The sequence below is a fragment of the Leiobunum rupestre genome, chromosome 7, assembly GCF_980474605.1.
Source record: "Leiobunum rupestre chromosome 7, qqLeiRupe1.1.hap1, whole genome shotgun sequence".
Taxonomy (NCBI): domain Eukaryota; kingdom Metazoa; phylum Arthropoda; class Arachnida; order Opiliones; family Sclerosomatidae; genus Leiobunum; species Leiobunum rupestre.
Genome location: NC_143390.1, coordinates 52104756 through 52247832, shown reverse-complemented (window position 1 = coordinate 52247832; position 143077 = coordinate 52104756). Strand labels below are relative to the sequence as shown.

Here is a 143077-nt window from a genome sequence, read left to right as displayed (position 1 = left end):
TTGTTTAAGCAAACGAAAATGAGAGCCCCTTGTTACATTTTCACATTCCATATATTGAATTTTACCGTTATTTTTCAATTATATTTCGCCGAGCTCGCCCATTTTGCCCCACCAAAGAAGAAGATAGCATAACCGAAGCCCCCGCAAGACACAGTGGCTTAGCTGAGACCTCAGAGCCCCCCCCCCCCCCCCCGCAAAAGTCTCTATGTATAATTTTTTTTTATGGTGAGTGGGGCTCCTGCGGACTATCAGCTACGCCACTGTCAGGACCGCGCAGTGGGGGTAGATCCCAGCGAAATGTATTCAGGGTTCGAGGAGGGGTGCAAATCGAAGGTTTTGGGACTGATTGCCAACCCCCCCCCCTGACAAGTTGCTAGGTGCGCCACTGCCCCACCCTACAAAAATGTCTGCGGGCGCCCAAGATCGCCTCTCCATACTAGAACGGCTGTCGCATGGCAAAACGAAATATCCAACATTTTTATGAAAAATGAGTAAATTTGGATTTCTTTTGTAGTTTTACGCCTTGAGTGATATTTTCAAACGAAAAAAATAATTAGAAACGTAATTATAATTAAAAAACGTTTTGCCATTTTATATTTTTGCAAAAGAAACCCAGAGCAAAACGAACTTTCTACACTTCTTACGTTTTGCCGTGGGATTTTGATAACACATGGCGAAACGATCCAAATGCAGCACATGGTTTGTTTTGCCCTGGTTTTTAGGGCTTATTTCTAGCGCACCATTGACGTTTTTCTTATCTGATGGTCTGGATCCGCCCCTGTTGGATAGCGCAGTGGTTCTAGTCTCATTTCTATTTCTATGATCGTAATATCATTGATTTGTCAGGGTGTTTGGAAATGAAATTTTATTAGAAGTCTCGCAAGTCGAGATACGTGACTTTAGACAGAAATTGAAATTAGGATTCCTTACATGTTTTCACATTAAGTCGATTTAATCGTAATTTACTGTTTGGCCAACGTATCTTTCTCTCATTTACTATTTCACTTAAGTCTTGAGAGATATTGAATCATAAGTAACATAATAACAATAAGTATGACAATTAACGAGGTTTACAACGAAACTGATTTTCAAAGTAAACGCGTAATCAGGATGTTTTTATTAGCACAGCGCCCCCTAGAGTCTAAAATATGCCGAACTTTCGCCTAAGCCGAAATATCTGGTTTCCGATAGATAGGCGGAATATTAGGCTTAAATGATCAAAATTAATATGTTTTTCTCGGCGCTACGAGCTGAAGTATGTTTTTTGGCTCGTATGATTCGCACGCGGGCTTCAAAACGTGCTCTCCGATATTAGGCTTATTTTCTTATGAAAAACTATTCATTCAGAACGGTAAGTTGCGAATCCAAGTCGCAGCTTAAAGAGAGTATCAGTGCCGAAAAAAGGTTCGGTTTGAAAATTAGCATTAGGAAGTGTCATACTTCTGGCTGTTATGTTACTTATGCTTTATTTATTTTATTTTGTGTCTTTCAAAAGTTAAGAACAAGACGTACGACGGTCAGAATACACACAATCCTCCTTATGTGTTAAGTTTGTTTGCAGGCCCGGTCTGGCCCGGGTGGCTAACCGGTGATCGCCGGTCATATCGGGGCCAACTTAAATTGGGGCCGCCAAAGAGGAAAAATTTGGCATTAATGGGGCCAACACGATTGCATAGCCGGTGGGGCCCTGTTTGTTTGAGCTATACACAGCAAATCTGCAACGCCGGTGACCTAACCAATATATATCGACGGTCACACATAATTGTATTTACACTTATTTGTTACTTCTAGTCATAATTTGAAAGCGTCGTAGATTACTTAGATCAGTGTCACTGCCACACTTATTTGTTACTTCTGGTCAGACGTTGTGTGTCACACTTATTACTTCTGGCCATACGACGAATACTAGTTCGATCATTGTCACACTTAATTGTTACTTCTGACCAGACGTTGAAAGTGCCGCGAACTTCGAACGGCCTTGAAAAATGCATGAAGGAATTTCTATAAACACGCGGATTTACAATGTTGGAAGTTGCGGGGGTCCGTATAAGGAACGTAATTGTAAATCTAGGTTATATGAAACCACATCTATTCAAAAATATAACTCATGAATATCGGACTTAAATTAAGGAACGTTATGTAGACTTTTAGGCGAAAATATAAAACCCCAAAAATTGGGGTCCCGTAAATTACGCAAATTTTAAATTTACTGATATAACCGTAGGTAAAGGTCCGCTGAATCCTAACCTAACCAAAAATATATTTTTAACGTTATCGGACTTGATTTTAAATAAAATATCTACCACACAAAGCTAGACCACCGAAATTAGTAATTTGCCCAATTTCTAGGGCTCCGATTTCAAAAATTTATGAAAGGCTATCGATGCCGAGGTCGAGGGGCTAACCAATCTTAGAAAGTCTGTACACCGGATTACGCTTAGACAGTGGCGTAGCTGATGGTCCGCAGGGCCCGCGGTGCGGGGGGGCCTCGAGCTAACCATAAAACATTAAAAAGAGGGGCCTCATAGAGATTTTTGCGGGGGCACCTCTGAGTTCTCAGCTACGCCACTGCGCTTAGATTAGCACTGCCAAAGGCAGGGACTTCAAAGATTACACGTAATCCCATTAGTACAGTCAAAGGTACGGCTCTGTACACCGATTACGCGGAGTGATCAGCCCCTCGGCCGAGGTATGTACAGTCCCGATCAAAGGCTTCTGGCCGTTTTCTCTGGGCAGCCATATTTTAGGTAGAGAGCCGAATGAGGGCTTCTATGAAAGAATACCCTCACGAAAATAATATGGTTATATGGTTTCAGTTTTCAAATCGGATTTGCGGTTGTAAAGTTATTGAAGAAATAGTGATGACGGAAAACATGAAAATTAACCCTTATTTAATTCTTATGTGCTTTGTTTCATATTATGACGCTTCGAATATGCGTAGACACGACAAATTATATTAATTTTTTCATGACGTCATTTTGGAGGGGTTTGCCCTATTGGTGGTAGGGCATTAATTGTCGCTGCATATTATTTTCGTGGGGGTATTCTTTCATAGAAGCCCTCATTCGGCTCTTTACCTAAAATAGAACTAAAATGGCTGCCAAGAGAAAACGGCCAGAAACTTTTGATCGGTACTTTACATTCGAACGAAATATCATTGACTTTTCTAGCCCTAACTGTTGAAGTGACACGCGCGACACGGCGGCATTGGCTACACTGTACGTTAAACTAATAAAAAACGATTTGGCAATTTTTTTGCAATTAAAAATTAATTTGGCCGGTTTTTAATGATGGGTTTGCAATCTCTTAGGTATCGTACAGAAATCCATTCACCGCGTGACCGAACTATAGCGCCTTCTAAGAGTTTTCGAAGTGACACTTTGGAAAATGAATAATTTTAAAATAAAATATCTCGCGTTATTTATCAGTTTCATAGCGCGCGCTATATTTTTGTCGTTTAACAGAAATAATTTATCCAGAAAAAACCCGAGATTTTTTCCCTATTTTAAACGTCGGCCGCTTCTAACGCACTAACGTGGGGGGAAAGGCTTCCTTTGATCTCCATTTCCCACACTCCGCTTTCAAAGCGGGATTCGTCATTTTCGGCGATTACGGTCGTAGATCAGGCCTACTACTTTAGGAGAGGGGGATATTGGGCGAGATCGCTTTCATAACGGGTGTTTCTATATGTTTCAAATAGTTTAGGTTTCGCGGCATCACGTGGTCTCTTTTTCAGATAAACTATTATGCTTTGGCTGGGCAAGGGAGGGAAGGATTGTTGGGGGAGGGAAGCGCGTCTCTTTTGTGTCGTTTAAAAAAATAGGAGATACAAGTTTTAGTTTAGGTTCGCGGCAATCGCCGCTGTTTGTGCGTTAGGGTGAACAGTTACGTTTTAGTTTATCCATATATTGGCCTTGTTGAGGCTTGTTCTCACTTATCTTGGCGAAACTCTCCTTATATTGGCCTTGTTCTCACTTAACTTGACCAAATCCTCAGTTAACTTGGCCAAGTTCTCACTTATTTTGGCTAAGTAAAGTACGCTTCTCATATCAAAAAGTAGAGAGTATTTTGATAGTGAGAGGGTCTAAAAATTTGATAGCGAGAGGGTAAAATATTTGATAGCGAGAGGGTATAAAATTAGATAGCGAGAGGATAAAAAATTTTATAGCGAGAGGGTATAAAAATTAGACAGCGAGAGGGTATAAAATTAGACAGCGAGAGGGTATAAAATTAGATAGCGAGAGGGTCAAAAATCAGATAGAGAGAGGGTATAAAAATTTGATAGCGAGAGGGTATAAAAATTTGATAGCGCGAGGGTATAAAAATTTGATAGCGAGAGGGTCAAAAATTTTATAGCGAGAGGGTAAAAAATTTGATAGACCCCAAAAATTTGATAGCGCGTGAGTGTATGAATTTTGTCCGGTTTGGCGTGCCATAGAAAACTAGCAGACGATTAACAAAAACCTTTATAAATTGAATAACGAATCAAACGCGAGAGCTTACACGTCACCGAATGTTACGTCATTTAAGGCGGTATAAGCGTTTTTGGCCCAACCCATAATGTTCCGCCACAAAATACCCCAGGGGATAAGGGGAGATATTCATTCCAAGTAGCGTTATGGATTCCGGGTGTTACTTCATACACCTTTTTTTGCGAGAAGACTTTGGGCCATGAATTTCAAATGACCAATATCTTTCAATTTGCTTGCTAAATGCCTCTCTCTCTCGATCATCAGGCTCCAACCCATTTCACCCTTAATAACCGCCATTTGTCCCGAGCTCAAAGCGTAGCGTCCCACTTCGCATTGGGCATATTCCAAAGAATCTATCACGGATTTCGGAACATCCAAATTTCGTTGGCATAAGTTAGCGCAGAAACAGCTTCCATCTTCCACAGTGTTCGCGCAACCGAATAGGAATTATATGAGGTTTCAGCCAAGTTTCGGACCATCCACCGAAGTTTATTTCCCTTGGCCACCAATGTGGTTTCCCATTTTTCAAGGTAGTTCTTACCAGAACATAACTCAGTACCTAGGTATTTGTAAGAGTTAACAACTTCCAATTTCCTTTTCTGAAGAAAAACAAATCGCAATTCAAAACAGGAGACTTTTCCAAACTAAAGGAAAGACCTTTTTCTTCGGTGAATCTCGTGCATTCGTCCAGAAGCGACTGGAGATCCTGACCGGAATTCGCTAACAGAACTATATCATCAGCGTACATCAAACACGGTATAAACGAATTACGCAACACAGTCATTCCTCCATCCACCGGTCTGTCCACGTCATCATAATTTAGAATTCTGGCACCAATCTTAAGGGCAGATAACTTTAAGGCAAGCACGTCAAGAAAAACTACAAACAGTAAAGGAGACAATGGGCATCCTTGACGAAGACCTATTCTACTCTTGACCGGTTCTGTGGTAATATCATCCAGGGTGTATGTATAGGTGCAACCACTGTGCAAACTCTGGATTAATTCTACGCTGTCCTTATTTACACCTTTATTTTCAATGCTCTTCCATAATCGATTTCTATCGACACTATCATAAGCCTTTGTGATATACAGAAACGCCAAGTAAAGATTAAGTTACCTATACCGGCTAATTTCTATTAGTTGAGTTAGAACGAATAGGTTGTCGGCTATCCGACGATCTTTTCGAAAACCGCCCTGCGCTTCGTGCAAAGAGTTACTATTTTCGAGTTCCGAATTCAGCCGCTCTCGCACCAACATTGCGTAAATCTTGTTCAGCACGGATGTGACTGCTATAGGCCTGTACGAGTTTAGTTCATCCTCTTTCTTTTCTTTACCTTTATGGATCAACGTCACGCGTGCTTCAGTCCAATCTTCTGGAATAACGCCTTCTCCACGGCAAGCATTAAGGATTCGCAACATTAAGCAGCGTCTAGCATTAGGACCCAGTGTTTTCAAGCATTCAGCATAAATTCCGTCAGGACCTGCTGCCTTTCCCGAACGCAAATTTCGCAATACTAATTCCAATTCCGTCTTTGGAAAGGTTCTTCCACGATATCAATCGAAATTATGCTTTAATCCACTTCAGCCGATGTCGTCAGTAACTCATTTTCGAGGTCCTGGACGTATTCACTGATGCCACTGACAATTTCCTCCCGTTCCGATAATATAGAACGAATTTCACCTTTAATACTCGTAGGCGTCTTCGTTTTACGTACTGCCTTTTGTAGCCCCTTTCAGTATTTCCAAAACTCTTTACCGCGAATTTTTCCAGCAGCCATAATGTCTTTCTCGATATTTTTAATAATAGCCCGTGTTTTTCTCTCAGCCAAAATCTTGCACTTAAGTTTAGCTTTCATATATAATTCCCACTTCACTTTCGCATTTGCCAAAGCCTCACGCTGAATTCTACACGCCGTCTTTCGCTTAAGTATCGGCACTTTAACCTCAGAATCTAAGATCTTATCTATTATGACATCCTTTACTTCTCCGGCGAGGAATCGTTTCGGACATGCGTCGATGAATTCGCTGTATGAACACTGATCACCTGACGATGACGCCCAACTTTCCATTTTCCACATATATTCAGCCATTTTCTCCAAATCGGAAAAGTCCCAGAAAAACCTCGTCTTTACAGCAGAAGTCATATTCTCACAACTACTAAAGTTTGCTCTTTCAGCTATCTTCATCTTTACACAGGTAGTTATAAGATTATGATCACTTCCTAAACTATTTAAGCCATCTTCGTCCACAATTATCGATACAATATCCGGCACAAGACTTACACTGACAAGGAGACGACCCGAGGTGTTACTATTTTATGTTGTCAAAAACATTTTTCGTTGCCATGGCAAAACCGTTGCCCATTGAATAAATTACCTGTAGGATTTTTAGAGTTACATGAAGGTCTACCAATCCCCTGAGTTTGAACAAAATCGGTGTGTAACACCTCGGGTCGTCTCCTTGTGAGTAAGACATAGTCAATAGTCGAACTTGATCCACAGTTTTGCCACGTTACCTTTCCTGTACATACGGACACTAAACACCTTTAACATACTGGCATTTTCATCAAACTTTCGATCAAATTCCATAATACGGCCATTCATATCTCCCATTACAAACAGCTTCTCTTTCCCACCTTCAACCCTCAAACTTTGGACATCCTGAGACAAGCACTAGTAAATTTCTCTACTTTCTTCTGAAGAGCTGCTTCCTGTAGCACAATTGACAACTGCGAAAGCTATGTCTGGAAAATCTGACAATACAAACCACATGTGTTCAACTTCTTTATTAATATTAAATTGCTTAATTTCAAAGGTACTCCAATTCCACCGCCTTTCTGTTCGTCACGACCTCTATTCAAGTTACAAGATACACTAGGCAATTCATTTTCTCTTAAATGTGTTTCAAATCGTCTCCAGAATCATTTGGATGGGTATATCCCACAATTTCACCAGTGCTCCCTTACGAAAACGGTGGATCAAAATTTGAACCAAATTTCATCAAAAATTGGACAGATCAAATGGGGATCCAATTACAGATTTCTCTGGATTAAATTTTGGATCCAACTGTTATCTATTTGGGACCCAAGGGTCTTGATCCAATGAGAATTGGATCCGTTCTTGATCCAATGAGAATTGGATCCGTTCTTGATCCAATGAGATTCGGATCCGTTCGGGATCCAATTAGATTCGGATCCATTCGGGATCTAAAGAGATTTGGATCCGTTCGGTGTCCAATGACAATTGGATCCAGTCGGCATCCAATGAGTTTTGGATCCGGTCGGGTTCCAGATCAGATCTTGATCCAATGAGATTTGGATCCGGTCGGGTTCCAGATCAGATCTTGATCCAATGAGATTTGGATCCATTCGGGACCCAATGAGATTTGAATCCGCTCTTGATCCAATTAGATTTGGATCCGCTCTTAATCCAATGAGAATTGGATCCAGTTGGGATTCAAAGAGATTTAGATCAACTCTTGATCCTATGAGATTTGGATTCAGTTGAGATCCATAGGGAAATGTTTACCGACTGGGACCAACATTCAAGGTACGGAATCTGGGTGGTAAGCAATACTTCGTAAAAAAGGTAATTATAGTGACATGAATTATATTAAATAACATTAACAGAAGATACTACACCTACCACTTAGCCGTGGGAGAAATTCACGTGGCAATTATTCATAGCTAATAGACAGAGAACAACTCCCAACATATTGGAAAAATTACTTACATGCATAACAAATCATGCCAAGAAACTATAAGGTACTGCAATGTAAAGCTAATTTGTAGGCCAAAAACCTAGGAAACCTACGATATCTGGCAAAAGTCGTCTACTTTGGCCTTAAATAAAGAAAGTGTTCAAAACACGGCACGTGCACCACGTGCTCCAAGTGCTCAAAACGCGGAAAACGAAAATAATTGAGGTAAATATAACAAAAATTAACAAAACCATGAATTATATCCCCACCCAAATCCCCTGTTTTTACCCCTGGTTCCGCTTACATGGTAGATTAAATAAAACAAATGTAATTAGCCAGAACCGAGGGACGTCACTGCAACTTTGGGAAGGCTAACTATTAGAGAACCGACTAGAGTGTAAATGGCAGTGAACAGACTTAAAATAAGATAAGGCGTAAACCGAAACCACCCAAACGAGGCTATCTTTTATAGCATTTTTACTAACCTTGGGCGTTACTGACTAATCCTCCAGTTTTAAATCGGCGCGTGGTCCATTGAAAAAATCGTTCTAGTTACATTCAAATTTCTATGCTGTAGAGTTTTATCAAAATGTTTCTAGTTGTTCGATAAATTTAACCATTGAAATAAAAATATATTTACTGAGATCGATATTGTTCTGGCGGTCTCGCCAGACATAAAAAGTAGTCATCTAATCCCCTATCGCCTTCTATAATTATGTTTATACCATTGAGTTAGGAATATATACCCTAGATTCTTGAACACTCAATTGATATCCGCTATGGTGTCTCGGTTGGGACCACTTTCTAGAAACACTTACGGCGGCTGTCATTTATCATTATACGGTGCCGTCATCTATTTAAGAAATAATATACTTGAGCCACCGACTTAAGTTATTCTCAGTGTTTCTAACCGCTGGCGGTAGATGACTACATATTACAAGATTCCATACACGATTCCAAGAAAGTGTCAGGCGAAATATCAATTGGATCTAAATTTGATACGATTTTATTTGATCAAATTAATTTGGATCCAAATTTTATCCAATACTATTTGATCAAAACAATTTAGATCAAACTGGGATTCAATTAGTTAAAAGATATTTTTGGATCCAAATTTGATACAATACTATTTGATCAAACCAATTTGGATAAAACTTGGATCCGATTCTTAATTAAAAGATTTTTGGGATCCAAATTTGATTCAATTTATTTGATCAAATTAATTTGGATCCAACTTGGATCCAATTCTTAGTAAAGATTTTTTGGATCTAAATGTGATACAATTTTATTTGATCAAATTAATTTAGATCCAAATTTGGATCCAATGCTATTGGTTCAAACCAATTTGGATCAAACTTGAATCCAAATTTGATAAAGATATCAAGTCGTTTTCGTAAGGGCTTGAACGGTAAATAATATCCTTCCTTATTTTCATCTTATCAACGATGACAGAAACATAGCGCTGATGTTCTTCTACTGAGGTGGGGTGGCGGAGTGGTTAGCACTTTCGCGTCGCAGCAAGAGGAGACGGGTTTGATCCCGGCTTGTGGCACTCGGAACAACTCCTTCTGCGTTGAGTTTGCAAGCTCTCTCCCCACTGGCTTAAGGGGTTTTGCGCCGAGCTCTTCGGTTTCCCCTTCCATAAAAATTTGTTGAGGTTAACGGTAATAGAAAGTGTAGGGAGCTGTTGGCTCGCGTGGCTTGCAGGGCTTGCCATCACCCTCCTACGCATTGTAACCCGGCCACCTGAATTAAAGGGTTTAAAAGTCGCTCGATGACTTAGGCCTAAGGTGTTGCCTAGCTGATTATTATTATTATCTAAGTCAATTTTTGTTTCATTTCTTCAATGGCTTCAGTAGTAAATCCACTTTTTGATGATAACACTGACGTATAAGTGTACAAAGTTTTTGGTGCTGGTAATGGCATGACTTCGCGAATGGCTTCGAAAGTACAATTTGATTCGGCTCTTATATAAGAGCACCATTTAATAATAGGTTCCGGCCGTTTATAGTAGGTCTACATTTCTTTTCTTTTTTAAGAAGATCCATTTGCCCCCTCCGACCAACCCCCTTAAAGGGAGAGTAACCAAAAAAAAAGTTGGTTTCATTCGATAGAACTCTTTGAAGCGCACGCAGTGCCGTTAATTTCCACCCCCTCCGACCAACCCCCTTAAAGGGAGATTGACCGAAATAAAAGTTGGTCTCATTCGATAGAACTCTTTGACGCGCACGCAGTGCCGTTAATTTCCGCCCCCTCCGACCAGCCCCCTTAAAGGGAGATTGACCGAAAAAAAAGTTGGTCTCATTCGATAAAACAATAAAAGAAAAAGATTGGAATCGTCTACGCTTGCGTCTACGTGAAAGAGTGAGACCAAAAAATCCAAAGCAGTTGAACTTTGGGCCTGTTGCCAAAGTCTGCTTTGCTAGAATCACACATGTTAAATTAAATGGGCTAGTACTTTGGCTAGGGCTTTTGCAACAGGCCCTTAAGCTGAAAATAATGCGACCATGGGGACAGAATCTTCGTCTTGCCATATTCTTGGTACATAAAAACATTCTTGCAATAATATGATTGATGCCGTTGTTAATAATCCATATTAAATATCTGCTCTAAGCAAATACCAATTTAAACACCGAGATAATATAAAATTTGAGAATGACATATTCTATTAATTTCTGTTCTGTAAAATAAATTCATGGGTATGTTTTTATGAATTTGCAAATTTACATGACTTTTGGTGCCTTAACTACCCAAATGTTTGATATAAATTTCCTAAAATAAACACATTTGAATCCCAGTTTAAGAATTTCTTTAAATCATACTTCCACTTATTTCAATAATTTAAAGTATTACGTTCGTAGTGTTTTGCTTACCTATTTCACCTTTGCTACTTTCCGTCTATCTAACGATAGGAAATCTCATGGCCTCAACAGCTTTTGTATTGGTTTGGCCACCCGGGTATCCTGAGGGTGGGCGGTGGCCACTCTTTAACATAGGATGGTAAATTATATATCAAACGATAGGAAATCACATGGCCTCAACAGCTTTTGTATTGGTTTGCCCACCCGCGTATCCTGGGGGTGGGTGGCACCCAAGTTTTAATCCTTCAACTTAGGATGGTAAATTATATATCAAACGATAGGAAATCACATGGCCCCAACAGCTTTTTTATTGGTTTGCCCACCCGGGTCTCCTGGTGGTGGGCGGCATCCACTCTTTAACTTAGGATGGCAATTTATATTTCAAACGATAAGAAATCACGTAGCCTCAACAGCTTTTGTATTAGTTTTCGTACCTGTGTCTACTAAGGGTGTTTGGGTTAGCACACCCAAATACACCGATGTGGAACTAATATTACGGCCTGGGCCGACTGGTTTTATCCGGAACTGCGTCCCGGTGTCCCGTTTCCCGAAATGCGCTGGGGAGGTTGTTGAGCTGGTGTGCTAATTTGTTGTTGGTGGGAAGCATTCAGTTGAGGGCATACGACGCCGCCACTACGGGGGCGGTTAAAATTATTGTTTCGCGCTTGAAAATTACTCCCGTTTCTAGAAAAGGTATTTTGGGGTTGGGGTTGATAAGTACCACTATTTACAAAGGTTCGGTTAGGATTATTACCGCGGTATTGGGATTTCCCAGCTCCATTACGAGAATGGGAATTAGCTTAGTCCTTGCAATTATCTTGATAATGGCCGCGGTCCCCACAACGAAAGCAAACACCATTTTTATGGACGGATGGGTCATGTGTTTTCGGGGCCTGTGTTTTGCAATGGTCATCCCCTCTACGGGAGGCTTTTGCCGGCTCGACTAAAATGCCCGTCGCCACCAGGTCGCGCACCGTGGTGAATTTCGACGTCGCGAGGGCAACCCTAAGATCCGCGTTTAATTGTTTTCGTATACACCGAATCTGGGCTTTAACTGAGAAGGGAGTGGTCAATTTCCCGACTATGACAATCATTCTCTCTTCGAATTTGCTAACCGATTCGCCGGGTTGTTGAAACTTATTATCTTATTGATCTAAAAGCCTATCATCATCGTTCTTGGCTTGAAATTCCGCGTTTAAAGCGTTAGAAAAATCGGCGAAGGAGGAAAATGTGGGTTACGAATAAAAGCATAGTAGGTATCCAATGTTTAAGAAAATATGGTTACGGGAAATTCCGAGAAGTGATAATTTGGCGCGCTTTTAACAGAAATTCTTTCGTATTGTTATCAGTAAAACTACAGGAAGAGCTAGGGAGAGTAACGGGTGAAGCCCACGTGTCGGGCGTGAGCGCGGCGGGCGGTGCTACGTTATGCTGGTTTTGCAAGAACGCGAACAGTTGAGCAACCTGGGCCTGAAGCGCTTAAATGGCCGCGGCATTAGGGTCAGCTTGGTCGTGGGTAGCGTTATTAGGCATATTGGCCAACAAGTGGGAAGGCCCCTTGTTATCTAAATTACGCGATTCCCTATAACTATTCTGAAGAGTAAAATGAAGCTCGTAGCACTCTTGGCAACTAGAAAATTTTCCTAACTGGGGAGAACAACCGCGTGTATGTATGTCCCTAAAATCACCCATGAACCATCAAAATTGCAGAACTACCCAAAAACAATGAGAACATCCCAAAACATACAACTAAATTAAAGTAATAAGATAAGGGAGCGTAAGTGACCAACCTACCAGACAAAAGTTATAAACACTCCTAACGTAATTAAAAGCATGAAATTTTACTTAATGAAACAATTGGAAAACCTAAGCAAATATTAATTAAAAAACACTGGTAACTAGCAATTCCTAACATAATATGGCTCATATAACTAAGCTTATCGAGAAAAATTTAAAATTAATAACCGTAACATTGAAAATTACTGGCCAAATGGTCAAATAAAATCAGAAAATAAGTCAATTAATATAATGGGGTAATCATTAGTAAGAATTAGATAATCAGAATCCAAATCACGGAAACGGGAACCCAAAATGTGACACTTTTTAACAAATGTAATTAATATTAAAATTATTGGTTAATTTATCTAGGGGATTAATCTTTAAGATTTAAAATAAGTGCCAACATTAGAGAATTATGGAAAGAATTAATTTTTTTGAACAACATCAACGTAATTGGAAATGACTTGTTAAAAGTGGAATTTTTTGCTCTAAAATTGTAGAATTATTATTAGTACGGGTAAAAGAGGGTAGCTCACCGGCAAAATTCGTCCCAACTTGCAATGTGGCCTAAAAATTCTATTTTTGATGTCTACTTTGAGGATCCGATGAGTCCGCAGCGATGCGGGGTGGACAACACAGTTTTTGGGGGGGCAAGGGGGGCAGGAGGGGACAGTTGCCCCCTAAATTTGCTTTCACCGAATTGAGCCGTGTTTCGTGTTGTTCCCAATGGTACATTTCACCCTGATTCTACTGCGACCAACCACATGCCCGTAAAATGAACCGTTTCCGATTTATGGCCGAATTTGTACTGAATCGCGTGGTTTTTTCTCTAATATGAAAAAAAATCCCCAAATGTTAAATTTAGCAATCCGGTCAAGTTGGGTATCGTTTCCGTAGTACGTTTTAACGTTAAGTCGAATGAGACACGCCGCGGATCGCTGGGACTAATAGTTTCGGAGGTATGACCAAAAGTACACTAAACAAAGGTTTGTTTTCGGAATTTCACTAAATGTTGAAAAGGTATATCAACCATTCGGCCAGGACCAACCATACTTTCGGATCGTACGTATTATTTTGTGCCGAATCGAATGAGACCAACCGCAATTCCGTAGGATGAATAGGTTCCGAGCTATAACGAACCATAAATGGTGTTTTTTTTTCAAAAAGTTCGAAAATATTCATTTAAACCACCCCCCGTGTTTACAAATTTCTCCCCGGACGACCACAATGTATTCATCTTACATACTACTAAGTGCTGAATCGAATGAGACCAACCGCAGCACCGTGGAATGAATAGATAACGAGTGATGACGGAATTTACATCAGATAATTGACATATAATCCTCAAACAGGTTCTGAAAATGTGTTTTTTCTTTTTTTAAGTTAATTTTTAACATCATTGTTGTGTGTTTGTTACAAGAAATGATGAAGATATGTTTAAAAACAGGTACAATCGAACACATTTTTACTTAGTTAAAATTTGCATCAGACAATACAACTAAATAGAATGAATGAATAATAATAATAATAAATAATATATCTGAAATTTCTATGGCATTTTTTGGGGCAATAAACATTCAAGTAGAAACGTTGAAAGCGAAGATGGCGCGACTAAAGAAAATCAATATGAGGTCTTGCAACGTCACACATGCTTTTGGTAGTAAACATTAATCGAATACAATGATGTTTAAAAATAAATTATTAATAAATTAAAAAAAGAAAAAAACATTTTCCGAACCTGTTTGAGGATTAAATGTCAATTATCTAATGTAAATTCCGTCATCACTCGTTATCTATTCATTCCACGGTGCTGCGGTTGGTCTCATTCGATTCAGCACTTAGTAGTATGTAAGATGAATACATTGTGGTCGTCCGGGGAGAAATTTGTAAACACGGGGGGTGGTTTAAATGAATATTTTCGAACTTTTTGAAAAAAAAACACCATTTATGGTTCGCACATGTTTCGTTATAGCTCGGAAACTATTCATCCTACGGAATTGCGGTTGGTCTCATTCGATTTGGCACAAACTAATACGTACGATCCGAAAGTATGGTTGGTCCTGGCCAAATGGTTGATATACCTTTTCAACATTTAGTGAAATTCCGAAAAAAAACCTTTGTTTAGTGTACTTTTGGTCATACCTCCGAAACTATTAGTCCCAGCGATCCGCGGCGTGTCTCATTCGACTTAACGTTAAAACGTACTACGGAAACGATACCCAACTTGACCGGATTGCTAAATTTAACATTTGGGGATTTTTTTTCATATTAGAGAAAAAACCACGCGATTCAGTACAAATTCGGCCATAAATCGGAAACGGTTCATTTTACGGGCATGTGGTTGGTCGCATTAGAATCAGGGTGAAATGTACCATTGGGAACAACACGAAACACGGCTCAATTCGGTGAAAGCAAATTTAGGGGGCAACTGCCCCCTCCTGCCCCCCTTGCCCCCCCAAAAACTGTGTTGTCCACCCCGCATCGCTGCGGACTCATCGGATCCTCAAAGTAGACATCAAAATATAATTTTTAGGCCACATTGCAAGTTGGGACGAATTTTGCCGCTGGAGACCTCTTTTTGGGCCTCTTTTAGCCGTACTATATACCAAACCTTGTTTCTTATCTTAAAATTAGCTTAAACTCTCTTTTAAACTTTGTATAGTGACTAGCATAGCCTTAACTGTATTTCTTTAAAATTTGTTAAAATTAGAACGTGAAAGAAGAACGCGCGTAAAACGATATAGAGTTGTGATTTGAAATTTACCGCGAGCGGTCTCTCTTGAATTTTGCTTAATAAAAAGCTTATCTTTTAAAAGTTGACGTTAACCCTATTTTTACTGTTATGGAATTCGATGGTTAAGACTAGCTACCATTTACTTAGCTTCTAGTTTATTTCTGTTGGCTAGAATTAGTTACGGAACAGTAGAACGCTCTCCCAATTTCTAATACCTTTCGTTTCGGCACATTTTGGTGCAGAAACCCGGGAAACGAATCGCTTTATACGAATACAATTTCGATAAAATCATGGCTAATGATGAAGACGCAACTTCTGCCGCACCTGAAGCTCTGGCAAAGTCAATAAGAAGACGCAATATCCACCATCACCAATCTTCTATCAAGCATCGATGGTCACCTGAGGGAAGATCCGCCGGATATTCATACACTGACCAACGATATCCACCTGCTAGACGCTAAAGAGAAGGCTCTTGATGGACTGAATGTAGAAATAGAAAATCTTATTTCTGATGATATCGTCCTGGAGACGGACATGATGTATTCCATGACGAAATACGGAGACCCAATAGTCTTAGCTCGAGGAGATTTAAGCAGTCTACTTAAAAAGCTTACTGATACGAGACCGAAATTACCTGTGATTATCTCGCCAAATCTAACATCGACAACTACTTTGCAATCAACTCTACCGTTGACTTCTCTTTGGGTAACTTCAACGGGTTCCAGCGCTTCCAGTACCTCAGTCACGGCCACATCTGGACATTCGGTATTTACGACAGCATCTCAGATTTCTGGACAATCGGGATTAACGTCGACCACTCTTCCTGGTCAACCGATCACGTCAGTCTTTGCGCCGTTTCCGCCTTCGGGAAACTCACTTACGACACCGAACGTCACTTTCTTCGGACCACCCTCACACTCTCCGACTATGCTTCCTCAGTTTTCACCCCCCCCCCCCCGATTCAACTGCCACAGTCTACAACGAATCTAGTCACCACGTCTCCTGTGTTTGTGCGACTACCGAAACTTGAAATGCAACGTTTCAACGGCAATCCGGAACAGTGGCAAGCCTTTTGGACACAATTTAACACCGCAGTCCACAGTCACGCGATCGACAAATCAGTTAAGTTTAGTTACCTTTTATCCTATTTGGAAGGCGTGGCCGCTGTGTCTATAGCGGGGTTGCCTCCGATAGCTGAAAACGACGACGCTGCTCTATCCATTATAGAAGAACGTTTGGTAACCTTGGTATGATTACCGAGAAACATATGGACATTTTAACTAGTCTAACTCCTGTTAAAAGAGGTTACAAAATCGACGCGCTTAAAAAGCTGTATACTACTTGTGAAATTCAAATTCGAAGCCTTAAATCTTCGGGGGTTGTTACTGACTCTTACGGGATATTGCTTTGCCACGTTTTAAAAGGTCTTATACCTGTGGATTTAAAAATTGAGTTTAACCGTAGGCACGACCACGTGTCTTACAAAATAGATGATCTTCTAACTTTTCTGCGCAAATAAATAAATTGTCGTGAGAGAGCTTATGGTTCTCGTGCTAATATTCGCTATTCAGAGCGCAAAAATGGGTCTGATAAGTCTACTCTCAGCTCACGTAACGGAAATCGAAACAGAGAAACTTTCAATTCGACCGCCTCAGAGTTGAACATCGCAGCCTCGGGATCTAGCCAGCAACAGCAAAATTACGTAAAAACCTGTTTTTACTGCGGCTAAACTCAGTGGCGTAGCTGAGAACTCAGAGGCCCCCCCGCAAAAATCTCTATGAGGCCCCCCTTTTTAATTTTTTTATGGTTAGCGGGGGCCCCACCCGAAGCTCGAGGCCCCCTTGAAGCTCGAGGCCCCCTTGAAGCTCGAGGCCCCCCCGCACCGCGGGCCCTGCGGACCATCAGCTACGCCACTGGCTAAACTACGCACAAAACCTCCGAGTGTGACAAGTTCACGTTAGCCGAAAAACGGAATATCGTCAAAACTAAACACCGATGTTATATCTGCTTAAGAAAACATTACACTAAAGACTGCGATTAAAAATATAAAAACTGTCGAAAATGCGATAAGAAGCACCACCCGTCTCTTTGCGAAAAGCACGAATCTAAAGAAAAGGTGGAAGAGCCTGAAGACGGTATGAATCCGAAAGAAACATACAACAATCAACTGACAATAGCGTCTAAAGACAAACCAAATGCGATGATCTTGCTACAGACTGCCCAGGCTTGGGCCGTAAACGTCAGAACTGGTGAAAATGTGAGGGTCCGTTGTCTCCTAGATAGTGGAGGCCAGGCATCGTTCATCAATCAAGACGTTTCTCGCAAACTAAATCTTCCGGTCGTTTCCGAAGTAAAACTCAATACTCTTCCGTTCGAAGGTACAGAGCCAAAGCGTACCACTCGAAGAAAGGTCGAAGTCGAGCTTCGTAATCTTCGATATCCGGAAAAGCGCGTGACCGTCGAACTCTTCGAGTCCCCGAGAATCAGCGGTGCGGTTTTCGCCGTTCCTAGCTCGAATATCGTTTCCGAGATGTCTAAGCTCGGCCTTGATATGGCAGACAAGCCATATGAACATGGTGGTAAAAACCTCTCTTCTTCCATCGACCTCTTAATCGTATCAGACCTGTACTGGGACGTAGTGTTGGGAGAATCCGCACACAAACGACTTACCTCATCTCTAGTGGCTCTAAACACTATCTTTGGATGGGCCGTTAACGGACATGAAGTCGTCACTGGAAAATTTATTGGTATGAATACCATCGCGATCATGAAAGTGGCTGTAACGTCTAAAGAGGAAGAATCTGAAAGTATTTCCTCACAGCTGCGCGCATTCTGGGAGATGGAGTATTTGGGCATTATATATAATGAATCCAAACCTTCCTCTTCTAGCAAAACCCTCGAGAATTTCAAAAATTACGTTTCATTCAGCGACGGCCGCTACCAAGTTACGCTTCCCTGGAAGCCCAACAAGAAGGATATCAGAGGCAACTATGAAATTGCTTAGAAAAGAACTGTCAACCTTTTGACGAAACTTAGAACAAATCCTATACTTTTCTCTGAATACAACAATGTCATGCTTGAGCAGCTCAAATCTGAAGTAATCGAAGAAGTGCCTGTAGCTGAAGCTACTGTTGGTCCTATATACTATCTTCCTCACCGAGCGGTAATCCGCGGAACAAGCGAGACAACTAAGCTAAGGGTTGTCTATGACCATGGCTCACATGTCATCGGAGTTCCCAGCCTCAATTACTGCTTAGAGGTGGGACCAACTGTAAATCCAAATCTTCTGGATGTTGTAATCCGGTTTCGGGAGAAAAAATTCGCCTTCACGGGAGATATAGAGAAGGCCTTTCTACAAATATCTCTCAAACCCGAAGACCGATTTTCTGAAGGTTTCTGTGGATAGACATTATCAACCCTGATGTCAATGGAGAGCTGAAAACTTACTGCATAATTCATTTTGCCTTTGGCGTTTCATCCAGCCTCTTTTTGCTGGGAGCTACTCTGCGTCATCATATCGAGAAGTACCAGAAAAATGAACCGGTAACCTGCGAAGCATTAGACCGTGGACTCTACGTAGACGATCTAATCGGAGGAGCTGATACTCCGCAAGAAGCCTATGAAATTTCAACAAAGGCAACAAAAATGCTAGCAGATGCCTTAATGAATTTACGTAAATTCGAGATTAACTCTAAGGAGCTACGGGATCTCTGGAACCTGTCTTCATCTGTAAAAAGCTGTCGCTCGCATCTACGACCCGCTCGGGTTACTTGCGCCCTATACTATTCAAGGAAAATTTCTATACCAGCAACTTTGGAAGCCTAAGCTGTCATGGGACGAAGAAATTCCAGTTAATCTAGCCAACCCGTTTTCAAAATGGTGTTCGGAGCTCCGAGAACTAAGACAAATCGCTGTCCCAAGGTTCTACTTTGAAGAATCAAAAGCTAACCAGCGCCTTTCTACTGAGCTACACATCTTTATCGATGCCAGTGAGAAAGGATATGCCACTGCCGCGTACTTGCGCTACGTAACTGAACAAGGAGCAGTCGGTACCACACTTGTGGCCTGTAAAACTAGAAATTCTCCTGTAGAAAAAAACAGACGCTCCCTCGCTTGGAGTTAATGGGTGCCGTATTAGGAACCCGTCTTTTGAAACATCTGAATAACGCATTCTCTATAGAAATCTCTCAAATACAACTATGGTCCGATTCGACCATTACTCTGGATTGGATTCAAGATAAATCCACAAAATGGAGACCCTTTATCTCCAACAGGGTTCAGGAGATACTCTCTCATACCAACCCAACTCAGGGGAATCCTTGCAGCGGGAAAGAAAATCCTGCGGATCTGCCTACTAGAGGTCGCTCTGTCGCTGATCTTGCCACTAATTCCTTATGGTGGCATGGACCTTATTTCCTGAGGAAAATTGATAATCACAAACCAGAAACTGTTCGGAACCACCTCAGCAATGAAGAAAACCATGAGCTCCAACACGAACTCAAAGCCGAGTTCCAACAAACATTCCAAGGACTATGCGCTTATAAAAGCCAACTGGCTCCTATTCTAGACTTAAAAAGGTTCAACTCTCTTAACAAAGTATACAGAATAACTGCTTTCGCAACTCGCTTCAAGCACAATTGCACATCTAAATCTGAAGATAGAAAGATCGAGTCCCTTACATCTGAAGAGATTGAAAATGCAGAAAAATATTGGGTAAAACAAGCCCAAAGGGAAAGCTTTTTACCCGAAATTCTCAGTCTACAGAAAAATAAATCTATTAACAATGAATCAAAAATAAAACTCTTGAAACCATTTATTGATGACGATGGTATACTATGTGTTGGTGGTCGCATCACTTCTTCCGATTTGACCTACCGACAACTTCACCCGTGGATACTTCCGTCTTCCCATCGGCTTTCCGTTCTAATCGCTATGAATACACACCAACGAATCCTACACGCTGGTGTCAACGATACTCTCGTTGAAGTGAGAGAGCGATACTGGGTGATTCGTGGTCAACAAATGATCAAACAAGTCATCTCGCGGTGCACCATTTGCAAACGCTTTCGAGCCGTTCCATCAGCCACCGAGATGGCTCCTTTACCTTCTTTTCGAACCACTCCTGCCAAAACCTTTCACCATGTGCGGGTTGGACTTCGCAAGACCACTCTATACCAAAAAACAGGACAAGTGCTACATTGTACTTTTCACTTGCGCCGTAACCCGCCCGGTTTATCTCGAGGTGGTCTCCGACATGTCAGCGGAGAAATTCCTGCTTGCTTTTCGTCGCTTTATTGCTCGTCGGGGAATTCCGAGTCGGATTTTCTCGGACAACGCAAAGTCTTTTAAACGAGCGGACGCCGACCTGAAAGCACTATTCAAGAACCTGAAGTGCCCAAAAGTACTCGAATACTTCGGCAGTCATCACATTTCTTGGAACTACATCGTTGAACGCGCCCCCTGGTGGAGTGGTTTCTGGAAGTGGTTAGTTCGCTCTGTCAAGGAATGTCTGCGCAGAGTACTAGGACAATCCCACCTTACGTTTGAGGAAATAACTACGCTGATTGCTGAAGCTGTAGCTGTAATCAATTCAAGGCCGATTACCTATGTATACGAAGATGTTGGAGAACCTATTCCCCTAACTCCGGCTCACGCTCTCGTTGGTGGTAGATTAACCTCCTTGCCTTCTAGAACTTTTCCTAGAGACTTAACTGCGAATCCCACACGCAAACAGTTAGAAAAACGAAAAAAGGCATCGCCAACGAACGATGGACAATTTCTGGAGTAGCTGGAAGAAAAGTTACTTATTGGAGTTACGCTCCGCTCATTTTCGTACTAAATCAATACCCACCTCGGACCTAAAAAAGGGCGATGTTGTCCTACTTGCGGAACCAAAGCTTCCACGACAATGTTGGAAAATGGCAGTAATTGAAGATATTTTTCTGGGTCGGTCGTGCCTTTTAAGATTCTCTACCGGTACTCTCATAAAGAGACCAATTTCTTTGTTGTATAACCTTGAATTAACCGATGATTATAATAACGAATTTCATGTGTTTTTGAACGATGTTCAAGGAGGGGAGCTTGTGTAGAATTATTATACCAAACCTTGTTTCTTATCTTAAAATTAGCTTAAACTCTCTTTTAAACTTTGTATAGTGACTAGAATAGCATTAACTGTATTTTTTTTAAATTTGTTAAAATTAGAACGTGAAAGAAGAACGCGCGTAAAACGATATAGAGTTGTGATTTGAAATTTACCGCGAGCGGTCTCTCTTGAATTTTGCTTAATAAAAAGCTTATCTTTTAAAAGTTGACGTTAACCCTATTTTTACTGTTATGGAATTCGATGGTTAAGACTAGCTACCATTTACTTAGCTTCTAGTTTATTTCAGTTGGCTAGAATTAGTTACGGAAGAGTAGAACGCTCTCCCAATTTCTAATACCTTTCGTTTCGGCACAAAAATTAACCCCACTTATGCGAAAAAAGTTTATGCATTTCTTACGGTCGGTGATGACGAAGAGGCGAATCTTAAAGATTAATCCCCTAGACAAACGAACCTATAATCTTAATATTAATTACATACATTAAAAAATGTCGCCACTGGGTTATACTTCTAACATGGTTTAGGGGTGGGGGAGTGCCTAGAGCTTTCGCCTCACAGCGAGGATAGCTGGGTTTAATCCCAGCTTTCCACCACCCTCCTACGCAATTAAACCCAGACACGTGAATTAAAGGCAATAAAAAATGCTTTGCTCCAATTGATTGTAGTAGAAGGAAAGTGATGGCGAGACGCCACTCCCGGGTTCGGGTTTGGGTTCGGGATCGAAATCCGGGATTTAAGGGGTGAAATGGGGGTAAAATCGTCGAAAAGTCAATGTATTTATGGTATTCCTCGCGACGATGTGTTTTCCCGTATATCAACATATTGTGTCCAGGCCAACTTGTTCATTTATCTACGCTTATCTCGAAAGATACTTGAACGTATATCTTATCAAGTTTTATCGTACGGAATAAGTTGAAATGATGTAAAAAGTGATAACCTAGGCGACGCGTGCGCAGATTCCCCGGGGGACGCGGTTAATTTGAATTTAAGAGTGTTTTGACGTCATGGAATATTCGTTGTTAAAGTAGAATGGAAATATTTTTAAACTTCATTTTAATATCATTGTAGTACGCTTGGCACTTGAACCAATCTCACGAGTATTTCTTAAAACGAATATCTCGATCGCGTTTTATCGTACGAAATAAGTGGAAATTATGTAAGTTGTATGATTAATAACCTAGACAGGAAGATAGCGCGCGCGTGCGCGGATTACCTGGGAGGCGCGGTTAATTTGAATTTAAAACATGGATTCCCTCTCCGAAATAATTCATGTACCCAAAATTGGACCGCAAGTTTTTTTTCTTTTTAGGGGAATCTCTATGGGAGTTTAACATTACAATAAAGCTAATAGGTCCAGAAAAGCAGTTGGAAAAACGAAGAGCTTTTTTTTTCTTCCACCCATCCCCAAACTCCAAAAAATTTATTGCTTTAATTTATTTATCCCTTCCGTAGGTATAAAATAAGATAAAAACCACTTACCTATATTTTAATTACGGTAAATTAAAAATACTTAATTAGTGTACTAAGTTACGTTTAAAAGAACCTTTTGTAACAATTCCAATATGTAAATATAGGTAAGAGACAAGGCTACCATCTATAGAAGCGTTTTACAGTTCATTTAAAAATCTATTTTTTTTTAAATCATCATCTCGTTCGTAATTGCCTTTCTATCTCTTCAATTTTAAAAGTATATTAATTAATTCTATATTTTTAACATTAACAAGTCTCCAAATTATACCAACTTTTAACCAATTTTCCCCAATTATACTAATTTTTAACAGAATTTCCTAAATTATTCTAATTTTACCCATAAGCCAACTTAATTTCAAAACTATTGTCTATTTATGAAAATTGAGTTTTGTACGTATTTTGAATCGTTTCATTTTTATCCCTAAAATGGGTGATTTGTAGGAAATTTATATTATTTTTATTGGCTTTACGATATTTCAAGTTAATTTATAAAATTTATAAATGAGTTTAATTAAATTAATAATTAAGTTTCGTTCGTATATTGAATCGGTATTTATTTATAATAATTTTTTCACCTAGATTAATTTTTTATCCCCCACACTCTCGATCTAGCTCCCTACTATACGTGTCCATTTATAATAGCAAAATTGAACCGTCATGAATAATCCATATAAACGTAAAAGACGCGGGCGTCTTGAAGTCCAAGTTTCGTTTCCACTGAAATAGAAACAACAAGAGGAAAAGGTCTTTCTGGTGACCTAACTTTTAACATTGCTGGACGTTTTATATTTATTGTGTTCTGTTACTTATAGTCATATGGATTTCCATTCATTCGAGGAAGTTAGTGAAATAGTGGAAGAGTATAATAGGACGTGGTTAGATATGCAAGAAATAAAAGAACATTTGGACGAAATGGAAAAGCATTTAAAAAAGTGGGAATTGAAGTTAGAAGAAGCTTGTCAAAGGGAAATTGTACTGAGAAATAAAGTTAAAGATATAAAAACAAATACAATTGGATTGAAAATATTGCAAGATAGTTGGAAGGGAGCAGAGAAGTAAAGGGATAATATTGTATGTCATTGATTGGCTTAAGAACTGTTAAATAAAATATAAAATAAAATATGAAATAAAATAAAATATAAAATAAAATATGAAATAAAATAAAATATAAAATATAAAATATGAAATAAAATAAAATATGAAATAAAATAAAATATGAAATAAAATAAAATGTAAGTAGGAATACTCGGTGATAATTCTTAACGAAAAATCAAAAAAATTACTTACTTCAACCTTTCTCCCAGTTATTAGTTTCGTTTTAAACTTGGTTTACGTTTTAGTTTTACTTTGCTATTCTAGAAAATTCCAAAATTCCTTTAGAGTTTATCAGTAAAACCACTTACTTTAAGTATCTTTAATCCGTTCGGTCTAATAGTAGATTACGCATCTATAATCTATGATGTTTTCATTTAAATTCAAATTATAACGAATTGAAAGTTTGAAGAAAATATAAATTTAGTTTGTAAATTAAATCCTTTTATAGTACTTTGAAGGGCTCTTAATACGTTTTGAACTTCCAAAATAAATTAATGTACTAAGTTACGTTTAAAAGAACCTTTTGTAACAATTCCAATATGTAAATATAGGTATAAGGATTTAAAAAATACTTAAAGAAACTCAGCGTAAATTAGAATGGAAATCGGCTCCGGTAACGGTTTGGCAAATTTTAATTCTAATCTCAGGTTACTGTTTTTTACAAGATGCAAGTGATTAGCGTTGTTATTAAGCTCCAAGGTATCCAAAATCAAAAATCAGGCTTTAATTTTCTATTTTTGTTTGAAAATAACCAGTAAAGCTGTTTATTTCCAATCTAAAAGAATTTTGAGTATAAGAATTCCACCAGGTGTATTAAAAACATTACCACGCATATATTTGTGTTTAAATTGTGATATGTTAGGGACAAAGAGAGCAGCCAGTTCGTCATATTGCTTCTCACTTTCAAAATATTTCTTAACAATCTGGAATTTACTGGCTCCTTCCAAAACGAGATTAGATACTAGAGCATCGAGGCTATCACTTAGAAATCGATAAGAGTCTAAAAACCGAAATCTCCCTAAAAAACAATAAAATTAATGTTAAGGTTAAATTCACAATAAAATATATTTACCTAGTTTCAGAGAAATATAATTTTCGCTAGTGGAAGGAATACAGTCGAGTGTCTGTTCCTTAAAATGACCAATCTCCTGACATATGAGATGTAAATCGTATCTATGCAGATTTATTATTATTAGGTTTATTTCCTGGTTAATTATTTTACTAAATTTACCTGCTAAGGTTATGAAGGAAAACAGGGATAAATTCTGGAACTTTCTTTTGAAGATTACAGAGGTTATGCGCCGGTCCCCTGTATTTCCCAGTGAAATGACAATGATCGCGAACCGCGGGCATATTTCCCTGGTTAAGCTGCTTCTGACAAATGTAGCAATGCGTAGCAGCTTGAAACTGTTCCTCCTCCACCGGGGTAATAATCATTGGTACATTTGTCTCAATGAGTTCCATCAACTCCTTTTCTAATTCCAAAATAGACACTAGAAATCTTCGAGTTGCATCTTGTCCTCGATAGCAATCAGTTCGAACAGGTACACCTATTAGTATCCTATTATAATTTATCTGTTAAACAAAATTTTGCAAAATAACTTACCGTTTTTTTCAACTTGAATAAAATTAAAAACAATAATCTAAGATACCCTTTAAAGTTAAATTCCTTTAGAGTTTATCAGTAAAACCACTTTAAGTATTTTTTCAATCCTTATACCTATATTTACATATTGGAATTGTTACAAAAGGTTCTTTTAAACGTAACTTAGTACACTAATTAAGTATTTATTTAATTAATTTGTGTATCTGAAATGTATTTATTGAAAAATAAGTGGGTTTTACTATTTATCACGGTTTTTATATATATATATATATATATATATATATATATTGGAATTGTTACAAAGGGTTCTTTTAAACGTAACTTAGTACATTAATTTATTTTGGAAGTTCAAAACGTATTAAGAGCCCTTCAGAGTACTATAAAAGGTAAATGAAAACATCATGGATTATAGGTGCGTAATCTACTATTAGACCGAACGGATTAAAAAAATACTTAAAATAAGTGGTTTTACTGATAAACTAAAGGAATTTAACTTTAAAGGGTATCTTAGATTATTGTTTTTAATATTATTCAAGTTCAAAACGTATAAAGAGTCCTTCAAAGTAATTTAAAAGAATTTTGTTTACGAACTAAATCCATATTTTAGAAGTTAGTTTGTATGAAATACTTACTAATACCTGAAAAATGGACTTTAGAGTTGATAAGATTTGTAAATATCATTTGAAACTAATAATTTTCACGCTTTATTTAAGTCAAGCAATTACATTTTTAAAAATGAAAGAAGTTAAACAATATAAAAATTTGTAAATATTGTAAATATTTTTAGGTAATAAAGAAATTAAGAAATGTTTTAATTAAAATATCTTTCATTTTCTACTACATTTTTAAAAATGAAAGAAGTTTAACAATATAATTATTCTAATATAATTTCAAAATCAGGTATTATTTAAAGTGCAAATGCATAATTTAGTGAAGCAATTCTTATTTAAATACTTTTATTTAATTAATTTGTGTATCTGAAATGTATTAATTGAAAAATAAGTGGGTTTTACTATTTATCGCGGTTTTTATATATATATATATATATATATATATATATATATATATATATATATATATATATATATATATATATATATATATATATATATTGGCATTGTTACAAAAGGTTCTTTTAAACGTAACTTAGTACATTAATTTATTTTGGAAGTTCAAAACGTATTAAGAGCCCTTCAGAGTACTATAAAAGGATTTCATTTACAAACTAAATTAATATTTTCTTCAAACTTTCAATTCGTTATAATTTGAATTTAAATAAAAATTATATTGTTTTTTAGTTGCGTAATCTACTATTAGACCGAACTAATTAAAAAAATACTTAAAGTAAGTGGTTTTACTGATAAACTCTAAAGGAATTTTGGAATTTTCTAGAATAGCAAAGTAAAACTAAAACGTAAACCAAGTTTAAAACGAAACTAATAACTGGGAGAAAGGTTGAAGTAAGTAATTTTTTTGATTTTTCGTTAAGAATTATCACCGAGTATTCCTACTTACATTTTATTTTATTTCATATTTTATTTTATTTCATTTTTTATTTTATTTCATATTTTATTTTATTTCATATTTTATTTTATTTCATATTTTATTTTATTTCATATTTTATTTTATTTCATATTTTATATTTTATATTTTATTTTATTTCATATTTTATTTTATATTTTATTTTATTTCATATTTTATTTTATTTCATATTTTATTTTATTTCATATTTTATATTTTATATTTTATTTTATTTCATATTTTATTTTATATTTTATTTTATTTCATATTTTATTTTATATTTTATTTAACAGTTCTTAAGCCAATCAATGACATACAATATTATCCCTTTACTTCTCTGCTCCCTTCCAACTATCTTGCAATATTTTCAATCCAATTGTATTTGTTTTTATATCTTTAACTTTATTTCTCAGTACAATTTCCCTTTGACAAGCTTCTTCTAACTTCAATTCCCACTTTTTTAAATGCTTTTCCATTTCGTCCAAATGTTCTTTTATTTCTTGCATATCTAACCACGTCCTATTATACTCTTCCACTATTTCACTAACTTCCTCGAATGAATGGAAATCCATATGACTATAAGTAACAGAACACAATAAATATAAAACGTCCAGCAATGTTAAATGTTAGGTCACCAGAAAGACCCTTTCCTCTTGTTGTTTCTATTTCAGTGGAAACGAAACTTGGACTTCAAGACGCCCGCGTCTTTTACGTTTATATGGATTATTCATGATGGTTCAATTTTGATATTATAAATGGACACGTATAGTAGGGAGCTAGATCGAGAGTGTGGGGGATAAAAAATTAATCTAGGTGAAAAAATTATTATAAATAAATACCGATTCAATATACGAACGAAACTCAATTATTAATTTAATTAAACTCATTTATAAATTTTATAAATTAACTTGAAATATCGTAAAGCCAATAAAAATAATATAAATTTCCTACAAATCACCCATTTTAGGGATAAAAATGAAACGATTCAAAATACGTACAAAACTCAATTTTCATAAATAGACAATAGTTTTGAAATTAAGTTGGCTTATGGGTAAAATTAGAATAATTTAGGAAATTCTGTTAAAAATTAGTATAATTGGGGAAAATTGGTTAAAATTTGGTATAATTTGGAGACTTGTTAATGTTAAAAATATAGAATTAATTAGGATACTTTTAAAATTGAAGAGATAGAAAGGCAATTACGAACGAGATGATGATTTAAAAAAAAATAGATTTTTAAATGAACTGTAAAACGCTTCTATAGATGGTAGCCTTGTCTCTTACCTATATTTACATATTGGAATTGTTACAAAAGGTTCTTTTAAACGTTACTTAGTACACTAATTAAGTATTTTTAATTTACCGTAATTAAAATATAGGTAAGTGGTTTTTATCTTATTTTATACCTACGGAAGGGATAAATAAATTAAAGCAATAAATTTTTTGGAGTTTGGGGATGGGTGGAAGAAAAAAAAAGCTCTTCGTTTTTCCAACTGCTTTTCTGATGTACCCAAAAATGGACCAAATTAGACCAAAAGTACCCTTAAAACGACCAAAGTCACCATTTTCGGCCCTATGTACCCCATTTCGGACCAAAGGTACCCCAAACTGGACCTATTAGCTTTATTGTAATGTTAAACTCCCATAGAGATTCCCCTAAAAAGAAAAAAAACTTGCGGTCCAATTTTGGGTACATGAATTATTTCGGAGAGGGAATCCATGTTTTAAATACAAATTAACCGCGCGCCCGGGCAATCCGCGCCTCCCAGGTAATCCGCGCACGCGCGCGCTATCTTCCTGTCTAGGTTATTAATCATACAACTTACATAATTTCCACTTATTTCGTACGATAAAACGCGATCGAGATATTCGTTTTAAGAAATACTCGTGAGATTGGTTCAAGTGCCAAGCGTACTACAATGATATTAAAATGAAGTTTAAAAATATTTCCATTCTACTTTAACAACGAATATTCCATGACGTCAAAACACTCTTAAATTCAAATTAACCGCGTCCCCCGGGGAATCTGCGCACGCGTCGCCTAGGTTATCACTTTTTACATCATTTCAACTTATTCCGTACGATAAAACTTGATAAGATATACGTTCAAGTATCTTTCGAGATAAGCGTAGATAAATGAACAAGTTGGCCTGAACACAATATGTTGATATACGGGAAAACAAATCGTCGCGAGGAATACCATAAATACATTGACTTTTCGACGATTTTACCCCCATTTCATCCCTTAAATCCCGGATTTCGATCCCGAACCCAAACCCGAACCCGGGAGTGGCGTCTCGCCATCACTTTCCTTCTACTGATTGTGAAGCCAGGGCCGTCTTAAGGCATGGGCTAAATGGGCTACAGACCAGGTCCCCCCGCCAGTGTTAGGGCCCCGGAAAGGCCAGCCATACAGCCTTAATTCTACGGATAAGGGTTCAGTTGGTGAAATATTATTTATGCTCATTTAATATTATGTATCGTTTAGTTACGTCTAAAGTAATTTGACTCATCGCCACATCGCGTATCATACGGTACCAACAATTTCTAAAACCTAACAGCGAATCACTGTCAGTAAATATCTTATTTTCAGTAGGCCTATGTTATACTATTTAAATTAAAAGTTTTGGTTTGATTATTGTGCAGTTGAATTTAGACAACGTACATACAAAGGGTTACCATTGGGAATCGCAAAGGTCTTAAAATTAATTTAGCCCAGGGCCCCAAAAGGTCTTAAGACAGGCCTGAGTGAAGCGACAAAAGTTTGGCCGTCTTTGTACTTCGTAGATAGGAGTGCAAGACCTTACTAATTTTTCGGGTAAATTTTTAATCTTTAAATATCATATCGATTGTGTTTTTATTTAACTATGAAAATTTAAATTTGGACAATGCTCTCTGTTCAAAGTCATTAGCTCTTTACAAAAATAAAATTTCTTTTTGGCAATTTAGAAATAAAACCAAATTAAAGAATTTTTTTTTACAATTTATAACAAAATTATTTACATACGTACGTTATTTTGAAATGCATTATGATCTTTACAATTATTAAATTACATTTGAAATAAAAACAATTTTTGAGAGATTCCTGTTCTTAAGACTGATCATACAATTATGAATAATAAAAACATGTATTAAGTAAAATAATGGATAGCTTCTGCTTCGGAATATAATTATGTGTCGGAACATTTTTGCAACCTCACCGCCCCTCCCCCCAACTCCTTCATGGTTACATTAAGTTTAACTTGCTACAAGATTAACAAGAAAAGTAAAATTGCACTTCGCTACCTTAGAGCAAGAGTCAAGCAAGTCTGAAAACACCTATTTGAGAAAAACCAGTTTTAAAAACACTCAAGGATTCTTACTTTGAATTTTTTTCAATAGTCACGTATCTCGACTTACTTGACTTTTGCTCTCAGGTAGCGACTAGTAAATATTTATGCATATATATAAAAATTTAATCAAAGACACCCGACTACAGAGAGGCTGGAAGGACATTTGAGTGCGATGAAAGAGATTTATTTTGTGCAGTTGGTGAAGCAAAAAAACCTCTCCTCGTAAAAGTTTTCCCTGTCAAAAATGGCCGTATGGAAGTCAATTCGATTTCTGTCCACGACCCAATTAAGTATTAACATAATTAATTAATTTTAATACAATTTATAATTATTAAAAATATTATAGAATAAATTGACGTTAATACGTTTATAAAAGCGTAAAGGAAAACGAACTTTCGCCAAAGCGGTTTTTCTCAATATCGTTGTACCATTCATGGTTGTACCTAGCGTAAAATCAAAAGTAAACATTGAGATAAAGTCTATTACTATCGCCTCGACTTGCGACATCTTATTTGAGGGGTAAAAATTCTTGGCTTTGGTGATGCCTTCCCCTCGCCACTTTTAAGGAACATTAAGTGTATCGATGTACCCCGCCGCGGTAAAAATAGTTCGCTTTAAAATACGCGGATATGAAACTTTTGCTCTCGATAATTTGATAATTTATTTTCGAAAATAAATTATATAAAGTAGATATATGATTGAACCTAAAATACGACTTTTTAAAATAGATACACATGTAACTTAAATCAGTGCTTTTAGTAAGCCTAATATGACGTGATATCGCGCTAGCCACAAATTTGTCATGTGGAGTATATTACAAGAAAACGAATATTTAAACGGATTTAAAACTTAAAAAGGTAATAATTTTAAATGAAATTAAAATTAGACTTCATTCGTGGTTTTTAATTAGTTGACATTCATTTCTATAACCAGAAAAGGAACATATTAATTGGTTTCATAAAAAATGACTAGCCAAGGGTTAAATATTGAAGCATTGTTGAAGAATTACGAAGATTATTTTTTCGAACTGGATGTAACCTATAAAGCTATTGGCGAGTAGTTGTTGATGGATGGAAGTCTTCACTTAATAAAAATCTTTAAACGAGGTCTAAACAAACGCGCGCTAAATAAAATACTATGCTAGCGTTTCTGAAACAGAAGTGGACGATTCGTCACGTCGAAGGCGATAACCGAAACAATGTGTCCCAGAATTCCCCGGAATGCACTACTTTTCGCGGGGAAATATGTCGAATAAAGTGCTTTTCTATTGTTGGAAAAAACCACGTGATCGATAGCTCTCTAAAAAGGATGTCAAGCATGGTGGAAAGTAAACTCTGAAGGCACTATAAGACTTTATCTCAATATTTACTTTTGGTAAAATTGGTCAGTGGTTCTGTAGTAGAACACTCACCTGCCAAGCAGGAGAACTTGGGTGCAAATCCCGATCACCGTATGGGTTTTTATTCAATACACAGGCCGCAACATTTGAATATCTTCTACGCAATAATTTAAATCGAACACGAAATATTTAAATAAGAACCAATATGTGATACTCTATTAACTATTATTATACGCTTCCGCTTAAGCTGAATCTCTAATATTCAATTACGATTACTACGCGTCGGTGGTTCTGTGGTAGAACACTCGCCTGTCAAGCAGGGTCACCCGGGTTCGAAACCTGCACAACGCCTTAGGAAGTTGATAATCAAACTTATGCCATGCCATTTAGATGGTAAGAAGTTAAACTTAACCCTAAGCGCTCGTCCCATCCCAGAAGTTAGTAAATAGAAATTGGTGAGTAGAAACACCCGTAGACCTTGTAACACGAATTTGGAGTCAGGGATTTTAAAAACAATGAACCTTTTCCATAATTTGAGAAACTGTGAATGCGGTTTTTGTTACACTTGGCCCCGGCAGTGACCCCGCCAGCAGTAGGCACGTGCCTATGTTGAAAATTTTTATTCCTATTTAAGGGGCCTCTAAAAGTTTTAAAAAAATACCCACTTGGTCCTCCAAATGTGACCGAAAATGATTTTAATTTTTTTAAAAATTGGTCATCTAGCCCTCTGAAAAATTATTCCCATTCAATTTCAATTTCCAATAGTCCTAAATGGCCCTTACAAAACATTATCTTTTGAACCACCTATACTCGAAATCAATATTACCTGAGTACACTACCAAAGGCAAGTTTAGTGAGAAAAATTATTGTTCAAGGGGTAAAACGAATCCGGTGGATTCCAGTCTGTAAAAGCTGACGAAACTCGGCACAATGCGGGAGTAGATCAGTTAAGTTTTGTATTCGATATACTCAAGCAGAAATAGGTGTCGTAGAACGATTTCTAGTGTTCACAGATTTACACAAGTTTGATTCTGAGAGTATCAGCTTGGCAATTATAAATATTTTAAAAGAATGTGGTTTCAAACTGGAGAATTGTGTTGCACAGACTTATGATGGGGCTAGTGTAATGAGAGGATATGTAAAAGGAGTATGGAAGAAAGTAGAAGAAGCAGTAGGTGCCCATTGTCCGTACGTTCATTGCTACGCCCACCGCTTAAATTAAGTTTTATTTGACTGTTGCTCCAAAATATCGACAATTAGGGAATCACTTGGTTTGGTTCAAGCCATTTACAACTTTCAAAGCAATTCGGTCATTAGAAGTGAATATTTTGAAAACTCCCAAATAGATCTAGGCTACGATATACTAAAAATGCCACAAAGCTGCGACACTCGATGGTGGAGCAAAAAAAGGGGATTCACAATTTAAGAAATAGACTCGATTCCGTAGTTTTAACTTTAGAGAATGTGATAGAAAACGGAAAACCCGACGAGGCTGCCGTGTGTCATGGGTATATATCCCAATTAGATAACTTTAACAACTTAAAATTAGTCATTGCATTAGACGAAGTATTAGGTGTAACAAATTCCCTGTTGAAATATTTACAAAGTTACAAAGTTATTTTTACGGAAGCCGTTGCCATTTGCCAAGCTTAACTGTCAAGACCTTAGAAGAGTGTAGAAACTCTGAACGCTTTGATTCTATTTGGGAAGAAGCTACTAAATTCTCGGAATCGTCTTTATTTGCAGTACCTGACCGTAACAGCGAACCATTAGCTTTACGGAAACATAAATTTATCCCTAACAGGTGATTAAAACATATTGTGGTAACAAGTACAACGGGGACCAGAGAAACTGAAGCAAAAACCCTGATAGACCAGATGAGGTCCACCTATTTCGAATTAATAGACAAATTTATTTCTGTCATGAAAATACGATTATTAGCTAACTCTGGTCTATATAAAGGTATCATGGCGTCTGACCCTAACTCTGAGAACTTCCTAAACGAAATCGATATTATAACAAATTGTAACACATACGATAGGTTTCATTCCGACCTTTATTCCTTAAAAAGTCAAATTAAATTTGCGAGAAATCTTATTACTGCTTCCACTATTTAATGACCGTGGAAGATGGCTTCCCTGACCTTGTTAAGTACTACAAGGTTGTTTCGTGCCTACCTGTGGCAAACACTATCTCCGAAAGAAGTTTCAGTTCCCGGAAAAAAGTAGAAACACGTCTACGAACAACTATGGGAGAATTTAGACTTTCAAATCTGGCTACGTTGTCCATTAATCGGGATTTGTCGAATTGTTTAAAAGAAAACCCTAATTTAGTGGTTGACGAATTTGGTAAAAGCTCTAATCGAAGAGTTTGCGACACTTTTTAAGTTTATATATAATAATGAACTTATAATTTGTTAAGTTGAGTTTAATTAAAATAACTAGGGGAAGAGAAAGTTAAGAGTCAATTAGTTGTCTAGGGGATAAATTTGGAATAGAATTAATTAAGTGTCAGCATTAAAAGATAAACAAATAGACAGAATTGGTAAACAATTCATTTATTGAGATTGAAAAAAATAACACTTGGAAACCTAATTATCATTTCAAAAAGCTTACTTACAAACTATATACGCGATAATAACGGTCTGGCTGGTTCCCATAACAAGCTGGAAATTATTATTAGGTACCGTACTGGCGAACTGGCGAGTTGGTGATAGTTCCACCGTTGATCGCTGGCGTGCGTGGGTTTCCTCGGCAGAGTAGCTTTGTTGTGGCCGGTGACGGTCGAGTTTCCATCGGCAGACTGCAAGGTCCAGGAGTCAGGACGGCTTTCTTAGGTGGTCACTTTCAGTAGCACGGCTTAAAAAAATTATCGCTCTTCGGTTTTTTTCACACTCGAGAGCGATAAATTGACCACGAAGGACCATGTAGAGCGCGGACACTTGGTTGGAGTTCGTTTACTCGTCCGGATGCAGGAATCCCCCGAACAATGGGGAGATTCCGCTTTTAAACGTTCGGGCTTCCTGGGGAGAGTATTGCCCCACGTAGAGAAAGTTTATGGGAAAATACCGAAAGTTGCACGCCGTAAATGTTTCCACCGTTCGTCTATAAGTGGGAATCAGCGAAAAGGGGGAACCCAGCCATTATGTTTTTCAAACCAATTTCCGTTTTAGAACATATTTTTGGGAATAATATTTCGAACCTAAATAAACAATAAGCCTAAAAGTAAAAAAAATCTTTAAAATAGAGCATTTATATATTAAAATATATAGAAGGGGGGCCTCTTAATCAGACCTGGCCAAGAGAACATTTAAATTAACACATTAGTGTCATAATTTAAAAATTTTAACTATAGTCAAAAAAATGTCTTTAAAATAGGGCATTTCTAAATTAAAATCAGGAATTCATACCTCTAACTTGGAATGGTTATCCGGCCGTATTCCCTATGGTAAGATCTCGGGGACCGTTTTCAGTGACGTGTATGAGAAAAAAAAATCGCCCCCTCGCACGCGTCTCCATTCTATAGGAGTTTTTACCCCGCGCAACCTCCCGTTTTTACAACTGTAGTTTTTTGTTGTTCGACTCCCCTTCCATTTCGAAATTTAGGGTTTGAAACCCCACCATTGATAGCGACGGGTCAGCTCGCTCTCCCGACCTCTCCATGTGGAAGGATTAAGTCCGGCATTGTTAGCGCTGTCAAAATTGTCAGCAGTGACAATGCCCTTGAGAAGCGCGAAGTCCGAATTACGAGGTGACCGTCGCTATCAATAGAGCGATAGATGTTTGAACCCTTTTTCGACACTGGGGGATGAAATTATCTGAAACTAGGATTTAATACCATTGAAAATCGTATGAGAAAACACGTATGCTCTGACGTCAAAATGATGGAAAAAAACCGGTCCCCTAGATAGAGACGGAAATCGGGCGAGATAACCATTCCAAGTTAGAGGTATGAATTCCTGTTAAAATATATAGATGGGGGGCTTCTAAATCAGATCGGGCCTGTGTATTAAAAATTCCTGGCGGGGGTACTGGCCCCGGTACTGTGAACGCAGGCAGACACGGTGATTGTAAAACCCTTTTCCCTACGGAGAGGTAAAAATAATGATACATCTGTAGGACAAACGTTTCTGTGTCACGATTCATTTGGCCAGAACTTTGTTAACAACTATAGAAAATAATATGTCCTATTCTTCAAGAAAACGTAAATTCGCCTATCTTAGATAATTATATTACAAATCTATCAAAAAATTACGATCTATGAGTCAAATGTTACAACAACACAATTCTGGCACTTGAAAACTTTATCTCCAGCTCTTGATAATCAGAATGAAATTTTTTATCTACAAGTACAATTACGATGAAAGCGATATAATATGAAATATTCGAACTTTGTTTACTAAATAAGTATTTATATTCATTCAAATCTAACCTTATTAAGAAACTGTACATTGAATTGCTGGCGATAATTGACAAAGCACTAAGAAAGCGAATTTCCAGAGAGGAAGATGACGTGAAAATGGGTTATTTCATTAATCACGAATAAACATTTAATCGTATTAAAAATTGAAATATACAGGAAAAGCTGTACACATTTTATGCCTTCATTAGAGGTGTCAATCAGAGCCGTGATATTTACAATGTACTTTTCGTGCTATTATATCACAAGTAAATTATTAACCATAAGTATGACGCTTTCAATTTTCGCTATTACTGATCTTTGGCAGTATAATGAAACGTTTTTAAAAGTAAAAATATATATTACTTTGAAAATATAATATTGAATAGTTGAATTGAAAAATGGCTTTTAAATACTGGATTGTACTTCGTTATTTGTGTTCGTTTACATAGCTAAGCTAACAGTTATTGAATAAAGGGACTTACCATAGAGACGAATTAGAAAACCTCTGATTACTCAAAGATTCAGTGTAAGACATGTATTTATGTTACTTATGATAATATTAAGTACAACCAAATTAAGCTAACGGTTTAACAAATTGATTGCGATTTTTCCCAATAATAACACTTTTACGAAGACCAACACTGTGAGCAGAAGAATAAAAAATACGTAGAGGTCGTTTAGTGAGAGAACTTTGGTTTCGTCTTCGATCGACTTCCAGTGATTTCGTTCCACAATGAAATCGTATTCAATTTCCAAATACTGGAATGGTGTACTTTCCAAGGAAATTAAACACCTACAAAAATAAATTTATTTTTATTTTTAAGGGCAGTGACTTTGAGAATTAGTAGTGAATTTGGTTCGATGATAAATTAAATATTATCAAAATGTATTTCATTTTGAAATATATTCGTAATCGGATTTTCTCTAAGAATCCAAAACTTTGCATCGTATTTCACTACTAGCGAAATAATGGCGCGAGCAGCTGCAAATTATTTTAACTACATCTTGTGGATACGTCTACGATGAATAATAGTGAAACACACCCAGAAGAAAATGAAAATAAATGCAAACGAGCAATCATCATCTTATATAAAATAGCTATTTCATACACTAAATGTTTCCTGGTTTCGATATTTGCCACTTTAAAACCCCTGACATACATCTTAGGCAGTGCCCCCGCCAGCAGTAGGCACAAGTAGGCACGTGCCTATGTTCAAAAATTTTAGGCCTATTTTAGGGGCCTCTAAAAGTTTAAAAAATTTGCCTCTGGGGCCTCCAAATGTGATTTTTAAATTTTATTTATTTTTAAAAATTGGTCATCTAGCCCCCTAAAAAAAGAACTCCCATTCAATTCCAATTTCCAAGAGTCCTAAATGGCCCTAACAAAACGTTCTCTTTTGAACCACCTATACTCGAAGTCAATATTACTTGAGTACACAACCAAAGGCAGCGGACTCTGTGGTTTCTGCTTTCGGTAGTGTACTCTGTTAACATTGATATAGAGTATATGACAAAAGACTGGCCCGGGACAGGGAAGTCCGTCGTGCAAGGAAAGCAGCAAAAAAAACCACCTGTTCGCCTCAGTGATAACTTAGCTCCAACCAACACAATAAACATAAGCTTAGTTTCTAGGAATTCTACAAAAGGGGGCATGAAGTGAGAAACTGGATTTCTTTAATACGACTTAAACCGTTGCAACGCTTAAACGAAGGGAAATCCCAGAGGAGCTGAAGTCGAAGCGTAAAGCATCGTACCAGTCACTACTTTGAATAGAGAGCGTCCTGGGGATTAGGGTTTTTTTCTTTTTTACTCCTTGTCCCTTTTGCGAAATCACGTGATATCAGTGACCACTGATCGTAGAGAAAGGACCTAGACCTTCGGTGGTCGGACTTGTCCCAGATAACGCCAGAGAGAATTTAGATAGGGAGCGGCAGCTCCTACCTTTAACAGTACAAAAAGGGATGTCGCCCAAACACACGAGATTATCTGGCCAGGTTAACTTCCTGTCACGTGTCAACTCCGTTTTATCCTAGATTCTTATTGGTTGCTTTTCTTTTGATTTTACGCGTATAACTGCAGCGCCATCTGGCAGCGGTATAGAGAACGTTTGATCATTTTCATCATTCTGCATTCTATAGAGCGAGCGAATTTAAATTTTCTCTGAAATATATTCAAATTTGCTTACGATTTGGAAGGTTTATTTTCTAAAGGTAAATATTCATTGCGTTTAAATATATCAACTTTTTCCAATTTTAATAACATTATTAAATGGTTGTATCTTATAGGCGGGTCAAATATTTATTAAACTAACCAAGGCTTAAAAAAAGCCTCAGCGAAATGAGCGAATTGTCTGCAAATATGGGTCTTGTGGTTCCAAACAAAACTCGACTAATAGACAGAGACCTTGGAGTCTTTTTCATATAGATTCCATCAGCAAAAAAGGAGACCGAAAAATGTCAACGGTGGGTTCAGGCAATGTGGTCGAGAAGACTATTTTATCCGATGTTTCTCTCTGAAAATGAAAACAATGAACGTTTGAACTTGAAGGTAAATGAAACCATTTTTTGGATGCTTCAAGAAAATAAATGTCATTCTTTAATTTTAGTGGCTAGAAAAAGACTTCATGAAATATTTAGAAGATTGGGAGAAAGATGTTACCAATTGGCCTGGAGATTTTGCCAACAGCGAAAGGAACAAAATGTTTTTAAGCGCAGCAACAATTGAGGGTCTATGAATGATTGGTACAGCTATAATAAACATTTATTATTTTAGTGATAGTAAGATTCTTTTTTTCTCAATTACAGCCGTTAAATTCCTTTTTAGTAAAGGTGCAAAATAAGTGTTGATGCAGCACTTCTATCAAGATCCTCTTGAGCAATACTTTGGGAGGCAGCAATGCTTGTGTGGTCGAAACAGTAATCCTTTCATTGGGTTGGTTGAAGCCAGCATGGATAAACTTAAAGCCTTATCTTGACTAGTCATAGAAGCGGTTAATGGCAATTCCAGAATTTTCAAAAAAAATGGTTACATAATTTTATTTCAATTCAACTTGAAACATCTCAGTTTTGAAAAATAAAAAATATAATATTGATCTTTTGTGAAACAAAATAATGCGTTCTTTTTCAGGTCGTTTTACAATACAAATTTGATTATGTAAACAAAATTAGCCTAAATTAATCTTTACATAACAGAAATTGAAAAAAATTTATATCACTAGAAATATCACTTAATCTTTCCGTTGTAACACTATTCTGATTCTTCACTCATTATGAATAGTAAAATTTATTAGGAATACATATTGTAGTGGGAAATTTCATGATGAAGGTAAAAATTGTTGTAAAGTTTCAAATCTGGGTCTCCATTTAAAAAATTATACATTGAATTATCGTCAATTTAAATTGTACTTTGAGAAGAGCTTGAGCTGTTATTTGTTTTAATTTCTGGAATGTGAATGGTGGGAATTTCTTCCTTAGTTGGAGATCCTTTACTTAATTTGTTTTTCTTCAGAGGAGATTCTAGCTTTTCCTTTTGCGATTTTTTTCTTTCCAATATTTTCCTCTACAGGCTTTTTCTTTAGAGAGATTAGTTTCGTAGAGTCTTTGGACTTTTATATGAAACCCTTTCGTAACGCTTAATTAGCTTTGAGGCCTTCTTTGGTTTCATACTGATATGTCCCGGACTAAACATTTTCCTCTAGTATTTACAAATGCATCCATAAATAATTTTGGTTCATTTAGCTTCTTGAAAGTATACTGTAGACAATGGTATGCAGCACCTAAATAAATAATATCATAAAAAAAGCATTACGAAATATTTTAAATTAAGAAACAAAATAATTACCTTTTAAGATGAAACACATGGCTGTTCAAGTTTGCTTAGACCAGAGAGCCGAATTTCAAATTTGGTGCTTCTATCGTCTATCGTTTAACTCCGCCTCTTTAGGGAGGTTACAAAAGCATCATACCGGAAACCGACCTGGCCTGTTATTTCGATCACGTGGTTTTAAGAGCGACAATTCAACCCCCACTTGCCGCTCCCTATCTAAATTCTCTCTGATAACGCGCGTTTCTTCATTTCGTTTTCTGCTCCTGAACAAACAGGTAGTTCTCAATTTCGATTCTCTCCCAGTCAAATTTTTTCAAAGTCTCTTCCGAGACCAACTTTGATAAACAGCCTTTTTAAATGTTATTTAGCTGTTTTAAGCTAATTTTTAAACAGCCTTTTTCAAGGCTAATTAGCTATTCTAGCTAAATTATTCAAAAAGCCTTTTTCAAGGCTAATTAGCTATTCTAGAAAAAATATTCAAATAGCTTTTTTCAGGGCTTTGATATAGCTGCTATTATTAAAAAGTCTGTTTGAAGATTACATAGCTTTAACTAAGCTTTATTTTCTTAAACCTTTTTCAGGTTATTTCGCTATTAGTATATAATAGTAGCATTTTGAAATATGAGTACCAGAATATTTTTATCTGGGTCCCAAAAACGAGAAAAACGGAAAAGGGAAGATAGTTCCGTTAGTAGTCAGAAAGGTCCAATGCCATGTTTTTTGAAATCGTCGGCGCAAAGCCATAACTATAGTTCTGAGAAAAACCTAGTCAAAGAATTGGGAAAGGGTTTAGAATACTTGGGGACTGATAACAGTCACTGTTTTAGTAATACTGCTGAAGTTCTTCAAAACGTCAGTACTGATATGGAAATGGAACTAACTCATGAAGGAGAAATTGCAGAAGTAATTGCAAACCCCAACTCTAACCATGCACAAAATACATCAAACAACGTGTCCAATTCAAAAGAAATGGGCTTACACGCGTTGAATAACTTGGATATTAGTCTAGATAAAGATTGCCTTCCAGTTCAGCCTAAACTAAATCCTTTTCCTAAAAGATTAATTGGCGGTAAAAATCGAGGTTTCAATTCTTCTTGGTATGCCAATTATCAAATGATTGAATATTCAGTTGCAAAGGATGCAGTGTATGGTTTTTGTAGCCGTCATTTTTTAGGCAGTAGAAACACTGCATTTCTAAAGGGATTTTCGGATTGGAAAAACATGGGGAGACAATTCGAAGAGCACTTCACTTCCAACAAATCTTCTCACCAACTAGCCTACAAAATGTACTTAGACTACATGGAATCCAAATCTCGTGGATCAATAGTTTGCCAGGTTAACGACCACCATAGACTAGACGTTATTAGAAACAGAGAGGTCCTATCTACACACGTGGAAGTGATTATTTTATGTGCCAAACAAGATTTAGCACTTCAGGGGAACACTTACACATCCGCCAACAATATTGGGAATAGGGGAAACTTTATTGCAATATTAGATCTTTTAAAAAGAAAATGTCCTGATTTAAAAGCCAAGTGCGATAATATGCCGAATAATGCCAAATATTTGCACAGCACCATACAAAACGAAATAATTGGCATTTGTGCAAGTTTAGTGAGAAAAATTATTGTTCATGAGGTCAACGAATCCGGGGGATTCTACTCTGTAATAGCTGACGAAACACGAGACAACGCGGGAGTAGAGCAGTTAAGTCTTTGTATTCGATATACTAAAGCAGAAATAGGTGTCGTAGAACGATTTATAGGGTTCACAGATTTACACAAGTTTGATTCTGAGAGTATCAGCTTGGCAATTATAAATCTTTTAGAAGAGGGTGGTTTCAAACTGGAGAATTGTGTTGCACAGACATATGATGGAGCTAGTGTAATGAGTGGACACGTAAAAGGAGTAAGGGTTAAAGTAGAAGAAGCAGTAGGTGGCCATTGTCCGTACGTTCATTGCTACGCCCACCGCTTAAATTTAGTTTTAGTTGACTGTTGCTTCAAAATATCGACAGATAGGGAATTACTTGGTTTGGTTCAAGCCATTTACAACTTTCAAAGCAATTCGGTTATTAGAAGTGAATATTTTGGAAACTCTCAAAAAGATCTAGGGTACGACATACTGAAAATGCCACAAAGCTGCGACACTCGATGGTGGAGCAAAAAAAAAGGGATTCACTATTTTAGAAATAGACTCGATTCCATAGTCTTAACTTAAGAGAATGTGATTGAAAACGGAAAACCCGACGAGGCTGCTGAGTGTCGTGGGTATATTTCCCAATTACATAACTTTAACAACTTAATATTAGTCGTTGCATTAGACGAAGTATTAGGCGTAACAAATTCCTGTCGGAATATTTACAAAGTTCCAAAGTTATTTTTTCGGAAGCCGTTGCCTTTTGCCAAGCTACTGTCAAGACCTTAGAAGATTGTAGAAACTCTGAACGCTTTGATTCTATTTGGGAAGAAGCTACTAAAATTGCGGAATCGGTTTTTATCGCAGTACCTGACCGTAACAGCGAACCATTAGCCTTACGTAAACGTAAAATTATCCCTAACAGGAGATTAAAACATAGTGTGGTAACAATTACAACGGGGACCAGGGAAACTGAAGCAAAAACCCTAATAGACCAGATGAGGTCCACCTATTTCGAATTAATAGACAAATTTATTTCTGAAATGAAAATCCGGCTATTAGAAAACACTGGTCTATATAATGGTATCATGGCGTCTGACCCTAACTCTGAGAGCTTCCTAAACGAAATCGATATCCTAACACATTGTAACACATACTATAGGTTTCATTTCGACCTTGATTCCTTAAAAATTAAAATTGCGAGAAATCTAACTATCCCCAAAAAATTTAACAGCGTAAGCGACTGCTTCCACTATTGAACGCTCATGGAAGATGGCTTCCCTGACCTTCTTAAGTACTACAAGGTTGTTCAATGCATTCCTGTCACAAACACCATCTCAGAAAGAAGTTTCAGTTCCCTGAAAAGAATAAAAACACGTCTTCGAACAACTATGGGAGAATTTAGACTTTCAAATCTGGCTACGTTGTCCATTAATCGGGATTTGTCGAATTGTTTAAAAGAAAACCCTAATTTAGTGGTTGACGAATTTGGTAAAAGCTCTAATCGAAGAGTATCATTCTTTGATTAAATTGCGAGGGCAGAAAATTTTATCTTTCCTAAGAAAACGTTTAAATTAACATTAACAATTAGTGTCATAATTTTAAAATTTTAACTATAGTCAAGAAAATTCTTTAAAATCGGACATTTCAAAATTAAAATACATAGATAGGGGGGGGGGTCTTTAAATCAGACCGGGCCTGTGTGTTAAAAATTCCTGGCGGGGGTACTGATCTTAGGCTCGGTCCAAAATCTCCACCGCATCCAAACGGTGTATGAGTTCACTAGGCCTGGCTATCTGTTTCAGAGTCCGAGTATACTAGACGTGATATTCACCCTTGACTACCACTTAGTCTATGATGTAACCCAATTACCAGCACTCAGGAAGACGTATCAAATGTCATGGCTTTCAGATTGTCCTGTCAGGACAACACTACTTAGCAACCGCCTATGAGGCGCTGTAGGGAGTTCTTCAAGTGAATTATGAGGAGCTGCACTCCTATCTACTGCCACACGACCCGAAGGACGTACTGTCGTCTGACGATGTGGAATTCTGCTGGCTTGCTTTTTTGGAGACAGAGAATCAAGGAACATCCCGTACCGACGCTCCCACACAACTCACCACAGGGTTGAAAGGGGACACCAGGGGATGCTCAGTGCCCCAAATGAATACTTGAGCGTCCCCAACCCGACCGAACTCAAAAAAATGACTGCTCAACTACCGAAAGTTAACTACTAAAATATTTGTATATCACTCAAAAAGGAGAATCACCTTTACTAGCAACCTACATCGCAATTTTGTTTTCATAAAATTAAAAAAACTTTTTAATAAAGTTTTAGAAAATACTGTTCTTGCGCGTTTTACAACACAAAAGGTTGAGTAATTCAAATTAAAACTAAAACGTTTCGGTAAATTAATGCAAAATGTAATGAAACAAGAAAAGTTACATGATTTATATAAAAATATTTAAAATAAAATATAAAATGTCATACCATTAGTTTAGGAAAAATTTGCTTTATAAATTAATGGGAAAAGAAAAACGTTTCTTCCAAGCTCGAGTAACGCACCGAAGTTCAACAATCCAACAAAAATGCTAAATATGCGAGGGTCTATCAATTGAAGAAAAACTGAATCAGCAAATCAAAAGTGTTTGGACAGATATAGACTAGCCTTGGTATTTTGGGGGTACACCAGGATAAACGGAAAAGATAATAGTGATTGGACGATACTACAACAATAGTAAGACGTACTTAGGACTGCAGTTCATGCTTACTATTTCATAGTTGTATATCCTGCTATATTAAAAAATATGAGCAGATTTTCTTCAAGATTAATATTTGATCTAAAGGCTAGTGTGATCTACTTTAAAGGAAAGTTCTACATGATATATTTCTTTATAAATAAGCTTGTCTTCATCAGGAATATGATAAATCAGAAACATTTCCTTTGACGTGACGAGAAGACGACTCCGCAATTGAATCATAAGACATGATTTTTATCGGGTGCATTGTGGGGAAGACGAAAGTAAATCAAAATTAATTTTTACGTAATTTAACTTAATTAGAGACGAATTTAAAAGCACACGTTAAGGATTTATAATATTACTGATAAAACAAGCTTATGAAAGAAATATACATAAGGTGGATCTTTCCTTTAAATAAACTAGCATTGCAACCGCTTTAAATAGTTAATTTTAAAGGCTGATTTATATTCGCTTTTTAACGAAATCAGAAATTATTATTAAAAAAAATTCGAAAATAAAGCTATCTGTATATTTACTTATTTCGTGAAAGGGAGTTAAAAATTAATATTTTTAGTATCAAGGCACTGGCGCTCCCAAAAATAATTTGTGCACCCCGAGTTTTGGTGGCTTGGTATAGGCCTGTACCTTAGACATTTTTATTCGCTATGGTCCAAAACACGACACTGCACTTCACAACAAGAAGACTCAGCCCACACTAACCACAAGAAGGCACGCAAAGCAGTGACGAACGCTTCCCGGAATTACAAGCGCAAACTTGAAATTAGACTCACTAACAGTATCGCTAACAACTCAAAATACTTTGTCTTTTATGTTAATGGTCTTCGAAAAACCACCATCACTAAGACTGAACTGACAGACTCTGATGGCTCCTCTATTTCTGACCCTTATGAAATGGCTAAGCACCTCAATAAACATTTATCATCTGTATCCTCCAATGCAGCTGCAATGAACGCGGTGATGGAGACCTCTTCTTCGCTGAAATCTAAACTCTGTTCCGGGTATCACTGACTTAACAAGTACCTTTTTCAAAAAACTACCAGCACTTAATCGGAATAAATCAGCCGGGCATGACGGTCTCCACTCTTTTCTGCTTCCAATTAAAGAACCATTTGATCGTTCTTGGATGACACTAAATTCCTTCATCCCTCTCAACATGGGTTTTGTTCTTAACATTCGTTCGTATCAAACTTGTTATCTTTTCCTTACGATTGCTAACTTTATCACTTAACGACGTCACACTGTTGTACTTCAAGGCTGTACCTCTGTACCGCTATCTCCAAAGAGTAGTGTCTTCCTGTTAAACCTCTTTTCTATATTCATTAACTCCTTGGCAAGTCTTGTCAATCACTCCTATCCAAACTAGCACACCCTTTCTCAACTAAACAGGACCATCTTGATCTCCAGAAGGATCTCGATGCAGTTGCCTCATGGGCCACAACCCATGGCATGACCTACAACATCCAGAAGAAAGTGAATAGCCACTTGGGTTGGAAGAGCTCCGCTACACCTTTGTTATCAGTGGTGTGTCTCTTCTAAGGGACCTTGGTGTTTCGATGGATTCCTTCCTTACATTTGGTCATCACACAAAGAAAGTTGAAAAAAAATCAACCCATTTACCAGTCTAACTAGACTATCTTTCTTCTTTAGTTCTCTTAGACTAATACCTACCATAAACCTATCAATTGTCCTTCCCGAGATAAACTATGCCTCAGAAGTGGGGAGTTTCCCACTTTTGGGGAACCAAAATCAACTAGCTCGCAAAAGGTTTAAAAAGTTGACCAAAGGACTTGAAAATTTACCGCCAGCTCAAAAGGACCTTTAGCTAAACATTGACTCCCCACTTACGCGGTACGCAATAAAATAATTTTTTACAGTTGTGGAATATGTCGACGGGTGCTTTATTTCCGATCCAATTGGATTCTTTAAGTTCGATTTTCTCCACAAAACATGTGGCCAAAGACCAAAAATTGTTTAACCCCTTTCTAAGACTAGTGTCCGACAATGGCACTTTGCTTACCGCACGATATTTCTTGGAACTTTTTTGCCATAGGAAGTGTTTTAGTGACAAACCAGCGAAGTAATTTACACCAGGAACAATAATACGTGTCTTAGCTCTTGAAATTACTTTATATATTTTTTAAACTAAATAAATTTTTCATTTATTTAAAAAACTATTATTCTTTAATGTAGTTGTATAATGCTCACTAACCTCAATGTAGGGTTGCTCAAAAGCTTAGAATAGCTTGGCAACCTGTAAGACAAAATACACACAAGCGCAGTTCTCAAAAGAGTCGTAGTGGTGACCTGTATATGCCCCCAATTTCAAATTACTAGAAAATCTGCTTTTGATAAACTGCTCGAGTGGTTATAAATTTAAATGAAGTATTACATTTTGTAAATAGTTTCCCTGATGGCAATATTCGCATTAAACTCCGACGACATGGCCGCGAACATCGCAGTCGATTCCAGAGGTTTTCGTCCGATGTAGATGTTCCCTTTGAGAGGATTTTCGTCATCGCTACCGCTCAACAGAACGAAAAGAGCCATTCGAAGAGTAAAATACATCATCACGTAGGCGTCCTTGTTTTTGATCATATCCTCATAGAAGTCTATGTCCAAAAGATCAATGGGATTCAACCAAGATCGATACTGTTCGATTGACCTTACGAGACGTTTATAGTTGATGTTCGTTTTGCTCTGTTAAAGTACAAGTTATATACATTTTGGCTAAATATTTTTTGGTAAAATAAAGTTAAAACCTTCAATCAAATAAATTTGTACGTTATCTTTATATATTTATTTTAAATTCTTTTAATAAGCCAAAATAATTAAATTAAAATTTTAATTTAAGTTTAAAATATATGTATGTTTTAATTTAATGTAGAGGTTTTTACATTCATGCCATTTGTAAATTTGGTAAATTAGTGAAAATAATATTTAAAACTGTAAGATTTGTTATATGATAAGACAATGCTTAAAGATAATACGAAAAAAGAAATTATAATCGAGGGTAATTCCAAAGATTTTTAAAAAAAATTCACTTGATGACTTGGGCCTAGCTAATTATTATTCTTATTATTTTTTAAATTGTCATAATTCCTAAAATTTAGCTGGCATTTTTCTGTGCAATACAACAAGGTTTTTTGTCAAAGTTAGGTAAGGGTAACTAAAAGTTTCCGTCTGGTTTGACAATGCTTAGCAAATTTAACTTTCTTTTCATAGAAGTCTTTTAAACTTCTTATAGTATTGGAAAGGAAATAAGCTTTAAACATATTTTAGAGCGAATAATTTATGAAAAATATCATATCCTTCGTAAAGTTTAACTCGAAACCTTCTTGAGAAATCAAGTTCTTTGTACCCTCTATCTTGTCAGAAGAAAAGTCCGTGTATTAATTATTATTACCTAAATTTATCTTTGGGAAAGTGTGGCGGCCAAGGTTTTAAAAATAGTGCGTGATTTGACGAGTAACGATTATATTTGGTGTAAAAAAACGTGAGCACGTAGGTTTAAAAAAGTTAGCCACGCCGTGCACCAATCATAGTTTCAGACTACCTTACCTAACGAAGTATGTGACATCCATTAATAACAATAAATGAGTTAGTCCCATATCTGTTGCACCTTCATTTTATCTGAAATTTATCTCTAAAATGCCCGAGAGTTTTTTAAATAAGTGTGTTAAAATTTATTATTTTTATTATTATTTAAAGAATTTTTATTAAAGTACTCTGAAAAATTAATCACATTTCTTATTAAAATTCCAAATGGAATAAAAATTGTTCGTTACATTCCTACTTAAGTTGGAAAACAATTTTACTGTATGAAATGACAGATTGTAGATAATAAACTTTAAACTGCGATTGTTTTATTTTTAATTTTAATTTTAATACTTTATAACTAATTATTAGTTATATATGATTATCGCATATCTAGTGGAAAACGAGGGTGGAAAATGTCTAGTCAAGATAATATGGGACAAAATTGAAAGCGAACTCTTTGTTAAAATTCCTCCATTTATTAAATACTTCATGGATATTATGGGCTTTGATAATAGATGTTCATTGATGGGTTTAAAAGACGAAGGCTTTGAGAAAACGTTGCCCGACATGATATGATCAATTTGTGTGATGAGGAGGAAATAAGAAATTTCTATGGCATTTTTGTCAAGGATCCTACAAAATTCAAATTTTTTCTTGGACACGAAACATTGCTTTACTCGAATAAGGACAAACAATTAAAATTTTGGCTATTCCAGTAGGCATACTATTTTTAGATTTAAATACTCCAAATTATAAACTTAATTAAAAACTAATTGGTTTACTTTTATCGATGTAAGATTAAGTATAGGATTAAAAAATATATGATTAAAAACTGATCATGATTACCTAGATTTAATCATTATTAAGTCGATTAAATCGCGATTTAAAAGATTAGATCATGAATAAGCCGATTATCTAAATCGGATTAAAAATTTAATCACAATTAACTCGATTTAATCCGATTAAATGTGCGCTCCAAAGAGGAGTGAACTGCCCCTTGGTTTTTTATTAGAAAACGATGGGTGGGTTATCACTTATTATTTGATAATAAAATATCTTCTTAATAAATTTAAGTCTTTTAAATTTTTCTCCTCCAGAGTAACAGTTATTTTTTTAAATATTCTTAGAAGTTTTAAATAATAAGCGATATTAGAGAATAATAACATTTTTCGTTTTAAATTAAAGAGATTTTAAACTTTCTTGCCATATTATTATTTCTGCTAACGTTAAAACTTTCAACTTCAAATGGTGTAAGTGATACTAATATACTAAAGCAACGTACACGAAAGTCAATAATAATACAGTTTGGACAGTTTAACTGAACTAAATTTAATATGTGAATAGGATATTTTTTATTGCTTTTGTTTACTTACTTTGATATTTTTCTACGGGCACAATGATATTTTTAAGGGGGCACAGATATCTTTTGATGGGGCACGATGAAGAACTCTCAGATTTTTCAGGGGAACAATTTTTTAAAGTGGGCCCTCTCAGGCCCCCTCGCTGGCTACGGGCCAGCCAACCTTATGCAGGCTTCAGAATATAAAACAAGGCTTTCTCTCTCCTGCCGGCTCACGAATCACTGAGCGCCGCGACATCTGCCGAAGCGGTACAGTTTGAGAAGATTCTGCCTCCCCACGCCTCTTTTATTGCCTTTAAACACTTGAAATACCAAGAGCGTGAAACTTTTAATAATTGTTTAATGATACCATGTATATTATATTTTTTTTTAAATTTGCTTTTTTATTAATTGCATTTTACCATATTTAAAATAGAACATTAATCCATTTTTTCAATAACTAAATGAAATTAAGAAGGGTTAAATTATTTTGCTTAAATTTGAATGGTGCACCTTGGCTCGTTTACAAATTATTCCTTTTATTATTAGTCGACGTCATTTTATGCCTTTTCTACGATAAATAATAATCTGAATTTCGCAAAGTAAGACTAGACTTAACATCCTCTTTAGCATTGACATCGATTACAATTTAAAATTTTATATTTAGATATATTTATCAGTTACTTAACGTACCATTTCCTTGATGAAGTTGGATTCGAAACCTCCGCTTAAGACAAACGTTTTTATTCTAGTTTGAGAAAGCAAGTCTTCAATGCTATCTATTTTATCGGTAGAAATGGCTGTGTAAGCAGCTTGCATGTAACTTGGTAACCAAATAATCAAAACTAGAAATCCTATCAGCCATGAAAATAAAAGACAACTCTTTGAAATGTTTTGATGCTGATCGTTTATTGCTTGAAAAGAAAGTAAAAGTTTCTTTTAATTTTTTGAGAATTCGTTAAATCCAATCTAGATATTTCTAATTAAGGAAACTCTTATCGGATTTGTATTTATGGCAATTGATTGTTTTTAATTTATTGAATTCTAAACATTTTATGCTTTTTTTTCTTGTCAAATTTATTATTAATTTGCGTGCTGCTATAATGTAAACAAACATATTAATCTTCAATAAATTTATTTGTAATTTAGTTCACAATCTCCAACATTATTTTATTCAAAACTATTAACGAGATAAAGCAGCGAAGCAGGCTAGCTACATAATTTTAACAATTGCTTTAAGCAAAGAGAAAATTAGGTAAATGTCTTTGTGAAAAAAACAACATTTGCACTAATTCATAAACAATTTCTAATTTACTTACATTGAGAAAAAAATAGCGAAATTAAAGACCAGGCACCCTCAAAGAAACCGCGGAAGTAGAACTTTCTTATGAAATCAGAATATCCCATTTTGCGCATTTTATTAGATTTATCCACAAGCAAAGGCCATACAATGATCGTAATAAGAAATAGAAACAGAAGAATGTATAGAACCTAAATAAAGCGGCTATTAGTAAAGAAAATGTAGTCAAAATGTCAAAACATTTAAAATTATCTTTCCCTTAATTATGTGAATAAGATAAGAGCTAGATAATAATTCCAGAAAATCATATATTTGTAAAGGGCTATTTTTACAGTCTTAAATCACATTTATGAAAGCGTGGGAGGTAATTTTAGTGCTATTCCATATGAAATTGAATAATTAAATTAAAAATACGGTTATGTTATGAATTGCAGGGAACGTTAGTGTGACTTAGAAACTGCAGAATGTATTTTTTTGCGTCAAGCATGAGGAATATTAACTGAGCCATGGTTGGGTAAGAAAGGGCCCAAAAGGCAGTTTTTTGGGAGCGCTACTCCAATTACTTCATGAGCAGCCTTGTAATTTTAATTCACTATAGGTCCCTCGTTTACAGAAATTGATATCGGCTCTAGATGTTTATATACTTGCTTATCTCATACAAAAATGGCCATTTTACTTTGCAAGTGGAGAAACAGTCAAACAGAAACACTACTTAGTATTAGCCAATCTTTGATCACACAGCAACAAAATTTATCTGTACCTCGTTTTCAATCGGTATGTCCAAAAACGAGTTTATCTGTGGCAGAGATGGTGGCCCTGAAAATATAATGATTTCACTATGTGTCAGAACGGCAGAAGGAGCGAATTCTTTATTGTTTTCAAACGTTCCAATAGTCATCAAATTATAAAGGTAATCGACATCCTTGGAATAAAAAAATTGTTGTTAAATTATTATTTACCATTTTCTTACTTACTATGAAATAATATAAAACATTTTTAATTATACTATTTTAAGTGGTAAATAATTGAATTAAACGGAGCTCGCTGAATTACAGTAGCACAACCTGAATTAAAAAATGTGCGCGTGCTTTTATATTCATTAGCACTTTGTAAAAGAAACAAGTTACGCGAGACAAATAAAAATTTGAAACTTTTATTCTTCTTCAAGCCCTTGATTCAGATATAATTCAGAAAAATGTTGTTCACTCAAACTATTTGAGCAATAATATTAAACAAAAGGGATACTTTTAACAAATAATCGCAATCAACGTTTCCGAAAAAAGTATTTGAATGGAGTATATAGGCTATTGAAAATTAAGGGAGAGATTAAAAGAGCAAGCAAGTTCATTTCAAATATTCATTTGACAATAATCCAAATTTGCACTACGGTATACTAGGATAAAAGGTTTAGAGCAAAGTTAACCCATACGAAAATGGTTGATCAGCTTGTGGGTTATAAAAATTTGATATGTAATTGGACGGCCCAAATATTATCAAACTTCGATCATATTTTGATGAAATATTGAATCAAGTTATATTGGATCACAATTTGATAATATTTCGTTTAATCGGTAAACATTTTTATCAAAATGATATTAGAATTTCAACCACTCTAGACGCTGTAGGGGAACTTGTGTATAAATTAAAATAAAACAAAATGAATGACAACTGTATATTTAATAAAAAAAACTTTTTATAATACATTCAGTGGTCATTCATGTAATTTTATTGTTAGATCAACCATTTTTTTGTCAATGGTACTTTGCGAATCATTACAAGATTCTTCTTTAAACGATTCATTTAACCCTAAATTCAACGAAACGCCCACGAATAAATATGCATGCTATTGTATTTTGCAAACGGTGGTAGAAATAGAAGCTACTATTTACCATTCATCCTAAAAATCAATAACAAGCGCTCCTAGTGGTCACAATTCTTCAATCTACCAAAGAAGTAAAAGTCATACCTGGGATGAGGCATTTGTTATTACCGTCTCAGCCATTGGTGCGGAACTAAGAGCCACACTACGAATGAAATGAAAAAACTAATTAAGTTGCATGAAATAAGTTTAAGTGTATGCAAATAGATTCTTAGTGCCATTTAACTGAGATTTGCACAAATACACCTCACTTAAAACTCATATATGTAATTATTTATGTTAAATACATTATATTAGATAAATAAATCTACTTACGTTGTATTGAACGTCCTTTTAAAGAAGTTACATATTTCAGTGAAACGTTGGAATTCTTTGTCCAAAACATTAATTTCCTAATTTATAAAATGAAATTTAAATATGAAAGATTTCGCTTACAAACAGGTAACGCGTAGAATTGCGTGTTTCTTATTGTGGTCGTTTTCTGCACAGTGAATGTGATCAAACGCTAATCAAACTTTACTTTTAGTACCTAACGTCTTAATTCGGCAACCTACAAATTAGATTTGTAATGCTATTTTTTAATTTCTGTGTATTTCATTTAAAACGCACTTTGGCTATTCCCGTAAGTAAGTAAAAATTTTAATCTTATTAAAAATACCGTATTTAAGTAACAATTGCAACGTATTTCGATAAAACTTACCTCTAAATATTTTATTCTTATTGGAGGCATAAATTTAAATCTGTCATAGAAATTTAAGTTAATTATTTTTGAAACTCAAAATGGCCGTTTGAAGTAGGTAAACTTAGACTTTAAATGTTTTAAATACACCTTTTGTTAGACGTTATTCCTTTTGTAAGGTATACAAAAACAAATTATAAATGAAACATTTTTATCTAAGCAAAATTAATAATTGTTAAATGTAAATTTACCTATAAGGAAAAAATAGGTTTTCGTTAATCTCGTAGATGCAAAAAGTAGAATTTTTGGAGATCATCGTGAAGTTTCACCCTTGCTTTTGTTTCGAAATCGTTATTGTAAAAAAAAAATCCCAATTATAACACAAGCATCCAACTATATGTGAGAATGCATCCAAAAAAAAATAATTAAATATTTCAAGGCGAAAGTTTAATATAAAAAGGGCTTTGTAGATCCAGTCCAACATCATTGAATTAACAAATTTATAGAGCGCTCAAATAAATATCGGTTAAGATAATACGAAGAAAACATGCCAATGTTTTCTATTTTGAAAAATGATATCTAGATTCGGATGAACACAAAACGAACTATTTTGCAGCGCCGGCCCTAGCCCTTGGTCAGGGTAGAGCGAGATTGTGCAAATTAATTTTATCCGCGGCGGCTCCGCCGTCTGTCACGCCGCCCCGCGTCTCTCAAAAGGAATTTTGGCGCCACTTGCTCTACCCTAGGGCCGGTGCTACTATTTTGATACAATAAAGTAAAAAGAATAAAAAAGTTCAACTAACTAAATTTGTTTCATTGTTCTTACTTTACTCTGTTGCTGAATGAACCTTGTGACTGTATTTAGATCTCCCGATAAACAATGACTTTTTTTTAAATATTGTAAATTGATGGTCAATCCGCAGTTTTCTATTAATGAATTTCCCGATATGAACAACGGTGCAGTTAATCCCAAGTAACTCTAGGTAGCGAGAGCTCTAACTTAAAGTGAACAGAAGCTCTAGTACGTTCAGAGTCGAGCAAGCTACTCATTTTAGAAAAACAATTATTTCTAAAAATTCATTTGTATTCAGGAGGGATAAGGAAATCGCTTAATTAAAACAAGAATTAGACGTGACATGGGAATACCTAGAATTTTTCTAGCTATATTATTTCAAAGTACGACGAGACACGCGACTTGCAAATTCGCATTTTAACGTTAGGAAATCGAAAGTAAAACCAAAACTAAACGTAAGAGAAGCTTAGGTGAATCGGACGACTGAGACGACCTTGAAATGATAGTCAATAGACGCTAGTTGCGCTGCTCGCGGTACTCATTTCGTCACTACGTCTATCTCTCTCCCACCCCTTCTCTCTTCCTCTATCCCTCTTCGTACAACACCCGAAGGGGTCGAAACATTTCACACGCAGTATGCAGTGGCGGGTAAGGGTCGGGTCGGGTCGGGTCGGGTCGGGCCTTTTTTTAAAAGCCCGGCCCTTTCGAAAATTGGCCCGGCCCGACCCGGTCCATTTAATTTTAAAATAAAAAAACCCGGCCCAACCCGGACCCGATTGAATATTAACCCGACCCGGCCCGGCCCGGCCCGGCCCGACCCGAAATTTTCAAAAATTAAATTTGCCCGACCCGACCCGATCCGTTAAAATTAAAATTTATTTCTGCCCTACCCGGCCCGAAGCACTAACACAACAGACTCAACCGACTCAACACCCACAACCGTCATAACACAAACTCAACAGCCACAACCGTCATAACACAAACTCAACATTAACACCCTACATATAAACATTACAATAACGAAATATCCAATCAAACTGAGTTAACGAAAAAAAACCATCCAAACCAAACGCAACCGCAAATTAATCCGTTAACGCTCACCATCACACGGTGGTTTGGCCAACCCTTCGACTTCGTTCCCTAATTCCTAGCAACTGCGAACGCAAAGAGTCCTAGCAACTGCGAACACAGAGATTCCGAGAAACTGCGTACGCAATGATTAAGCTTTGCACGTAAAATGCGAAAGGGTTCGCAGTACAGACAGACAGACAGACAGACAGACAGACACGGTGATTGTATAACCCCTTCTACGTTGCATAGTACCCTCGGAGAGGTAATTACTAGAATTAGGAGTAGTAACACCCCACAAACAAGTAATCTTATGTGAGGATATCTAAATCAATGTATTATAGTGTGACATAATGAAAATAAAAAAATCAAGATTTGATGATGGTTGGAAGTTTCCTTGTAGCACTTCACGGAACTTAGCACCAAAGCTTCTATTTCTTTCGAAATCGCCGGTGACCAAACGGACAGCTTGGCTTGTTCGCGATATTTGAAAATTCCTAAATGTCCATCATGTATTGTAGGGTCTGAATGAACTCTTTACGAATTGACGTCGGAGTCATCAACCGGCTGTTGTACATTAGAACCCGTCCTAGAACCAAAGAGTATGGAGGAAATAGAGATAAAACAGCCGGGAGAAGTCCGCAACGAAACGTTCACCACCGAGGGGGATGACAATGGGGAAAAAGCTCTAGAAACCGGCTTCAAAATAGCTACCGCAATACTAGCTGCCGTAGCCGAAATCCGTTTCTATATTTCTTCTGAGATGTTTCCTCGTGGAATCCCTTATTTCCGAACCAGGTACCTTATCTTTTCCATTATTAGTACTAATGTTGAAGTGAGATCCACTAAGAACATTTAGGACTTTGATTAAAAATTTTGTTACGTAATTTGTAATATACGCCATCGAGGGCTGCTTTTTCAGCAACTTTGTCAGCGTCAAGTGGCTTCGTGACTATAGGTAAGCTAGTCCGGCCACACGGTTAAACGTTGTAGCATGACTAGTGGTAATGATCTTCCACAGCTTCAATGTCTCTCAAAGTTACGGCGATTATTCGTTCATCACCCCGCTCAATCGCCAGCTTTCGAAAAGGTTTGTCGACTCGTAAATCTAAAGACTGGATTAATTGTTCACGAGTATTTGCGCCCGTAAGATACTTAAATTTTTTATCGCAAAAATTTCAAACCGTTTCATAAACTCTTGATTTCGACGGGCCTTGTCAATTGGATCTTCTCTGATCTTGAGCTTCGAAATCTTCAATACCAGATATAGATTCGACTATGAATTCAGCTTCATTTTGGATTTTAGATAAAACTTCCTTACTTGTGAATTTTGATCGACAATTTCTGTGATAGTAAATGTTTTTGATATTGGTCTCTGAATCACTCAAACTCAGAATATACTGAAATTTTCTGATTTCCACCGCGCGGCGTAGGGATTTCCAAGATTGTTCGTCTTGAAGAAAAGTAACTTCGTTTAAAAGAGATTCTTTGTTGCAAAGCATGCATGACACTGGAATCTTGGTTGAAATATTTTTACTTGCTATTTTGATAATTATATTTTACTATTCACGTTAGTTTTACTTAACGCGACGAGAAAACGAAGAGAATATAACACCTCACCTTCCGTCCATTGCGAAGTAAAACCAAAAATTTAAAGCTTTCCCGGGTCAAAGTGACTCAGAGTCACTTGGAGTGAAAAGGCGAAGAGAGAGAAAAAGAGCCGCGCAGTGACAAAACCGAGAGATCAAACTTAGCACGCGAAAGAAATCTCGTTAGTTAATGCCATCTTTACTTATAAATATGACAGTTACTATATTTAAAATTTATTTCATAATAAAAGAAAAACATTTTATTATCAAATCACTAATGTGTTACTTGGTTTACGTGTTAACAAAGCAAGGTTGTACCACTAACGAAATTGGTTTAAATTTGGAGATTAAAAAGATATCCATGCAACTTCAAAACCTCTAAACGAAAACGTTTAGTTATTTTGAAACAAGTATTTCTACGAAACCAATTTAAATAAAAATTTGTTGAGTGTAAAAAATAATAAATTTTGTTTCTAGTCATAGCTACCCCAAATTGTGATTTATTATAACATCTAAATCAATAATGCTAGAACGACGTATTATACCTTTAAATAAAGCTAGTAAGGTATTACAGTAGAGTATCTGAAGAAAGTAACAGTTTAACCGTTTCACAACGAAAGCAAAATAGTGTAAATTATTTATTTTTAAAAAACCACGTTTTGGATTTTAGACGCCCAACGGTCCAATTTATGAACATTAAGCATAAAAGATAACACAAATAACACACAATTTCCTTTCAGCGCTGAGGCGTTAATAGCGGCTGCGACACAAGCCTGCACATTTTAGCACTAGCCGGCATTTTGAAATGGCCGTCATCTTGAATAGCTGGGCGATATTAAGTGCCAACACGCGGTTTGGTTCTTTCTAAGCACCCAGCTTTCCGAAAATAACATTGCTTTTCGGTCACCAGAGTTGGTACTCGAATGTGTGTTTTTGGGCACCTAGCTCACGGATTATTATAATGAACTCTACGCAGATCAACAAGTAGCTTAGTTTTTTTTAAGTCATGAAACTTTAAAATATTAAAACGTACCTGACGGTATTAGCGCACTTCCAGTAAGTCCTTCTGAATTAATTAATTTTATTTCTAACGCTTACATTCTGACATTCCAATGAATACAAAATTGGATTATATAACTATCGCTCTGTTGGGTGAAATTTCCCACTTGGGTATTTCGCTGCTGTTTTAATTGTCTTTAATAGTCGAGACTTTAAATATACGCTATTAAGTCAATAGAGAGAAACAAAGGAATTCTTATGATGTAAAAGAATTAATTTTATTCAGGCCTAATTACATTATTGAATTTGCAAAAAAGCGAGATATTATATCCTGGAGATAATAGAAAACCATTAATAATAATGAAACATTGTAAGCAATTGCTACTAATGAAATATACAGATCCAAGTCGGCTCTAGAATAAAAATCAGCATTATTTACTTGGCAATTATTTTCCATGGTCCAATTATCAAAGAGAAACTTCAGGAATTTTAAAAGATTGTGTATTTAAAACTTTAGTAATTTATCTTTTAAACATAAAGTTTTTTATAGCAAATATGACTAATCATTGAAATTTTATTTCTGGAAACTCGTACAAAAAAGGCGCGCAATTCAGATGTTGGTGTATCTAACTAAAATCTCGTACATTCTTTAACATGAAAAAGGGGCTTGATATTTCTAACGTTGTAGACAATAATTATAATAAAGTTCGTGCGCAGTAGTTTTGAAAACATTACGTCCATAGTTTCTAAACAATTTGTTGTACATAAAATTATTTAAATTAATATCTTTGTTTCGCATTATGGCACTCAAAATGAAAAAACAAACTACATCTATACACGTCTGACATTGTAATAAAATTTTAATTTTTGTTTGGTATACTAGGCTGTATCAAAATGTTTCTTATTTATACTGAATAAAAATGGTTGTATCTTGCTTCTGTCATAACAAATCCAGATTGGGAAAATTATATGTGTAATTGATATTGACCTGGCCCCACAATCGAGTGGATCCGCTGTCTTTTTGACTCCCAGTGTATGGACCAGTGTCTGATTGTCCAGTTCTCATTAAAGATTGAACAGTGCTTTCTACTAATTTTCTACTCCATGCTGATTTATTGAAAATTAAATGTCCTAAGATTCCCTTTTGGTTTGGGAAATGTATCGGCTTTTTCTTATTTCATACTAGCTACGAGGTCTAGATTTGTGATCTTTTCTAGAGGATTTATTCTTCCGACTGATAAACTATCAAATCTAGAATGGGAAATTTCTGTTTATAACTAATATCTCTCACAGAAAAATTCAATTGTGCCTTTTGGAAATGAATTGGCGTATTTTGCACTTCAATGTCAGCAAATGTAGGGTCATAAAGCAGAGATGTATGATAAAAAATGAAAATTATCAAAGAAAATGTTAAATGAAAGGGAACGAATGTGTACATTGAGCAGGCCCGATAATATATGAATTAAGAATGTTCGCAACGACAAAACAGCCGTTTAAATTCTAATGGGTTGCGACAAACACTCGCAGGGGAGGGAGAGTTGGTTTTCTGGTTTTTCGATCTTAATGATTTAGCTTTATGCCATAATTTTTATCTATTAGTGAAACAGCCAACTATTCTAGAATCTCTGGTAGGCTGGTAGATATTTGAAAACTTGTCCCAAGACGTGAGTTCGTGTAAGATCTACGCGGATTGAGATATATCAGACAGACCACTATAAAATTCATCTTAAGCTTAGATTCCCTCCACCCAAAAATTCTTTATACCAGATTAGAAATAAAATGAAAATTTCTGTTGCTGCGTAAAAAACACGGATTGGAAATTTTTATACTCGCATAATGATACTAACGTCGTGTTTAATAGTTTTTTATGAAAATTAGTAGCTATGTGTAATAACTGCTTTCCTTATATAATAGTACATAAAAAAACCTTCGGATAACAGATGATCTAAAGAAAGGTATTAAACTTAAAGATAAGCTTAGAAAAATAGTTAAACGCTCGCTCACGGACCAAAACAATACGAATTACAAAAACCTTAGAAATAGCCTAATTGTCCATGAACAACGATATTTGATGAATTTCCCTGTGTTTAGTTGTTTGAATTGGTCTTTCGTCAGAGTAATTCCCGTTCTTCCTTCTAATCTACCTAGTCTTAAGCGGCAATCAAGAGCTATGGCAATGCCTTTCGTACTTGAAATTGTGAATACTTCGTTGGAGTTCCTGTAATTTATTTGCTTACAATCGTTCAAAAATTAAATAACGCTGATTTTTATTCTTGAGCTGATTTGGATCTGATAATTTCATTAGTAGCAATTACGTGCAATGTTTCATTATTATAATTGATTTTATATTAGTAAAGGGGCGTTTGGCTTATTATCGTCAGGATATAATATCTCGCATTTTTGCAAATTCAATAATGTAATTAAGCCTGGATAAAATTATTTCTTTTACATCATTAGAATTCCTTTGTTTCTCTCTAATGACTTGAAATACCCGAGTAGGAAATTTCACCCACCGGGCGCGATAGTTATATAATCCAATTTTGTATTCATTGGAATGTCAGTAATTCGGGGTTATTCGTGCGTTAGAAATTGACTGATTTCAAGAGGACGTTATTACTCGCGAAACTACCTTTGCATCAAAAGGTAAAGTAGGCTAATTAACGTGCTTTTATACCCTTACATGCCTACGCAGTTTCACGATCAAAATTATTTTTGAGATCCACCGATTCTCTTAAAATATAATTTAAAATAAGTCTAGAATTCTCACCTCTAGTAGTGTTCGACTTGGTCTATAGCTCAATTTTCAAGCTCTCTTGTAGTGGGTAAGAAATCAGAAAAATCACTTCAGCTAAAAATATTTTCACTCAGATATGTTTCACTTATTTTAATGCTCACTCGTAGCAGAAGCTCTTATGAGTGTTTTTTTATAATAATAAGCGTGGAAAGGGAGCTTTATATAATAGATTTTTAGGTAATTATTCTTAATAATTTATTTGATTAACTGACACATCGATCTTTAAAAGCTTGAATCGAGTTTCCATTTCCCAGTTGGTCACAATTTATACATTTTGGTAATAATAGGGCGGTTTCATATTAATAATTGCTCGCAAGCTAAGAATTTTTACCATTGATCTCTGCCAAGTTGAATCCCAGTTGGGGTTAGAAGTGCCTAAATTATTCCGTCAGGATTACTAGATTTCCCGATTTTCCTACTACTACGTTTCCTCATTAAAGTTACCATTTTTTAATTAATCAATTATATTTATTAAAACAATAATTAAAACACACTGGTCATTGGACCTGTTTTATGTGTAATAACTATCCCCAGATATTAGAGAAACGCCGTAATTGCAAAATGTCAAACGTCGTAATTAAAGGAAAAGTCCAGGTTGGGTAAAACTTGGGTCTATTTGAAAGATCATGTTTAAATAAACTCAAAAATATCAGTCGTAAAATTTTTTTTTGAATGAAATTAATTTTTAAACGAGCCAAATTAAAAATTCACTTCTCGTCATTAAAAAAAAATACAATTTTACGACTGATATTTTTGAGTTTATTTAAACATGATCTTTCAAATAGACCCAAATTGTAGTACGGAAAATTCGAAAGGTATAATTATCGAAATGTACTATAATTATAGTACGGTTGGCAAACGCTGGGCCCCTAAGAATTTTGTGGCCCTTAGTGGGAACCTTGGATTGACCATATTTCGCAAAAGTGGTGAAATCGAAAAAACCCAAAATTTTCTAGGAAGCGAGAAGAGCAAGGTCGTTTTATTGTTGCGGCTCTCGTCGCGTTTTTTGGACCCCCTACTGACCTTGTATCTGACCTGGAGGGGACAAGTGCATGCCTGGGATATTTCCGTAAATTCCCATAAGCCCCTTTCTTTTCAACTTTCTCTCAATTTCCGCTCCCGAATCTATATGTTTATGGTCTACTACCTTTTTGAGTAAACAAATTGATTTTGAAAGATTTTTTCCAGAAAAACGTTTCTTCGCAATAAAAAAATTTCTAGAGATAATGAAAATTCATAAATTAAAATATGAGGCTTCTTAATTATGAATATGTGGCCCTTTTAATATAAATATGTGGCCCCTCTCAGAAATGCACGGGGGCTAAAGCCCACTTCAGCCCACCCTTAGCGCCGCTACTGTTACGCGGCTGATATGAGTGAAAGAAAAATTAACGGGGAAATAAATCGGAAAATATTTAAAATCTTGATTTTTACCGAGTACCATAAGCTTAACTAAATTTTCAGAACACTATAGTAGCGAGGAAAAGTTAAAACTAGATTATTAATATCTAATCACAATAACATTTGTTATATAACACTCTAATAAACTTATGTGTTCTTAGTGAGTGATTGAATATCAATAATTTCATAATATATTTATCTGGTTTTATAAATAGATATAAATGGAAATATTTAGCTTATCGCCGTTTCTAAGTTACGTTCAATTGGTTTTTTGCTGGTGGTACGAGTGGCTGATTTCGCTGGGAAGTACCGAACATCTTGTGTTGTTCTATAAATATTGTATTCAATAACCTAAAAAATTCCTGATGAAAGACGATTTAAAGTAACAACTATCATAAAATATTCGAATGAGTGTGCCAAAAGATGAATCTTAACTTACCAAATCAGAGTTCAAATCTCCTATTCCTAAATAAATGTTGAATTTCATTAATAATATACAATTTATTGATTCTGCATCCTGAAAGAAAAGTAAACTGTAATTTATATATGAATCTTTTTCTTAACCTTATGATTTTTAATTTTTTTGAGCATTAGCTCATTAGATTAAAGTATTGTAATTTGTATCGGGGTTTAGAAGCTTCATTTGAATTGGATAATTTATTTAACTCTATTTTGGCCTTAAATCATATAATTTAGTTTAAAATTCAAATATCTATGCTAGCTAGCAAATACTGCCAGGCAAATAAAAAGATTAACATTTCATAAAATAGATTTTACCCTGTGCTCCCAAATGAATTTGTTCAAACATCATTTTTTTGCTTGTTATCAAAAATAGATATTAAATATTTGGTTTTTCAATCTTATATCTGATCAATCAAGAGGGTCAAATTTGTTGAAAATAAACCAAGTTCACTACTAAACATTATTAATTCTAATAAGGCGGTACGTTCTTATCTAAAAAAAGATTTCTTTAATAACGTTTCGATGAATATAATTAAGTTGATTACATCTAGCTTCCTTAGGGACTCTAGACTTCATCTAGCTTCCTTAGGAACTCTGGACTTCATCTAGCTTCGTTGGGGACTCTAGACTTCATCTAGCTTCGTTGGGGACTCCAGACGTCATCTTGCTTCGTTGGGGACTCTATACTTCGTCTTGCTTCGTTGGGGACTCTAGACTTCTTCTTGCTTCGTTAAGGACTCTAGACTTCATCTAGCTTCGTAAGGGACTCTAGACGTCATCTAGCTTCCTTAGGAACTCTAGACTTCATCTAGCTTCGTTGGGGACTCTAGACTTCATCTAGCTTCCTTAGGGACTCTAGACTTCATCTAACTTCGTTAGGGACTCTAGACTTCATCTTGCTTCCTTAGGGACTCTAGACTTCATCTAGCTTCGTTAGGGACTCTAACGTCATCTAGCTTCCTTAGGGACTCTAACGTCATCAAGCTTCGTTGGGGACTCTAGACTTCATCTAGCTTCCTTAGGGACTCTAGACTTCATCTAGCTTCGTAAGGGACTCTAGACTTCATCTAGCTTCGTTAGGGACTCTAGACTTCATCTAGCTTCCTTAGGGACTCTAGACTTCATCTAGCTTCGTTAGGGACTCTAACGTCATCTAGCTTCCTTAGGGACTCTAACGTCATCAAGCTTCGTTGGGGACTCTAGACTTCATCTAGCTTCCTTAGGGACTCTAGACTTCATCTAGCTTCGTAAGGGACTCTAGACTTCATCTAGCTTCGTTGCGGACTCTAGACTTCTTCTTGCTTCGTTGGGGACTCTAGACTTCTTCTTGCTTCGTTAAGGACTCTAGATTTCTTCTTGCTTCGTTGGGGACTCTAGACGTCATCTAGCTTAGTTAGGGACTTTAACGTCATCTAGCTTCCTTAGGAACTCTAGACTTCATCTAGCTTCGTTGGGGACTCTAGACTTCATCTAGCTTCCTTAGGGACTCTAGACTTCATCTAACTTCGTAAGGGACTCTAGACTTCATCTAGCTTCGTTAGGGACTCTAGACTTCATCTAACTTCGTTAGGGACTCTAGACTTCATCTAACTTCGTTAGGGACTCTAGACTTCATCCAGCTTCGTTAGGGACTCTACACTTCATCTAGCTTCGTTAGGGACTCTAACGTCATCTAGCTTCCTTAGGGACTCTAACGTCATCTAGCTTCGTTGGGGACTCTAGACTTCATCTAGCTTCCTTAGGGACTCTAGACTTCATCTAGCTTCGTTAGGGACTCTAGACTTCATCTAGCTTCGTTAGGGACTCTAGACGTCATCTAGCTTCGTTAGGGACTCTTGACTTCATCAAGCTTCGTTAGGGACTCTAGACTTCATCTAGCTTCGTTAGGGACTCTAGACTTCATCTAGCTTCGTTAGGGACTCTAGACTTCATCTTGCTTCGTTAGGAACTCTAGACGTCATCTAGCTTCGTTGGGGACTCTAGACGTCATCTTGCTTCGTTGGTGACCCTAGACTTCATCGTGCTTCGTTAGGGACTTTAGACTTCATCGTGTTTCGTTAGGGGCTCTAGAAATCATCTTGCTTCATTACGGGCTATAGATGTCCCTTAGCTTCATTACGGGCTCTAGATATCACTTAGTTTAATTAGGGGCTTTAGACATCATCTAGCTTCATTACGGGCTCTATTCATCGTTTAGCAATAGGCCGTAGGGTTTGGGTTCGGGGTCAACTATAATTTGGTTAATGCAATCCAATGTGAGTTTTTAATGACTAAACCTGTACGTATACGTACAGGTTTAGTAATTAAAAATTAATAGGTTATAACCTACTAATTTTTGTCATTTTGAACCACAAAATGCAATCTATTCTATAGAAATTTTAATTTTTCACTTAATATATCTGTGACCGACAATTTTTGGTTATTCAAAACACTTTGGGTAACTATAAAATTCGTTAAAATGCCTTAAATAACCTTAAATTCTAACTTAACTTTTCCTCAATAAACGTCGTTGAAGTTCCACAAGCGCCATAGTTATTTTTATAAAATAACCTTGGCCATCTTGTTGGAATGTTGCCTCCCCGCTTCAGCTGTGGATTCGTTTTCTCTCCCACTAAAGAGTTTATGAACTCATTCTTAGGCATTGGCTGAACTATTCCAGGGCAACATTTCAACAAGTTGGGCAAGCGTAAAGACATTTTATAAAATCAACTATTCATCCAAACGCTTACATCAATACCCTGGTATAAATATATACATATGTATATATTACGCTGCAGCCGCATCACGGCTGCCTGAATATTCGCCCACATATTCTTCCGCGCACTCTCACGCTTGACCGGCCTTTTCACGTACGCTAATACCGGAGCCACTTGGTGTCTCCAGTCGTACTCTCCATTTGGCCCCGGAGTTTCCTGGTCTACCGAATCCGCCGTATATATCACATTATACCACGCTCAATAAAAATTTTCTTATTTCCAATTCCAATAAAATCTTGTACCACAATGTAGGCATATTTGCCTAAGTTCAGCGATTTTATAAATTAAGTTAAACGGTCTTTCTAACTATTTCATGTTTAACTTTGGTTGCTTCCTTTTTCCATTAATAATAGAACTAACCTGAAATTAAACGCTTTGACCAAAGCCTGTAGAACTTGGAATTCGTAGCCTTCAGCGTGGATTACTTTTCCATCCGGCAATGCATCAAAAGTCATGCCCAAAACCATCTAAAATATTTTGGCGCCTTTTATAAATAATTGAAAAACTTTAACTATATAAATTTTACGCTAACTTGGATGACCCCTACCCTGAAATGGTTTCATTTGAAGTCATTTACTGTGATATTATATCCTTGGTGTAAAAAGCACAAATTTCTCGGAAATGTTTGTTCGAAGTCAACTTTGTTCACCTGTGAGCCGTTGCATAATTACTTCAATTTTACGTCAATATAAAATCGAACACCGTGGTTATTGTTGAACTTAGAACGCTCACGAAACGTAAAATATACGTGCAAGAAACTATTTAATAGAAAAAAAGCCGACCCATTGTATTATAGGTCTTAAGCAATCAAATTTATATGGACAAACAAAAGTTAAAGCGAAAACCAAAACTGCGTTGGCTCATGACGACAACCCAACGAAGCCGATAAAAGTCAATGCAAATAGAAATCGTAGACATGTATTATACCCCTCATTATCAACAATCAAGAAAAATAACCAATAGAAAAATATATAATAATAACCCCCACTAAGTAACAATTAAAATCGCATGATTAACTGTAATTACTCTATACGACGATAAAAAACGATATACTTTTACAGTCAAAACCACTAATTTAAAATAAATAAGCCAAACAGGGATAAATATGTAGTAGTATGGTGGTGTGTCCTTAATGATATTATCCAAACATACCTACTGCTACAAAATAAACTAACGCGAACCGCATCGTTTGAGAAACTTCACGAAACATTTACAGTCCAAGTAAAATGTTATTTTTCTTTTATTGTTTTTGTAAAGAAAGAAATTTCGACTTTACATGAAAGTTTATTTACTATTTGGGCGCCAGAAATAGTCTAGTCGTAATGAAAAAGTAGAGTTAATTGCAAATAACCTCTTGAAGCTACTGGCGATCAAAAAATGAGTCACTCTAAGCTCGGTCATTAAGGGGAGCTAGAGTAGCGTTAGTGCTATTGGGGTAAACTATTAAAAGTAGTGCTTTGAACTGATTATCAGATAAAAGTGGCTTAATCTGGCCCGATGAAAAATTATGATAAATAATTGACTTTCGGATATTATTAGATCATTTGATGTTACTCAAAATGTAAGAAAGGTATACTACACCCGACATTTATCTGGCTTCATTGTAAGCCTACAGACAGATTCAGAGCAGATTACAGATACCTCACAGTTATCGATTTTATAAGTTTGCCTGATTAAATTACTTTTATCTTTCAATTTTATTTGCTATATCAATATTTCATACAAATCAAAGTCAGATAGATTCATTTAATGAATAGTGATGTATTTTGTTTTGGTAAAATAAATATGGAATTTGAGAACCCGCCACAACGGGCTTACCTCTCATGCGGGAAATTTACCATAATATAAAAAGCTTATAGAATGTGACACATGAACACGGACTTTGTTAATTGATTTTTTAAATATTTTTCTACTGCAAACAAGGTTTGCCACAGTGCAAAAGTTCTCAAAAAATTCACCGGATACCCAGTTAAAAATTAAATTATTAATAAACCAATATGCAAATAAAGGTCTTGAAATCGCGTACACGATGATCACGCGCACTGTAAGAGTACTAGAATCATACCGCAACCAATGCCGATGATGTTTTTGATGGTACAAAATGTATGATACATCACGTCATGGCCTCCAAAAATGTACTCCGTGATCGTTATTTGCCAAATTTTAACTGAGTGCCTTTAACTTTAATGAATGCTTCCTACGCTCAACGAAATCCTCACAACAAAATTTGTTATACAGGGTGTCCAGTAAAAAATGAACCAGGGCGAATATCTCAAAATCTGTTTTAGGTACGATTTTTAAATTTTCAAGTCATATACAAGATGTAGGGGGAAACGTACTGCGAAAATGTCAATGACCTTGAATTATGTCTTCAAGGTCATCCAAACACTAACTCGAGAACCGTAAGTGTAACAAAGTTGGTTCCAATTAGAAAAGTGTTCCAAGTGACTTTCTTAGTACCTATAGCTTTGACCTGATCGGATTTGACCAATAGGAAGCCGAGAAATGCTAAATCACAAAGGTCGTTAAAATGAAAATTGAAAGAAACCGCACTTCACTCGAAACCAATTCGTGTTACATCGAAATTGGCTAGACAAACTCATTATGGTGGGAGTTTTTCAAGTTTGTAAAATTGCATGACCTTGAAGGCGTGGTTTAAGGTGTGAAAACATTATCTCGCGATCCATTGGGTTTAGAAACTAGGTTTCAATAGGAAATTTGCTAATCACCACTTTCTCGTCCAAGTAGTTTTGAACCATGTCTCCAAAGACATTCAAAAATGACCTTGAGAAAAAACTTGAAACTGAATCAGCTTAAACCACGTCTTCAAGGTCATTCAATTTTACAAACTTGAAAAACTCCCACCATAATGAGTTTGTCTAGCAAATTTCGATGTTACACGAATTGGTTTCGAGTTATGTGCGTTAATTTTCTTTCAATTTTCATTTTAACGACCTTTGTGATTTTGAAAAACAGTTCCTCGACCTCCTATTGGTCAAATTCGATCGAATCAAAGCTAATTAGACCGACAATGTGACGTGGAACACTTTTCTAATTGAAACCAACTTTCTAACTCTTACGGTTCTCACGTTAGTTTTTGGATGACCTTGAAGACATGGTTCCAGGTCATTGAAATTTTAAAAGTAAAGACCCTCAAACTTGATGAGAATGTGTAGCAAATTTCAGTACTCTAACACGAGTATCTTTAGAGTTATCAGCTCCCGAACCTCACTTTCGACACGTTATCAACTAAACGACCTTCTTGTTTTTATCTAGCTATTCTCGGCTTCCTATTGGTCAAATCCGATCAGGTAAAACCTACTTGTACTTAAAAAGTCACGCGGAACACTTTCCTAATTGGAACCATCTTTCTAACACTTACGGTTCTCACGTTAGTTTTTGGATGACCTTGAAGACATGGTTCCAGGTCATTGAAATTTTAAAAGTAAAGACCCTCAAACTTGATGAGAATGTGTAGCAAATTTCAGTACTCTAACACGAGTATCTTTAGAGTTATCAGCTCCCGAACCTCACTTTCGACACGTTATCAACTAAACGACCTTCTTGTTTTTATCTAGCTATTCTCGGCTTCCTATTGGTCAAATCCGATCAGGTAAAACCTACTTGTACTTAAAAAGTCACGCGGAACACTTTCCTAATTGGAACCATCTTTCTAACACTTACGGTTCTCGAGTTAGTTTTTGGATGACCTTGAAGACATATTTCAAGGTCATCGACATTTTCGCATTAGGTTTCCCCCTACATCTTGTATACGACTTGAAAATTTCAAAATCGTACCTATAACAGATTTTGAGATATTCGCCCTGGTTCATTTTTAGTGGACACCCTGTATATAATCATAATATAATAATGTTTGCCTTGGTGAAAAACATAAATCAGACTTTGGTCTTTGAACAGTTGTTGTAATTTTATATCAGAGATGAGCGAAACTCTGAGGGAATATTGAAAAAGGGAATTAAGTATCCTTTTTTCCCTCTCCCTCTCTCTCTCTATCGAGGGCCGTAACCGGAGAGTTAATTTTCTCCTCTTTCGACGCTCTTCGCGATCTCCCTCTTTCAAAAGAGGGACCCTCTGGATGAGGGAATGAAGTGTCCCTCTTTCCCTCTCCCCCTCGTTTCTAACGCCAGCTCACCAGAGTGAATTTTCCCCTCTTTCGACGCTCTTCGCGATCTCCCTCTTTCAAAAGAGGGACACTCTGGATGAGGGAATGAAGTGTCCCTCTTTCCCTATCCCCCTCGTTTCTAACGCCAGCTCACCAGAGTGAATTTTCTCCTCTTTCGACGCTCTTCGCGATCTCCCTCTTTCAAAAGAGGGACCCTCTGGATGAGGGAATGAAGTGTCCCTCTTTCCCTCTCCCCCTCATTTCTAACGCCAGCTCACCAGAGTGAATTTTCCCCTCTTTCGACGCTCTTCGCGATCTCCCTCTTTCAAAAGAGGGACCCTCTGGATGAGGGAATGAAGTGTCCCTCTTTCCCTATCCCCCTCGTTTCTAACGCCAGCTCACCAGAGTGAATTTTCTCCTCTTTCGACGCTCTTCGCGATCTCCCTCTTTCAAAAGAGGGACCCTCTGGATGAGGGAATGAAGTGTCCCTCTTTCCCTCTCCCCCTCGTTTCTAACGCCAGCTCACCAGAGTGAATTTTCCCCTCTTTCGACGCTCTTCGCGATCTCCCTCTTTCAAAAGAGGGACCCTCTGGATGAGGGAATGAAGTGTCCCTCTTTCCCTATCCCCCTCGTTTCTAACGCCAGCTCACCAGAGTGAATTTTCTCCTCTTTCGACGCTCTTCGCGATCTCCCTCTTTCAAAAGAGGGACCCTCTGGATGAGGGAATGAAGTGTCCCTCTTTCCCTCTCCCCCTCGTTTCTAACGCCAGCTCACCAGAGTGAATTTTCCCCTCTTTCGACGCTCTTCGCGATCACCCTCTTTCAAAAGAGGGACCCTCTGGATGAGGGAGTGAAGTGTCCCTCTTTCCCTCTCCCCCTCGTTTCTAACGCCAGCTCACCAGAGTGAATTTTCTCCTCTTTCGACGCTCTTCGCGATCTCCCTCTTTCAAAAGAGGGACCCTCTGGATGAGGGAATGAAGTGTCCCTCTTTCCCTCTCCCCCTCGTTTCTAACGCCAGCTCACCAGAGTGAATTTTCTCCTCTTTCGACGCTCTTCGCGATCTCCCTCTTTCAAAAGAGGGACCCTCTGGATGAGGGAATGAAGTGTCCCTCTTTCCCTCTCCCCCTCGTTTCTGACGCCAGCTCACCAGAGTGAATTTTCTCCTCTTTCGACGCTCTTCGCGATCTCCCTCTTTCAAAAGAGGGACCCTCTGGATGAGGGAATGAAGTGTCCCTCTTTCCCTCTCCCCCTCGTTTCTAACGCCAGCTCCCCAGAGTGAATTTTCTCCTCTTTCGACGCTCTTCGCGATCTCCCTCTTTCAAAAGAGGGACCCTCTGGATGAGGGAATGAAGTTTCCCTCTTTCCCTCTCCCCCTCGTTTCTAACGCCAGCTCACCAGAGTGAATTTTCTCCTCTTTCGACGCTCTTCGCGATCTCCCTCTTTCAAAAGAGGGACCCTCTGGATGAAGGAATGAAGTGTCCCTATTTCCCTCTCCCCCTCGTTTCTAACGCCAGCTCACCAGAGTTAATTTTCCCCTCTTTCGACGCTCTTCGCGATCTCCCTCTTTCAAAAGAGGGACCCTCTGGATGAGGGAATGAAGTGTCCCTCTTTCCCTCTCCCCCTCGTTTCTGACGCCAGCTCACCAGAGTGAATTTTCCCCTCTTTCGATTCTTTTCGCGATCTCCGTCTTTTAAAAGAGGGAAGTGTCTCTCTTTCCCTCTCCCTCCTCCAAAAGAGGGAATTAAGTGTCACTCTTTCCCTCTCCCTCTTTCATAAGAGGGAATGAAGAGTCCCTCTTTCCCTCTCCCTCCTTCAAAAGAGGGAATTAAGCGTGTTTCTTTACCTCTCCCTCTTTCAAAAGAGGGACCCTCTGGAAACTCTCTACATTCCCCTCCTATTGCTATTTCAGCACATTTAGGAAGGCGGGAAATTCGAATTTCAATTGAACTTTTTACAGCACGAAATAAATACCGTGGATTTCTTTACATGAATATCCAAATCGTTCAAGGTTCCATAAAATTGAGTAAAATAAAATAATATATATTCTTCATTTTTCTGAAATTTTAAATTCTCCTTACTGCAACCGGTAAATCCATGTAAAATCACCAAATTTCTTAAAACGTTCCCATGGCACCAATTCGATTTTATAGGAGCGTAGCTCCCAACTAGCGACTCAAATGGCGTTATGTCTGTAACGCTGTTTCTCAGAAACTTCCCCACCTATTGAAATGAAACTTCACACACCTAAAGAACTAAGTAGCCTCCCTGTCGTCACGAAACCCGAATTTAGAATTTTGAAGTTTATCTAGGGAAAAGTTAATTCTCACTGCGAATGATTTATGTTGAGCTCTCAAGAGTAAAGAAAATTGAAGACCTCTTGATTGATCCTCCATTGTTTTTACAATATTTTGTTATAATTAATAATATTATATAATGCATTTATTTGTTTTTTTTTTCTATACGAACTGTGTAAAAAATATACTATCAACACTTACTCGAATTGACACCATCAAAAACAGACTTTGGAAATAGTTGTAACACTCAACTTAAATATAGTTATACAGGGTGTTACGGATAAGAGTACCGAAACTTTCTATATGCATTCTATGGGTCTCTATGAGTACAAAATGTCTAATAAACATGGGTCCTAAAGTGCTTCGTTTCAGAGATATGTGCTTCCAAAAAACTACCCACAAAACCGGACACAGCCATAAAGCTGGCCAACAAAATTCTTCCTTGAACCAAATGGTTTTCATTAAACTATCAATTGTTTTTATCCGTGAGCCGAGAAACTTTAATAACATGTGACAAAAGTTCATTAATGTCCTTTTAAAACTAAAATGAGTTTGAAGACAAAGCCATTTTAATTTTATTGACACGGTTCCAAATAAAATAAAAACATTTTGTCGTTACGAATAATAATTAAAATTAAAGATACAAATGTCATAAGATTTCTAAACGAATGCTTTTAAGTTTGTCTAATTCGTTTTGTAGTTAATATGGCACGTCCAAGAACGCTTATTGGGTAAGAAGTTCAAAGATTAAATCGTTCGTCTATTTGGTAAAACCAGTCAAAATATTATGCTTAAACTTTGTATTTTGAACTTTTTGAAATAAATCAGTATAAAATATCTGCGATATTGATGGCACATTATTCTAACGCTGAATACACGGATATGCACTTGATGTACGGACGAGCCCAAGGAAGAGGAGATGTGGCCCGGAGGTTGTATCAAGAACACTACCCACTAAGAAGGGTACCGAATAGGCGAACTTTTGAAGCTGTAGACCAGAGATAGTATATAGCTGCGCTAATGGAGATGTGTAAGTTTTTCGTGGAGCCGTACAAACGTATCACGGCGCCACCTATCGGTACGGAGTAAAACTAACGGGGGAAATTCTGGCGACTTGGCGAGGTTTAGACAGAGGTAGTAGTTTCAATATGGCACCAAACAGGTGTACCGCTATAAATTGTTATAACATTTATAGTAAAATATCTGGATCTTTTTTTAAATTTCCAAAAGACGAACGAAGGTAATTATAATGTTTATTAATCATTATTTTTTTTAAAACTATTCTATATATCCATTGTATAATTTACAGGTGTAATGAATGGGTTGCAAATGTGTTTAGGAAAGATTTATATGGAAAGTCTGCAGTGAAACTTTATAATAATTATAAATTTTGCTTTAAGCATTTCACTGATGATCAATTTGTTAATGCTAAAACTAAAAGCAAGTTGATTAAAAACGCTATACCAACAATTTTTAGTGATAAGGAGGAAGGCTTAATTGAGGCTGGTCTAGGTAAACATCTCACTACAAAATCTGATACCGTTATAAATGCTGGCAGATTTAAAAATGGTTAGTAACATTTTCCCTTTTTTTGGTTTTGAGATGTTATTAAAGGGTTGTAAATAATATTTTAGACAAGTTAAGTATTAATGAATCAAGGAAGGCATTATCTCCTATATCAAGTACTGTTCAAAGAAATGGTCCACTTGAAAAGTCAAGAAGGAAGTTGCATTTTGGCAGCGATTTTATTTGCAATACCTTGACATGCCTGCAGAGTAAATCACCAACTTTGCGACATTCATTTGTTCCTAATCAGATACCTGACTTATGTAATTGTTCAATTGTTGAATCTTTAGCTTAATTGTTAGTAACTGATGAAACTCTTTTTGATATAGCTACAACTAATATCTCTACAACACCCAAGAGAAATTCAACCACCATTCGATCATCTTGTTCATCTACTTTGAAGCGCAGACTTTTATTTTCTCCAACTAGAAGCAAGAAAACTAACCTTGACCTAAGTGCAAATAACATCCAGGGCCGGATTAACCAATAGGCCGAATAGGCCTGGGCCTAGGGCACCAAGCCTACAAGGGGCACCAAGAGGGTTAAAAAAAATAAAAATATACAAAACTTTAATCATATGCTTTTCACAAAATATTTTCCGGAGTAATTTTAGTAAATGCGTCCACCCCTATGAACCCAAAACGTTTGATTGTCACATTCTCTGACGGTCTGCCGTCTAGCATCTGACGACATACTAAATATGGCAGCAAAATGAATTGTCCTTCCATTTCTCAATTATAAATTGAAGAAGCGCTTAGTTCGCTTCGCTCGCTATTGAAAGGGGGCCACCAAAATTTACTTGGGCCTAGGGCCCCATAAAGTCTTAATCCGGCCCTTATAAGCAAGACACTCCTATCGTAGCTGAAGAAGTAAAATCCAAAGAGAAGAAAATGAAGAAAATAATTAACAGTCAAAGAGTTAAACTCTATAGAAGAGATAAACAGATTAAAAAGCTACCAGGTCAATTGGACGAATTAAAAAAAAGTAGTAACAAGTGTTGTCAACAAAAAGTGGAATTGGCCAATAGTTTTGCTAAGGCTCTAATTGACTCCGAAATGAAGTTTCAGAACAGGAAAAAAGAGGAAGGAGATATTCCACTTTAATGAAAACTATGGCGTTATCACTTTATTATCATAGTCCCAGAGCATATAGGCAGTGGTCTTCTTTTTTTGTCTTCCGACAAAACGGTCATTACAATCATGGCTATTGAAATGCCAGATTAGACCTGGGTTCGATGCAAAAGTTTTTCAATTGCTGAAACACAAGTTCAAAGGAAAAAAAGAGAGTGAAAGGCTGGCTGTGTTGGCTCTTGCTGAGGTTAGCCTTACTGAGGGTTTGGCCTATAACTAAGTTAATGATGAGGTGGAAGGCTTTGAAGATTAAGGCTCGTTAGACACGACGGGTAAACACGCTAATCAAGCGTTAGTTTTCATGGCAAAAGGACTTAAAACCAAATGGAAGCAACCATTAGGCTATTTTCTAACGAACGAAGGAGGATGTCCAGCGGAGAATCAGACTTCTTTGCTTTACGAATGCGTAAATAAACTCAAGGAAGCTGGAATCATTGTAAAAGTGGTAGTATGCGACCTGGGAGAAAATAACAGAAAAATGTTTAGGGAGTTGGGTATTACCCCAGAAAAACCCTATTTCATGAGTCCTTCAAAAGATAAACTTTTCAAACTTTTTGATCCTCCACACTTATTGAAAAGTGTAAGAAATAACTTAAATAAGTACGAAATTGTTATTGAAGGCGTTACTGCCAAGTGGTACCACCTTTTACTGTTGTACGACCTGGAGTTAAAAATGGGGAAATTTAACAGAGCACTTAAACTCAAGAAAAAACACCTGCACCTGACAAATTTCTTTAAAATGAGAGTCCCTCTTGCCACCCAAGTGTTTTCTCGTTTTATTGCAACTGCAAATTTATAAAGCTATATGAGTCAAGGACTGCTCCTGCTTCAGGCTTCATTCACAGCAGAATTTCTCGAAAGAATTAATGACTTATTTGACTTAGTTAATTCAAGGTGTGTTTAATTTAACAAAAATGTTCCATGTAAGAGTCCCATGACTGCAAAGTCACCACACATGGAGATATTCGAAGACATGGCCCAATGGTTAAAATTGTGGAAATTTCCAGGTTGTAAGTTTTCTACAGTTCCATGTTTAGAAGGTTGGAAGTTGGCTATTCAGGCAATCATAGGATTATACAATGAGCTGACCACTAAGTACAAATTTGAATATTTCCTTACCGGTAAGTGCAATCAAGATTTCCTTGAAAATCTTTTGGGGTCATAAGGCAACATGGAGGAAACCGCGATCACCCCTCATGCCAGCAGTTCCGTAGCAGCTATACAGCTGCTAGTGTTAACTTTCTACTAAAGGCTAAAGCCATCTGCCAAATCAAATTGCATTCAAGATGTGGATGAATTGCTTTTCAACGTTGATACATTTGAAAAAGCAAAAAAAGTTCCAATAATAATTGAAGAAAATTCTAGTGACGAACTCAAAGAACACAAAAATTTTGAAACCATGTTCGAACAAATAAGAGAAAATAAAGATGACAACCATAATACAATAACTTACATAAGTGGTTATATTTTAAAGAAATGTTTTGAAAACCAAAATCATTTGCATTGTGAGTCATGTAAAAAACAGCTTTTAGACTATAAAGGAGAACTCTCTAATTCAAACCTTTTTTCTTCATTCAAGTCCTATGATGTAGAAAGTGTCAGAAAACTGACCATGCCCAGTACTGCATTCGCTAATTTCTTAATTGAGCTCAACAAAGAATTTGATCCACTTTTTCCAAAGATCTTTCATATGAGTAATATAAAAAATCGCATAGTAAGACACATTCAAAGTAAAGTAGATAAGCAATGGTTCAATGCAAAAGAAGATAATTGTTTAGAATTATACGACTACACAATTAATTATTTTATGCGATTTTCCATATTTTCTGCCATAAGCCGTATAAATATAGGAAAAGAAGCCAAGAAAGTACAAGACAGGGTAGACAAAAAAGCACTTAAATTTAAACACTAAGTGGCTGTGGTACTTAGATTTTAGGCTTTAGTTCCTATTTTTTTTAAATATCTTTAAAACAGATATTATGACGAATGATTTCTAGATAAACAGTTGTGATATTTTATATAGGCTTTAGTTCCTATTAATTTGGAGTAACATTAAAACTGAGTTATCGTAGTAAATGATATCTCGATAAATTTCCTGTTTTAATTATCAAAAACCTTGCTTTCAATAAAATGTTAAGCTAAGAAAGTACAAGACAGTGTAGAAAAAAGCACTTAAAGTTAAACACTGTGATATTTAGATAGTAGCCTTTAGTTCCTATTAATTCGAAGTATTATTAAAACTGAGTTATTGTATTAAATGATCTCAATACATTTCCTGTTTTAATCCCTAAAACCTTGCTTTCAATAAAATGTTAAAACATTTTTACTTTATTTTATTATTTTATTTGAATAATTATTATGTTAAATTCATATTATATTAATTATATTCTATTGCACGAAACATAATCACGAATTATTTATTTCATTTTATTCTATTTAAGAGTTTAATTTATCTTAAAATGAAGTATGGAAGGACCAGTAAAAAGTAACCTAAATTTGAATTTCGCGCGTCTTTTAGGCGAAGGACTAAATAAAATACTAAGTTGCGCGTCCACTTATCTCTTAACTTGTCTGTGGAAAATAAATCGTTTTACTCCCTGCTGTAGAGGCGCTGGGGTATTGTAGGGGTAACACGGGTGTAGACAGTAGACACTGTACGGAATTTTTCTATTGCCAGGAGGTAGACTTTCACATCTCCCTTAGCGCTGTAGACTGGCGCCTACGAGAGAGCGGGCTACTTCAACCGTCTCGGGAGAGAGTGCAGAACATTCCACTTGACGTGGGAGAACAGGTAACTATATGTACCTCGGATTATAACTACTTTTTAGTTATGATTTTTTAACATTATTCCGTAAAAGGGTTAGCTACTTACAATTTTCGATGATGATCCGGGAACAAGTACCCGTCAAGTTGAAAGACAGTTAGGTGTCAATCATGTCAATCACCCTTTCCATCTTCAAAAAGTCCAAGACTTGAACGATGCCGACTATCCTAGACGTACCAACTTCTGTCTGTGGTTTGGGGACAGAGTACGAAATTACCCATATATGGGTAATACGCGAAATTGATTAAATTTATCATGATAAATTTAATCAATTTCGCGTATTCTTCTGTTATGAATTCTTTCATGGTTTCTGCCGAATTCTTTGGTCCCCCACAGCCGCATGAGTGTATCGTTTCTATCGTTGAACTCTTGACGAAGATTAATATGTCAAGTTAGGTATTGTCCTTGGGCTCCAGATTGTTGTACGATAGTTAAGGAATACGCCACTATTCCGACCAAGATAATTCTTTCGTGGTCTCTGCCGAATTCTTTGGTCCCCCACAGCCGCATGAGTGTATCGTTTCTATCGTTGAATTCTTGACGAAGACATTTGCGTCAAGTTCACTCTTTTCCTTGAGCTCCGGATTGTAGCACGATAGTTGACGCCGCTGTTCCGACCGAGAAACTGGTTTCGTTACCTCAATTTTTTTTCGACATATTTCCGACAGTTTCAAATAGAAAATTTACAATTCGCTTTAACTTCCTTTGAAATTGTCCTATATAATAGGAATTCTAGAACTATCTTTCATAAATTATTTATCATCTAACAAAGAATAAATGAAACTATCAGTTTCCGTTAACAAAATTAAAAATATAAAATTATATTTCTAATCTAAAAGGGAAATAACTGCAGGATCTTTAAAAAAATAGGCAAAAATAAAGCTAAAACCTAAAACAATGTCATTCATTTAATTAACCCTAAAATAAAATAAATCATAACTAATTAATAAAGTCTAATTTTAGCCATTTGTTCTACTTGCTAACTTCACTTTTAGGAACACGTGATGAAAGGGTTTGTGTTCGTTTTATTTATAATAGGTTTACAGTTCACTTTCTGACACTCAATTTTATTTTGAAGCTACCGAAATATCTCAAATAATATTGAACATTTAAAATAGTCAGAAGAAATTATTTAAAATAATTTAAAGGGAGTGCGTACCAAAAATCGTTATGGTGGATTACGTATTTCCTTTTTTTTTTGTCGCTAGTAGCGATATCAAGCTCGCTTTTGTGAGAACACGTGTATATAGTAGACGATTTAGTAACGCTCACAGTGTGCACATTTTCGACGAATTCCGGAAGAATAATCGTCAAAAAATTATTTAACTATAGAGAGCTTGTTGAAAACTACGAGAGTAGTATATTGTTATTTTTCTAACTGAGTGAAATATATGTCGAAACAAAATATAGCTTACTAAACGACTACCCCCAATTTTTAAATTCCTTTAATAAATAATTTGCAATTCATATTGTACTATTACATAAATTTCGACATTATTTTACTAATGATCTGTAAAGTTTGGTGATGGTGATAATCATTACGTGTCACGCTAAAATTTATCGATGACGAAAAAATTAATCTTAATGTGGTATCCCTAGCGCTAACAAAGGTGAAAGAAGGGTCTCGTCTGATGGTATGTAAATGATCACCCGGGGTTTGGGGTTGTGTCTAGGGGATGAAAGGTATCAGTGAGTAAAGAACTTAACAATCGTTTGTCCAAACCATATATTTAAGTTATCAATATTAATGTAATACAAACAACCATTTACCTTAAAATATTAAAATATTCATGCAAATCATGCAATATACACTAAAATAATATAATTTTCATGTCGCCGGCTCTCTCTCTCTCTCTCTCGGTAGATAAACAGTAGCACCATAAACGTTTAATAGCTCACCCTGTCGGTGGTCGTGCGCGCGATTTGGCTTTGACGGTGGTCCACTCGGATAATCATGGTCTAAGAAACTTTCGCCTAATGGTACCTCTAGGTATCTTTTTCTCAGGACTTATCCGTCCCTACTCTTATTTTCCTAACTTTAGCTCCTCGCATTCGCTGTCCAAACGTCTTCCTTGACACTCGTCCTTTGACTCTTGGTTTCTTCGACAGTCACCCTCGTGTCCAGCGTTTTTCTTCTGGGTCGAGTTTTGTTTATATTTTTTTGATTGGATAAAGTTGAAAGAACGGTATAGTAAAGATGGTTAAAGCTCTGTTGATTGGTGGGAAAATAGTGGTATGACGAAAAGCGGACAGTTGGAAGTCGAGAGACCATGAGCTCCTTGGAGAAATATATATTGTCGGTGGAGGACCATTTATGGGTTTTATGTTGGAAAGGCGTAAGAGTTTCTTTGAGGAAGCCGAATGTTCGACGGGTATTGAGAGAGAGAGCGAGAGAGAGAATTCTTTCGCGTCCAGTAGCGCAAATTGGTAGCGGGGAATTCAAATACAATGAGGGGGTACACTTAAAAAAAACAATAAACATAGAATGCGATGGTTTGGCGTGGACACCCGCGAGGAGATGAGAAAATACAAGCGTGTGCTAACGCTTAAAAATGCGATACGGGAGAACGAGAATCTTCTTTTACAGCTGGTGACTTAATTAGGGGGGAGAGTGGGGAATGGATGGACCGTGGCCTTTGGTCCTCCAAGCCACTCTTAAGGGCGACTCTGCGAAAGACCTAGGGGGCGTTATTTGCAGAGTTCGGGTGGTAAACCTGTCAACCGTCATGCAGAGCGTCCAGCGCTCATACACGACGATTGATAGTTTCAAGTCGAAAATTGAGAACAAACGTTTTATTGTATTTTACTGTTTTCTTGTTATATGGTTCCGAAAAAAAATTGCTTTAAAATTATAAAGAAAGATTTCGAAAATAAAAAAAATCATCGAGAAATACAAAATTACAATTAAACTGAAATAAAAAATAAATGCGAATAAGCTAATTAAATTGGTCCACTAAAAAAATATATTCAATAAATGTCAACGTGACATCCAAGGGACTATTTTAAATGTGACATACGCTAAATGGCGCTGTCTAGGAATTTCTTGCGCGGTTAATTTAAATGATATATATTATAGATATAGAGTTAAAACACTTCATGATTAAACGAATCCTTTAATTGGATTGTGAATTTTAAACCGTTCAGTACCCCTATGAGAAAACCTCGCTAAATTTAAGAAAAGGTACTTACTAGAAAAATGTAAAATCGAGCGACGTTCTTTCGATTCATTTTGACAATTAACGCATTTTATCACATACAATTCCCAATGGCCCAATAAATAGTGAAATATTAAATTGGATCTGTCGGCAAGTACATTTACGATGTATACATAACCATCTTCTGGGATGTGGTTCAGAACTACATCTGGAGAACAATTTGGACATCCGTCTTGATATTGAATGCGTCGTAAAAATAAATTATCAATGAAGACATTTTCATTTTTTGTAGAAGATCAATTAAAAATTCCACAGGATGCTCTTGGTTGATGCCATAAAATCGATGGTCAAACGCTCTTCTAACATTAATAGTTTGCAAATGAGGAATATTAGTATCTGATCGCCCAAATAATAAATCTTTCAATGCCCAAGTTGTTGGCCCCGGAGATGTGACTTTTTCTTGAATATTTCTTACAAACTCAGGAACGTGAAACAAAGCTTGTAGAATGCATATAGCGTAGCACGAATTATCATTATTTAGAAAGCCTTTCATTGTAATAGGCGTTGTTTCATTCTGAATACTTAAGGGGAATATAACCTGCAAAGCAATCTTTATGGAAGACCCCTTCAATTTTTAAAATTATCCTGTACAGTGGCGCCAAACATTTTTAAAGCCAAAGGCATGAGTGGCCAGAGCTGCAAACGTTGGTTTTCCACACCAAATACCTGAGGTAATATTCCCTTTAAAGGATTCTTACAAATCGGAGGTTTGGAAATAAAAGATTTATAACGTACTCCAGCTTCACTACACTTATCAGTTTCGTTGATTATTTCAGCTGAAACAGCTATACATGCTGGAACATTTCATTGTTTTTTCTTCCTATGTATCAACTTAATTTGTGGCAAATCATTCCTAAATTCATTTCTTAGTCGATTATATTCTGTTATAGCTTTCCAGTCGGCGTATATTTTGGAAGGGTCGAAATCAAGTAAATGAAGACCATCTAACGATGTAACTCTAGAAAGAGCAACATAAGCCATTCCACTTTGGAAAACACTTGCTCCTATGTTTATCAAGCACAATCTGTGCTCATACCTTGACTCTTATGTATAGTAACTCCATACGCTAAAATCACATGAAATTGAAATCTTTGCACAAAAAAGTTTGTGAAAATTTCAAACTTCGCCTTAACTCTTACAATTTTCTCTTAATCTGCATGGCCATCGAACAAAACCATCAACTCTTAAATAACTCCATCTGCGTACTCCATAAAGCTTTTCACCATACCAATGGCTCCATTAACAAGACCTTTCTTTATATTTAGATTTCACACTCAGTATTTCCAAAATAGGATTGTTAAATTTTTGAAGCATTATGTTGTTAATAGCTTCGCACATATTATTGGTTGGTAACAAACAAACCGGTCTTTTTCCTTCTTGGCATAACTTATCATAATAGTTCGCAAAATTTTCCACATTACTTGCTTTAGCAATTAAACGTGAGTTCAACACTTTGACATCTGGTTCTGTAACTTCACCCACGCGTATTCTAGCAAGCATTTCTCCATAAGCGTGGTCACTTTTTTGCCGCTCGTTAATTGTCAATTCATCAAACTTAAAATATTGTTAGAATAAATTAAATTCGCCAACTGAGCCAATCAGTTTTCTCGCCTCTTGGTGACTTAGCGTAGAAAAAACTGGGTCACCCTTGACAGGCTATAATTGTAACAAATCTCCTAAAGCTAAGATTGAAATACCACCAAATAGTTTCTCTTCGCCCGTTACTTCACAGTCTCAAATGAATATAGCTCAACAAAGCCGAAGAGACCATTGATATTTCATCGATTCTTAACAATTTCACAAGGCTGAATGTGTTTCGCATTACTCGCAAACTTTCAGAACCCAACTTATGATATTTCGCTATTTTCCCTCGTTGCACGGGTAACATAAATAATCTGTGCAGAGTTACACCTCCTATATTACACGCAGCCAACCCGGTAGGTGCTGTTAAAGCTACAGCTAAATTGTTTTTAAGATGACTGCAAATAACTTTTCTCAGAGTTTTTATTAAAAAACTTTTTCCAGCGCCACCATATCATCACTTACAAACATATATAAGCCTTCATCAGAAGTGTGCCTATTGGAGTTTTAAATCCAATGTTAATCAGCAGAGCTACCCTACACTAACTAACTAACTAATGAAACTAGTAAGAAATCATAACGTAGTGATTTAAAAAGACAAACGTTTATTAAGAATGAATACTTTACAAGATGAACGACCTATTAAGAGTGACGATAATAATAAACGCTGTAAGCGAATATATATACACATAAGGTTAAAAAATAGTAAGATAAGATTAGTGATTAAAAATATATCTTATTTACAATAAACATTTTTTAACCTATTAAAAAAACTAAACGAGAAAAGCCGATAACGCTTTTTATCTTCAACAGTGCCGATACATTATCAAGTATAACTCTTTGATCTTCTTGCAAAGATAAGCTCACTGACTAGACTTAGAGTTAATATCTAATTTTCATTAAGAGCTGCTTTAATTTCTTCCATTGCATTTTCATGATACTTCATCATGTCTTTCAACTTTGGCAAATGAGCTTCAAAAGAGTAATAATAATAATAATCAACAAGGCTAATACCCAAGGCACCACCTTAGGCCTAAGTCATCGAGCGTCTTTAAAAGATGTATAATTACTTAATAAAGAAGTTTCTTCCCTTCAAGGTAAGAATAGCATTAACATACTATGGTAAAATTTTTCAGCCTCTGTTTCAGATTTGTATAGATCATGGTGTGGGTGCTGAATTAAAAAAGGTTTTACCCTAATTTTAACAAATCCATTATTGTTTTTCCATTCTAGTACATCTGCCGGTCTTTTTGTGGTAGGCTTTATTGGAACACGATAGTAGAACCTCGACCAGTCGTACAAACATGTGTATTCACGACTATCCGGACGATTAGGATAAATATCATCAACGAGTTGTTTCATAAATATATCTGTGCTTTCGGAATCATTCTCTTTAAGAATTTGCAAATCTTTGTGTCGCTTTAGCAAGCTTTTTCGATGCTCTTTAGTGGTAGTATTGATAAATACAAACTAATCAGATTTCCCATACAAATGTTGATGGGTTAAACGAACGGCTGCTTCCAATTTCTCTATGCGAAATAGCATTTAAACCTAACGCCCAAAGACGACCACGAAGATCTTTGTTGGATAATTCGTTCCATACACTGTTAAAAAAAATTGTTATAATTTGAACAAATCGCCGTTCATAAGGTTGTCCCTGTAACAAAACGCCATTTTGTTCTAATATGAACCAAAAAATATTCGTTCGATAAAGAACGATGGTTGATGGTTCAATAATGAACAAAACATCTTTGTTCAAATTAGAACGTTTTGTCGTTCAGCGTGGAATGCTTTGTCGTTATCACATAAAGTAACTGCTTTCAAAAATTATACCTCATGTCTCCTGCCAGCGTTTCTTAATGTTAAATGAATAAAAGTAACTTAACCTAACCCATTGCCCACCGAAAAGGAAAACCAGGCCTGAAACTAGATTATTTGAATTTAGTTCCAACCTCAACTACAATAATCTTATTAAGCTTAAAACATCTACCACGAACGTGATAAAATAAATAAACATTTTCATAGCGCATAAGATATTCCATTCTATTCTCAGCCTGTAGGCCGAGAACTGGTAACAAACGATTTTAGAATTTATTTCTATGCTGAAAATGTCCAACCACATTGCAGGATATTACGAAATATTTCCTGTAAATTTAGATTCTGGAACTTGGGCAATTGCATTTTCGAACGAATTTCGTCTACCTTTCCAATCAAATAAAAATCTACTTAAGAAAAACGGTGCGTGTTCTATAAATTCGGACCTTTGACAACATTTTTTCGTTTTCCGCTTCGTTAGGACACGGAGGTTATTTATATCGTTATGTGTGTGAAGTTTCTTTTCAACAGGTGGGGTAGTCTCTCAGAAACCGCGTTACAGACATAACGCCATTTGACTCGCTAGTGAAAGAGCTACGATCCAACAATGAAATTGAATCTTCGGTAAATTTCCAAACACACTGTACAACTGCCAAAACAACTTCATTACAACATGTTCTAACTCACCCTGTAAATAAATTACAAAGCCCATTTTATTCATCCTATACATTAACTACGAATAATAGTTTAATCAACCAGTACACTAACTTAAAACAACACAACAATGTACGAAAAGAATACCTATAACAAAGCGAACTCTAAACCACTCATTAATTACTTTATGGATGTAATGCTCATTTGTTATTTTGGCCCATACAACGTTTTCCGCTAAATAGTGTCAAACTTATTAGTTACTTTTGGTCATACGTTGAAAGTGTCACTCTTATATGTTAGTACATGTACATGAAACCAATACAAGGAAATCCATATAGGATTTTGTGTAAAACCTGTTCTAAGGGGAATTAATCTATTCTATTGTGTGGTTTACAAGCCTTCCTCCAGAAGGCGAAAGAGCATTCGTTCTTATTTGAACGAAATAAAATATCTTGAACACTCCGTTCTCTGTTACATACCTTTAGAACGCTATCGTTCAATTTTTAACAGACTGTTCTAAGTTGAACATCTTCAGAACGATTTTTTTAACAGTGTTAATTTTCTTTATCTGATTTTTCTTTCTTAGTATTATAAGAAGTGATATAACGTGCAATGGCCATCTTTTCATCAGCTACAAACTGAATGTCCATATTGCCTTTGAAAGCCAAAAGCAACACAGGATTGTAGTCATTAATTTGCATTTCGTCCTAGGTAATGAATAAAGATTTTTCGAAGATTTTCCAGAGTCATGGTGTCTTACAGTAGAATCAACTTTATTCGCTTTAGCTACACTTGTAATTTCTCTTGGAAATTTGAAACAGAAACGTGTAATAAAGGTATCTCCAAATTTCTTTTTCGTCAAACAAGGTGGATTACACTTGTGCCATTGGTACTTCGATATTAAATCGTACAAAGGTGGATTTTTATTCTGGTCCGGCAACGCACACGTGATATGTTTTTGTATAAAGATTAAAACATCGTCATCTGACGACTTGCCAATTACATTTTTCACAAAATAAAATGGATATGAGGTGAACCACGGCTCTGATATTCCACTCTCCATAAAAAATGAGCCCCTTCTCCCAAAATCGGATTTTGCCATACAGCTTTAAATCGGTTATGAAAATGTCTTGTATCGGCCACCGGTTCATTATTGCACAGTTCACCAACCCTAATTTTTTAAGCTAATTCAGGATAAAATGATTTTAAATGATCGAGCAATTCTTGCCAATCATATTCTGCCGGGCTAAGAGTAATAAACTACGTACGGGGACCATAATAAAAACACATTGATTTAACTTTACCTATATTCTTGGGTTCCCCGCACATTTTGCATGTACGCGGACAAATTAGCTTCTAATTCCTTGTCATTACTTTCCATTGGATTCAGCAACATATCTACGGAAAGATTCTTGTTCCCACTCATACGTAACATATGGTCAATGCTGCTGCACAGACCTTTGATTTCGCTGTCATACGATGCAGTAGAAACAATAAAACCTATTTGTATATTCAATACAATTCAATTATTTTTATTAATATTTTCATGTTTTTTTAAGCACCACTAAACCCCTATTTTTCAGTTCGATTCGAGTTTAGCCAGACCTAATTTATTTACGCACCAAAAAATAATAAATATTATATAATATCAGTAAATATTTACCCGTGGTTCTGTGGTAGAACGCTCACCTGACGTGCAGGAGGGCTCGGGTTCAATTCCCGGCCGTTACTAACGCAAATTAAGAAAAAAATATAAAACATCCCATGACAAAAAGACGGCGCTTTTGGAAAAACCTTTTCCCTAATTCTAAGAAACTGCGTACGCAACGATTACACTTTACTCCGAAAATGCGAACGCGTTTGCAGTCCAGACAGACATGCACAGACACGGTGATTGTAAAAATGAGCGCCCTAAATACCATTTTGCATTACGTCGTTTGGTAAAACAATGTTTGTAACGCATAAAATCAATAGCCTTAATATTTAATTTAAACATTCACATTATTTCACTTTTCTCACACTCTTAACTTTACGACTCTGGGGATATTCTTCGAGTCATTTCAAAATTCTCAGAAATACATCTCCACAACCCTTCCCTGCCTAGACGCTAGCGAGATGACAGGTTAATGGGGCTACCCCCTTTCTAGATCCCCTCTCCTAGGTTTTAGCTTCGCGGCTTTCCGACACTCGTATGTGGTAGTCGTCGCCTCTGGTGGACTTCCAGAGTTCTATATTGAAAAATGTCTAAGTCCGAGTATTTAACCCAGATCGCAACGTGGTCTTAGAGATCGTCCGTAATTCGGGCCAATCATGACCTCTGAGAAAAGCCCGGGAAAGAGTGTCTACCAATCCCTGACCGTGGGATCAGCCACGATGTCCGGCATCATCAAAGGTTTGACCCGCGCATCACTTTTCCGTATAAATGTCAAAAGTGGCGCCAGTGCGGACCCACCATAAATTATAAACGTTCACCATATATGAACGCAAAGGTATTGACAGGGCGATCCCAATTAGGTCAATCGCCCTGTTAAAGGGCCCCACCGGTGTTTGAAAAATTCACCCAGAAAATCAGGTAGCAGACGACGTGTCGTAGCTTTCCCTATGTCCGCGATTCGCGCGGGAAACTGACGAATTTCAAACGCCGGTGGGGCCCTTTAAAGGGCAACGCAAGTGGTCATGCAGGGGGGGAGCTATGTTTTCTTCAACAAGCCGTAAGTAGGTTTTCCAAGGATGATTTTATACAGCGCGAAAGCCTTATTCTCCTTGGTGTAGCCACGTGGCGCAATTTCGCTCTCATTCGCGAATTTTTCGATTTTCTTCGCTGAGTTAGCTCGCAAATCGCAATCAACGAATCCAGGAATTTAGGCCTAGCTTAATTTATTTATTATGGAGAAAAGAACTGGGTTAGTTTCCGAGAGTTGGATTTTGATATTTTCGATTTAACAATGTTTTGGAATAAAATTATTTGTGAATTGAATATTTTTAATAATGGAAGTTGAAACATTAGGCCTTGGACGCGGTAAATCTCTGCCGCTAGCCTCACATTGGATTAAGAAAATTCAACATCACACACACTCCTATATCCCGTCTCCCTTAACAATTTCACTATCATTATACCCCGACAGAATATTTATCTTTTTTTATTACATTTATTTTGTAGAAGTTTAGGATCCGATTTGTCGGTAAGCACGGAGACTTCACTTTCCTCGGCCATTTTCGCGACTAAAGAATGCGTGGATTTTGCGTAAAAACCGCGAGAGGCGCATTTATACAAAATAAATTCGGCATATATGGTTCTGCTTTTTTACAGAGGGAAAGGCTATGGCAGATAGCGCATGAGCAGTCGTTCTTTTTATCTATAAGATAATTTACCCCCCTGCGTGGTCACTTGCGTTGCCCTTTAAATGAATAGCGGAATTCCCACGAATTCGCGCAAATAAAATAAAACACAGAAAAACCAAGAATTGGCAACTAGATAGGTAAACCTCAACGTTTTGGGTAAAATTGATGGAAATGGTCCTTACTTTAAAGAAAATAACAATAGGTAAGAGAGGGAGAGTCGCTAAGCCCAATAAAGATGGTGCCGCGGGACGGCAAGAAGAAAGCGAAAGGGGAACCGTGGCCAGAGGTCCCAGAACATCGACTTTCTATAGAGAGGGCTAGGAGGATGTATATTTTATAAATTTCTATTTATATAATAACTATATAAATATATATATTATAAATTTTTATTTATATAATAACTATATAAATATATATTTTATAAATTTCTATTTATATAATAACTATATAAATATATATTTTATAAATTTCTATTTATATAATAACTATATAAATATATATATTATAAATTTTTATTTATATAATAACTATATAAATATATATTTTATAAATTTCTATTTATATAATAACTATATAAATATATATTTTATAAATTTATATTATATAATAACTATATAAATATATATTTTATAAATTTCTATTTATATAATAACTATATAAATATATATTTTATAAATTTCTATTTATATAATAACTATATAAAAATATATTTTATAAATTTCTATTTATATAATAACTATATAAAAATATATTTTATAAATTTCTATTTATATAATAACTATATAAAAATATATTTTATAAATTTCTATTTATATAATAACTATATAAATATATGTTTTATAAATTTCTATTTATATAATAACTATATAAATATATATTTTATAAATTTCTATTTATATAATAACTATATAAATATATATTTTATAAATTTCTAGATATTTTATAAATTTCTATTTATATAATAACTATATAAATATATATTTTATAAATTTCTATTTATATAATAACTATATAAATATATATTTTATAAATTTCTATTTATATAATAACTATATAAGTATATATTTTATAAATTTCTATTTATATAATAACTATATAAATATATATTTTATAAATTTCTATTTATATAATAACTATATAAGTATATATTTTATAAATTTCTATTTATATAATAACTATATAAATATATATTTTATAAATTTGTTTGTCGGTTGATTTCTCTGACTGTTTATTTGATGATTGGTTTGGTTGTTTGTTTGTCTGTTGATTGGTTTGGTTGAACTGTTATAATTTATCTGACATTACTAAAAAATTTCCTTACATCTCTCATATTTCCCCAATTTTGCCTATAAAATCTGTAAAATCGCTATGCTATTTTTAGGTTTCAATGACATAATTGGTTGCCATGGCAAAACAAAAGCCCACTAACTTTTCCCTTTAGTGAGTTTTAAGTTACGTGATGGTCTACTAACCTAACCCCAAAGTTTGAACTAAATCAGAGAAATATACCTCGGGTAGTTTCCTTGTTAGAGTTTGTTATCACAAAATGAATGACATACATGTTTATTCTAAGATACCTAATTGCTTATTAAGGTTTACTTACAAGAACCATATCATTGATGTTACAGATTAAGCTTTTGAATAATTAAAATTTATTCATTTTTACAATAGAAAGTTCAAACATATTTGATAAAGTGGTATATAATTTTAATTGAGAAGTAACGTCTTACACATGATACTCCAGCCATTTTAGTTTTTCAAAATAATTAATGAAAATAAAAACCTAACATAAGAAAGCGTTAACAAAATCTTGTCAAATTATAAAAAATGTATTTAAAATAGTACTGGTGAACCTAAAAAATGCATTTCAGGGCAAAATTGAACTACAGCGATCTCATGTAATTTTTTTTTGGCGGATAATGTAGCACTTGACGCGTAGATTACAAAATTATTTTTTTTGGGCCGCAAATGATAATTTTTTTAATTAACTTAATTCTAAAAAAGTAGAAATTTGAGGGAATTACCGTTTTTTGTATTTTTTTGGCGGAGAATGTAGCGCTTGACGCGTAGATTACGAAACTATTTTTTGGGCCGCAAATGATTATTTTTTTTAATTAACTTAATTTTAAAAAAGTAGTAATTTCAGGGGATTACCGTTTTTTTTGGCGGAGAATGTAGCGCTTGACGCGTAGATTACGAAACTATTTTTTTGGGCCGCAAATGATTTGTTTTAATTAACTTAATTTTAAAAAAGTAGGAATTTTAGGGGACTACTGTTTTTTGTTTTTTTTTGCGGAGAATGTAGCGCTTGACGCGAAGATTACGAAACTATTTTTTGGGCCGCAAATGATTATTTTTTTAATTAACTTAATTTTAAAAAAAGAGTAATTTTAGGGGATTAGTAACGTTTTTCTAAAAAATAGTTCCGTCGTGTATCCGTCGACACCATTTTTTTATGCGCCCCAGCCCCATTACGAGCATTGACGGTGGGCATTCTGTAATCGTACCTAGTGGCATCGTATTTAGTGAGATCGTATGGTATTAAATTTTATCTAGCTGAAAAGTAACACGGCCTCAAAACTAAGTCGACTAACAGTAACACCAACGATAACTGAAACAAAGAGTGAAAACCGAAACAAACGGTTAGTAACAAGTCATGGTGTAGGCGACAACCCGACGATGATAATTACTTCCAAAACACGTAAAAGACGTTACTAAATTCCCCGTATTGGCACCTGACGCACTTTGAGATTCCCCGTATTGGTGCCTAACTGCACCGCGCTCAAGCGCTGGGGGCGCGCGGCGCCTCCCCAACCCCATACTAAAATAAGCGATGGGCCAACTATAACGCGACCTAGAGGACAGTACCAAGCCTTACGCATCAAGTATATACTTTTTATATCAACCTGAAATAGGCGTTTGTGGCCCAAAAATACAAAACACCTAGAAAATGAACAAAAACTGTAATTGATTTTATTAAGCACGGGAATATCACGTGGAAATTATTAGGACACCGAAACTGTGGTGTCGGCGAACACACGACGGAAATAAGTACAACGAAACACGTGAAAATGCCCAAAAATTATAAATCTTTAAAATTACATTAAAAATTAAATAATCATTTGCGGCCAAAATAAAAAATACCCTCGGCATCTACGTGACAAGGTCTATCAGGTGCAACCAAAATTAATATAAAATTCAATGAAAATGAGAAATTTTTAAAATTAAAAAAATTAAATTGAAAAATTAAATATTCATTTGCGGCCAAAATAAAAAATACCCTCGGCATCTACGTGACAAAGTCTATCAGACGCAACCAAAATTAATATAAAATTCAATGAGGCCGCTGTAGTTCACTTCACCCCATTTCAGAAACCAAGAATGTCTAGTTTGAAGTTTTGAACGCGAACAATTTAAGAAAACTATTGAAATCATCAGGCCACAAATAATGACTAATAGGTTTGATGGTCAAATGAACAAAGTATTAACTTTAAAAGTAATGTAAAAGTATAGTCCTAGCATAATGATGATTTTAGAAATATAACTTATGATTTATTTTTTGTGATAAATTTACCATCTAGGCCATTTAAAAAAAATTAAGATGAAATTCTGTTAATTACATATTTAATATTTAAAAAAAAATTCGAATTGTCTAACTTAAAAAAGTCTAACTTCATCAATATTATAAATTTTTATTGAAATCCAGCCTGATTTTATGATAATTTAAAATTTTTGGTCTTTTTTTATGAACTAATATTTCTATTTTAAGATGTAGCTATAAGAGTTTGCTAACTTCAGTCTATTGTTACCCAGGTGACAAAATTGGATTGTTCAGGCTAAAGATAATTTCAATTTGGCAAAATGATTTTCCATAAGATCTTCATTAAACATTCGTCAAATAAAAAATTTGTTACAGCCACAAAAAGGTGGATGCTTTTCGCTTGGTCTGGGACTCTGGTTAAGAAAATTAACCTTACATCATATTTTATTCCAATTCTGTGGTGGCAAATAGCTAGAGTCTGAGTAAATGTTTTCCCAAAATGGCTACCTCTAACCATTTTACCTGATAAATTCTGAATAAGCAGACAATTTAATCAGTTTACTCCAAGATAAAGCCACTCCCAATGAAATACAAATTTTTAAAAGAGGGGCGTATCGCCTGCAAAAATGTATAAACTTCGTATTCCATTGGCGATCTGAAAATGTTGCTGCATCTCTCAAGACAGAGCAGCTATTATCAATCCACGGGGCAGCAACCGAGTCAATTGAAGACACCAATCATTATACTCGTGACATAAGCTCAGCTTCGGGACATGGGAGTTTTGCATTTTTATGCTTTCCTTACATAGGCCCCCACCAAAATCTGCCAAGGGCCCCACCTTCAGAAAATCCCGTACTGTCCCAATGGGATGTTTCTTTTTCGGGGCAATCCATGTACCACTCATAGCATTTCAATCAAAAATGTTAGTAGTCTATGGTTTACTATTTTTACTCCTGCTTTTCAGGAGTAAAAAGTGTAGTCCAAATATTCTGACCTTGATGAATAGTTCACATTGTAGATTAATTCTCTCCACCATAACAAGTTAATAGTTTAATTTAGTGTAAATTTGTTTCAGAACAAGCAAAAAGGAAAGAACTCTTGAGTAAGCTGAAAGCATCAATATTTAATTATATATTTATTTTCAAAATCAAATGGTTATTCTAATTCCTTCCAATGTCTCTCTATTTATTATTATCTTAGATTTATCCAAGTTTTTCCTCCCCTCTCTTCAAAATAAGTCCCTGAAGCCTCTTCTCCAATAGTAGTAGTACTAATTAGACTATTTAATTTAATAAAAACATGGCACTGAATGGACTGATGTGAATATTGCTGTAAGACGGTTTAGGGCTTGATGTAGAAGAGATATGGAAATCCATTTCAAACATTCTCCGAGTATGATATTAGAATGTGTTACATTTTTTTTTAAATCACTTTAATTAGCAAATTTAAATCCAACAAACCTGGACTGAGGCACTGACAAAAACAACTGTTAGTACCTGCAATTTTGTGCATGGAAAAAAGCGTAAACCAACTTTACTTTTGACATATTACCTTGTACAATCAAGCTAAAAATGTGTTATTCTATTGCATTTTTTTTTATTAGTTTAACTTTGCTTATAAATTTAGTTCAGTTCTAGAATCCTACAATTTCACCAGTGTTTCTATGGAAGATCAGGTGTTTCTTTATCTAGTAGTAAAGAAACACATGTTTGGTCCTGTCCTACATCTTCAAATTTGACGCTTTCACACAATGATGTCAAAAATCCATTAGTAAAGCCAGGTTTCTTATTTTGGTTCTTTGAGTAATTTAACAGTGTTCTTTGGCATGGTAAAGTAAGAACTTTGCTTATTATATTGTAGGAGGATGGTGATTTTGATCTTAAGTGAAGACACCATTGTATAATACATGGGTGCCACTTTTTAGGTCTTGATTTCTTTGATTTAATTAACTTAAGCTGTTCACGCAAAAGAAGCTTCTGAAATGTAGTTGTGTTTTCAATGGGATTTTTTTCTAAAATATCCTCAAACTCAAAACTGTCCTCATCAGTCAAAACCATACCCTTTTCGGATATTAGCCTGTGAATGTTTGTTTTAAGATTATTGTTCCTACGTTTGAGATTGAGGTTTTTAATATTAAGAGCTTTGGTTTTTAGTGCAATTAAATTTTTATCTAAATATCTAATGTTGGTAGTCTTTGCGATTATATTGTCATGTTTTTCCCTCTTCTTCCTCTTTTGAAGTATTTTCTTAGTAAGCCTGCAGTGTTTACAAATCTTCGTCCTTGCACTCTTAAAGAGAAGTTCACATTGTTTTGATTTGAAAGTCTGCGTTGCTTGACAGAAGTAGCTATTTTTTAGATATCTACCTTTGAAAACCATGAATGCACTATCATTTACTCCTTCACAATGTGACCATACATCTAATTTGCGAAATAAAGCTAAGAGATCATTGAAAGTAGTAATACAATGATTAACAACATCTTTAATCGCAGCATGACTTTCTGGAATGTTTGGCTTTTTAAAACGCAAGGATATTTTCAAAGTGGATGAAATATTGACTTTTAGAACTTTTACAAAACTTGGTTTCGAGAAAGAAACTAGTTCCACATAATCATCATTACTTCGGTTTTCAATTTTAAAGAACCAATCCAAAGTTTTGAAGTTTTCTGCTTTAAACTTCAAAAACATTTCTACAAGTTTTTCTAAGGGCTGATCCACTTTTGTCAGGTCATCACAAGGTGGGTTAATGGCTGAATTTTGAGTGCTAATAATCAGATTTTCTTGTAAATTTGCAATATATTCCGCTGGTGTTAAGACTTCTAAATAATCAGGTAAAATTGCTTCATCAAGGTCTTGTTCAATTTTGATATCTATGTTGAGATCTTGTGTCGTTTTGTTAACAGTATCCCAACTATATTCAGCCAAACGAATTCCTGCCAAATTGGGCATAGAGGTTCTGGAATCTTTAACTGGTACTTGAGCCATTGCTGAACCAGTTTGTACAGGGTTTCCAATCTTGCCCGTATTACTCTTGAAATAAGAATGATCTAATCTGGCAGCACTCTAAAAAGTTAAGCTATTGAACGTTTACTTATTTAACACAATATAAGTAGGTCAAATTATCTTACCGTTTGAATCATAAAAAGATCCACTTCCTCCATTTTTGCAACATCAGGAAATGGGTCTGGATAATCAGTTGTAGGGCCATTACCTCCCATAAAATGTCTTGAACAAACATAGTGATGTTTCTTTAACTTTTCTGAAGTTAGCCCTTTCTTGTTTATAATTTTTAACCATCTTTCGCATTTTTCTACATTCGTTTTTTTGGGAATAGGAATGAAAAACACTCCTTCGACCTTCTTATGTGTTGTCTCATAGTTCTTACAAGATTCGAATAGACACGATTTCCCCATATCAGAACTATTTATAAATGAAATATAAAAAGTTAGATCTTCGTTTTAAACTGTAAATGCCGAGCTACCTCAATCGATGTAGCCCAATTTTACTGAGGTTGTCAGCCGGAAGTGGGTAGTCGCCTCGCCAATTATATGGTACAAGATAGAGTCCGACGCCGATGATATGAAAAATCATCAGCGGCGTCACATATTTTTAGAGCGCTTGGCGGCTGTGCGCCGACAATTTTGTTTCGACGGCGGCGGCTTTAGGGTAATTTAATCAACAGCGGCGGCGTTTACCGGCGTAAGCATTAAAAAATTAATGGATTTAAGAATATTAAAAAATAAAAAATAATAACAAAGGGACTAGTAACTAACGTGTGCATTCTTTATTATAAAAGAAGTTACCAGTGCTACTGTTTCCATACCTTACAAATTGTGGCGGATACATGCGAGGGGCGCCCCCCCTGACGCTTAAGCTTTGCATGTGACTTAATGATTTTTTATTACACCCATAGCTCAAGATGTCTTTTATCTGTATACGCCACTGCTTACAAATAAAGTTTGTGACTTATATTTTTAAAACTATGAACTCATTGAGAAATGGGGAAAACCGAACCACTCATAAGAAAGAATACTACTCGTCCTTGGCCAACTTCGATCAAAAATAATAGCGGCGCGCCGAAATGAGAGCGGCGGCGGGTTCTAGAACGAGGTATCTTTGAAAGTACCTTTACATTAATTTGCTTGAACCACAGCCAACTTCGCGCTATTATGGCGGCCGTCCAATCTGAGAGCAAACGTCAAGCAAGTCTTAAAACCTCATATTTGAAAAAAACAGGTATTTGTTATAAATGTACAATAGACGCTTCAATAAAACCTCTTCAAGAAAATCGCCATAAGTAATATTTCCGAGAACCAGGACCTGAAAGTTACAGTTTATATAGCGCTTGTGGAAATAATGGAAACTTTTAACCTGTACGCCGTTGTGTATGCAACAATGAAGTGTTTCCTTTTAACAGGTACAATAAAACCAAAAACTAAAATACAGAAAGTCTTAAAATATTTAGAAAAAATTAAGTAATAAGCCAGAATAATGTAAAAACACTCGAAGATTTTTATTTCGAATTTATCTCAATAGTCACGTATCTTAGTCTGCTTGAACTTTCCTCTCAGGCTGTAAACCAGCGATCTTTTTACGCAGGTTAAAGGCGGGGAATTCAAACATATCTATTTTAATACACATCTTTTTGATTCGACGAAAATAAGTAAGAATATTAATAATAAATTCCTTTATTTATTTTCAAATGTTAGTCTTCTTTCAAATCTTGTACCGCCTTGAAGGCATATTTTGCCGAAGTACTGCGATTTAACTCTTATAAAATTAACGGTCTTTTCTACCATTTTGTCTTTTAATTTTTATTTATGATCACCAAGTAATTTTGTTAAAATACAGAATTTTTCTAAGAATCACGAGTCATTTTATCCGCCGGTTAAATCGCGCAACCCTGGAAATTTTTTGTGGATCGATTCAATTAAATACTAACCTCCAAATAAAACTTTGTTGAAATCATCTGGTGCACCAACAAGTAGTTGAAACCAACGAACTTTGTTCTTCAGCCATGGATAAAGACTTCCCTATCACAGAAATAAAAGCATAATTATTTATACCCCTGTTCAAAAAATCATTTTAAGAAAAATTTAGTTATGGTGAGCTAAATAAAATTATTATTTATTGGATGTCTTATAATGACAAAGCTATTATTCTCCAACTGAAAAGTTTTCAAAGCTCAAAGAAATTAGAAGATATTGCTCAATCTTGACCTACCCAGCTAAGGTTACAGTACCTTTATCTGAACTAATCATGTGGCAAATGGCATCGTATTTTAAAATAGTACAATAGTAATTTAATTTTAATGTAATTGAATCTTAGTAGTAATCTAATCTGGCATCCAATTTGGCTTTATATCATTTAATTATTTAATTTAGTCGTAGTATATTCATTCTGTTGTAGTAGCTAGCGCGTGTGCATGTTTATTTTGTGGGTGGTGTTTTATGTTGTATAAGTGTCGGGGTTATGTTTCAAATAATGTTGTATAAGTGTCGGGGTTATGTTTCAAATAATGTTTTATAGTGTCGGGGTTATTAGGGGGGTCCTGATTTTAAAATAAACGTAGAACTCAAACATGGAAACCTAGGTTTTATTAACTCCACCTGATTTACAGTAGAATTAAGGAATTAAGTTGTAGTTAGTATTAAAAGTAGTAAGAAATGTAACGTTTAAAGGAACAACCTATGGAGTGCATTGTAAAGGATAAAAAAATTAGCGAATAAGTAGATAAGTCCATTAAGAAAAGGGAAAAAAAGCTAAACCCTAAGCAAATTTGAAGAAATTTAAAAACTTACAAATAGCTCGTATACCGATAGGTCTTCGAGCGCACTGGGTTTTGAAAGTAAAAAGGATTTTGAAATTATTATTTTTAGTTTTGGATTTATAACGGAAAGGACAGTTAAATAAAGAAAATTATTTAACAACCTTCAATTACGCTTCGTGTTCCTTTCAATATTTACCTATCCTGGGACATGACAGGTAGTAGTACCCTACTGCCGAATGATGGTCTCACCTTCGACGCAAGCCACTCAACCCAGCAGAAGGTGCAACAATGGGACGACCAACCCCTCACTTCGCACACAGCAGTGGGAATAAAAGCGGATCAAGGAGGATAGGAAGGGAGGCGAAGTAGAAGGTATGAACGCGCCAGCATCCTTGTAAGAAGTGTAGGGGGAAAATTTCGGAAAAATGGCGACAACACGTAGCGTAGCAGCCGCAATCTTGGCGCCATTTTTCCGAAATTTTCCCGCCGAGTGCGCGCTAAGCTTCTTACAAGGATGCTGGCGCGTTCACCCCTTCTACTTCGCCTCCCTTCCTATCCTCCTTGAGCGGATGCTCTAGCAACTCCAGCTGACACCCTACCTACGTAGGTAGAAAGCCAGATCCTTCGGATAGAGCTCCTATAGGGGAACGACGGGCACACAGCGGCCCAAGTAACCCGGCACAGCTGGCACCAGATACCTGGTGTTGCCCCAAAAGGCCGGGAAAAAGGACCACTGCAGGCTACCTGATCCTCCGAGGCGGCCAGTTTGCCTGGACCCTTTCCGTTAGCCTGGACCAAAGCTCAGTTTCCAGCCCATAACTGACCGAAGTTGGAGGTGGAGATAGGACTATTTGATCAGAGCTAACATCTCCCAGTGCGCCATTGCCATTATGGGTTACAAGAGCCGTACCCCGACTCCCCGGTAAAGCCACCAGTTATTGCACACTCTGACCTATTAAGGGCCTGGGTACTCGGAGCAAGATAATTCAACAATAAGGTTGGATATCGTTCGCTTTTGGCCGCTGCCGAAAATTCCCATCCGACTTCCCCCTCCCCCTTCCACCGCTTTTATCATTCTTGTACGCTAGTTCCATCTAGGTGATTTTAAATTATTAGATAATTAAATGAACAAAATATAATTATGCAATTTATTTCAAATACATTTTTATATAGAATATTTTATTTTTATGTTATGTCATAAAATTAAATTTATTTGATAAATTAATTTTTTATATTATTTGGTGGATCAAAACCTTATTTCCCTGATATTTGTTAGTTATTAACTTTTCAACTTTATTCACAGCGATTCATATAATTTTACCCCTTTTCTGCTCATGTGGGTGGGGAGACCATTGAGTTGGGAATATTGATCTAGAGATCCTTTCAAATCTGCTCCCCGCAAAACAAGTTTTTGAAAATTACGAATGTGCCGTGACTGCTGTCTCCTCTAAAATGACCAGAAAACGTTATCATATGACCGAAACAGCTCTAGGTGGCGATGCGGTGCCTTAGTTTTCCCGCCACTTCTTGTGTGTGTAGCGTCTGCTAGAGCCGAAAATAAATACATCTGGGGTCTATGTGTTATATTCTAATAATAAAACTAGTAACTTCTGAGGAAAATATTATATATTTTTATATATTTCAGCGCGATTTAAAACTTTGATTGTTAGTACCGTCTGCTAATGCGCGACCTGTTACTGCTTCCGTCTGCTGCCGAATGAGGGCGTATCCATAGTTTTCGGTCGCGAATAAGCGCTATCCATAGAGATAGAAAAGAAATAGAAGCACTATTGTATCTGTCGAAGTTGACCGCGAGTGCCGACCCCTTTTTCGCTCTTGTAGGAAGCCATGAGATGGGCAGATTACGTGGCGCCATCGACGCGCGGTGAAATGAAATACATTATGCCTTTTTGAAAAACAACTGTCATTTGATGTAAAAAATGGAAGGATAGATGGCGCTACAAATTCTGCCCATCTCCGCTTTCATACATGCGCGGGGGGGGGTATGAATTTTCCCGGTCCAAAACCGGGGTGCCTTAACGCAGTAATCTTCCCTCTATTTCTTTTCTATCTCTATGGCGCTACCTCGGAGAAGCTACCTAGACTCGTTTTGTTCGATGTGGTGTCTAAGGCTTCGCGCCGACCCCTTTCTGTTCTTCCAGAAAAAAAATTCAAGGTCGGAGTATCTCGAACCTTGGGAGTATCTACTCCAAGGTATCGCCATTGTCAGTATCTCTGGTATCGCCGACAGGGGTAATATCGTCTGGCACGTAACACGTGTCGTGTGACGTTTCGCGAGATTGTAACTGTTGACAATTGACAGGGGCTGGCGAAGTGGCAATCATTGATAATCAATTTTATTTTTGTTATATAATATAATATTTATTATTTTAATTTTTAACAATGGATGTAGATAAACAGCGTAAAAATACTTTCTACGTAGTGTTTATCTCGTTGGTTGTTGATTTACTGGCCTTTACAGTAATACTACCCCTAATTCCAAGTCATTTGGATTTCTACAGTGAACATGATTCTGTAAGTTTTTTAAACTTTTTTTGAGTGTTTAGAAAAATAATATGTTAATAATGCATTACCTTAATTAGCCAACAAACTATACTGTTTATTAGGGGAAAATAAACTAGTATTTGATTAGTCCAGATAAAGAGACTGTAACCTTAGCTGGGTAGGTCAAGATTGTGCAATATCTTCTAAATTCTTTGAGCTTTGAAAACTTTTCAGTTGGAGAATAATAGCTTTGTCATTATAAGACATACAATAAATAATAGATTTTATTTAGCTCTCTCACCATAGCTATATTTTTCTTAAAATGATTTTTTTGAACAGTGGTATAAGTAATTATGCTTTTATTTCTGTGATAGGGAGGTCTTTATCCATGGCTGAAGAACAAAGTTCGTTGGTTTCAACTACTTGTTGGTGCACCAGATGATTTCAACAAAGTTTTATTTGGAGGTTAGTATTTAATTGTGGCTTACTTAAATAATGTAATGGTGCTTCTATAATCTCGGAATGATCAGATGACATATTTTTGTGCAATTGTAAGGTATAAAAGTTAAAGGGCAATAAAATTTTGCTGTTGGATTCCAAGTAAGGTTTTTAAAGCTTAAACGTACTTGATGAAGCTTCAGGATATGTTTTTGTCCTACTCACAGCAGTCTCCCACTCAGTACACTTTTCTTAACAACGATATCTCACCTGCCTGAAGCACCAAGGTTTTAACAAATGTTCAAAGTTTTTTCCTCTATTTGTTAACTCTTAATGTTTTAACTTAATAATCAATTAATTAATTGGTATCTTAAATAAATTTAGGTTATGAGATCATATTTAATTGCTATTATTTTCAATGAAAAATACCCGTTTTCAAAAGTGACAAAAATGTACATGCCAGAGTGGTTTAATTGATTAATGTATTATAGAGTATTAGCACTCCGTAGAATTTTTTATGAATAGGTAAAAGCATGGGTGACTTCGTGTGACGTAGCACTGCCAATTCTCTTTAAAGGGCAAAAATGATTTTTTTACTCTGGGCGAAAGTTTGCGCTTTTCATAATTATACGCTTAGTAATTTTATGCTGACTACACTACACCATACTCTATTGTAAGAGTTGAGGTGCATTTGAGACATTGTTACACTTTTTACTGCTGCTCGATAGTAGGGGCAATCAGAGTAAATTAGAAACAGAAATGTCTTTTTTTTACCAGAAGGAGGAAGAGCCAAGTCCTTCTGTACAATTCGTGTGGACCCCGGTTTCAGGATCTCTGAAGTGAAGGGAATGGTTCACCGAAAAGTGCCTGAAATCGGGGTTGTATTCAAGAGCAGTGAATTTTTCCCACAGTAGTGTAAATTGCTTAACATTTTACTTTTTTTTTCAGTATTTTAAATATTTAGTAATATGCTGATTTTTTTTAGAAGTATACTTTAGGCATGTGCGAGTACCCCTTAGTAAAAAAGCTCGAAAATGGTTCGAGCATTAAATAGTCCATGGCTTAAATTTCGAGTACTCAAAACCAAGTTTCTTTAAACTCCTGAGTATTAAAAAATGGCGGGAAAACGAGAAATTAAAAAACCCCTTGACCCCACCTTATTGGCCGATGTAAAACTACTAGTAATTTTTGATTGGTTTGTGATATTAAATGAAAAAACTGAAACTAAACCAAAATCAAAAGTTTTTACATGACATAGCGTGTATGTTTATTGTTTGGCGATTTCCAGCTGCACTACCCTAGTTATTTTATGCCCCAGTTATTTGTTTAGGCTAATCCTGATTTAAAAATGGCATCAATTAAACGTAAAAGCTATTCTTTTCAAGAAGAAATACTAGAACCAAGTGATGGAAATGAAGATTCCAGTTCAAATAATTTGTTATCATCGAAAGAAAGTTCTGAAAGTTCCACAAGTGATTCAAGTTCTGATGAACAACCCCAGGGATCACAAGACAAAATTAAGCAAGAAAGCTAAAAACCCCATTTTAAGCTAAGCTCTAAACCCTTTTTAAAGCTAAGCCTAAAAGCCTGAAACACTTTTTAAACCTGAGCCTAAAAGCCTGAAACCCTTTTTAAACCTGAGCCTAAAAGCCTGAAACCCTTTTTAAACCTGAGCCTAAAAGCCTGAAACCCTTTTTAAACCTGAGCCTAAAAGCCTGAAACCCTTTTTAAACCTGAGCCTAAAAGCCTGAAACACTTTTTAAACCTGAGCCTAAAAGCCTGAAACCCTTTTTAAACCTGAGCCTAAAAGCCTGAAACCCTTTTTAAAGCTGAGCCTAAAAGCTCAAACCCTTTTATAAGTTTAGCCTAAAAGCTCGAAACCCTTTTATAAGTTTAGCCTAAAAGCTCGATAAAATTGTAAAGCTGGGCGCGATACTCAAAAGTTAAATTTTTAATACTCAAAGCTCGACTCGAAACCCAAAAATCAAGGCTCACACATGCCTAGTATACTTGAAAACACTTATTTGAAATTTATTTACTTCAAAACTAAACTACTTCCAATGAGAGAGAAATGAAAACAAATTTAAAAATTGGAGTGTCTATTTTGGCCCGTTTTTCGGGCTAAATTAGCTTACTTTCAAATACTTAGCTATTTTAGCCCAAAAAACGGGCCAAAATAGTCTTCACTGCGCGGCCAACACTATTTTGGCCTGTTTTTCGGGCTTCGATTTTTTACAGGCGAAATTAGTCACGGCCGCGCGGCGCACACTATTTTGGCCGGTTTTTCACAGCAATGAATTTGAAGGCTTATTTAGTCCTTATAGGGTGGAATCACTATTTTGGCCCCAGAAAAACGACGAAAAATAAAAACAGGCTAAAATTGTGTTCACCGCGCGGCCGTGACTAAGGGTAAAAGTTCGTCTGTTACACCCCCCGCTACTTTTTTATTCAAAAGTGCTCTTCGTTGCGGGTTTTCTACTAATAACGTCATGAATTTATTCATTTCAACCATGAATATTGAACTATATCATTACCCTTTCTACCATCTTGGTTTAGGATGGGTGGTGGCTTTCTGCCTTTTACTCAATCACTTCAGCCAATCAGGACTCCTGATTCTGGAGGCGGAAGTTTTCAAACTTTATTTAAAAATATTCCAGGATTATATGTTTTAACCGGCAAAGAAAAATAGCCACAATACTTTCAAAAATACTTTATTACTACAGATCAGTGGTTAATAATAAATAGGTAAAGACTATTTTCGCCTGTATTTATAACAACTAAAAATAAGTTCTTAAAACTTTTTACACAGGGCTCCTTGTGTAAGATTTGCATTGCTATACAACAGTTAAACATTAGACATACAAGGTGGACACAGAGCAGGGGTGTATTAACCATTAGGCAGAGTAGGCACCTACTCTAGGGCAGCATTTTTCTTGGGGTGCCAAAACTCTGATAAAGGCCCACGGTCGAAGTACTACTTAAAACAACGCCGAAAAGGTACCAAAAGACCAACGTTTGGGGAAGCTAAAATATATTTATTTATTAAAAACCGATATGCCCCTACTTAGCTGACCAACCCTTTAGACAATGCAAAGGGGCGCCAAATTTTTCTGTGCCTAGAGGCGCCAAAAGGGTTAATCTGCCCCTGACACAGAGGGCATGAGAAAATGTTCAAATAAACCATATTTTCTATTTCTGATCTTCTTGATTATCATTTCATTCAGGTTTCATTGGATCTCTGTTTTCATTTCTACAATACCTCTCGTGTCCTGTGATGGGTGCCATGTCGGATGTATATGGAAGGAAACCAATCCTCCTAATTAGTATGGTAAACTTTTTATTCCCAAAATTTCTTGGGCAAGTATATTTACCACCGTCTTACCAGCTCTTTTTCTGTAATATTTTAATTTAAAGCTGACAATTATCAGTATTTTTCTTCACTTTAGGTAAGCCTTGGGATTTCCTATGCAGTGTGGGCACTATCCCAGAATTTTACCATATTTGTGATTGCAAGAATAATTGGAGGAATTAGCAAAGGAAATATTGGACTCAGCGCTGCTGTAATTACTGATGTATCTGATGAAAAAACCAGAGGAAAAGGAATGGTAATTTTTTTAAATATATCTACAGACTTGAACACAATACATTTTCTTGAACCCGCAGCCTCTTATTTATGGATTTTTTCCTCATTCTTATTCAGTCATAGGTGTTGATAATATGCCATTTTCTTTCTAGGCCCTCATTGGAGTTGCATTTACTATTGGCTTTATAGTTGGTCCAATGATTGGTGCTGGTTTTGCTTCTTGGGGAAAAGATAAAGATGGACTCTTCTTTGTACCGGCAGCAATTTTTGCACTCACTTTAGCCTTAATTGATGTTTTATTTCTGTTCTTTTTTCTTGAGGAATCACTACCAACGAAGAATCGAGTAAGTTGATATGCCTTATAAGTTATACCTTAGATAGATCTGATAAGAACTTTTCCTGGGTTCATTGCAGAGATAATGCAATGTTAGCATTACCAAATGCAGGGGTTCTTGAAATGTTTCTCTTTCAGTGAATAAAATTTGGTTATGCACTTTCATACAAATTTTAGAACCATATAATTAAAATTTAATTTTGTTTTTGTTCCACCTAGGCACAATCATTTGCGAGTAGTATGTCTAAATCATTTCAATTGCTCAATCCATTATCATTGCTTACTTTTTCTGCAGTAGAAAATGTGCCTGAACCAGGTAATTATCATCAATAATATTCAACTTGATTTATTCGTATTCGTTGTCTCGTGTGAATAGGCTTTAAAGTCTCAAACAAGTTGCTCCATGTTCAATGGAGTCATTTTTGTAGACATTCTTTTGAGCTAAATTAAAATATTAATCTTATTCACCTTAATTGATAAATTGACATATTTTGCAGTAGGCTCCAACTAGTAGAAGTATTTTTAAAAAACTGTTTAACTACTAAACGTTATTGAAACTTAAAAAAAATTTAATTTAAACTTAAGTTTTGAACAAATTTTTCTTGACGATTTTAACAATGCTTGAAATTCGATCTTGGGTCTTCATTCTGTAAATTACTGACATGGTTTGTTTTTCCAGATAAATCTAGATTGGCAAAAATGGGAACTTTATACTTCATTTATATGTTTCTTTATGCTGGACTGGAGTATTCTTTAACGTTTTTGACACACTTGCGTTTCAACTACACTAGGTAGGATTTTAAGAACTTGTGAAAGGTATGGAATGTATTGGGTATTCAGAAATTCCACATTGGCGCTGGGTGTGATGAGTCTGTCATTTTGGTAGTAGGAAAATCATACCAGGAAGTATAGGCCATCATCACTCAAGCAAAACTAAGCTACATAGGATTTCTTGTACTTAGCACAGAATCATTATGGTTTCCTTAGTTTCTTGAACTAGTTTTAGGGAAAAGGCAGGTAAAATTCGAGAATTTTATTTTCTTATGCTACAGTACTGAGGTATGAAAAGTAAGGAGCTACATTAAATGCTGGCACGTCAGGCCCAAGTCAACTATCGACTTTTAATGCCTTTAAATCAGTGTGACCAGGTTACAATGCGTATGAGGGTAATGGGAAGCTCTTTGTGTCACACGAGCCAACAGCTCTCTTTACTCACGGTTAATCTGTACAAGTTTTTATGGAAAGGGGAAACAGAAGAACTCAGGTAGAAAACCATTTTAAACAGTAGAGAGGTAACATGAAAACTCAACCACTTACATAAGTCTTCTGCATTATATATTTTTTTAAATTTCTGTAGCACTGGCAGATAACAGAAAACCGTGCTGCCTGTTTTTTTTTTGGGCTCTTATTTGTTTTTACTGGACAATTATAACTTTGTATATTTAAAATTATGAGCTGTATTTAAAGGAAATTTAACTATGACTAGCTTGTAGTGGTAATAGTTTTTTTCCAAGCATCACTTAACATGTTTTTCTAAAATATTTTATGATAGTAATGGCCTCTAGCTTTAGTCAAGCAATTGTTTATTTTTCCCAGTCATGTGATTTGTTTATTTTAGTATTCAAATACCGTGACTTGTTAATTTTGTACAATCCAAGTGTACTTAACAAGTTGTTTTTAAATATAGATTTTAAGAAACCTTGCTTTACAAGCATTGTAAGTAAGATTGTGCTTTATAGAACCTCATGGTTGTATGCAATTTTATTCACTCGTGTAGTCCAGATTTGTAGAGCTTAAATAAAAGACTCGACTTCCTGTGGAATAATTTTTTGTGATTTTTGGCCTCAATTTGCCTGTCATTCAGTACTAAGATCTTTAGTTACCAAAATTAGGTGCTAGATTTTGCTACCATTTGATATTTATTTACCATTTAGTGCACTTTAATTACAGCATGTTTCTTTTCACTTAATTTATTATTTGTATGCCTTTTGGTTTTGTGCTTTTTTCCACGTGCACAATGTAGCATGCAGCAAGGAAAACTGTATCTGTTCTGTGGATTAATAATGGCTGTTGTCCAAGGTTTGTTTTTTAATCTTTTCTTATTTTTGATAACCATTGTGTCTGAGAAACAAATTGATGCAATCAAAAGTAAATAATAAAGATCTCTCTAATATAGAATCCAACATAGAAGTAATGTTAAGTTCAATTTCTTCAGAGATGTTTGAAACCTTATCTTGTCTATATCGCGTAGCCAGCTTCGTTTTGGCTGGGCCAAAGTTCAAAGCACAGTTAAGCCTTTGCCTGGCTGAGTTAGTCTTGAATTGAAGTTTAAACCAGAATATACATCTTGAAACATAATTTCAGTTAATTGTGGTTCAATGCCTCTAATATCATAAACCAAATATCTACCGTTAGCTGCTGCCGCTCTACAACTTTTCTATTCAAATTCCTGGAGCAATCGCAGCATTCTCAAAAAGCATTTGACTAGAAATTAAGATTTAATCGAAGGCACCAATCCTAAAAATTTCTTAAGTATCATTTCTATGGTGGATTCTTAACTCTGAAGGAACCTTATTACAGACTGATGAACTTATAAATAAATTAGAGGCACCTTCTGAAACAGTGGAAATTTTAGGGGACTGAACAAATGTATTCCTTTCTTTGTGTAATATTTGTACCTGAATTCAATTAATAAACCACTTTAAGATTATTTTTGGAAGCATTAATGGGCCCCACTGGCGTTTGAATTTTACTAGTTTGCTGCGCGAGCTCTGGAAAATTCTAGCTGGTCCTGTTATCATGTGATACAAAAAGGTGGAGCTACTGGATTTTGACCCAGATTTTTCAAACGCCGGTGTGGCCCTTTAAGGAATACTTTCTTAACCGGAGATAAATTATTTGGTAGCATAGTGCCACCTGTACTCGATCCTGAAAAAGTTTGGAATCTATGATTACCACAGCTCCTAAATCTGACACAAAAGATATTGGCATTTACATTAAAATAAATTACATAGGTATAGTTAATTAATGTTCCTCATTTGATTGAGGAACATTTGAGGCTTCTCTCTTCTCTGCAGGCTTTGTTTCATATTACTTTTGATCTTAACGGGGTAAATGTTCAGTAGACTATTTAGTAACCCGTCGCTTAAAACTATTATATTGTTTGTCCTGAACCTGTACCCCACTAAAATCTTACGCTAGTTAAACCACATCAATACCCTTATGTTGAATGCTTTGTTTATTGAACCTGGAAAAAAGAGCTCAAAATAGGCTAATAAATTGTGCTCTTACTTGGGAATTAAAGAAAACCTCACCACAACTGCCTCCACTTTACGCAGAACTGCTTCTAATAAAACAGTCCAATGTGTTAATAATAATAAAAGGCTTTTATTGGATATCTCTTTCAGCTGAGCTGATTTGCAAATTAAGTTAAAAAAAACAAAGATAATCGAAAATCAGGCTGATCTACAAACTTATACCATGGTACTTAACTAGTACTTTTTCTGCACAGAGATAGGCTTAGGCTTTCTCCATAAAAGTTTGATACTTGTGTATTAAATGTGGTTGCTTAAAATGGTCATAAAGGTAATCTGGGCAGTTGCCTTTGGACACCATATGCATAAGTAAAATAATATTAAGTTGGTGCAGCTAGCTGCTTTAATGTTAACCATATACCAACTATTCACGCATGTCTGTAAAGTGAACATTGCATTTTCTTCTTGGCCACAGAGCTAGCTCTGATATTATGGACAACCTGTAACCTCCTTAAACGATATTATTTTGCTGAGTTATAAGAAACAATTCCTTTTGTGAAGATTGGTTGAATCATTTTTTTTTTACATAACGGATTTAGAGTGTGGGATCTTAAAGTCTACCTGCACTGTCTCCTATTTTCTCGGTGCATCTCCTTATAGCACCTTCTATAGAAATAAATTCCGTTTTTAAAAGTGCGCATGACTTAATTTATAGCATCATTGAGGTCATAGATGCTAGTTAATTTGGTGGGCTCGAATGTAAATAAGATTTAATTTGTGTTGCTAATGTACTCATTTAGACTACAGCAGCGCCAACTGTGAAATAATTATTCCCTGGTAGAAATGTTTCTTTCATACAGATGGGGTAGAGATAGTTTCATCCATTGGTATTTAAAACCATGATACGGTAATCAGAGCCCTCTATTTCTTCATTGTACAACGCGACATAACTTGTCCTGGAAATTTTGCTTTTTAATTTCTAGGGTGTAGCCAAATGTTGCCATACGTAATCATGATCTAGGCAATTTGGCGGTTTGAGTAAAATATATTTTGTTTGGCTTCTTCTACGTCATACATTCAAGATTTCGTGTTTTCAAGTCAATTGAAAGTGGAAGTTTGCTAAAATACACATTTTCTATTTGGAATAACTTATAAAATAATTAATATTTTAATATGAAATTTTGACTATACATAATTTTTATAAAATATGAAATTTTAATTTTTGGGTGCAGGTAGACTTTAATGAGGTATATAGTGGCCTTGAAGCCTTCTAGAAGTTCATTTGGCATATTACCTATGGTGTCTGGTCTTCCTTTGGCATTTGAGGGGTGTTTCTTACCTTGTTTTGTAGTTTTTTTTACATAGCTGTATGTATGATAACTAAATTTGTCAGTTCTATATTTTCTTGATTGACGTGCTTTATACTTTTAGTAAGGTTATGGTTTTTCTTTAGAGATCCTTTGTGTTCATTGTATGTTTTATTTTCATTCAGCTGTTTACTATTAGCTTTGTTTTCTGTAGGTATATCTATGTTCTGCCCTCTATGACTTGATAATACATGGGGTGTATTGATTTGTTTGGTAGTAGTAGAATCGCTTAGCAGATTCCAAGGGAGTTCCAGCATACATGTAGATAATTCGTCTAGGATTGGTTTTATATTGATTTACGTTTTCACATCCCTCAGAAATATCTGCCAGCTCTTGCGCGGTAGTCTCCTTTAGTTTCAAAATTCTCACCAAGTGTAGTTATCTCCTGCTTTATTGTTTCCACTTCTGGTACCATAATGCTGATATAAGTTCCACACTGGCAATTTTGTTCAGTTTGTCTGTTTTAAATTTTTTTATCTCTGGTTGCAGCATATTAACTGCCCAAGCTGGAAAAAGTCCACTTGTCCTTTCGATATTTTGATTGAATGTTTTATCAGATCTACAAGAACAGCACTAGTTTCCAGCCGGTGCATACCAAGATGCTCAAACCTTTGAGTTGCATAAAAAGCACAGACACAAATTACATGAGAGGAAGTTTCCTCCTCTGCAAGGCATGCCCTGCACGTAGGACTCTTGACTGATACCAATCAGATGCAGATGTCTATTAAGCTGGCAGTGACCTGAAAGTAGGCCCGTAACCACCCTGATACTACTCTTAGAGAGCGAGAGCAACTCAGTTGCTCTGTTCTTAGAAGGCCCAGGGATTATCTCCTTGGCCTACTTCTAAAGCCAAAGTGTGACCTGTCTCTAAGCCATAGCGCCATGCACATGGTTGCGAACCAGGCCATTAGGTATCGAAATCTAGCTTCCGCACCCCTCTTGGCTAGAGTGTCGGCCTTTTCATTACCATGATGCCCCTATGACCAGGCACACAATAAGAGATCAAAACAGCTAAGAACGAGCTTAGATGAGATACTAAACTGATTTAGAGCCTTAGGGGCAGCCTGGCTATCCAAGAAAATCTGAACAGTCTTGGTGTGGCTACTTTCTTAATTAGCAGACCTCCACCAACCATTATGTAGTAACCGATAGGCACTCATAATTGCAACTTCCTCTATATAAAGATGAAGGGGTAGAATATTCAGGAGCACTTCCAGAGAAGCGCTTGGCGCTGTTCTCATAGCTCCTGTAATGCTGACACAGGCCAGCCTTTCCACAGTGTGTAATAACATAAACTATATATGGTAAAAATTATCATAAATTCATAAACAAAATCAAAGAAATGAGATTTTAGTTAGTTTCTTCTTTGCCGCGAAGGCATATGTGCCAAAGTACATTTAATTATAGATATTGGGCATTTTAAAATGAATGGTAAAAATAAAATTCATATTCTGGAAAAGGTAAATGTGTATGGATAGGATATTGAATAGAGTAAAGCGGCGTACTTAAGGCTGAGGTCGTCGCTCTTGCTAGTGGCTAACCTCAGCAAGGCGTTCGCTATGGATGCCTTATTTCATATCAACAACTTGCTAACATTGCCTACATTTCTTTGGCGGTACTTTTAAGGGTGTTAATTAATGACAATTAAACTACACTAATAATGTAATGGATATTTACATTTGTCCAAAATATTTAGAGTAAGAATGATTTGGCAGTTCTGGTTGATTATCCAATTAGGCAATTAGCTGATGTGTTTAATTTTAATGGCCAGTACTAATGGCCCCTGTCTTGATTTGAAATATAATAGTTCTGATATATTTGTCCCTTAATTTTGGTAAAGCCATTAGCTAGTTTCCATGTGGCATTCAAAAACTAAAGTATGGTTTGATCATTGGAGCGTATTACTTTTATTTATAATGTCCAGTGACTCGGACTCGGTGACTTACATTTGGTGTTGGCTGCTCAAGAAATATCAGTAAACACATAGCTAAATTAAGATGAAATAAAATTGGGGCAAGAGATTTTGTACAAGTCATATTTTCTTTTCGTATAACAGAATAGTCTATTTTAGAAAGTATTGCCCCATAATCTTATAAATGAATCTATTTGGACTTGCCTAACTTGTTTTTGGGTCAGGTTGATTTTATTTATTTAAATCGGATTTTTAATGATTTTGATTTAATTGATTTTATAAGGTTGTATGCCTGTTTTTCTTGACAAATTGATAATTAATTTGAGTGCAGCGATAACGTAACTATATTTTAAATTAATCTTCATTAAATTAAATTATGAATTAATAAAAAAATTAAATTCCACTTCCTCTTAATTGAAATTTCTTAAGAATTTACTTTAGCACATTTTCATGAATGCATTGAAGTATAATACGTGTTTTAGTGTTGTTTAGTAAGCGACTTGCACAAAATTACTAGTTAGACAAGGAATAAAGACAACGATGTTAAAAGTGCACAAGAAATGGTTTTATTTAAAAATTAAGATGCTAAAACCTGACTAATTTTGGCCGCATCATTGCCCCATCATCTGGCCAAACCCCTGATGACGGAGCAATGATGCCGCCGAAACTAATATTTTAATTTTTAATTAAAGCCATTTCTTGTGTACTTTTAATAATTGTTGTCTTTATTACTTTGTCTAACTAGAATAATACGTAATTAAAATCAATGATTTTTATAAGTCACTTGATTTAAATCGATTAGAAAACCCTGCTTTCTCTCCACATCATAATGGTAATGCCACATGGTTTTTTCATATACTCCTCTTACCACATTTTTACAAGGTGTGCATGGTCAGTCTCCTTCAACCTCCACAGGTATTGCAAGCTCTGGTTCTATTTATCATTTTAATGTTATTTTATTTTATTTTTATTTTAGGTGGATATGTGAGACGCATAAAGCCAGGAGATGAGTCTAAAATTGCATTGAGGGTATTGGAATGATTTTTATCAGTTACTTATTTTTCAGTGTGGTATATAATTTATCTTGTTCCAGGGGTTCTTGATCATAATTCCTTCTTTCATATTGGTTGGAATTGCTTCAAATGCTATTGTCCTATACACTGGTCTTGCAATGTATGCATATGGTAAGTTGACATAGTTTTCCTAAATGTTCATAGTTCAGCAACTGTTGGTATCGAAGGAGCATCAAAGCAAACCAGCACCGCTTTTCTCGTGTAATAACGATTGACAGCTTGGTCTGTGTTGTCATTGATTTTTGATATCTCTATGCTATTTAAGAACAGTCTGAGCGGTTGGTCTAGCTGCCCACATTGTCAATCCCCAAAAATTTGAGTAGTCTGTGAGTGTGGGGTTAAAATTTGTGCATAACAAAATAGAATCTCTGCTTTCAGCCTTTAAACTGAAAACAAATAATGTTTAGATTATTCTACCCAAACCAATCTAATAAAAATTGTAAAGAACATAAATGTTTTAACAAAATTATTAGCACCAAAATTTCCAGCCAGAAGCGCAGCTACATGTGCAGATTATGAATGGCCTTAATATCCTTAATTAAATGGCCCCTCAATAACGCAAATATCATTGGAAAATGTGAAATGCTTTAAACATAATTTTTTTAACGATAAAATTAAAAAATTTTGTAGTAGGAAAATCAGTGCAAAGTGTTTGGAGATTTATGAATTATTATTTCTTAACCTACATGTATAAATATTCTAACAGTGAAACTGGTGTCAACCTAAATTGAGTAGTCAATGTTACCACTTCAATTTTCGGTACTCCGATTACGTAATAAGTGGTAGACTACTACGATTATGCATTAATTAGCGATTGTAGTGTTAATACCCTAATGATTTTTGCCTCATGTACGACAACTAATTCCAGTGCCTAGGCCCTTCAGATAATCCTAGGTAATAGCACTTGAAAGTTGGAAATCGCAAGTGCACCTTATTCACTAGTGACACTGTACCACTGAATCTTACGAAATTACCAAACCTTTTTTCTTTTAGCAGAGTATTCACATCACCAGGTGAGATAACCCTAAGTTACTTTAGTTTTGTAACATTTTTTTAAATAATGTACTATGTTTAAGTAAAAATTTAAAGTAATTATTCATGAATATGTATATAAATGACTTCTCACAGATGGTTCACGTTATTTTGTTAAAAATAAGCTTTACAGTTATAAATCTCTCTAGAATAAAAATATAAAATGAAAAGGAATGTAACTCCAATATTTAGAAAGCGATGCTATCGATTGCCTGTGAGATATTTAACAATTTAAACATACCAACTATCTCTGAAAAGCTAAGCCTTGATGAAACTTTGGAAGAAAACCTGAGTCAATGTTTGCCATATTATTATTAAATAATAAATGCTCTGTTATAAAAACTATTCTAATAATATTATTAAATAGATTAATGATAAATACTGCAAAAAGGAAGCGTAACCATAACGCGTCATTTTAGGAACTAACGCTTTGACTGCTTATAAATATCAGCTGACTCAGCTGAGTTCCAGGGGGGGCACAGGGGGCACATTCCCCCCCCCCGAAACGTATGGTCGTACGTGCAAATATTTTTATTTTTTTCAATGGCTTGTGCCCCCACCCCCCCCCCCCCCCCCCCGAAACAAAATCTACTGAGTTCTACTTCACTATAAATTGGCTCCGTCACCTAGGGTATTCCAGTTGAATATTCATGGGTTAAATAGATTCGTGGTATTTATTTATATTAGGGAGAATGACTGTTGAGGCAATCTGCGGACATCATGGTAAAATTTTCTCTTGACACCAGGTTGGGAATGGAAAAATGTTACTTTTCAGAAGACGTCCGTTTTAGGGAACCAATGAGATACCAGCTTTGATTTTGTGTAGAGGGAAGGATCTTAATATTAGAAGATGAAGGGGATTGGAAGCAACGCTAAGAATTGTCTCATAGTAGTCAGTCTCCCTTGGTATAATTCTATACATACTTGACAGGACTTATATATCAAATGTAAGACTGGCCGCTTTCAGGGTAATAACATTATGGGAGTGCCATTCCCCTTTTTGGGGAGGGGGGGTTGAGTAAAGTCCAAAGTCTTTTAAAATTGGGCTCTTTAGAGTCTGTAAAAATGGTTTCAAATCCTATCTCAAATTTATCCCTTAAAGAAAATTAATTACTAAGTACTAAATGATAAGTTTAATAAATACTAAATTGTATATGAAAATTATTTTATACTATGAGGAATTTTGGTTCAAAAGCTAGCCAATTTATAAGATTTTTAACAAATTTTAATAAAAAAATGTAATTATGGAGCATCGTGCCACTTTTATTAAACATAAATTTTATTAATTTAGTTACAAACTTTAAAAATAATCGATTGAGCTCAATCAAGGAAAACTTACACCCTAAATTCTAGTCCATTTCTGGTAATTTCTAGCCCTTGGTGAAGGACTCTGATACTCGTTAAGAGTCCCACAAATAGCAGTTTTGAGTCTCGAACTCAGACTTGCACAACAAATAAACACTTAACTTAACCAAATGAAAAATCCACCTTTAAACACCTTAATTTTTATCAGTTTGATTAAATCTAATAACGATTTCAGTTTATTCTTTGTTAGAAACTTTATTTGGTGTAAAACACTTTGGATAACTATGAAATAAAAATGTGTTCAGTTTCTTAATAAGATATGACACAGTGAATCAACCCCATTTTGTAAAACTGTTTTTATTAAACTGTTCTTTTTCTTCTTATAAACACTTTTTTTTCTTAAAATAGGTGCATTATTGCATATTAGGATGTAATTTTTTGTGTGCTTTGTTGTGTATTGTCATAAGCCTATCAACCCTAAGTTCGAATCTAAAGGCAGTGTTGATTCAAGCAAATGACTGGCGAAAGTACAGCGCTAAATCCACCCGGTGGCGGAAAAGAGAAACGTAACGCATCCCGCAATGCATGATGCCAGCTGCTTTGGTAAGAGAGAGGTGCGTAGAGAGAGAAAGGGGGAAGGAAGCAGCCTCAATTTATCTCTACCAGGTGCCGATACTATCGCCTGATTTCTTCTTTTTCGCCCGTCCAGTGGTGGTACAAATGGCGCTATGCGCGTTTCAAACTTAGAGATTATAGGCTTATGGTATTGTACATAAAATATTTAGGATACACAATTTTTTTTTTTTTTTTTTCAATTTACGTTTCAGCATCAGCCACTGTAGTACCATGCCTTATGACTTTAGTATCTAACTTTGGAAGGTCTGATCAGAAAGGCACTATACTTGGAATATTTCGTTCACTTGGAGCGCTAGCCAGAGCTGTTGGACCACTAACATTTTCTGCTGGTACTGTTTTTCTTATTAAGCTTTAAGAAAGATGTGTGAATTATAGTTTCTTTACTATATCCAGCTTTTTGAAGGAGTTTCTTAGTTAAGGGATCCATCAGCCTTAACCTGCCAATGGAGAATGGAACTGAAGATCAAATTCAAATATTTTTTATTGTTAAATCAATATTAAGATATGATATTCCAGACAGGATTTTATCATGTATTCCTCCATTCTCACTCGGTTCTCCCTCCTAGGACAGGTCAGGGGGAAAATGTCATTATCCACCTTACGAGGCTGGTGGAACCCTTTCACTTGAATACAAGCTACAAATCTGAAGTAGCCTGATTCAATTAGAATATTGTTCATTCTTCTATTGTTTTTAATTAAGTTTTAAGAGTGCCCACCTTTGTTAATGATTTAAAGTGCGTATTACTTCATTTTCAAGATATTGGCCAAAATTCAATTTATTAATGTCATGTTTTTTCTTTAGTTTCACATAACAAGTTTTACAGTAGTTGGGTTCAAAATTGTTATCAGGGTGTAATTGTTTTTTTAGTTAATGGGTAATGCAGGGGGATCAATGGATAATATGTTGTAGATAAACCTACCAGGGGATTAAATATGTCAGGATAGACTAAGATCGAGATAATTCCTTATTACGACGCGTATAGGGGAATGAGCAGTGTACTGGTGCAGTTTCTATCTATACGATATGATTCCAATCTGCATCACATAATAAAGAGTAATTTTTGTATTTTTTAGAAACATAAGGTTTGGGAAGCTACTGGTAACTTCAATTAGTATCTGGCAAAAGCTGTAATTTAAATTGTTAAAAAATTGTATGAAGGTATTTTATTCCAGTTTTCTGGAGTATGGGGCCAACATTCTGCTACTGTCTTGGTGGACTTCTGTTAATACTGCCATACCTACAATTGAAACGTTTTACCAAAGCAGTTCAAATACACAGTAAATCTTGATTAGAAGTAATTTAAAAATGGTTGGTATTTACTTAGTTTTACCACTTGCACCAAAAGTGTACAGGAAAAACAACAAGTTTTTAAGGTAAATCCAATTAAGTATTAAAAAAACCACATTGACATTGTTTAGCTACATTGAAGCTACAGCTGTAATTTGTTTAAACCCTGAATTGTTTTTTCTTTGCTTGAGGCCCTGAGGTGTTAAATTGAATTTCTGTGCACAGGTTCCTCATTTTATATTTATTATAATATCCAATCCATTTTGCGTGTGCTATTGTTTTTCCTTTATTCTACGATTTTTCTGACTTGTATATTTTGATAATTAATAATAAAATTACTTGTTTCAGGATTGTTTTAATGGTGGGAGTGAAATGAATTTAGCATGATGAATGTAGTGGAATTTTTTAAATAATGAGGTTCTTAATATAACTTTTATCTTGTTACGGTTGTGCACAATTCCCAGTGCTTTAGATGATTCTTAAAAGCAACTTCGTTTTATCAACATTTTTTAATTATCTAATTGTTTCTTTGTACAGGCGTTAATTGAGGTTTTTATTTATAATTTAGGGCCAATTTAAAAACCAATACAATATTTTATAAGGGTGTTGCAAATTGGTTGAGCACAGGGGGGCAAAAGTCTTGGGTGGGAGAACTTTTCTGCTAAGGTTTAAGTTTTTCTATAGCGTAATACCCTTGCTTCTTTCAAGACAAGCGCTGTTTGTGATGAGTTAAATCAGTGGCAGTGGGGTACCAAAGTTATTTTTCAATTCATACACGAAGAAAGAATTAATTAACTAAAATCCATTACTTAATATTGTCCAAAAAAGTTATTCCTTGTGTACCTCAGTCTACTACACAACTAATGTAGATTAAATTATATATTGAAATATGTAATCTTTCTCGTGGTTCCTTCGTGTTTCCTCCTTTACCCATTTTTTTAATTCAAATGTATTTCAAAAATAATTAAATGAAATGTGACTTATAAAATTTTAAGGGAGGGGGGGCAAATGCATACATTATTCCCCTGTACCCCCATATTCCACTGCCACTGAATTATGTGACATATTAGAGATGGTTAAACACTATTCTTTGTACAACCAAATCAGTTGGTCTTTGTTTCATGTGATCAATTGTTATTATATTTCTATCAGAAGTTATCTGATTCCAATAGGAATAATGTACATGGCATTTTCCCCAACGTTTTTTTTATTTTTGGCATTCACTCTTCGAAAATTTCTTTACACATCACATGAGAGGGGGGATGACAGCAATTGTGAAACATTTCCCTGACTCAATGAGCCACTCTCAAATACTGGCTCAGAAAAGCACATTTATAAGACCTATCTCTATAGAGGAGAAGGCTGTACATGAAAATAACCATCGCTTGGATTGAATCCCCTTCATCGGCATTGGGGGAAATGCCACTAATTTTGAATCCAATAACTTTCGTTCATTAACTTCTGCTTTTACTACTAATTTAAATTGTTTCCAATCTGATCCCTCCATTTATGCTTCTTTTTCTATCAAATTAAAAGTTTGGTAGAGTTTGATATTAAGAGGACTAAATCAAATACATTTTGTTAACCTTAGGCCCAGCCCTAATTATTTAATATTTTACCTGATTTTACTTGAAAAAACGTAAAAATTACTCTTTGGGAACTCGTACTTAAATACTGTTACCTTACCTGTGGAGTTATTTCCTATAGGCTATTATATTTTTAATGTTTTAATGGGTGTCAGTCTGTGCCAAATGGAATGCCAAAGCAACTAGTGATACTTTTACATTTCTGTTATGTAGTGAAAATTGAAGTTGTAATATGTAAATTTTATGATAACATTTTGTACTCATGATAATTGAGTCCCTCTTTTCTGAACTGTTGTGGTAGTCCAGTAAATTTAGGATTTAACTTGGGGGAAAATTGCAACCAGGCCCAATTTTTACATCCACTTAATTTAAACGTAATAAGTCAAACATCTCCATTGTCAATTAATTTTATATGGTGGAACATAGACAACCCTGAAAGGTTTTTTATTACTAATATCTATGTTAGTATTGAATTTAGAGGTATACATTCTATTACATAAAGTTTTGGCAATAGGCGCTTACATAAAACATCTTCAATTAAATTACCAAGAAGTAATATTTTTGAGAGCCAGTTCCTGCAAGTTACTGTTTATATAGTTTATATGTTTTATTTGAGCACCTATTCCCTACAAAAAAGTTCGTACACCAAATTATCATATGAACAATTGTGTTTTTGCAATTGTGGTTTTCCTGAGAGTGTAGTATAATATATAAAGTGAGATTTATCGTGTGAACATTTTACACCTGGACATTTTGTAGCAGATTATTTAGCTTTAAATGTAATACAAAGTAACATAGGCACCCCAAAAATGGGTTTTTAGCTAATGTCTATTTTTATCATATAAAATTGTGCGTACAACCAAATAATGGGGCGTTTTGACACTTCATGTTTTAAGACTAATAGATGCATGCAAAGTTCAACCTGATTGCAATTTTTCCGAAGTTTGAGTAAATTTTTTATTTAAGTTGGGTGCCAAGTTATTTTGTTGTGGAACCCAATATTAGTAATGTGTGCTATTTGTGTACACTTCTTCTGTTTGTAACTAAGGCCTTTATAAGGTTTAAAGTGATGCTACATGTATGTAGTCTTTGGTACTACTTTTGTAGTGTTGCTAAAGTTCAGTTCTCTATCATTATTATGACCCTAGAAAGTCACTGAATGAAAACCAAATGCTCCATTTTGCATAACTATGTAGTTGAGATAATATATTTATGCATAAAGTTTTGGGAGTTGAAGTCTTTCAGGGTTTTGAGAATTTCTTTTGGTTTTGAAATTAGATAAGGAAATGATATAAAATATTACATTTAAGCCAGCTAATTTAGGGCTCTCAGCTATTATGACACTTGACTTGTTAAAAAAAAATTGAAAGTTTAATAGAATCATTATTAAATAAAATTTTAAACCACATCTGAAATTAGAGGCAAGAATGTATTTATTTATATTTAGGGAGAAAGACAATAAGTTGCGAAGATCCTCTGTGGAATGATATACTGGGCTGATTTGATTTTTTTGGCGGTGGAGGAGCTTACTTTTCGAGCAAAACATTTCTCAACAGAGTTTAAATGAATACATTCTAGGTATATAATTTTGGAAAATATTTTCTGAATTTATAGGTATGTAAGAAATATTTTTAATGAAACTTTATTAAAACCTGGTGTATGGAAATAAATTACATAAAAATACCCAATGAAAATAGATATTTAAGTTGGTAAAATAAGTAGAGAAAACCAACAGAGGTAAAGCACCCAAAATGTTAAAATTCTAGGTTTCCACAAAATTTGAAAATAAATAGTCAAGTTAAACAGCTCAATTTAAAATGAGTCACGAGCTAAGGTAGGAATGTTCTCTTCAAATTCTCGCAAACAAATCAAAATGCCTCATCTCCATATTATGCTTGTGATTAAATTTTTGTTATGATCTGATAAGTTATCGGTAATTAATTTATTTTTCAATGTATATTTAATCGTGCAAGTTTTTAATTAAAATTGGTTTTATATTGGGTCCTAAATTTGTGATGTTATTCAAGTAATTTTGCAATTAACTATGTTAAATATTTTATTGTGACATCATAAATAAGTGTATAATATTGTTACAATATTATAAACTTATGATCATACATGTATTCCTCTGACAGGCGAGTAAGAATTCTAAGTGGGAGTGATCCAAAAAGTGTTCGAATACTCATTAGGATTCAGTGGAATTGCTAGACTGATTTAAGGGGCGCTTTGGCCAAAACAAATTTAAATAAAACTTCTTCAAAATTCTAAGCCTAAAAAAATTATGGTTTCATTGTTGGCATGTCCAGGTGGAGAAAGCAAATTTATTCTCTCTTCCCATTCCAGTAATGTAAAATTTGCAAGAGGTTTTTGAAGGGCGCGCTTCATTGGAGATAGTTCAGGTCCCCAAAACGCGATGGCGCTAGTGAAAACGTTTCATACTATCATTACTATGGAACGATCCGGAAAATGTTATATATGATTTTTCCGGTGGTCAATTTTACTTTAAAGATATTTAATGGAAAATATCATAAGTGAGGACAAGAAATGTTTACAATTTTATTACCTCTCCGAGGGGTTATACAACGACCGTGTCTGTCTGTGGGTCTGTGGGTGGGTCTGTCTGTCTGTCAGGACTGCGAACGCGTTCGCATTTTCGGTGCAAAGTGTAATCACTGCGTACGCAGTTTCTCAAAGGGTTGGCAAAACCACCGTGTGACGGTGAGCGTTAACGGATGCATTTGCGGTTTGGTTTGGATGGTGTTTTTTCGCTCACCGTCGTGACGGTTTGGTGTATTACGTTTTTGTAATGTTTATGCGTAGGTTGTGAGTGTTGAATTTGTTGTGTTTGTGTTCTGATGGTTGTGCATGTTGAGTCTGTTGTGTTTATATGGGCGTTTTCTCTCCAACTTCTTCTTAATGACTTTGGGACGGACCGAGTGCTGAGTGTAATGCTACCTCTCAACGTCCAATGGCAGGGTTTCCACCAGTTGTACACGGTATTCGTCTTAGTATCAATTTGCGATCGCATCGGGCGGGATTTGAACCCGAGACCTCCTGATTGACAGGCGGACGTTCTACCACAGAACCACCGACACTTGTTACGCCTTATTGAAAATTAGACCTTCAGCTTTATCGGAAGCGTATTTAATAGAGTAGGAAATTTTGGTTTAATTGAAATAGAATTGAAATTGAAATTATTGCATCGAAGAAATTCTAATTTAGCGTTTCTCTATTGATTAAAAACAAATGCGCCACCCAGGTTTCGAACCCAGACCATTCGGCTTGGCAGTCGAGCGCTCTACCACAGAACCACCGATAGCTGCTTAGATTCACTGAAATTAAGACAGGCATCGTAAGCATAATAGGTAATAAAGTCTTTTTTTATTAATGAATTTATGAAGGCCTAATCTGGTATTTTTTAAAGGTTAAATCTTGTTTTAGCGCAGTCAGCCGAGATTAGAGGGTTAAAGGGTAGACCCTGTGGGTGGTCCACTTTCTTAACGACCTATATATAGTTCTGTTAAATCAAAGGAGATAATTTAACGTTAATTGCTTTAAGAGCTGGCGGTTAGTCAAGTGGCTCTCTGTGCTTTGTTGATGGTAAGGTTTTTGCTTCTTGTAAATACATTTGGTGTGGATATTTGGATATCTACGATTTCTAACGCAGTCAATGATTTCTTGGGTGTGCGAGTCATTATATGATATTGGAAATTGGACGGCATTGGTCTTTTTCATGTGGTATGCGTCACAACGTCAACAGGAAGTGAACGAGTCGTCCACTACCAGATATCTACGGTATCTTCATCAAGGGCGAGTGTTGAAATAAAATGAGCGTTAAAGATGCGGCAAGTATTTCGTAAGCGAGTAATTCCAAAAAGCCTCTGTAGATATTTCTTTCATTAAAATTTGCTTCGTATTATATTTAACTGATAAACTTGTTCTGTAAAAGGGTTTAATTCAATTGTGCATTGTTATAGTACGTCTAACTTACTGTTGTAACTACTTAACTTATGATATTCTGAATAAATTAAAATTGGTCGTTTCGTCTCAATTATTTTAATTATAATTAAAATTTTATACCGGGCGGGATAGAAATGGGTTAATATTTTTAACAAATAACTCTAAATTGCGGAGATATATCTTTAAGGGTTATCTCGAGAAATTAATACCACTAGGGACAATTCTACCGAGGAGAGGTATATTTTGGCTTGCCAACTTGTTATATTTTAAGATGTAAGGCCCAAAGTTGGCGCCACGCCAATAGTGACTAAGCGCCCCCTATAACCTTAGTATAAAGGAGGGAGTAAGGCAGGACGTGGGCAGTTGCTGTGGGAGAGTCCCCCTGAGTAGTTAAGTGCTCCCTCCTTGTAGAATCACCTTCAGACCATAGGATCTCTTGTTCGAGTATATTAAAAGTAATGCTAATTATTTCTAGTGGAATTTATTTATTTTATGGATACCCAGTGGTAGAAATTTAGGCCCTTACATTTGGTGCCCCGAGTGAGGACGCAGCTATATTTTCCGAGGGAAAAGCGTAAAAAGAATTCACTAATATGCTCGCGCAATACAGAGTAAAATTCCTAGTGGTAAAGGTTGAATCTGGGGGATTCTGAACAGCAGCCGCCATAATGGATCTTGTGCCGTTTTCGCGCCAAATTCGTGAATAACGTGGGCACGTGGCTCCATTACAGCCAATAAGAAGGAAGAATATGCCTAGCCATTTTGTTTCATCAAAACAACAATTCCGCCGCAGAGCTGCCAGTTGGGCTCTTTTAAAGCCCAATTGGGCTTCTTTTTATGTCTACTTGCGGGAAAAAATGAATTGGGCTGTTGGGCTGTTTTTTGGGCTACTTTCAGAGGTTTTCGATAATATACACTAAAATCGGTAGGATACCGATTTCTTTCAAATGAATACGCTTTAAAGCACTCCGAAATATATTACTCTCAATATATGTACAGTTTTTCTTCAAAAATTCGATTAATTTGTACTTAAAAAAATATGTCGAATAATAAAAATTGGAGTTTCTATAAAATTTCCCATGATACTTAAAACTATAACATCACGCAAACACCAATATTTTGAAAAGCACGCCTTTTAAAAAATAAACTCGCCAAATTGGGCTAGAATTTGGGCTTGTTTACAAAATAGGGCCTATTTATAATTGGGCTGGAAATTGGGCTCCTTTGAAGAGCTGTTGGGCGGTGAAGGTAAAATTATATCTGGCAGCTCTGTTCCGCCGCCATAACGAGTAGCAACGAAGGAGGTAAAAGTACAAATTAACTCACCATTGTTTCAATTTATTCACTGCGTAGCAAGTCTGTCGATTTGTGTGCCGTTTGGCGTCAGAGGATAATCTTTGTGGGCACGTGTACAATAAAACCAAGACCGACAATTGCTGTAAGTCGAATAAGAAACATTGAAAACTACGCCGTTGTCAAAACCAATATTGAAAACGTGGAACGGAAAAAACGCCGTTTTATGCAGTACGCCAGTTAAGCCTTAGCCGTATCGAGTCTACAGGAACTATAGCCAAAAGGGATATGCCTAACATGTCGAACTTTGACGGCAAAGTATTACAGGAGCATGCCTGGATAGGCTTCTTGCTTGGACAGTGTATCATATGTTACAATACTTCAGCTGATGTGTCAAGCGCCGTCTTAAATATCATAATTCAGTATGGTTTTCTCTTAGTGTGGATTATAATGGACCAAGATGGATTTTCTTCTCCTCTCAGTCTATTCACAGCCGAAGTCGTAGGGTATAACGGCAAAAATAAAGTAAAGCTCTTCCCGGATAAACCAGAATCAACCAGTCACATTGATGTCGCTGTTCTCCGCGGTACTGAAACAGATACTACTAAGGTTCTGGTTTAAGCTGTATCAAGTGAAAACGCTCAAACGCCTTCAGGATTGGAGGTTTCAACAGTTACAATTTCAGAGGGTCAACCAGCTCCAGTTCACACGCCTTCGGGATTGGACGTTCCAACTTGCAATACTATCACAGAGAACGTGATACTTGATGTCGAAGTTGGTACGAATTCAGTTGATGCGTGTACCGGAACTACAACAGAGAACAACCCTAACCACCAGGAAACCATCCAGAAAAATTCAAAAGTAAAGAACAGCGGCTCCAATACAAGACCAGCGAAGACAACTGAAAAAAATGTAAATCACAGCCCAACTAAGAACCATCAACGTCGTTCGAGTTTGAATAGGTTATATTCGGTTTCATTGAATGACGTTAAGGAGGCTCAAGAAACTGATTCAGAATGGAGTGGACTTCTAGCGCATTTGAGAAAAGGAGGCAAAGACGTAATGTATTGTTTAAAACAAAACCTAATTTTTCGAAAAGCTCTGCCTTCTAGGAAAGCTAAGATGGTAGTACCAAGGAAGCTACATGAGTCATTGATCACCAATATCCACGGTGATAAGGGTCTTCTTGGATTGAGATCTACGACACAACAAGTCTTTGCTAACTACTACTATCCAAACTGGGTTCAGCGTATTCGAAATATTATTACCAAGCGTCATGCCTACCCTCAAAACAAGTCTGAGGTCGTCCAGGCTAGAAAACAGTTTTCAGAGAGCAGTCATCCTTGCCAGCCACGTAACCTGGAACCAATCCCTTCAGTAAGAAAGTCAGTTCCGCAAGATACTGGGATTGATTGGGACAAGTTCCTAGATTGGAAACAACGAAAGCTAGGCTAGGCTAGGCTAATACCCAAGGCACCACCTTAGGCCTAAGTCATCATGCGACTTTTGAAGCCCTTAATTCAGGTGGCCGGGTTACAATGCGTAGGGGGTGGTGGCAAGCCTTGCCTCATCTATTTACGAATTCAAACATGGATCGAGAAAGGGGTCTTTGGAATGAAAGCCCGGGTCCGATGGTCTTATGGCCAAATTCCTTCGAAGACGTCCTAAGTTGGACAGCCCAACTCAATCAAGGTCGTATGTTTCAAAACTTTGCCAAATACTAATACCATTATGTTATAGACTGTATTGGGTGAACAAACCGAGATCAAGGAATTATTGCTGGACATCTGGGAAAACTCTTCTAATTGCCATTAGTCTCAGTCACAGGTTCCCGTTGATCATAGTTCAAGTAAAAGAGGTCTACGATGCAAGACAGTAACATATCATATCTCTAATGTCCAACAGTCAAATCATCAAAAGCACTCATCTTTGAAACCAATCACTAAAACGGCCCAAAACCAAGAACTGAACTATTCAAAGAGAACATTCCGCAGTTTCGATGTCCTAAGTAGTCTTCTCCACTGAAGTGGTTCATTTTTACAGGGTTAATATGTAGGGAATGTAAATATTAAACTAATGATTTACTTCTTAAACTCGCGAACTTAAACTAATATTTTTCTTAAACTAATTTAATTTATTCATGATTTTTATTTATTTTTGTATTGTATATAAGAAGACTATTTTGTACAGTGGTACTGAAGGCGATTTAGTGGAAGGGGGGGAGATGTAAGGCCCAAAAGTTGGCGCCACGCCAATAGTGACTAAGCGCCCCCTATAACCTTAGTATAAAGGAGGGAGTAAGGCAGGACGTGGGCAGTTGCTGTGGGGGAGTCCCCCTGAGGAGTCCCCCTGAGTAGTTAAGTGCTCCCTCCTTGTAGAATCACCTTCAGACCATAGGATCTCTTGTTCGAGTATATTAAAAGTAATGCTAATTATTTCTAGTGGAATTTATTTATTTTATGGATACCCAGTGGTAGAAATTTAGGCCCTTACAGATGGCAACCACTAATTTTAATAAATTAAAGAAATTAACGGAAAACTCTACAAAATGACCAAGGCCTAATTTGTAAACATTAAAAAATTTAAAAAAATAATTAGAGTTCACGCTTATGTATGGATGAGGAGAAAATTATTTGAAAAATGGTATTCCTGGGTATGTATTTAGTGTTAAATTGTCATCAGTTTTCTATATAATCTTTTTTGAGATGTCGCGTATTCATGGGTGATATCCCAATTTTTCAGGGCGCTGTGAATACAAAAACTCAATGAAGAAACCAATCATGGTTTCAAACGTAGTTGTGCATGATGAATAGTCTCTAGCGACAAACCACTTTTTTTGTCAATACATTGTGTTACAAATCTTTCGAAGCAGCCTGTAACATTTGTCATATGAGACAGTAATTGAAAACTGGTGTCAAAATCTTCATTGGTCCGAGTTACAAATTTCAAGAATGCTTCTGTCGGTAGTTTTATTTGCTTTGTAATATTAACTAAGGATGTTGGTAGGAACAATCATTGGATTTTCAATTTTGAGCTGACCAAGACAAGATAAACATTGGTGATGTAAGTCTTCTTCAGAGCAATGTCCTTGCCCTTGCAGAACTGCAAAATTTGATAAATCTTTATCTGGTCATGGAGCTGAGTTTTTAAAGGAATCAATATTCAGGATAAAATCATCTACATCGTCAATGTAATTTTAATCTGCGGGCTTTAAAACATGGTTTACTGACAAAGCACTATATGCAGCCCGGAATTGTTGAGGATTTAGAACCAAAATAATTCTCAACAAAATCTTTGCTCATTCTTCCGTTAATAAAAAATTAAATCCAAAATTTTCTATAAGGTCTGGAAAGTTTCCACCCTTCGATACAAGGCAATTGCTTATACCTGCAGTTTTGGGGTTTCCATGTGTTAATTAAACAATTGCAATAACTCACTCAGCATTTGCTTATGTATCTGACATGCCTCTTTTGCATATCGTAGCATAGTTTAGGGTCCTATTATTAAAACAATCAGATAGATTATAACAGATGGTATTTCCTTTCTAATAAATATTACTCTTGCATCATATTATGAATATATTCTGTTCCTGGAAATCTACCAGCTATAATATTAGTTAACCCTCAGTTAACCAATTATGAATCGATAATCTAAAAATATTTTTACCTTTGATGAAAGAAAAACTAGAACTTCTTTAACTATTAATAATCTCTCACTTAAGACATAATTAAGTTTAGAAAATCATTGAAATAGTTGCCAAATTCTCCATGGTTACTGTGTACAAAACACCAAATGCGCAAAACCACACTCCTTCAATTTCAAATAATGATCTTCTCTATATATATTTTTTAAACAAGTTCGCCAAGAAGGCAATAATATTATTTGGTGCCCGTATTCCATTTAAGCAGGTAGCAGAAATTCATGAATTGGTAATAAACCTTAAATTTGGGTGAAATTTTACTTCTGGCCATACGCAACTTTGATAAGAAAGTGCCACACTTATTTATTACTTCTGACCATACACGGCTTCGATAAGTAAGTGCCGCACTTATTTATTACTTCTGGCCATACACAGCTTCGATAACTAAGTGCCACACTTATTTATTACTTCTTGCCATACACGTCTTCGATAACTAAGTGCCACACTTATTTATTACTTCTGGCCATACACGGCTTCGATAAGTAAGTGCCACACTTATTTATTACTTCTGGCCATACACGGCTTCGATAACTTACTGCCACACTTATTTATTACTTCTGGCCATACACGGCTTCGATAACTAAGTGCCACACTTATTTATTACTTCTGGCCATACACGGCTTCGATAACTAAGTGCCACACTTATTTATTACTTCTGGCCATACACGGCTTCGATAAGTAAGTGCCACACTTATTTATTACTTCTAGCCACACAAGGCTTCGATAACTAAGTGCCTCACTTATTTATTACTTCTGGCCATACAAGGCTTCGATAAGTAAGTGCCACACCAGGCCTTTGTACACGCTATCGCAGTGTTGTGTACACTTTTCATTGGACGAGCCTTAACGCTGAACATTTTACGAAAAGGGGGAAGACAATTTCCTAATTTTCCCCTTCCGACGGCAGCAGGGGCTAAAGCTCCCTCTTCTCTCTCGTTCCGTGCTGTCTTATGCAAGTTAAAGGGGCTGAAAAATGGGGTTTTGAAAAACATCAACCGTGAGGTCATTAACGAAATTTGCCGCGTATAACTCCTTTTTGTCAAGTTCGCGAAGACGTAAATAGGCACCGCTGTGTTGGGATTTTTGTATGACGAAATCCAGCGTGGTCTTGGTTAGTGTTAGCTGAGCTCGTTGGAAGTTCTAAAATTTCGTTAATCTTTAATGAGATTTAGTTTAGTGAACAATAAATGGTCTTTTGGTAGTAGTGTGTTCGTAATTTATTTAACTATTATTTGGGAGTTTCATCGAATTTTGTAAAAAAACGCTAGATGAATAGAAGCCAATTTCTAAGGGCCTTGGTTTCACTGGAGCATTTTGATAAACCTTAGAACTCAACCACAGTTCTTTTGCCTTTTCCCATTTATCTAATTCACCAACAAGATATATTTTCGTATCATCACGTTTCCGTTTTTTATTTGAATTAAACTCGTTCATTATAATTAAATAAATAAAATACTAGAACCAAAACCACGTCCACGAATGAATACCTCTCTCTCGGGTCGCTCCTCACTATTTTCAAAACATCTCCGTCAGAGCCAAATTCCTCAAGCGGGGAATAAAGAAAATAAAGCAGGGTCCGGAGATACCACGTTACTGGACGATTTCAAAACCCCACTTTCCAGCCCCTTTAACCGATACTGCTCTACGTGATTTGAACCTGGAAGAGTAGAAAGTGCGACTTTGTCACCACTACTAGGTAACTGTTACCCATTTTCTTTACTGCTCACTTTTTCATTCAGAGAGGTTACTTTGTCGTACTCTCTACGATTTCAAACAGAAAATTCACCTTCCTCGAGCCTTTACGACCACTACCGGCTAACCTTATTATTAGCATCTCTCCGTTTTCTCCACAGAACATTTTTAAGGGTTAACCGATACTGCTATTCCGGATTTGGAGTATTAAGCGGGTCAATTAAGTTGCCCCCCCCCCCCCCTCATAGAAGAAATCCAATAAGTGGAATCAATTGCGCTCTTACTGCGCTCCTATGCGCCACCATTTTTTACCCGTGCGCCGCTATGGTTCTTTCAAAAAGTTAAAAATAAAATGGGGGGGGCAGTTTAACGATGCCCCCCCCACTTCATTGTATCCAGGGGCGGCTCCAGACCAATATTTGGGGGGGGGGGGCACCATCGTAGATTTTTTTCAAGACATAGAAAACAGACACTTGTGGATTTGTATACCCATGCACCGTAATACTACTTACAGTATTAGAAAAGTGGTGTAGGGGAAAGAGGAATACTGGGCCTTGATTTAGGTCAAGAGAATCCACCCATGGCACTGTAGGTATTAGTGCGCCATAGGCATTCTATAAAACCATAAAACTCTATAAAGCTTTTTAGACATTTTTGGAATATTTTTATAAGAAAGCACTTGCATTTGATATTCTAAAGTTCCCATAAAACTTATTGTTTGTCTCAATTTGCTCGATCAGGCCATTTTTCTCAAAATGTATTTATGCTAGGGTTCTGAAATTTTCAGGGTTTATTTCTTAGGTATGGAAGGCTTTGGTTACTAAATTTCAGAAACATCGAACGATTTTGTGCCGTTTTGGAAAATTTATTTTTTCACCGGTAGGTGAAAAAGCAAAATGTTTCAATAGAAAAGTTGTAGGGCATAGTCGAAAGTGTAAAAATAATTTTGGTTCGGTTGAAAAAGACCTATTTTTCACTGAGTTTGGAGGTCGGGGGAAAAAACAAGGTGTACTAGCAGGCAATAGCCTTTAACGTAAACAATCGTACATAATCACAACACACATGTACATTTATTTTAGGGAACTTATGCTTTCTGCTATGTAGTTAATAATCAGATCTGCAAAAAGTTATTGTTAAAGAAAATTATTACGTTCAACACCTAATTAGACAAAGTAGACAAAGACCGCGTCTTCCATTTCGACGTGGTTACGAGTAAGATCATCAAACAAAGATTTGTAGACCAAAAATTACGCTTATTTTTCTTTTGTTGTTTTTTAACGTGAAATATCAATTGTCCGAGTAGTATTTAAAGCGTTTACATTTCAAAGTTAAAACGTTATCTCAGCGTGGCCGATTGTTGTCCAGTATGCTTCTTTACACTCGAGATCAGCGCGCTCATATGCTAGAATTATTTTACGGAGAAGGTCGTCGTAATGCTACTCTAGTAAGTCAGTTATTTAGACGAAGATTTCCCAATTGCAGACCAAGTCATACGACGGTTCTTAGAGTGGTCCGCGACTTCGACAACTGGGGTAATATCAATCCGAGGTTTCGTGGTCGTGGTCTCCAGGACATCGACATGGAAAACACAATACTGGCCTATTTCGTCGCCTATCCTCGAGCGAGCGTCAGGACTGCCAGCTTTGACTTAGGGTTGGATCGAAACTACGTTTGGAGAACACTCAAAAGACACCATTTTCATCCTTATCGAGCGACACTTCACCAAGGACTGCATGACGGTGATAGACAGCGCCGACTCGACTTCTGAAATTGGTTTTGCCTCATGGCTGACGCACACCAGGATTTTCACGATCAACTACTGATGTCCGACGAATGTTCATTCGGAAGAGATGGGCCTTTCTACAGGCTCCCCGCCAGCAATAGGCACAAGTAGGCACGTGCCTACGTTGAAAAAGTGTAGGCCTACTTTGGGGGCCTCTAAATTTTTGAAACGGTGCCTATTATAACCCTCAATATTTTTAGTTACTAGTTTGTAAAATAAGATTTGATATATCCATTTTTAGCCTACTGAGAGTAATTTAACAGATTGGAAACGAAGAAAATCGAAAGTTAATTTTATCGAAATGTACTATAATTAGAGTACGGTTGGCAACGCTGTCCGTGATTATAGATTTTCCCCTTGAAAAAACTTTTTCTTTTGAATTGACTGATAAGAGATTTTGACGCCGGGAGGGGGAAATACGTCATGCTAGGCCGCAAAGTGCAGGGACACCGGTCTTTTTGCCTCGGTGTCAGTGAGAAGCTACAATACACACAACAAAGACATTTAGTTTCTTGGAATTTGACGACGTCAGTGAAGAGGACCGGAGGGGGGGATTGCCAAAACTGGATTTCTCTCTTTCTCGTCCCAGCAGAGGTAAAGCCCAAGCCTATTGCTTTGATAGGAAGGGGTTATTCTTTCAAATATTGAGGAATTTGGGTTTCCCCTTTTTCCCTCTTTTGCGAAGTCACGTGATTTCAGTGACCATCGAACGGGGTCCGTCAGTGACTAGGGCCTCGCGTTTCGTCAATCGCCATTTCGTTTTCGTCTCCTGAGCAAGATAGTTCTCAATTTCGAGTCTCTTTTGGCCAGAATTTAACTAGATTTAATAGTTGATTTTTCAACAGCCTTTTTCAAGGCTAATAAGCTATTGTAGCTTAATTTTCCAAACAGCCTTTTTCAAGGCTAATAAGCTATGTGTAGCTTAATTTTACAAACAGCCCTATTCAAGGCTAATAAGCTATTTGTAGCTTAATTTTCCAAATAGCCTTTTCAAGGCTAATAAGCTATTGTAGCTTAATTTTCCAAATAGCCTTTTCAAGGCTAATAAGCTATGTGTAGCTTAATTTTACAAACAGCCCTATTCAAGGCTAATAAGCTATTTGTAGCTTAATTTTCCAAATAGCCTTTTCAAGGCTAATAAGCTATTGTAGCTTAATTTTCCAAACAGCCTTTTTCAAGGCTAATAAGCTATTGTAGCTTAATTTTCCAAACAGCCTTTTTCAAGGCTAATAAGCTATTGTAGCTTAATTTTCCAAACAGCCTTTTTCAAGGCTAATAAGCTATTGTAGCTTAATTTTCCAAACAGCCTTTTTCAAGGCTAATAAGCTATTGTAGCTTAATTTTCCAAACAGCCTTTTTCAAGGCTAATAAGCTATTTGTAGCTTAATTTTCCAAACAGCCTTTTTCAAGGCTAATTTGCTATTTATAGCTGATTTTCCCACTGCCTTTTTGAAACCTAATTAGCTATTATATATACATATACTATAGCTCTGCTTTATCCAAACAGTCTTTTCGAGACTACTAAGCTATTACAAGCTTCGTTTAGAATAGGTTTTAAATTAAGTTTTAAAATATGAGCACCCGAAAGTTTTTATCTGGGGCCCAAAAACGCCAGAAGTGCAAGAGAGAAGATGGTGTTGTTAGTAGTCAGAAAGGCGCAATGGAACGTTTTTTGAAATCGTCAGGCAAGAGTCATAATGATAGTCCCGGGGAAAGCTTGGGAAATAAAGAGGGTTTAGAATTCGAAGGTGGTAATATTTCTAAGGTTCTTCCAAACGTCAGTTCTGCTTTAGACATTGCACTGAGTAATGAAGCCGAAATTATTAGAAACCCTACTATATCTGCCGATGTGCAAGATTTAACTAATTTAACAGAAGTGCGCTTACACGAATTGGATATTAGTTTGGATAAAGATTGCCTTCCAGTTCAGCCTAAACTCAATCCTTTTCCTAAAACTTTAATGGGTGGTAAAAATCGTGTTTCATTTCTTCTTGGTACGACAAATATCGAATGCTTGAGTATTCAGTTGCAAAAAATGCAGTTTACTGCTTTTGTTGCCGTCGTTTTCTAGGCAGTAGAAATACTGGATTTGTGAACGGATTTTCGGATTGGAAAAATATGGCGAAAAAATTCGAAGAACATTTCACTTCGAATAAATCTTCCCACCAACTAGCCTATAGAATGTATTTAGACTACACTGAATTAAAATCTCGTGGATCAATAGCGTGTCAGGTTAATGACCACCATAGACTTGGCGTAATTAGAAATAGAGAGGTATTATCTGCACACGTGGAAGTCATAATTCTCAACAAGATTTAGCACTTCAGGGCAATACATCTGCCGATGAAATTGGAAACAGAGGAAATTTTATTGAAATTTTAGAACTTCTGAAAAGAAAATGTCCCGATTTGAAAGCCAAATGCGAGAGTATGCCCAATAATGCAAAATATATTCACAGCACTGTACAAAATGAAATAATTGACATTTGTGCAAATTTAGTAAGGAAAATGATTGTCGAAGAGGTCATCGAATCCGGTGGGTTTTACTCTGTAATTGCCGATGAAACCCGAGACAATGCAGGGGTGGAGCAGCTAAGCGTTTGTATTCGATATACTAGAATAGAAATAGGTGTCGTAGAAAGATTTCTAGGTTTCACTGATTTACATAAGTTCGATTCTGAGAATATCAGCTTGGCAATTATAAATCTTTTGACAGAGGGTGGTTTAAAACTGGAGAATTGCGTTGGACAGACATATGACGGGGCAAGTGTAATGAGCGGACACGTAAAAGGAGTGAGGGTGAAAGTAGAAGAGGCAGTAGGCGGACATTGTCCGTACGTGCATTGCTACGCGCACCGTTTAAATTTAGTTTTAGTTGACTGTTGCTCCAAAATATTGGCAGTTAGGGAACTACTTGGTTTGGTTCAGGCCATATACAATTTTCAAAGCAATTCGGTTATTAGAAGCGAATATTTTGAAAACTCCCAAAAAGATCTGGGCTATGAGATACTTAAAATGCCACAAAGCTGCGACACTCGGTGGTGGAGTAAAAAAAAAGGTGTTAGTTATTTTAGAAATAGACTTGATTCCGTAGTTTTAACGTTAGATAATCTAATTGAAAACGGAAAACCAGAGGAAGCTGCTGAGTGTCGTGGGTATATTTCCCAATTACATAACTTTAACAACTTAGTATTAATTGTCGCACTAGACGAAGTATTAGGCGTAACGAATTCCCTGTCGGAATACTTGCAAAGTTCGAAAGTTATTTTAACGGAAGCCGTTGCCATTTGCCAAGCTACCGTTAAGACCTTAGAAGAATGTAGGAACTTGGAACGTTTTGATTTAATTTGGGTAGAAGCTACTAAAATCGCAGAATCTGCTTTTATTGCAATACCCGATCGTAACAGCGAACCGATAGCTTTACGGAAACGTAAAATAATCCCTAACAAGAGATTAAAACATAGTGTGGTAACGAGTACAACGGGTAGCAGGGAAACGGAAGCAAAAACCCTGATTGACTAGTTGAGGTCCACCTATTTCGAATTAGTTGATAAATTTATTTCAGAAATGAAAATTCGACTATTGGAAAACTCTGGCTTATTCAAATGTATAATGGCGTCTGACCCTAACTCGGAAAACTTTCTTAACGAAAACGATATCGTAACCCATTGTAACACTTATAATCGGTTTCAATTCGACCTGAATTCGTTAAAAAGCCAAATTAAAATAGCCAGAAATTTAATTAGCCCCAAGAAATTTACTAGCGTAATCGACTGCTTCCACTATTTAATTAAAATGGCAGATGGGTTCCCCGACCTAGTGAAATACTACAAAATTGTTTCTTGCATTCCTGTGGCAAATACAATCTCAGAAAGAAGTTTCAGTTCACTCAAAAGAATTGAAACACGTCTACGGACAACTATGGGAGAATTTAGGCTTTCAAATCTGGCTACACTGTCGATAAATCGTGATTTGTCGAATTGTTTAAAAGAAAACCCAAAGTTAGTAGTCGACGAATTTGAAAAAAAAAACTAATCGAAGAGTGTCATTCCTTGATTAAAATGCCTTTAAAAAATTCAATGGGAAAATAGAAATCATGTCAAAATTTAAAACATTTAAATAAAAAAAATCTTTGAAACTCGGGAATTTTTTAAATAAACATTATAGATGGGGCCTCTAATTCAGGCTGGGCCTACGTGCATAAAATCCCTGGTGGGGCTACTGCCTTTCAACCGTCAAAACCAACATATGTGGGACTACGAGAATCCACACTGGGGATTTCCTCACCGCCACCAAGTGCAGTTTCGCTTAAATGTGTGGGCTGGTCTGTTAGGTGACAGAATTATTGGCCCGTTCACCTGCCAAATCGTCTGAAGGGTCAAAACTACTTGGAGTTCCTTCAAAATGAAATATCCAACGTGTTGGACGACATTCCTCTGGCCGAGTACAGACGCATCTGGTTCCAGCAAGATTGGGCGCCACCACACCAATATCGTGACGTGGTTGCATATCTAAACGACGAGTTTCCTGGAAGACGGGGTCCTGTTCGTTAGCCTGCAAGATCCCCTGATCTAACACCACTCGACTTTTTTCTTTGGGGATTCGTAAAGGACTACGTATACCAAACACCTGTGACGAGCGTTGAAGATTTACGACAAAGAATCATCGAAGCATGTCGCCGGGTGACTCCAGAAATGGTTCGGGGAGCATTTCGCAATATGCAACGTCGTGCATATTTGTGCATTGCATCAGAAGGTGGCATTTTTGAAAACATTTTGTAGAAGTCATTAAAAAACATTTGTCACTTGGGCTAATTATTATTCGTTTATTTTTCGAAATCTTATAACTGAAATGCATGTTACCTACAATTCGTTAAAGGCTATTGCCTGCTAGTACACCTGGTTTTTCCCCCGACCTCCAAACTCAGTGAAAAATAGGTCTTTTTCAATCGAACCAAAATTATTTTTACACTTTCGACTATGCCCTACAACTTTTCTATTGAAACATTTTGCGTGACACCTACCGGTGAAAAAATAAATTTTCCAAAACGGCACAAAATCGTTGATTTTTCTGAAATTTAGTAACCAAAGCCTTCCATACCTAACAAATAAACCCTGAAAATTTCAGAACCCTAGCATAAATACATTTTGAGAAACATGGCCTGATCGAGAAAATTGAGACACCCTGTATATAGGCCTACTAGGTTTAGTTTCGACGAAAATTACGACGCCATCGTTGAACGGTTGCACTACAACTGTAATTTCATAAATAGGTTTACTAAAATAATTTTATCACTAAGATACTTGTGACTTACCAAAAACCAGTTGAAGCAGCGCCAAAAACGAGGTTTTTGTGAAGTTATAAATTGTAATTATAAATAACAATAACATTTCCTGAAGTTTAATAAAACAAAACACAATGTATCGTGCATTTTCCATTGGCCTGGCTCGCGCCCTTGCCTCCTCTAGAAGAAGGAATGGAAACGGCCGTCAACGCCTCGCCGTTAAGCCAGCGTTGCCAACCTGATCCAATAGAATTATCGTACCAACACCTGAAAATTATCGTATTTCAGTCCTATTTATCGTACCGTTCGTAGGCTTCAAAAATATCTAGAGGTCTGACTAGCGAGTAGAAAAGGGGGGCGAAATTAAAAAGGGGAACGGTTTTTACACACAATCCTAAGGATTTGTGTGTATTAGTCTCACGTACAGTGTAGCCGTTGCCGCCGATGCCGCCGTGTCGCGCATATCCCTTCAACGTTTAGGGCTAGAAGAGTCAATGATATCTCGTTCGAATGTACATACATTACCATTCATAAAGTTTTCAAATTGGAGCCCAAGAAGTTGGGCATTTACCCAATTAGATATTTTCTTTAAAATTAAGTCCGATAACGTTAAAAAAAATATTATTGGATAGGTTAGGATTCAGTTGAACTACAACTTCGGTTATATCAGTAAATATTAAATTTAAGTATAGTTTTCGGGGTTATTAACCGGACCCCAATGTTCGTGGTTTTATATTTCCGCCTGAAAGTCGACATAACGTTCCTTAATTTAAGTCCGACTTTCATGAAAGTTATATTTTTGAATAGCCGTGGTTTACATATAGCCTAGAAATGCAATTTCGTTGCTTAATTTTAATTCTTAGTAAGGTATTTTGTACCGCGAATAAGTACCCCCATCAACTCCAACATTGGAAATACGTGTGGTTATAGAGAATTTAAGCGAATTTCTCTCTGGCATTTTCCAAGGCCGTTCTAATATGACTGGGTTTCCTACAAGAGTACCCTAACCGCCTATCACAAAGCAATTCGTGATGCCAAGAGGGCATCATGGAGAAGTTTTTGCGAGAATATATCCGATATTCCCAGCACTGCCAAACTAATGAAAATTATGGCACATGATAATACTAAACATCTCGACACCATTAGGTTGAAGGATGGAAGTTTTTCGACATCTGGCAAGGAAACTCTAACACATATGTTGGAGACGCACTTTCCAGACTCTAGGGTCACAGACAGTTGTGGCACTGATAGTCTCCCTCTTAGGATACAACGTACCAAAAGGGAAGACTGGGCTGTGGCAAAACAGATTGTCACACACTCCAGGCTTATGTGGGCGATAAATTCCTTTAAGCCTTATAAGTCCCCAGGTCCGGATGGGATCTTTCCCATTTTGCTGCAGGAGGGCAGCGATACTCTCTGCCCACTGCTCTGCAGAATCTACAGGGCTTGTATTGCCTTAGGGCATATTCCAAGCTCCTGGAAGCTCTCTAGGGCCATTTTTATCCCCAAGCCCGGTAAGTCAAACTACCTTGAGGCTAAGGCATTTCGGCCAATTAGTCTCACTTCTTTTCTCCTGGAAATTTTGGAGAAACTGGTAGACTGTTATATTAGGGAAGAGGTTATTTCCCAAACGCCTCTCTCTACTGCTCAGTATGCCTATCAAAAGGGCAAATCTACTGAGACCACCTTGCATGGCATTAGAAATTGCCTTGAGAGAGCAATTGAGTTTAAAGAAATCGCTCTTGCGGTTTTTCTTGACATTGAGGGGGCCTTTGACAAGGTCTCAAGTGCAGTCTTGATGAAGGCTGCCAAGAGGTTTGGTATCAATGACACACTTTGATCAAATCTATGCTGACGAACCGAAGGGTGACATCCCTCCTGCTTGGCGATTCCCTGATGGTCTCCACTAGCCGTGGGTGCCCACAGGAAATTCCCAACGACAGTTAAGGATGTTATGAGGAGAGCTCTTGCATCAGTAGAAAACTTGTGCAATGAAGTGAACCTCACGGTCAATCCCAGTAAGACGGTTCTGGTTCCTTTTACCCGTAAAAGGACTAGGGGAGCGTTTAATGCTATTTCCTTGTTCGGTACCAACCTGGAGGAAAGCACTGAAGTGAAGTACTTAGGTGTTATCCTTGACAACAAAGTAACATGGAAACCACATCTTGACTATATTATCAAGAAGGGTCAGCAAGTCCTGGGGCTTGAGTCCTAGAGTTGTTCACTGGCTTTACACAATGATCATCAGACCCATACTGTCCTATGCAGCTGTGGTCTGGTGGCCAAGGGTTACTCTCAAAACGGTGCAGTCAGAACTGCGCACTCATCAAAGGCTAGCTTGCGTTGGCATAACAGGAGCTATGAGAACAGCCCCAACTGCTTCTCTAGAAATTCTACTGAATATTCTTCCTCTACATTTGTTTATAGAGGAAGCTGCTACTTTTGGTGTCTATAGGCTAAACCAAAATGGGTGGAGGATGGCCAATAGTTGGGAAAAGAGCCACACTACGCTTATTAGGGATATTTAAAGTCGGTTACCTGTTCTCTCAATGGGTTCTGACAACATGGCTGCTAAACTTCGTTTTAATAAGCCTTTCGGCGTGTACTTCCCTAGCCGCACGGAATGGTCAAATGTTACCCTCGGTACCAGAGGGGAAGTTGTCTGGTTCACCGATGGGTCTAAAACCCATCTAGGTGCGGGCGCAGGGATGTACTGCCTAACGACCAAGTACGGCTTCTACGAAAGCCTTGGAATTTACGCAAGTGTTTTTCAGGCAGAGATTTCTGCTATCTGCTTCTGTGTTGACTTCTGTCTTAAGAAGAACTATCGCGGGAAAGTTATACAAATTTGTTCGGATAGCCAGGCTGCTTTAAAAGCTCTAAACCAGTCTAATGTTTCTTCTAGACTGGTTCTTAGCTGCTTGGATCTCTTTCTAATCTCCTGACGCTTAATAAGGTTCAACTTTATTGGGTCCCTGGACATGAGGGGTATCATGGGAATGAAAAGGCTGACGTCTTGGCCAGGGAGGGTGCGATGGCTGGGTTCTGTGGACCAGAACCCGCTGTCCCTATCCCCCGTGGCTTGATACGCAGCCTGGTCTCCAAGTACATGACTACCCGTCAACTCGAGCTTATATGTGTGGCCGTGGATATGGTTATGTCACCGGCGTTGTAGGTTGCTGTGAATAACTCAAACAAACTTAACACATTAGAAGGATTGTGTGTATTCTGACCGTCGTACGTCTTGTTCTCTCTCTTAGAGCACTGATGACGCGATATTCCAAAGCAAAGAGAATCACCGGCAGCGTTGCCATACGTACTATAATTAAGGTACAAATACCATAATTTTGCATAATATTATAAATTGTACTTTTTTTTGAGAGCGCACTATAGTTTACTTGTAAACATATTTCTAAGAATAAACTTTGATACCAAACCTAAGCCTCAAAACGGGTATTTTTCAACAACGTACAATACAAAAACTCATTCCTACTGAATTATCGTACAATCGCCAATATCGTACGTTGTAATATCGTACATCCTACTGAATTATCGTACAATTGCCGATATCGTACGTTGTGATATCGTACATCGTACGGAAGGTGAAATTATCGTACAAAACGATAATTATCGAACAGGTTGGCAACGCTGCGTTAAGCGCTGCAGCTGCCGTGGCCTTGAAATTTATCTGCGAATACGGGTCATAGAAATAGAAATTAGACTAGAAGCACGATTGGATTGGGTAGGGACGTACCAGCTAAAAGGCTGCCATCAGAGTGGAATCGCGATAGTCGCGCCATCTCATAGAAACAATTTTAGGAAAATCATAAAAATCTCAAGAATCTATTATATCTACCGTGTCACCCTTAAATTCCCACGTTAACTTTGCACAATCATTGTAAGTCTGAAATACCACAAATCATCACAGTTAATAACTAAATTTTAATTATTTTAGTGTGGTTTAGAATATGCCTACATGAGATTCCAAAATATTGGTTTCACCTAGGAGCAACAAACACAACACCCCACACAAGGAGAACGCAACCCGTCAAAAGTCGTGGATCTTCTTGCGTACGTTTTTCATTGGCTAGACGCATTAGCGCCTGCTGCCGTCGGAAGTGGAAAATTCGGAAATTGTCTTCCCCCCCCCCGCACTTAAAACGTTCAGAGTAAAGGCTCGTGAGGCTCGTCCAATGAAATTCGTACACAACCCTTCGTTAGCGTGTTTAAAGGCTAGCGGCGTTCTCCTTGTGTTTGTTGCTCCTAGCTTTCAGTGTCTTTTAAACTATCATCCGTATTAGCATATGTAACATATACTCATAAGTATGACATAAAAGCATTTTCGTTAATGAAACCTTGTTCACGGGATATGACGTAAATTACGTCACTTACAACTCCGTGACGAAATTCGCGTCATCAACTTTTCTGATGGGAAACGGAAGTTAGTGAAAATTCCTCGCGCGTTTCTGGCTTTGCCCATGTCAAGTTTAGTTCGTGCCTCGCGATCACATGATTTCATTTCCATGGTATTAGTCAAGTCAAATTGAGTGGTTTCCGGTAGTTCACTTTTTCCGTAAGTTTTCTGAAATAACCTCGGATAAATAGGGAAACTAAATTACAATTACCAAAATCAATAAATTGGCATACTCTAGAAGATGTAAATATGCTTTGTTCTGGAATAGATATTTTTGGGAGCTCTTTCAAATTCTTGTTTTAATAAAGAATTATTCATATTTCAGTTAGTTTTTTATTTCAGAATGTATAGGGTAATTTTTACTTACTTGCTTTCAAATGGTGCCTTCCATTTTGAAAGTAAATTTCATCCGGCAGAAAATGTTTACTACACACAAAGTCATATGAAGTAGGCCTAATTGAAGATGGAGTCCAATTTTCGCGATTTACCGCTAAAACCCATTTCCTAGTAATTCAGCATTTCTCAGAAGAAATCTTAGTTTAAAAAAAATCTCTTATTCCGAGATTATTATAAAATATTTACTATAATATTACATACTTATGAAATGATATTTTATTTATTTCCCAGATCTCTCTTTACAATGTGAAAAAGGGCTGTTTGTAACCATTTTTGCGGATATGCTTTTAGACGCAAAAGTTTAAACACGAAAAGACCGCCGCTGCGCACGACGTGATGCGCAGTGGATCGCCTTTTTTTATCCCTCTTCGAAATTCGCGTCGTAGCCATGGCGACAGTGTTTAATGCGTTTGTCAGATGGCGCGTACATCGCGATTCCACCCTAATGTCAGCCTTCTAGCTCGCCTGTTTCCCTTGGGATTGGCGGAAAGGGCAGTGCTTCTAGTCTAATTTCTATTTCTATGATACCGGTCTCGATTTTCCAGAAGTGAGTCAGTGACTCGGCCTGCAGCTGCAAGAGCTTTAGCATATAGTTGACGGCCGAAGTTCCGCTGTTAAAGCTCTGGCAATTTATCTCCGCAGGTATACGTTACGTAGCTCTTCTGTAGCTGCAGTATCTCTTGCATGTAAAAGACCTTGATGGCATGTAAACAGTAAGCTGTATTGATATCTTACACGTATATTAAAATGATACTCATCGTAAATATCAACTATTTTGGGAGGGCCATGGCCCCCATGTCCCCCCCCTGGAGCCGCCCCTGATTGTATCGACGAACACGTAAAAGCAATCGATTGCGCACAACATGCGCTCTTATGCACCACCATCCGTTTACTATGCGCTGCATTCATTCGAAAGTTAAACACGAAAACAAGTGGGGGGGCTAACTTAATGTCATAATTCAATAAAAAAATATTTGAGTTACGGAAAAGGTAGCGCACGTCATGCGCTCTTATGCGCCACCATTACTTTTGTTTGCGCCGACATAGTTCTTCATATAACCAAAATAGCGGAATATTAAATATCTAACTTATGAAATCAATTGCGCTCTTATGCGCCGCCATTAGTTTTGTTTGCGCTGCTTTCATTTGAAAGTTAAACACGAAAACAAGCGGCGGGGGGGGGGGGGGGGCTAACTTAATGACATAATTCAATAAAAAATATATTTGAGGTATGGAAAAGGTTGCGCTCTTATGCGCCGCCATTAGATTTTTTGCGCCTTATTATTTGATGCCTTTGTCAACATATTGTACGTTTGCTCTGATATCTCACTTATCCAATGAAGGGAGAGTGCCCAGCGCTGAAGTGTTCTGACGTCCTGCGCGTTATGCCAAGAATGCCACCAGACGCACTACAACCCATTCCTGAGCATGATCGGGATCTACTTGAGAAAACTTATTTTTAGTCCTTAACACAGCAAAGTCACCAGACAAAAATCCAGCCTCGACTTCGGGTGGCAACTGATTCATGTCTGCAATGTAAACAGAGAGGGACTTCAAGTAGTTTCCATGATCATACAAAGCTATGTAAGTGAGCATGTCTGAAAGAGCACCACGGTAGCTTTCCCAATCCCCACCCCGGATTCCTCTAGTAAATATTAGAAGAGTCAAGATCATGTCAATGTATGTCCACCGAAGACTGAAGTTTTTGTCCTCTTCGGATCTTTCTTGCAAGAAAGTTGACAAATATTTCAAGAAAATTTGACAACGGTGATATTCTCTAAGTTCGTCAACATTGGCTGCTTTTGTGGACAAATTTTCTGCTTCCGGGAAATCTTGCTCATCAAGAAAATTCAGGAACTGTGGGTGCAAGAGTCGCCAAAAGGCTTGTAATGTAAGCTTGTGGGCTCTTATGCATTTTCCTAACAACTAGCCACCCACAAGTCTCCAAGGTCACTGCCTGACATATGCTTCCCTATCACCTGCATAAAATTAAGAGCTATGTGAAGCCCGCCCATTCGGAGGACAACACGATTTTTGATGATCTGTGTCGCCCAACGGAGCTCAACAAGTTTGATCAGCTGTAAGAACTACATGTTTTGTCCCAAGTTTGTCTGCCTATGACATGCATCTTAAAAGAACACAGTGTAAAGTTGAAAACTCGTGTGCAGGGTTCAAAATTAAGGGAAGGAAACCCATGGCAGAAACATCAAGATTGGAATTAGTTTCGTTCCTGTTAAATTCTGTCCATCCGATTTTTTCCTCACTCTCAAATCTGCCAATAACAAATGTTAGGTCTTCTACCCTAGAAAACCAGCACTGCTTTTGACATTCCCTCAAAATTGAATGGATTAGAAGCAGTATACCACAATTGATCCACTGGTTCATCAAAGTGCGGCTCTTGCTTGTCGAAAAATGGAACAACTGGCAGCTCGTTTATTTGTTTGGGAATTTGAAGAGTGGTGTGCTTTGCAAGACTGACTTCGGCTAGAAATTGTGAAGTATCAGCACCTTTTCTCTGGAATGCTACCATTTTGGTTGCATGAAAAGTTTTTTCCCATCAAGAGTATCAGTTAAAATGTCAATGTTGTCAGCAGTTACTTGAAGAATGGGAACAGCATCGTCTAACTCAGAGAAAGGTTTGAAGTTCATAGGAACAATCGCACCAGTTTTTTTATCAAAACTTTTTAAGGACAGAGAAGCCAAGCTGCAATCAGGCTGCAAGACATTGGTGTAGGTCATACAATGACCTGCCGCATGCAATAAATTGACCAATTTATTGCTTCTTGTAGCCTGATGAACTGTTTTGGAGTTAATGTTTTTCCTTTACTGACAGCATATATTATATCCTGTGCTATAGATATTCCGGCATCACCGGTTAAAGTTGTCAGGACATTCATCGTCATCACTGTCAGCATCGCTGTCAGGTGCATCATCATCAAGGTCACTATACAAGGTGTCCCAAAGATTTTTTTCCCTTCAACAGCACATTCATGAAAAGATGCAAGGAATCAGGCACTATTTTGGTGCATGCCTCCTTTGAAATTCCAAAAACCAGATTGACCTGGCGATGATCATAGTTCGCTTCTAATTTTCAAAGCAGCATGCACTATAATTTGAAATTCACTGTCCTGGGCTGGCTTGAAACTAGGCATCT

At 36.3% G+C, this 143077-nt stretch overlaps 4 protein-coding genes across 7 annotated transcripts; 2 read left to right on the top strand and 2 right to left on the bottom strand.

Annotated features, from left to right (window-relative positions):
• Positions 1-18619: 18619 nt before the first annotated feature.
• On the top strand, positions 18620-21334 carry LOC149937209 (uncharacterized). The gene is made up of 5 exons (XM_090153748.1): positions 18620-18938; positions 18980-19275; positions 19355-19664; positions 19727-20688; positions 20732-21334. The coding sequence occupies exons 1-5, from the start codon at positions 18620-18622 to the stop codon at positions 21332-21334; spliced, it is 2490 nt and encodes an 829-aa protein (XP_090009874.1).
• Positions 21335-46903: 25569 nt separating this feature from the next.
• Positions 46904-53083, bottom strand: LOC149937208 (uncharacterized). Its single transcript, XM_090154251.1, has 4 exons — positions 53011-53083; positions 52783-52840; positions 51577-51738; positions 46904-47337 (listed from the first exon to the last, which is right to left on the bottom strand). Exons 2-4 carry the CDS (start codon positions 52816-52818, stop codon positions 47026-47028), a joined length of 510 nt encoding a protein of 169 aa, XP_090010377.1. The 5' UTR covers positions 52819-52840; positions 53011-53083; the 3' UTR covers positions 46904-47025.
• Positions 53084-92870: 39787 nt separating this feature from the next.
• Positions 92871-94961, bottom strand: LOC149937207 (uncharacterized). The gene is made up of 3 exons (XM_090154042.1): positions 94801-94961; positions 94448-94739; positions 92871-94382 (listed from the first exon to the last, which is right to left on the bottom strand). The coding sequence occupies exons 1-3, from the start codon at positions 94908-94910 to the stop codon at positions 92982-92984; spliced, it is 1803 nt and encodes a 600-aa protein (XP_090010168.1). The 5' UTR covers positions 94911-94961; the 3' UTR covers positions 92871-92981.
• A 4219-nt stretch (positions 94962-99180) lies between these two features.
• rtet (major facilitator superfamily domain-containing protein rtet) lies at positions 99181-119399 on the top strand. Of its 4 annotated transcripts, none has more exons than XR_016482321.1 (13): positions 99181-99624; positions 99969-100059; positions 103257-103360; positions 103479-103637; positions 103768-103959; positions 104169-104265; positions 104629-104740; positions 105973-106028; positions 111459-111511; positions 111576-111666; positions 112552-112568; positions 114720-114857; positions 115702-115837. XR_016482321.1 is itself a non-coding variant. In XM_090180986.1 (13 exons), exons 1-12 carry the CDS (start codon positions 99493-99495, stop codon positions 115815-115817), a joined length of 1341 nt encoding a protein of 446 aa, XP_090037112.1. In that variant the 5' UTR covers positions 99185-99492; the 3' UTR covers positions 115818-115837; positions 116165-119399. The 4 variants fall into 4 exon arrangements, 3 of the variants coding, with proteins under 3 accessions (XP_090037114.1, XP_090037112.1, XP_090037113.1); XM_090180986.1 differs by lacking the exon at positions 112552-112568 and adding an exon at positions 116165-119399 and having other exon boundaries at positions 99185-99624; XM_090180988.1 differs by lacking the exons at positions 112552-112568; positions 115702-115837 and adding an exon at positions 114922-115687.
• The last annotated feature ends 23678 nt before the right edge of the window (positions 119400-143077 follow it).

Coding starts and splice junctions, on each gene's coding strand:
- LOC149937208 (XM_090154251.1), bottom strand. CDS start 52,818: ATGGCTGAGACGGTAATAACAAATGCCTCATCCCAG. Junction 51,739..52,782: donor TAACAAATGCCTCATCCCAG/GTATGACTTTTA, acceptor TTTTATTCCAAG/GATGTCGATTACCTTTATAA. Junction 47,338..51,576: donor ACATACCGATTGAAAACGAG/GTACAGATAAAT, acceptor GTACTTTAACAG/AGCAAAACGAACATCAACTA.
- rtet (XM_090180986.1), top strand. CDS start 99,493: ATGGATGTAGATAAACAGCGTAAAAATACTTTCTACGTAGTGTTTATC. Junction 100,060..103,256: donor CAACAAAGTTTTATTTGGAG/GTTAGTATTTAA, acceptor CATTTCATTCAG/GTTTCATTGGATCTCTGTTT. Junction 104,266..104,628: donor AGAAAATGTGCCTGAACCAG/GTAATTATCATC, acceptor TTGTTTTTCCAG/ATAAATCTAGATTGGCAAAA.
- LOC149937207 (XM_090154042.1), bottom strand. CDS start 94,910: ATGATTTTTCATATCATCGGCGTCGGACTCTATCTTGTACCATATAAT. Junction 94,740..94,800: donor ATTGGGCTACATCGATTGAG/GTAGCTCGGCAT, acceptor ATTTATAAATAG/TTCTGATATGGGGAAATCGT. Junction 94,383..94,447: donor ATCTTTTTATGATTCAAACG/GTAAGATAATTT, acceptor TTAACTTTTTAG/AGTGCTGCCAGATTAGATCA.
- LOC149937209 (XM_090153748.1), top strand. CDS start 18,620: ATGCTTGAGCAGCTCAAATCTGAAGTAATCGAAGAAGTGCCTGTAGCT. Junction 18,939..18,979: donor CGAAGACCGATTTTCTGAAG/GTTTCTGTGGAT, acceptor ATGTCAATGGAG/AGCTGAAAACTTACTGCATA. Junction 19,276..19,354: donor TCTGGAACCTGTCTTCATCT/GTAAAAAGCTGT, acceptor TTTCTATACCAG/CAACTTTGGAAGCCTAAGCT.